The sequence below is a fragment of the Benincasa hispida genome, chromosome 9 (genome assembly GCF_027475165.1).
Source record: "Benincasa hispida cultivar pf3 chromosome 9, pf3_genome.v1.1, whole genome shotgun sequence".
NCBI lineage: Eukaryota > Viridiplantae > Streptophyta > Magnoliopsida > Cucurbitales > Cucurbitaceae > Benincasa > Benincasa hispida.
This window is the reverse complement of record NC_143486.1, coordinates 2,062,692-2,206,870: the sequence shown is the minus strand read 5'-3', so window position 1 is coordinate 2,206,870 and position 144,179 is coordinate 2,062,692. Positions and strand designations below refer to the sequence as shown.

General features: G+C 35.1%; 8 protein-coding genes across 11 annotated transcripts in view; 4 read left to right on the top strand and 4 right to left on the bottom strand.

Annotated features, from left to right (window-relative positions):
- The first annotated feature begins 45,171 nt into the window (after positions 1-45,171).
- Positions 45,172-57,791, top strand: LOC120085677 (Protein phosphatase 2A, regulatory subunit PR55). Of its 2 annotated transcripts, none has more exons than XM_039041812.2 (14): positions 45,172-45,947; positions 47,654-47,757; positions 47,852-47,950; positions 48,069-48,188; positions 48,705-48,902; positions 50,122-50,213; positions 54,292-54,410; positions 55,324-55,447; positions 55,551-55,674; positions 56,497-56,565; positions 56,662-56,753; positions 56,835-56,912; positions 56,981-57,051; positions 57,159-57,791. In XM_039041812.2, exons 1-14 carry the CDS (start codon positions 45,836-45,838, stop codon positions 57,293-57,295), a joined length of 1,539 nt encoding a protein of 512 aa, XP_038897740.1. In that variant the 5' UTR covers positions 45,172-45,835; the 3' UTR covers positions 57,296-57,791. The 2 variants fall into 2 exon arrangements, with proteins under 2 accessions (XP_038897740.1, XP_038897739.1); XM_039041811.2 differs by having other exon boundaries at positions 57,156-57,791.
- An 894-nt stretch (positions 57,792-58,685) lies between these two features.
- LOC120087058 (ubiquitin carboxyl-terminal hydrolase 6) lies at positions 58,686-70,773 on the bottom strand. The gene is made up of 18 exons (XM_039043903.2): positions 70,553-70,773; positions 69,821-69,966; positions 69,606-69,641; positions 69,409-69,516; positions 65,508-65,608; positions 65,317-65,440; positions 64,468-64,527; positions 64,319-64,386; positions 63,923-63,973; positions 63,403-63,511; positions 60,524-60,612; positions 60,239-60,308; positions 60,060-60,140; positions 59,875-59,970; positions 59,749-59,797; positions 59,529-59,651; positions 59,373-59,447; positions 58,686-59,051 (listed from the first exon to the last, which is right to left on the bottom strand). Exons 1-18 carry the CDS (start codon positions 70,560-70,562, stop codon positions 58,996-58,998), a joined length of 1,452 nt encoding a protein of 483 aa, XP_038899831.1. The 5' UTR covers positions 70,563-70,773; the 3' UTR covers positions 58,686-58,995.
- Positions 70,774-72,004: 1,231 nt separating this feature from the next.
- LOC120086012 (Ubiquitin-conjugating enzyme family protein) lies at positions 72,005-83,597 on the bottom strand. Of its 3 annotated transcripts, none has more exons than XM_039042392.2 (11): positions 83,456-83,597; positions 82,586-82,651; positions 82,420-82,487; positions 81,763-81,796; positions 81,582-81,651; positions 80,530-80,587; positions 76,391-76,519; positions 74,570-74,661; positions 72,672-72,756; positions 72,433-72,511; positions 72,005-72,307 (listed from the first exon to the last, which is right to left on the bottom strand). In XM_039042392.2, the coding sequence occupies exons 1-11, from the start codon at positions 83,460-83,462 to the stop codon at positions 72,231-72,233; spliced, it is 765 nt and encodes a 254-aa protein (XP_038898320.1). In that variant the 5' UTR covers positions 83,463-83,597; the 3' UTR covers positions 72,005-72,230. The 3 variants fall into 3 exon arrangements, with proteins under 3 accessions (XP_038898320.1, XP_038898321.1, XP_038898322.1); XM_039042393.2 differs by having other exon boundaries at positions 80,530-80,581; XM_039042394.2 differs by having other exon boundaries at positions 81,582-81,646.
- A 756-nt stretch (positions 83,598-84,353) lies between these two features.
- Positions 84,354-88,067, top strand: LOC120086011 (Tudor/PWWP/MBT superfamily protein). The gene is made up of 3 exons (XM_039042391.2): positions 84,354-84,538; positions 84,994-86,186; positions 86,598-88,067. The coding sequence occupies exons 1-3, from the start codon at positions 84,354-84,356 to the stop codon at positions 87,680-87,682; spliced, it is 2,463 nt and encodes an 820-aa protein (XP_038898319.1). The 3' UTR covers positions 87,683-88,067.
- A 1,768-nt stretch (positions 88,068-89,835) lies between these two features.
- On the bottom strand, positions 89,836-97,391 carry LOC120085165 (anoctamin-like protein). Its single transcript, XM_039041049.2, has 17 exons — positions 96,980-97,391; positions 96,186-96,378; positions 95,634-95,703; positions 95,383-95,498; positions 94,857-94,983; positions 94,678-94,778; positions 94,500-94,591; positions 94,288-94,392; positions 93,905-94,171; positions 93,234-93,366; positions 93,047-93,160; positions 92,838-92,905; positions 92,596-92,726; positions 92,030-92,112; positions 91,827-91,934; positions 91,139-91,297; positions 89,836-90,971 (listed from the first exon to the last, which is right to left on the bottom strand). The coding sequence occupies exons 2-17, from the start codon at positions 96,357-96,359 to the stop codon at positions 90,843-90,845; spliced, it is 1,977 nt and encodes a 658-aa protein (XP_038896977.2). The 5' UTR covers positions 96,360-96,378; positions 96,980-97,391; the 3' UTR covers positions 89,836-90,842.
- A 1,707-nt stretch (positions 97,392-99,098) lies between these two features.
- On the top strand, positions 99,099-100,146 carry LOC120085167 (ESCRT-related protein CHMP1B). The gene has a single exon (XM_039041051.2). It carries the CDS (start codon positions 99,374-99,376, stop codon positions 99,983-99,985), a length of 612 nt encoding a protein of 203 aa, XP_038896979.1. The 5' UTR covers positions 99,099-99,373; the 3' UTR covers positions 99,986-100,146.
- Positions 100,147-105,675: 5,529 nt separating this feature from the next.
- On the bottom strand, positions 105,676-108,785 carry LOC120085166 (glycosyltransferase BC10-like). Its single transcript, XM_039041050.2, has 3 exons — positions 108,505-108,785; positions 107,581-108,180; positions 105,676-106,561 (listed from the first exon to the last, which is right to left on the bottom strand). The coding sequence occupies exons 2-3, from the start codon at positions 108,118-108,120 to the stop codon at positions 105,923-105,925; spliced, it is 1,179 nt and encodes a 392-aa protein (XP_038896978.1). The 5' UTR covers positions 108,121-108,180; positions 108,505-108,785; the 3' UTR covers positions 105,676-105,922.
- Positions 108,786-143,455: 34,670 nt separating this feature from the next.
- LOC120087286 (RNA methyltransferase family protein) overlaps positions 143,456-144,179 on the top strand; it is a 6,580-nt gene continuing 5,856 nt past the window's right edge. The window contains exon 1 of the mRNA XM_090318404.1: positions 143,456-143,985. Coding sequence (XP_090174530.1) covers positions 143,620-143,985 — 366 coding nt within the window. The 5' untranslated portion in view covers positions 143,456-143,619. The remainder of the gene's footprint in view (positions 143,986-144,179) is intronic.

Below are 144,179 nucleotides of genomic sequence, written 5' to 3'. Positions count from 1 at the left end.
TCAGGAACCGATATGATAACATGACCAGTAAATGTGTTGAATGCTTCAATGCTATTACTAAAGAAGCAAGAGTGTTACCAATAACTTCGTTGCTATAATACATAAGAGGTCTATTTCAAGGTTGGTTTCATGAGCGGCGAACAATGTTGTCTAATAGTACATCGGCACATTCAATGTATGCACAGAAAATAATGGGTTTAGAATGTGACAAAGCTAGCCGATGCTGAGTAAATCCAATCAATTGTTATAGATTTCATGTCAAGGACGTTGGATTAGATGGTATAGTCAGCCTTAACATTTAAGAATGTAGTTGCAAGCAATTTCAGTATTTGGAGATTCCGTGTTCGCACGCTATTACTACAACTAGAGAGCACAATATCAATCTGTTTACTCTATGCAGTAGATTGTATAGTGTAGATTCTCTAGTACTAGCATATGCAGAATCAATAAACCCGTTTGGTCATGTATCAAAATGGAAAAAGCCAACAGGGTATACCGAGGTAAAAATACTCCCAACAAAAAGAGTGGTACATGTTGGTAGACGAAGAGTAAATAGGATATTGCCTGCTCAAGAACATGTCACATTAAAGAAATATGGACGGTGTGGCCAACTGGGACATAATAGACAAAAGTGCAACGAACCACTTGACACGTCCAAACCCAACAAATGGGCAAGGACTGAAGGAACTCGTATGAGAAGAACCTTAAGCGGAAGCAGATAGACCAAATTTCATTAATTATTGAATACAAAGTTTACAGTAAACATGCAAATAGATATGCATTTAAAACTAAATTACAACATGCTTTTCAAGAAAAGGTTTCAAGAAACATTACCTTTGTAGATCCTTTTCTTCACGATTTTCCCTCGAACAAAATTACCAAATTCTTCAAGGCCTTCTTCAAGATTAATCTCAAACCAAAACCCTGGACACTCAAGGTGAGAACCCAAGAGTGGTGGGCTCTAACTATTTTGGTTAAGAGGGAAAGGTTTAATGTGTAGGAGGAAGAAGATTGAGAACTCTTACAAGAACACAAAAAATACAAAACGCTTCTGTAATTTTTCTCTCTCAATCGTTCAACACTTCCAACCTACTAGAAGAAGAAAAACTATTTTTCTTTTTAATCTTCTTACCATAAAAAATAACCACCCCACTAATGTGGGTGGATAGAAAAGATGGGGAAGGGAGTTGTAACTCCCTTTCTTATTATTCAAATAATAATAATATAATATAAATATAAATATGATAACTAACTTATCATATATATATATATATATATACACACATTATATTATATGTTATATCAAATATAACATATAACATATAGTTTTAATATTGTATCACAGACAATATAAATTATAGTTTCTTTTATCTATTTTATGGCATTTAATATAAATCTCATTTATATTAAATTTAACAACTATGAATCCCATTCATAGAAAATATATTTGAATATCATTCAAATATTTATTTTCTCCCATTAAACTATAATGTATCAAGTGCATTTTGACAATTATATCAAATATACTTGAAATAAATTAATTATATCCTATATAATTAAATCCCTCTATTAATTTGAACAATTCAAATTAATCAAAAATTGATTCTCAACTAAATCCTATTGAGCTAACAAGGAGACCTCATTGACCTGTAGCTTGAATCTCCAACGGTATCTGAATAATTAATTAAACTCTTTAATTACATTATTCACCAACGGTCTCCACATATATGTTTAAGCTACAAAGATAACTTTGGATGTTAGTATATTGGTTTATGGTTAATGCAACTAAAATATCACGTATTTTATAGACAATGAATAAAATATCATATATTTTATTAAATAAAAAATGAGTTTGTTCATACAATGTTTACAAACTATAGGACCCTGCGAGATTTAGGGCATCAATCCCAACAATCTCCCACTTGACCTAAAGCTAGTGGGGTGTACAATATAATCAAAATACAAAGTACACAAATAATAAACTTGGGCATAACACACCCAGTACAATATCTCCTACTTGCCCTAGTCTAGACGTGGCCTGTCCCATAAACCCATACTTTGCAAATGACCCTCAAACACTGTAGCCATGGGGGCCTTTGCAAACAGATCAGGAAAGTTGTGCTTCGAAGTTATCTGTGTGACAATCACGTCTCCTCGATGCATAATCTCTCGGATGAGATGATACTTCTGTTCTATATGCTTGTCGCACTTATAACTCATAGGCTCTCGGGAATTAGCCATAACAACACTATTATCACAATGAAGTGTGACTGGCTTTGACATATCTGGAACAACTTCCAGACCAGTCAAGAATTTTCTGAGCCAAACGGCTTTCTTAGTAGCTTCACAAGCTGCTACATACTCAGCCTCTATGATGGAGTTAGCGATGCACCCTTGCTTGGTGCTTCGCCATACTACTGCTCCTCCATTAAGAGTGAACACTGATTTTGATGTAGATTTACTATAATCCCTATCAGTCTGAAAATTAGAGTCTGTGTATCCTGTAAGGATCAAATTCTTATAACCATACACAAGCATGTAGTCCTTCGTTCTCCATAGATACTTGAGGATTTTTTTTAACGACTATCAACCATAGTAGATATCAGGGATAGTACATAACATCGCATACATCAAGCTACCCAAAGCAGATGCATAAGGGATCAGTCTCATCTCCTCAACCTCTTGAGTTGTCTTAGGACACTGTTCCTTAGACAATGTAACTTCATGCCTGAAAGGCAATAAGCCCCTCTTGGAGTTCTGCATCAAATATTTGACAAGCATAGTGTCAATATACAACGCTTGAAACAGTGCTAGTATTTTGTTCTTTCGATTTCGAAAGATCTGAATACCCAAGACAAACTGAGCCATTCCCAAATCTTTCATTTGGAATTGGGTCACTAGCCAGTTCTTAAGTGTAGTCAGTAAACCTACATCATTCCCAATGAGTAGGATATCATCTACATACAACACTAGAAAAACTACTGAATCGTTGATGATCTTCTTGTATACACAAGGCTCATCAACGTTTTGATCAAAGCCATAAGATTTGATCGCAGTGTCAAACTTTATGTTCCAAGATCGAGATGCTTGTTTCAGTCCATAAATGGATTAACTAAGCTTACAAACCTTTTGTTCTTGACCTTGGGTTTATGAATCCCTCGGGCTACACCATGTAAATGGTCTCCTCAAGATTGCCATTCAGAAAAGAAGTCTTGACATCCATTTGTCAATTCTCATAGTCATAATATGAGGCAATGGATAGGAGGATCCGGATAGACTTAAGCATGGCAACGTGTGAGAATGTCTCCTCATAGTTGACTCCCTCCACATAGGTATAACCCTTTGCCACAAGTCTAATCTTGAAGGTTTGCACTTTCCCATCAGCACCCTGTTTCCTCTTGTAGATCCATTTACAACCTATAGGTTTCACCCTATCAGGTTGTACAAGGTCCCATACTGAATTGAAGTACATAGACTCCATTTCAACATCCATGGCTTTGATCCATTCATCTCTGTCAATATCATTCATTGCCTTCTTATAAGACAATGGATCCTCAACTTCACCATAAGCTACCATAGCCAGGATTTCAGTTAAACCCATATAGCGAATAGGTAGGTTCACAACCCTCCCACTACGTCAAGATTCCCTTAACAATTGAGGTGGATTCGACCTACTAGATGAACCTACTTCAACAACTCTTGTTAACGTACTAGTTTAATCAACAACTCTTGTTGAAGTTTCAGTAGTTTCTTTGAAAATCTCATTCAACACAATCTTACTTCTGAGTCTGTGCTCCCTTATGTGGTTTTTCTCAAGAAAAGTAGCATTTGTCGATACAAATATTTTGTTTTCTTTAGGATCAAAGAAATGACTACCTCTCGTTCCCTTGGGGTAGCCTACAAATAGGCATAACCTTAAATGTGGTTCCAATTTCTTAGGATTAGCCTCAAGCACATGTGCTGGACAACCCCAGATTTTGAAATGACGTAAACTAACTTTACGACCATTCCATATCTCCAAAGGTGTTCTAGTAACACTCTTGGAGGGAACGCGGTACAGGATGTATGCTGCAGTCTCCACTGCATAACCCCAAAACGAGTCAGGTAAGAAAACGTAGCTCATTATAGACCGAACCATGTCAACAAGGTTCGGTTTCTCCTTTTTGATACACCATTTTGCTGAGGTATACCAGGTGCTGAGAGTTGGGATACAATTCTATGATCTATCATATAGTTTTGGAATGTTAAATCCATAAACTCTCCACGTCGATTAGATCAAAATGTTTTAATTGTTCTATTTAATGCATTTTCAACTTCAGCCTTAAATTCTTTGAACTTTTCAAAAGATTCAGACTTATGTTGCATTAAATAAACGTACCCATATGTTGAATAATAATCAGTAAAAATGATGAAATATTCATAACCTCCCCGAGCTTTTACATTCATCGGACCACAGAGGTCTGGATGTACTAGCTCTAGAGGTTCTTTGGCCCTATAACCTTTTCCAGTAAAAGGTCGCTTAGTCATCTTACCTTCAAAGCATGACTCACACACATGTAAATAATTTTCTTCTAACTCGTTTAGAAGTCTATTCTTCATCAACCTCTCAATCCTATTAAGATTGATGTGTTCTAGTCGTAGGTGCCAAAGTTGGGAATTTTCCTTAGAAGAAATTTCAAATTTTTTATGTTGAATTACAGTAGTTTTAAACATCTTTGTGTTATGGAGGGCATTTGTTGCTAACGCCTTAACACATGCAAATTATTTTCCAGTTTTGTAGAACATATATCAATACCACTCTTTGTAATAAGCACTTTATTAAAAGAAAGTTAATTTGATAAGATTGTCCTAACAAGCACTTTATAGAAACTAAGTTCCTTTTAAATAAGGAACTACAAATACATCTCTCGAAAAAAGAAATTTGTTTTGTAAAGTCAACTAGAGACCTCCCACTACCACAGCTGAGATAACGTGCCCGGTTCCAACTTGCATCGTCATTTCACCAGCATCCAGTTGCCGCCAGGAACTAATTCCCTGAAATGAAGAACAAACATGGTTAGTAGCCCCATAGTCAATAATCCAGGCAGAATCATCATTCTCCACTAAACAAGTTTCCAATACATCTAAATTATTTTTACCTTGTTTGATCTTCTTCTTTTCTACCAAATGTCTAAGGCAGTTCCTCTTCCAATGCCCATTTTGGTTGCAATGGAAACATTTTCCTTTCTCAACCTTGATAGGTTGTCTACCTCTTAGTGCAGCAACTCCTAAGTTAGCAGCAACCTTCTCCTTTTCACCCTTCTTCTTCTTCCACTTCTTGGTGTCAGAGGAAGAAGGTACAGACTTGTTCAAGAGGTTGAACCTTTGTGGAACTTTTAAGAAGATGAAGCAACATTTTCTTCACCCTTCTTCTCCTTGCTTTTCAACAAGGATTGGAAGGTCTATAGCTCGTTGAGTAGGGTAGTCAGGTTATAGTCAATCTTGTTCAAAACAACATTTGGAAATACAAGAAACTTTTAGGTAAATATTTTAGTATTATGCTAACCTGGCTTACATCATTGATGCTTGACCCGTTCATCTCCGCCATGTTGAAGTGGATCATCATGTTGAGAACATGTTCTCGAATAGATGCCCCTCTTGCATATAGGCATTGAAGATGTACTTCAAAGTGTCATGCCTGAGCTGTGCAGACGGTTGTCTGAACATTCACCTCAGGGACTCCATGATCTCACAGGCTGAGCATGAGCTCATGCTTCTTGACCAAAATTTCATTAAGGCTTTCCAAGATATACACTCGAGCCTTTTCATTTGCTCTTGTCCAGCGCTCATATGCTTCTCAAAAATTTTGAGGAGCATTGGGAGGTGGAATGGGAGGTTCTCCATCAAGACAAAATGAAAGTCATCAATGATTATAATGGTATTAATTGTGTTTTCCCAGCTAGTGTAGTTTTCTCTCGTAAATTTATCAGCGGTTAGTAAAGTAAAAGTAGCGATAGCCATTTTAATGAATTGTTGAAAAAGAACAAACTACTTTATTCTACTTGCATTAAACCACTTTTAAGAAAACCAATCATTGTTTTAGTAAAATAGTCTAGTGTACCCTTAATGACATCTATTTTGCAATGATACTTCAGTGAAACAGGACAAAAGTCACCGTAGGGTGATCAACTGCCCCTTCACTAAAATGAGACATTCTCAACCATTAGACAGAAACACCTCCTTGTCACTGTAACTAATAGTCACCATTGTTTGGTCCAAAATTTATTAACATCCTTAACAATTCTATGTAAGTATAACCCCTCATTTTAGGTTCTAGAGTCCCACCCCAATGAGCCAACCTTAGAGAAAAGCTGATTCGAACATGAGACTAAAACAACCCTATCCATTTTTGGAGATCAAATAAAGCATCATGCAATACAACCATCCTTTAAGGGGACAACCACAATGCCTCGAGGTGATGAATGAAACTTTATTCAAGCTAATGAGAGAGAGCGAGGGATGCGTTGTCACACGTCCTACTCCCACTTACTATAATCACTCTCTCCATTCACCTTGATATTGACCTACCCAAATGCCACCTGTAGGGGGACACACATGGTGCCTCGAGGCCAAAAGTAGATCTCATGGTGTGAACTTTTAGGGAGAAACGTGTAGAGGTAAAAACGAAGTCATATACCCATTTTCCTCTTACTGAGTGTTCTACCTAGAGTTAATTAACTTAGGAAAATCCGGCTACTAATTTTATATAAGTATTTGTTTAATTTGCTAAAAAATAACTCTTGTCTTTGATGATTAAACAATTTTGATTTAAGTCTCATTAAACTCTTTAATAGACTTTCATCAAACTTGCATGCATGTAACAAATCTACCTAATTCACTTTTCTAGGTAGGTTCCCAAGTAGGGGTGCGACGTTTCCATCGACTTAAGTACCCTAGCCTTGCCAGATCCTATTGGAGTTGATGCCCTAAAGTCTCGTGTCCTGTAGTTTGTAAACAGTTTGCACGAACACCTGTGTTGTATAATATATGATATTTACTTCACATCTTGTTTTTTGCTCAGTTGTATGTTTTATTTGCTTTACAACAAACCAATAAACATAAAATCCCTAGTTATTTGTATGTAACACAAACATGTATGTGTTGACATACAAGTGGATCATGTCTTGAGAGATAACCAAAATGGCCTGTAGTATATGGACATAGGAGGGAAATCTTATCCTGGTAACGCTATGGATGTGGCCCGCTTTGTGGAATGGTCATAAGTGTTGTGACTTGTCACATATGGTTTGATCCTGATCATTCATGTTGAGGACATGTGAGCGAGAGCGTCCTATACAAAAAGTATGTATAAGACCTGACCACGAAGTGTTAACATCTTGTTATATAACACCGTTCATGATAGAGACTTCACTTCACTAGGATGACCATAGGTTACATGACCTTAATCTTGAGTGAGTTGGGAACTCCTGCCATTGAGGGCGGTCCTTTGATTTATATGGGTGCGAGTGGCCAGATTGCCAATTCACACCTACCATTTTGGGGATTCGTCTTATTTGGGAGCTGGGAACTCAACTACACAAGATGGAATTCACTCCTTCCCCAAAGTAGGGTAAGTAGATAGATAGCTCCCTTAAGGGCTGATTCTAGGATTTGAACGATGTGACGTCACACACCTTCTCTTGGCCCAAAAGGTATTCACGCATAGTTGGACTATGTTGTATTGTTCATTAGAGAAATCAGTGGTATTTAAGGAGTTAGATGTAACTATAGGGACAAAACGGTAAATTAGCTCAGCTGTACTTACGAGCATCTGTGAAGGGTCATCGTACTCTTGATTGGTTATATCTGATAGACACAGAAATATATCTGTGGTAAGAAGAGTTCAGTTGTTGGTCTTTAGTGGAATGCCTGACAGTTAACAGATGGTGGATCTCGTGGCTAAAGAGTTTAGTCGGCTATTCATGGACCGTTGGAGCTTCGAGCCACAAATCTATTAGGTCCCCTAGGTAGCTTGGATAAAGTCGAGAATCAGTATTTGGGTTAATTTGAAATGTTCAAATTGACAAGAGGGAGTTCGATTATATATGATATAATTGGACTGGTTAATTATATATGATACAATTGGCTAAATGTATTAGATACATTATTTTGGAGGAAATTAAATATAAATATGATTTATATCAAGTAGATGAGAAATTACTATAGTAGATATGTGATATCAAACTATAGGGTAAGATATAATATGATTATATTTATTAATTATTTAATTGGTTAATTATATGATAATTGGCCTAAAATTTCTCTCGAGCGTGCGTTGTGGGAGCAGCTGCTTCGATTAAGGTAACCGAAGGATAAAATGAAAATTAGTTTCATTTTACATAGGTTTGGAAAAATTTGGCATCAATGTGGAAACGTAAACGATCGCATAAGTCGAGAGCCTATACGTTAGTTGCTCAGCGCGTAAACGATCGCACACCTCTCGCGTAAACGATCGCATGCTAGTTCCTAGACGATCGCTTAGCTTTCCTAAACGATCGCATAGTGTGCCGTGTTTTCTAAATGATTGTCCACCCTTTACTAAACGATCACTTAGTAAACCTACACGATCGTGTAGCTTCTTTTAAACGATAATCACTTAGCTATAAGATAGCTTCATTTTCTCTCCCACTTGCTTATCATCTATACGATTAGTTCATTCTCCAACCTTTACCAAACTCACCAAAAACCACACTTTGGGTTCTCAATCCAAGAATACCAAAGGCTCCATTTTGGTGGTGTCGCCCTTGCTGCTTTCACTTGTTCGTGACTGATCGTGTTGCTGCAGCCGACGCATTTGCTGGGCGATAAAGATCGCATAGAGGTCTTCTGCTATGTTGAGTTCCAAAGCTTGAAAAGCGTCTTCAATTGGTATGAGAACTCTTTCCCTCATTCTTTATTGTTCAAAGCATGCCGTTAATTATTGTTTATTTGCATAACTATATGTTAGAATATATATGTTGTATTTCGGTCACGGTGAAATCGGAAAGATCCAAATGCGCTCATGGATGCTTTTTGTTAAGAGATCCTTCAGAACCCGCCTTAGACAAAAGGTCCCTTATAGATACATTTGTTATCTATTTAATCTTTTATTAAGAATCAATTTAATCCTATTAAACCGATTTAAAAGATTAAACTTAGATTTCTAATCTCATTAGAAATGTGATCTTAGGTCTATCTCAATCAAATTTTAAAAAACAATTTAAAAAAATGATTATAGCCTAAGGTTTGCATGCAACTCTTTAATATTGTTTTAATTCTAATTTCATTTAATTATAACAATTATAAGTAAATGAAACAATTAAAAACCAACCATTGCATGCTAGACATACATAAGTTATTTATAACATTTATAAATTAACCTAAGGTAATGTCCTGCTTCATTCAATGTTTATTCATTACTAATATATAATATTTATATAACTAAGTAATGAATAATGTTGTAGCATACATTCCATACAACCATTCAACCATATATTATAACACTTGTAATATAAATGATGCATGGATATGCTATAATGCATGCATACATATACTATAACACTTATACTATATGATGCATGTGTTGGGGTTGATGCCCTAAAGTCTCATGTCTTGTAGTTTGTAAACAGTATGTACGAACACTTTTGTTGTTAATATATGATATTTACTTCATAACTTGTTTTTTGCTCAGTTAATTGTTTTATTTGCTTTACCACAAACCAATAAACATAAAATCCCTAGTTATCTGTATGTGACTCAAGCATGTATGTGGTGACATACAAGTGGATCATATCTTGAGTGATAACCAAAATGGTCTGTAGTATATGGATATATGAGGGAAATCTTATCCTGATAACGCTACGGATGTGGCCCGCTTTGTGGAATGGTCACAAGTATTGTGACTTGTCACAGATGGTCTGATCCTGATCATTCGTGTTGGGGACATGCGAGCAGGGGCGTCCTATACAAAGAGTTTGTATAAGACCTGACCACGAAGTGTTAACGTCTCGTTATATAACACTGTTCATGACAGAGACTTTACTTCACTAGGATGACCATAGGTAATATGACCTCAATCCTGAGTGAGTTGGGAACTCCTGCCATTGAGAGCGGTCCTTTGATTGTATGGATGCGAGTGACCAAGTCGCCGATTCAAACCTACATTTTGGGGATTCATCTGATTTAGGAGCTAGGAACTCAACTACACAAGATGGAATTCACTCCTTCGCCGAGGTAGGGGTAAGTAGATACATGGCTCCCTTAAGGGCTGATTCCAGGGCTTGAACGATGTGGTGCCACACATATTCTCTTGGCTCGAGAGGTGTTCACACATAGTTGGACTATGTTGTATTGTTCATTAGAGGAATCAGTGGTACTTAAGGAATGAGATGTAATTATAGGGGCAAAACGGCAAATCGACTCAGCTGTACTTACGAGCAACTATGAAGGGTCATCGTACTCATGATTGGTTATATCTGATGGATACAGAAATATATCTGTGGTAAGAAGAGTTCAACTATTGGTCTTTCGTGGAATCACTGACAATTAACGGATGGTGGATCTCGTAGATAAAGAGTTTAGTCAGCTATGCACATACCGTTGGAGCTTCGAGCCACAGGTTCATTAGATCCCCTGGGTAGCTTGGATAAAGTCGAGAACCAGTGTTTGGTTAATTTGAAATGTTCAAATTGATAAGAGGAAGTTCAATTATATATGATATAGTTGGCTAAATGTATGAGATACATTATTTTGGAGGAAATTAGATATAAATATGTTTTATATCAAATAGAGGAGAAAATACTATACGAGATATATGATATCAAACAATAGGATATAAATATAATATGATTATATTTATTAATTGATTAATTAATTAATAATATGATAATTAACCATTTTTTCCACATTCGGACGTGGGGTAGTGGGCAGCGTTGGTTATGGTAACCGACAGATTAAAAATGAAAAGAGGTTTTCATTTTGGATCGTGCATTCATTTTTTTCGACCGCCCAAAAAGAATTCGTGAAACGATCGCCGCGAGAGCCTATACGATAATAGCTCTTCCGTCTAAACGATTGTCTTCCTCACGATTTATCTAAATGATCGTATACGTTTTTCCTAAACGATAGTTCAGCTTTTCATACACGATCGTGTAGCTTCTCTATGCGATTAGCACTTCTGCTATACGATAGCACTGTTTTATCTTCCACTCGCTTATCGTCTACACGACTCGTTGTCCTCCGTTCTCTACCAAATTCACCAATGCCCGCCCTTTGGGTTTTCACTCTGAGAATACCCAGGGCTCATTAGTGGTGGTGTCGTCCTCGCTGCAGCGTTTGTGTTCGCATTGATCGTGCTGTTGCAGTCGACGTTCCCACTAGGTGTTGGTAGATCTATTGGAGGGATCCGTTGCGTTGGGGTTCTAAAGTTCGAAGACAGTCTTCAACTGGTATGGAATCCTTTCCCTGTTATTTATTTTGTTCTGAGCATGCCGATAATTAGATTTATGTGCATAACTGTATACGTTGAATGTATATCATTTGTATTTCGGTCACGGTGAGATCGAAGCGATCTGAACACGCTCATGGAACTCTCGGTATGAGATCCTTCAACATGAGCATGCTTTGTGTAATTAAAATCATGCATATTCATATATTATAACACTTATAGTATAAAATGATGCATGAAAATAAATGCATAACCTATGGTGAGTTTTAAAACTATATGATATACATTATGACATATAATATAAAACATACATCACATGTATATTTATTCTAAAAGTTGATGGATTGGGATAAGACCTCTCTAAAAAGAAAATAAAAGACTAACTATTACAATTTTTGAGTCAACTGGTTCAAAACAAGTGAACCGGGTCTTGAACCGCTCGAATTGAACTGCCCTTCAGAGAACCTTGCAGCTGAACGTGCAGCAAACGCACCATGCGTCGAGCAGCTATGCGATGATTATGAAAGACTATGTGATCACATAGCTAATGACTATGTGATGAGCATGATAATCTACGCGATCATGTAGCAATCAAGCATGCGTCGAGCAACTAAAACCGTGTGATCTCTCAGCAAGCGAGCACTTATGCAATCTTCTAGCGAACGCCACACAATCATGGAGCAAACTCTACACGATCGCGTAGCATTAGCTATGTGATCGTTTAACAAATGTTACACGATCGTGTAGCAAATTCTACACGATCGCATAAAAAAAGCTACCCAATTGTTTAGTTGTAGCTACACGATTTGGAACCTTCGTTTCATCTTCTCCATCAAAACAATGCTCTGCAACCCTTCTTTGAAGCCTCTGGAACATCACGAGCGACTCAAACTAACAAATTACAGACTCGATTGCTATATTAATTCTAAAAAACGGAGGGCCCTTACAAACCAACTTTGTAAATTAAAGAAAGCCTTAAGCAGGGAATTCTATCCCGAAACATCCATCAACAAATCCATCCACAAACATTCATCACATAAATAGAATGTAGATTATAAAACCCACCACTACTGTAAAACAATTCAATACAAGAATGGAATTTGGAATCAGAAACCTACAACCTGGCTCTAATACCAATTGAAGGAACTCGTGTGAGGAGAAACTTGAGCGGAAGCGAATCGACCAAATTTCATTAATTATTGAATACAAAGTTTATAGTAAACATACAAATATATATGCATTTAAAACTAAATTACAGCATACTTTTCAAGAAAAGGTTTCAAGAATCAATACCATTGTAGAACCTTTTCTTCACGATTTTCCCTCGAACAAAATCACCAACTTCTTGAAGACCTTCTTTAAGATTAATCTTGAACCAAAACCTTGGACATTCAGGGTGAGAACCTGGGAGTGGTGGGCTCTGACTATTTTGGTTAAGAGGGGAAGGTTTAATGTGGATGAGGAAGAAGATTGAGAACTTTTATAAGAACACAAAAAATACAGAACGCTTATGTAATTTTTCTCTCTCAATCGTTCAACACTTCCAACCTACTAGAAGAAGAAAAATTGTTTTTCTTTTTAATCTTCTTGCCATAAAAAATAACTACCCCACTAATGTTGGTGGATAGAAAAAATGGGGAAGGGAGTTGTAACATCCTTCTTTATTATTAATAATAATATAATATAAATATGTATATGTTAACTAACTTGTCACATATATATATATATATTAAATTATATGTTATATCAAATATAACATATAACATATAGTTTAAATATTGTATCACATACAATATAAACTATAGTTTCTTTTCTCTATTTTATGACATTTAATATAAATTTCATTTGTATTAAATTTAACAACTATGGATCTCATTCATAAAAAATATATTTGAATCTCATTCAAATATTTATCCCTTCCCATTAAGTTATAATGTATCAAGTACATTATGAAAATTATGTCACATATAATTGAAATAATTTAATTATATCATATATAATTAAATCCCTCTATTAATTTGAACAATTCAAATTAATCCAAAAACTGATTATCAACTAAATCCTATTGAGCTACCAAGGAGACCTCATGGACATGTAGCTTGAAACTCCAATGGTATGTGAATAATTATTTAAACTCTTTAATTACATTATTCACAATCCATTAACTGTCGTGCACTCCACTAAAGACTGACAACTTCACTCTTCGTACTACAGATATATTTCTATGTCCATTGGATATAACCAATCAACAGTACAATGACCCTTCACAAATTGCTCGTAAGTACAGGTGGGCCGAATTACCATTTTGTCGCTATAGTTACATCTAACTTCTTAAGTACCACTGATTCCTCTAATGAACAATATATCATAGTTCTACTATGACCAAACCCTTCTCAGGCCAGGAGAGGGTGTAGCGCCACATTGTTCAAGACCCCGAATCAGCCCTTAAGTGAATTCCATCTTATGTAGCTGTGTTCCCGGCTCCCCAATCAGACGAATCCTCAAAATGGTAGGCTTGTTGAGTCGGCAATCTAGGCACTCCCACCCATACAAATCAAAGGAATGCCTTCATAGGCAAAAGTTCACAACTCACTCAGGATTCTGGTCATGTTACCTATGGTCATCTTGGTGAAATGTAAGTCTCTATTATGAACGGTGTTATATAATGATACTAAACATTTTGTGGTCCGGTCTTATACAAACTCTTTTGTATAGAATATCCCCGCTCGATATCTAATACATGAATGATCAGGATCAGATCATTTGTAGCACTTTACAACAATTGTAACATCTACAAAGTGGGCCCTACTCGTAGTGTCACAAGGATAAGGTACTCAGCCTTATCCATCTACTACGTATCATTTAGGTTATCACTTAAACATGATCCACCCGTATGTCTCCACATACATGTTTAAGTTACAAAGATAACCTTGGATGTTAGTTTATTGGTTTGTGGTTAATGTAACTAAAATATCACATATTTTATAGATAATGAATAAAATGTCATATATTTTATTAAATACAAAATGAGTTTGATCATAAAATGTTTACAAACTATAGGACCTTACAAGATTTATGGCATCAACCCCAACAAGGACGACATAAGGGACCAAGCAAACGTCCAAACTCAAATACTTGATAATTTATTACTCTGTATTATATAGATTGTTCATTCTATAATGTAAAGATGTTCTGATAAATACTCGATACACAATACTCGTTACTCGATACTCATTAAGATATACTCGTTACACGATACTCGACAATACTCGATAAATATTAACTATATAGATGGTTAATTTACAAAAACTATATACTTGGTGTATGTTACACGATACTCGACAATACTCAATAAACATTAATTGTATAGATGGTTGATTTACAAATACTATATACTCGGTGCATGTTACGCGATACTCGACAATACTCGATAAACATTAACTTTATAGATGGTTGATTTATAAATACTATATACTGGGTGCATGTTACGCGATACTCGACAATACTCGATAAACATTAACTTTATAGATGGTTGATTTATAAATACTATATACTTGGTGCATGTTACGTGATACTCGACAATACTCGATAAACATTAACTGTATAGATGGTTGATTTACAAATACTATATACTCGATGCATGTTACATGATACTCGAAAATACTCAATAAACATTAACTATATAGATGGTTGATTTACAAATACTATATACTTGGTGCATGTTACACGATACTCGACAATACTCAATAAACATTAACTATATAGATGGTTGATTTACATGTACAATATACTCAGTGCATGTTACTTGATACTCGACAATACTTGATAAACATTAACTATATAGATGGTTGATTTATAAATAATGTCAAAATATTGTCTCAGATTTATAAATAATGTCAAAATTTACATAGATGGTATGGATTTACAAATAGTATCAAAATTTACATAGAAAGCCTTAATAAAAGAAATTGATCTGCCCACAACTCGGCATCATACTATATACAGTTTGGATTCGATTTGATTTACAAATAATGTGAAAATATTGTCTTAGATTTACAAATAATGTCAAAATTCACATAAATGGTATAGATTTACAAATAATGTCAAAATTTACATAGAAAGCCTTGAAAAAAAGAAAAAAAAATTGATCTGCCTATAACTCGTCACCATACTGCAACCTAGAATCATGTATCTTATTCTGTCATAAGCTCTCCATACTCGACCAAGTCACGAAGTACTCAAAGTACTTGAGACTGAATATCCCATAGTCCAGTGTATTCCACTATAATGCACCTGTATTAATACGACTCAACTTCCAATGATTGGGTGCAAGGTTGGGCTTTGCATCATATAGGCCGCATAAATGTGCCAATGAAGGGAGAGTAAAGCATAAGGGTGCCAGGAATTTTAGCAGATCCTTTGGTGTGATGTACTTCGGGAGTGAGTCATACAAAAGAATGCGTCTGATGTTCATGTCCACCACCAACATAAACCAATGTTGCTTGTAGTTGATTGCGCTATAGATGTAATCAACATTTGCCCATCCAGGCTGATGTTTAGGTACCAATCTGCACACGTAATCGACATACGTGTGCTCTTTCTTCTATAATTTAGCAGCTTGTTCCATCGTTTTCACACATATGACCTAGAACAAGCTATCTGGACCTTGGAGGTTCAAGTGACTCTGCAAAATAGATAACAATAGGTTCAAGTGTATATCAATAATGCAAAATTGTACATTAAAATTTAAACCCTCTATAATACATAGCAACATACCATGTGGCAATGTTGTAAACCGATGAGCACATATCTCCGACCGGCTAATAAACTTCTGTCAAAGAAACATGAATAAATAATCGAGAACCTGTAGTTTGCAAGTTAAGTCAAAGAATGGGAATAGTATTTAACAAGCATATACATGTAATAAGGGATGTTAACTTACGTCGTTATCAACCCAATTACTATCACATGTTAGCTCCCTGAACAACTTCTTCCTCGTGCAATTCCTCCTAAATAGAACTTCATTTCTCGGCCAATGAGGACCCATATCAACACTATTCAACCAGATCATGAACTCGTTCATCAAGTCCTCTAAAATAGCATGTGTCGGGTCATAGAGGACGATGTCAATCGAACATTCACCGAGCTAAATGTATTTCTGCTTTTTTCTTATCACCTTTACCATGTAAACTAGAGAGGTGTACGATTGTCTCGGCTTCCTCTCCCGACTTGTCCAACTCTATTCCTGTTGCGAGAGAGGAAACTTTTAATTTGTTGCGTTAATGGATATGCATTGATGGTCATGCACTGATCATACGTTAATATGATGAATATGCATTATGGTGTATCGTTGATCATACGATAATCTGAAGAATATGCAATATGCGATAATCGTGTATGTGATGACCATGCGTTTCTGTCACAAGTTTTCTTGCTCTCTCGCTAAGTATAACGAGAATGCAAGTTTCTCGGAATGATCTGAGGTTGAACATGGGGACTTGCAACTAAGAGATGTATGTAAAGTAATGCGTTTAAGGCAACAAATAAAAGAAGTTGATATGCACTACTCCTACTCCTAGCTAAATAGGCTGAGCAATTGAAGTTTGACTATGAGAATTGGTAGAGATGCAGCAACTGTTAACGCGTAATGAGATGCATGGAGAAGTAGAGTTGAGGGAAAATTTCACCAATTCATTAAGTTTGGTTGCAAGGATAATCCCAGCTCGCCACACTAACACATCGCACACCTCTCGGTGGTCAGCCACATGCTTATATCTCTATAATGCATGGTTGCATTGAGCATGAGGTTATTCCTATCTCTAGGAACATTGCTTACTTTGCTTAGTGAGTTCCACTACTTACCCTCTCGGGCAATTGATTATAGCTACTCCACTCATAGACAAGCATTGCGATAGCCTCGCACTAATCAAAGAGGATTGACTCACTATACTCGTGCAATGCACACCTCTCGGTGGTTTGCTACATGCGTGATATCTCTATGTCGCATGATTGAGTATGCGATAATTCTTGCAATCTGCACTTAACTCATTGCGATGAAAGTAAAATATGGCAAAGTAGAAGATGATGATGAAAATGATGTTGAAGGAACTAAAGAGATGTATTAATTACAAAATGTATTAATGTCTTAAGCCAAAATGTAGTACAATACAGAGGTAAGAAGAGAGGTAGATGGCTAGATGTAGGCAATCTCTTGCTTCCATCAAAGGTGTGTCAAGGCTGCCGATGATGCCATTGATGGGCGTTGGAGTAATCCCTCTCGAGCTCTATCTCCGACGAAGCTCTGGTCGTCAATCGAAAAGTGTTGTGGGAATGAAGAACTTTCGAAGACTGTCTGTTCATACTCTCGTCTGTGATCACAAGAATTTGCCTAAGGCAGAGTCCTGGGTGCCTTGAATGTGGGCTTCAATGCTCTATTTATAAAGCTCAAACGCCGACAGTTTTGGTAATCCCAATCTAAATCACTGCCATTTCTGTTGCTATAGGTGAAATGTCATCATGATCTTATCTCTTTGATACTTCCAAGGCAATCGTCCATGATTTTTTCTTCTGAAGTATCAATGCATTCCATCCACTTTACGATCATCCTCGTATCATGGCTATCACCTTGTAGTTTCGGAATTTCATGCGATCAACTTGTCTTCATTAAGATCAATGCATGCGATCAACTTTACAATGGTTTAGGATCAACGCATGCGATTGATTCCTGCGACAACTACAATATAGACAATTTAACAAAAAATAATGCATGATATAGGGTTAATAGGGATTTTTAGTTCAGATCGATGTAGGCTCATTTTTCCACATGAATTCTTAGTCATTTTAACGCATATTTTGCCCATCAACCCTCATACCTCAAAGTAAAAGACTGCAATAGCTTGTATTTCTACAAATTATCAGTTCCCTCTCACAGTTCACAGGCTCAATGGAAGGTGGAGGAATGGGGTTATGGATCTTGGTTGAAGGTGGAGGAATGGGGTCATATGACTCACTGGAAGGTGGAGGAATCGGGTCACTAGTCTCGATGGTGGGTGGAGGAATGGGGTCCTGGAACTTGGTGGAAGGTGGAGGAATCGGGTCACGACAATCAATGGCTAATGGAGGGGTTGGTTCAAGGATTCAGTGGAATGTAGAGGAATAGGGTCAATAGTCTCGATTGACTCCTCGCGTAAACCCTATATAATTTACGAAGTATGTGAAGTCAAACAAAACATGATATATATTTACACTAGAATAAGTTTAAGATGATATTACGTACCCGACACAATGACCGCAGTAGGCTGGTGATTGTTTGTACGGTGGCTTGAAGGACACTCAAGACAAACTTCACATCTTTCAAGTCTGATTGTACATCATCCAATCTACACTTCATCATAGTCACTCTCTGGTCCATGTCACGAAGTGATGTGTGAATGCCCACACCCCTCATGGGCTCAGAATGGGTTGTATTCAACCGAGGCAACCTTCGCTCCTCAATTGGGGGCACATGCTCATCAATAAGAAGCTCGTGAGACTCGTTATGAGGAGGTTGAATCTCGTGCTCGTCGGTATGGAGCTCATGAGATTGATGCTCATCGAATTCTGACTTGTGGGACTGATGCTCGTGACTCTTATAGTCACTGGAGTGACTACGAGCATTCTTATCATGGTGTGATCTATGTGTCTCTAAGGGTCTTCTCGACATCAATGCGCTCGTATACGAGTCATTCATTAACCCTAGTGTCCCTATACCGTCTCTCCCGACATGATCAATGGTATGGGTGTGATCCTTTTCTGTACAAAGCAACGAACAATTTATTAGTTATATGTGACATTCACCTTAAATCCAAGTAAATTGTGATGTAATACACTAACCTCGGTGGACTCAAACACGTCTCGCACTATTGTTTTGGTTTGTAGTGAGTATGTACACTCTCACCTCAAGAATCGAGGTACGACATGTCCATTCAGTCAGGTTGTATCTTTTCCAGCAATCGTTGAAATGATATTGTATGTCCACACCTACCATAATTCATAAACGATTATAAGACAAGCATAAGTAGTAAGTGACATTGACACTATAATTAGTAGATCTCCTATGGCCAATGAATGGATATTACATGAAAAGGATGAGGAAACCCCGGTAGGTTGTACTTGACAATATAGTTCTTATTGATCTTGGACCTTTTTTGTAGTTCTCTACCTTGCCACTCAATCCTCTTTGTAGTCCAAGTAACGTCCTCTCCCATAACATATTTCTCCGATCCATGGAATTGAAGTAATCTAAATCCTCCACATCAATTATAAGGTCTTATCGACATTGGCCAGTTTGAAGGAACCAATGTGTAGCAGAAGAAACCAGGATCCATAAGCACTCTAATTCATTAATTTTGGCAGAAAAGAAAACATGCTTCAACAGGAAAAAATGGGTTTCAGGACATACCTTTGAAAAACTTCCTCTAAGCTTCGATTCAGCTGCAAATCTCCACAAGGTTATAGACCACCTCAAGTTCTTCCCTACTATCCTCTTGGAGCTCAAGATTGAGTAGTGGGACTTAAAATAAGTTGGAATTAAGGGAATTTGGAGAAGCTCACAGCAGCAACCATGTAGAAGAACACCCTTCTTCTCTCAAATTTTTCTCAAAATTTTTGTTCGGTTGCTATCCCTTTAAAACACTCCAAAATCTTCTATATATTGTAGATATTCATGCAAAGAAGTTTGCTGCATGAGATGCACCTGATGCTTGGAGTTAATGAAGAGTTAAAGTGGGTTATTGGTGAGCTAGTTCATGAAGTAAATGGAAAATCAAATTTTCCAACTTTGTGTTTTTATTTTCTTTTTCAATTTTATCAAGATTGATTTCAAAAATAAATTTTAATAAAACTGAAAATATTATTAATTTAACAAAATTAATTTTATTTAATAAAATTAATAAATAATTATTTAAACAATTTAAATAATTCTAATTAATTTAATATCAAATATTAAAATAATTTTTAACACAATTCCATCTTCAAATATTTAAATCATATTTAAATATTATTTCTCCAAATTCATTTAATTCTAATTTGAACACTTCAAATTAACTTATCACGCTATTCTAGAGCTTATCCATTTACGAACTAGTAGGGGGACCTCGCGGACCTACAGATCATGCTCCAACGATCTAGATTAATCGGCTAAACTCATTAGACCAATCTAACCCTCATTCGTTAACTAATGGGTGATTCAACTAAAGCCCACAACTGAACTCCCCTCACTGTAGATATATTATGTCCACTCGATATAACCATGATTAGTAAGTTAACCCTTCACAGGTTGCTCATAATAACGGCTGGGTTGAATCTCTGTTTTACCCCGAAATTATCTCTTGTTCTTTAAGTTCCACTGATCCTCTAATGAACAATTGATTTGTGATCCAATCAACAAATCGAATCCCTCTCAGGCCAATGAGAGGGTGAGGCCTCTTGCTCAAGACTCAGAACCAGCACTTGAAGGGAACAACCTCTCTACTAACCCTAATCGGGTAGGAATGAATTCCCTCTTGCACCTTATGTTTCTATCTATTCATCTGGTCTTATCCCCAAAATGGTAAGCTTATTGAGCAGAGGCAATTGGTCTACTCTCACCATTTGCAGATCAAAAGATAATCCTGAACAAACAGGAGTTCATAGTTAGTTCAGGATTTAGGTTAAGTTACCTAGGTCATCGCTTTAAAATAATCAATCTTAAATAGTAAACAACATTATAAAGTAAGAGTGACAGGTTTCGTGGTCCGATCTTACACAAAACTCATTTGCACAGGACATCCACACTCTGTTGAATCGATATGGCAATCCTAAAGGGGGGGAGGTGGATAAGGTTTAATTAAACTTTTTTTTCTAAATTAACCCAATTAAACTAATTAATACACTTTTTATAAATAATAAGAAATTTTTAATTTATGCAACAAATAAGATGACGAAAGTGTGATAATTTAATTCTATCAAATTTTAGCAAATAAATAAGAACAAACTAAAACATACAATAAATTGCTTAAATTAATTGCAAAAATAAAAAGGAAAGAGTTAGAGAAGAAGACACCGTAATTTTTATAGTGGTTCGGTCAAACTCGACCTACTCCACTCCCCAAGTGCCTCTTGGGAATTTGAATAAAATCTTTCCGACTCTTTCCACGGATTAGAGCCCAACCGTTACACCAACGCTCCTTTTATGGGTTCAAGAGCAAACCCGATCCTTTCCACGGTTTAGGATCAAACCGTTACAAATGTTGGAATTTTTTAAGAACACAATACAACTCTCACTAGAGTGGATTTACAAGTTTAAGCACTCAACAAGTTTATCCTCACAATACAATAACACTATCTCAAGAATAAGATGAAAAGAAAAAAAATTGGGAACTTAGAGAGAGCAACAATGGAACTTTTGAGTTTTGTAGGATTATGAAATGTAAAATTTGTTAGTTTAAAATTTGGAGAGGAAGATGGTTTATATAGAGATGGAAAAATTTTTAGAAACCACAATTAATTTGGACCATTGGATTTTGGAAAAGAAAAATCAATGGTGGAGATTTTAAACTAAACTAGTCGTTAGATACAAACAAAATATAATATTAAATTCCTTTTCTTTTGAAATTCATTTTCTTTTTAAAATTAATCCAAAAAATAAAAAAACATACCATGTGTCAAAAACTAGCCGTTAGACACAAACATAAAATAAGATTAAATTCATTTTCTTTTTAAAGTCAATCCAAAAATAAAAAACATACCATGTATAAAAAACTAGCCGTTAGACACAAATATAAAATAATATTAAATTTATTTTCCTTTTAAATTTCTTTTAAATTTCAATTTTTTTATTTTAAATCAATCCAAAAATCAAAAGTTCATCATATGTTAATCTCTTAATGATCCAATATTCAACCAATATGTTGCCACATGTCTACATGCAAATGGGCTGGTTATGCCACGTCATCCACCACGATATTTTCTCTATAGATTTGTTTCGGTCATATCGTCTTCGTTTTAGCTCCGATTTGAGTGATTCAAGAGGTGTTGGAATCATTGTTCCCAGCTCTACGCTATGGACATATTAAAACACTAAGATTTTCAGTAAAAAATTGAGTTTGTTATCATCAAAATATTGATTGATTAATTAATTAAAATTAATTAATTTGAGATTAAAGGCCAAAAAACCAACAATCTCCCTTTTTTTTATGATGACGAACCATTCAAGAAAAATAACTTGAAATACATATAAATCATATGTAGCACATAATAAAATTCAATATATCAACATAAAGATCATTCTTGAAATTCACTAAAAAAACTTAATAAATTCCCCCCCTAATTAATACAATCAAAATCATAACAAATTTATAGCATATTTTCTTAAATTTCTCCCCCTTTGGAATCATCAAAAAGAATAATTAAGAAAAATTTAGAACTACATAAATGTTTCCCTTAAAAACATGAACATAAATTTAGCACAACTCCCCCTAAGAATATTAACACATGTTTTCCATATCTCCCCCTATCAAAATGCCTTCTAAAAGATTTAATAAGTAAAATTATAAAATCAAGAGGCATCACAACGAATAATACCGAGCTCAAGCTTATTTTTGCAAAAGTTTTCTTCATTCAAAGGCTTGGTAAAAATATCCGCTAATTGATTATTAGAGCCTACAAATTTAAGAGTAATATTATCATTTTGCACATGCTCTCTAATAAAGTGATGCCTAATATCAATATGCTTAGTCCTAGAATGATGTATAGGATTTTTAGTCAAATTAATAGCACTAGTATTATCACAAAATATAAGCACATTATCAAACTTTAATCCAAAATCACAAAGAGTTTGTTTCATCCAAAGAATTTGAGCACAACAACTAGTAACTGCAATATATTCCACTTCGGTAGTAGATAAGGCAACCGAATTTTGCTTTTTACTAAACCAAAAAACTAAGAAACTACCAAGAAATTGACAAGTCCCACTAGTACTCTTACGGTCAAGTAAACTACCCGCAAAATTTGCATCGGAATATCCTACCAAATTAAATTCAACACTTCTAGGATATCATAAGCCTAAATCAATAGTACCAAGCAAATATTTAAAAATTCTTTTAACGGCATGTAAATGTGATTCCTTAGGACAAGATTGAAATCTAGCACAAAGAAATACACTAAACATAATATCGGATCTACTAGCGGTTAAATAAAGTAAAGATCCAATCATACCTCTATAAGTTTTTATATCTCCACACTTACCTTTTTCATCCTTGTCAAGCTTAGTGGATGTGCTCATAGGAGTTTTTGCAATTTTACCTTCATTGAATTTGAATCTTTTGAGCAAATCTCTTGGGTATTTTTCTTGACTTATGAAAATACCATCCTTGAGTTGTTTGATTTGGAGTCCAAGGAAGAAGCTAAGTTCTCCCATCATACTCATCTCAAATTCACTATGCATGCACTTAGAAAATTCTTCACACAAAGATGGATTAGTAGAACAAAAAATAATATCATCTACATATATTTGTACTAAAAGCATATCATTTTCTTTAGTCTTAATAAAAAGAGTAGTATCAATTTTACCCATTTTAAATCCATTCTCAAGCAAGAAATTACTAAGTCTATCATACCAAGCTCTTGGAGCTTGTTTTAAGCCATAAAGAGTCTTTTTCAACTTATAGACATGATTAGGAACATCAAAACTTTCAAACACCGAAGGTTGTTCTACATAAACTTCCTCCATGATATAACCATTTAAAAATGTAATTTTCACATCCATTTGATACAAAATGAAATTCTTATAAGAAGCAAAAGCAAGCAACATTCTAATAGCTTCTAATCTAGCAACGGTTGCAAAAGTTTCTTCATAATCTATTCATTTCTCTTGACAATAACCTTGAGCTACAAGTCTAGCTTTATTTCTAATGATATTTCCATTTTCATCCATTTTATTTCTAAAGACCCATTTAGTTCCAATTATAGAAGCATGAGAGGGCCTAGGGACTAACTCCCAAACTTTATTCTTTTCAAATTGATTTAATTCTTCTTGCATAGCTAAAATCCAAAATTCATCATTTTTGGCATCTTTAAAACTTTTTGGTTCAATTTGAGAAACAAAAGCAAGACTATTAAACATATTAAGAGAGGAAAGAGTTTTCACACCTTGTTCAGGATCACCAAGAATTAATTCTTTGGGATGGGAAGGAGCATACCTCCACTCTTTAGGCATGGATGAAGAACCAACTTCGTTCTTTTCGATTAAGCTCACCTCTTGCTTACTTGAAACAATTTCCTTGCCTTTGTCACTAACAAGTAAATCTCCAAAATTTCCTTCTAAAACATCACTATAAATAGGCTCATTAGAAATAACATTGCAAGATTCATTAAATACTAGATGCATAGATTCCTTAATTACTAAAGTTTTTTTATTGAAAACTCTATAAGCTTTACTAGTAGAGGAATAGCCAAGGAAAATACCAACATCAGTCTTAGAATCAAAATTTTCAAGTTTTTCTTTGTTGTTCAAAATAAATCATTTGCAATCAAAAACTTTGAAATACCCAATATTTGGAATTTTGTTATGCCAAAGTTCATAAGGAGTTTTATCCAAAGAAGGTCTAATTAAAATTCTTTTTAAAACATAACAAGCAGCGTTAACGGCTTCCGCCCAAAAGTATGTAGGTAAACCATACTCATGCAACATTGATCTAGCAAATTCTTGCAAAGTACGATTTTTCCTTTCAACTGCACCGTTTTGTTGAGGAGTTCTTGGAGCGGAGAAATTATGAGAAAAACCATTTTCTTCACAAAAAGTTTCAAGAGCATTGCTATCAAATTCTCCTCCATGATCACTCCTAATTTTAGAAATCAAATAACCTTTTTCACTTTGAACTCTTTTTGCAAAACTAGAAAAGCTTTTCAAAGCATCATCCTTATGTTTTAGCATCAAAACCCAAGTAAATCTTGAAAAATCATCAACTATCATAAAGGCATAATAGTTCCCTCCAAAACTAACAATTCTAGAAGGGCCAAATAAGTCCATGTGTAATAGTTGAAGGGGTCTAGTTGTAGAGATTACATTTTTAGATTTGAAAGAGGACTTAGTTTGCTTACCCATTTGACAAGCATCACAAACTTTGTCTTTTTCAAATTTAAATTTGGGAAGACCTCTAACCAAAGAATTGTTGGAAATATTTGAAATTAAGTGCCTTCTAGCATGTCTTAGTCTTCTATGCCATAACCAAGAATCATTATGCAAAGCCGATAAACATTTATCATTAATAGGACAATCATTCAAATCAATAGTATAAACATTTTCATCTCTATTTCCAACAAATATAACTTTTCTATCACTAGCATTTTCAATGATGTAATTCTTTTTATCAAACACAACTCTAAAGCCTTTATCACACAATTGACTAATACTAAGTAAATCATGCTTCAAACCATCAACCAAAAGTACATTTTCAATTAAAATAGAAGATTCATTACCTATACTACCTTTACCAATTATTTTACCTTTCTTATTGTCATCAAAGGTTACAAGACCTCCATCTTTTTTGGAGGGAGAGACAAACTTGGATGGGTTTCTCGTCATGTGCCTCGAGCAACCACTATCCAAGTACCACTTGTTTTTCTTAGAGTCTTTCAAACAAATCTACAAACACAAATGTTCAAGTTTGATTCTTTGGTAACCTACACTTGTTTGGGTCCTAGATGGTTAGCATTGACAAACTTGGGAATCCATTTCATTTTTGCATAGACATTTAAGGTATTGGATTTAGATAAGTAACAAGAATAAGTTGCATGTCCAAATTTTCCACATGAGAAACAAACAATATTATGCAAATATTTATCTCTTACAACAAATTTATGCACTCTACTTTTTTTGGAGAAATTATTCCTTGGAGCATTGTGAAACTTTGCCCTCTGAGAAAAATTTCTTCTTGGAGAAGTAGTATGAGCATATTTCAATTTAAAACACGTAGGTCTAATATGGCCTTCAACACCACAATAATGACATAGGCACAAAGTTATATTTAACATGCTTAGACACAAGCTTAGGCATATTATGAGATGCTTTAACAAAGATAGTTTTAGAACTTGAAGGAGTAGAACATTCATCAATATAGCCTAAACCTCTTTTATCACTAAAAGGCTTGCCTATTTCAATTATCTTGTCTAATCTTTGAGCTCCTATTGTCAACTTTTTAATAGATTCTTTAGCCTTATCAAGTTCTTGCAAAGCACTAAATTTCTTTTCTTTGAGTAATTTAATCAAATTAACTTTTTCACAACTATCATGTTCAAGAAATTTAACTTTGTCAAGCAAGACATTTTTCTCATCACAATCAAAAGCATGCTTGTCACAAGAGATACATTTCATCAATATGCATAGCGTCATGCTCATTCTCTTTTAAGCAAGCAATTTCTTCAAGTAAAGACTTATTTTTACTAGATAAAATATTGTATTACTTTTTAAGCACAACATACTTAGAACTAAGTTTTTCTAAATCATTTTGCATATTTTCAAAAGCTTCGAACAATTCAATATAAGAAAGAGGTTCTAGAGTTACCTCATCATTTTATTCATCCTCTTTGTCACTATGAGCCATGAAGCAAAAATTAGCCACTTCTTCATTGTCACTCCCACGTTCGCTTTCATCACTATCATCCCAAGTAGCTTTTATTGCTTTCTTCTTGGATTTCTTGGATGATTTGAAAAAAGGACAATCGGTTCTAATATGACCCGGCTTCTTGCATTCATAGCATATTACCTCATCCTTTTTTATCTTTTCATCTTTTGACTTTATTTGGTTGGAGAGATGCTTCTTGAATTGCTTCATCTTGGGAGTCAACTTCTAAAGAGATGGTCTTTAAAGCTATACTCTTTTCTTTCTTTTTCTTCTCATCCTCCATGTTTTTCTTGATCTTTATCTCATGCGTCAACAATAAGCCCATGAATTCATCAATGGAGAGAGATTTGAGATCCTTTTCCTCTTAAATGGCGGTGACTTTAGGCTCCCATTGTTTAGGAAAAGACCACAATAGCTTCTTTATCTTCTCAACATTTGAGTACTTTTTCCAAGTCCTTCTAAAGCATTGACAATGTTAGTAAATCTCATAAATATATCAGAAATAGCTTCATTTTCATCAATTTTAAACATTTCATATTGATGAACTAACATGTCAATCTTTGTTTCTTTTACTTGACTAGTTCCTTCATGAGTAATTTCTAATTTATCCCATATCTCTTTAGCGGTTTTGCAAATAGACACTCTATTATACTCGACTTCATTCAAAGCACAAAATAAGCAATTAATAGCTTTGGCATTTAAAGAGCATGTTTTCTTTTCATTTATTGACCATTATTCCTTAGGTTTTATAGTGCTAAAATCATCAACATCTTTTGTTGGAATTTTAAAACCTTCCTCAACAATATCCCATAAATCATAATCAATAGAAAGCAAGAAAAATCTCATTCTATTTTTTCAATAACTATAATTAGTACCACTAAAGAAATGAGGCTTTGTAATAGATTGACTATCAGTAAAAGGGATAAAACCTAAAGTTACCATAGCTCAAAAACAATTAAGTTTATCAAGAAATAAATATTTCAAGAAGAGCAATCCACTCTGATACCAATTGTTGGATCGATATGTTAACCCTAGAGGGGGGTGAATAGGGTTTAATTAAACTTTTTTTTCTAAATTAACCCAATTAAAACTAATTAATGCACTTTTTATAAATAATAAGAAATTTTTAATTTATGCAACAAATAAGATGACGAAAGTGTGATAATTTAATTCTATCAAATTTTAGCAAATAAATAAGAACAAACTAAAACATACAATAAATTGCTTAAATTAATTGCAAAAATAAAAAGGAAAGAGTTAGAGAAGAAGACGCCATAATTTTTATAGTGGTTCGGTCAAACTCGACCTACTCCACTCCCCAAGTGCCTCTTGGGAATTTGAATAAAATCTTTCCGACTCTTTCCACGGATTAGAGCCCAACCGTTACACCAACGCTCCTTTTATGGGTTCAAGAGCAAACTCAACCCTTTCCAGGGTTTAGGATCAAACCGTTACAAATGTTGGAATTTTTTAAGAACATAATACAACTCTCACTAGAGTGGATTTATAAGTTTAAGCACTCAACAAGTTTATCCTCACAATACAATAACTCTATCTCAAGAATAAGATGAAAAGAAAAAAAATTGGGAACTTAGAGAGAGCAACAATGGAACTTTTGAGCTTTGTAGGATTATGAAATGTAAAATTTGTTAGTTTAAAATTTGGAGAGGAAGATGGTTTATATAGAGATGGAAAAATTTTTAGAAACCATAATTAATTTGGACCATTGGATTTTGGAAAAGAAAAATCAATGGTGGAGATTTTAAACTAAACTAGTCGTTAGATACAAACAAAATATAATATTAAATTCCTTTTCTTTTGAAATTCATTTTCTTTTTAAAATTAATTCAAAAAATAAAAAAAAAACATATCATGTGTTAAAAACTAGTCGTTAGACACAAACATAAAATAATATTAAATTTATTTTCCTTTTAATTCATTTTCTTTTTAAATTCATTCTTTTTAACGTCAATCTAAAAATAAAAAACATACAATGTGTAAAAAACTAGCCGTTAGACACAAACATAAAATAATATTAAATTTATTTTCCTTTTAAATTTTTTTAAATTTCATTTTTTTTTATTTTAAATCAATCCAAAAATCAAAAGTCCATCATATGTTAATCTCTTAATGATCCACCATTCAATCAATATGTTGCCACATGTATATATGCAAATAGTCTGGTTATGCCACGTCAATCCACCATGGTATTTTCTCTATAGATTTGTTTCGGTCATATTGTCTTCGTTTTAGCTCCGATTTGAGTGATTCAAGAGGTGTTGGAATCGTTGTTCCGAGCTCTACGCTATGGACATATTAAAACACTAAGATTTTCGGTAAAAAATTGAGTTTGTTATCATCAAAACATTGATTAATTAATTAATTTGAGATTAAGGGCCAAAAAGCCAACACACTCCTCATGTCTCAACATGCACGAATTAGAATCACTTCGTATATAGCACTTTACAACTCTTTGTAATAATTACTGAGTAGGTTGCATCCAATAGTGTCACCAGAATAAGGTATCTAAACTTATTCATATACTATAGATCATTTTGACTATTTACTCGAACCTAATCCACTTGTATGTCTCCACATAAAGTTCAAGTACACATATAATAGTCAAGGGACTTAGGTTTATTGGACTTCTAAAATATATTCAACAATAACTTTATTGAATTCTCAGAATAAGTTCTAATGTTTACAAACCACGAGTTTTAGGACATAGAACCCAACATGGCCCTCGTCTTCTCCTTTCCCATCATACCCAATTCAGTGTAATAGACCAATGTCATCTTCACAGCATCCATATCGTTCTCAAACTCCATCTTCTTGTACACTGTCTCTAAAGTACCAATATGAATGTCCCCTGCAAATTCATTCCTCAAGTACCTATTACGTAGTGATCTAGTTACTTCAACCCTCCTCACAACTACTGAATTATGTGACTGCTACAATCTCATCACCAATAGGAAGTCTTCTTTAGTGAATGTTACAACTGTACCATTCAAATCAAATGTCATTGCATCCTTCCTATCGTCTTCAACCTCCCTCAATAGAATGACCAATGGACTGTTGAAGATAATGTTCATGCCCATGAATCGCCCAAATATCATCTGCCTAAAGAGGGCAAGCTGAGTAGGAGTAAGCAGCTCTTTCACTATCTTGTTAATCGTCCCAATGTGAGAGGATAGGTTTGTCACTTGGCCAGGAAAATGATCCTGAGAAGGAATCTTGAATTGTCTAGCCATACTGCACAAAATAACAAAAAAATAGGGATAGATAAGAATTTTGTTCAATACTCGATACACAATGCACATACAAGATACTCGATTTCTCGATACCCGATACATGCTACATGGTGTCCCTTACTCACTACATTACAAGTGACTAGATGGTCGATTATCGAGCATTCAGTTTGATTTTCCACCTTTATGCATTATCCAATTCAAACCCTAAACCATAGATGGTTCGAAATAACAAAAATATGAAAACTTAAACGAAACAAACTCGAAGTCCAGCCAAACATGCAAGATATGACAACAGAAATGAAAATCGTGTCGGTCGAGTATCGTAACATGGAAGTGCATATCAAGAAACATGATGTAGAGATAGTCGAGTTTTGAATAAATAAGCCGAAATACAAAAAAGGAGAATAATGCTACATGATGCAGAGATAGTGAAGTATTGAGTGAATGATGTCAAGCTACAAACAAGGAGAAAAATGTTACCTGATTCAGAAATAGTGGAGAATGTAGAGGTGTTGTCGTCAAAGGATATACAATTGAATGAACAGAGAGAATATTCTGAGCTCTTCGCAAGTGACGAAATAATGGATTTCAAACAGATTATGAATTCAAAAGAATCGAGCATAAAGTAATCGAGTGTCGAGTATGACGTGGATATGATCGAGTATACACATGTCGATTGCAGCTGTATCGAGTGACCATGAAGCAAGTTATCGAGTAACCTTTAAACGGGTTATGAATTCAAAAGAATCGAGTATAAAGTAATTGAGCATCAAGTATGACGTGGATATGATCGAGTATACACATGTCGATTACAGTCGTATCAAGTGACCATGAAGCTGGGTATCAAGTGATCATGCATCAAGGAATATGTGACGAGCCATCGGGGATTTAGTGACGAGCCATTGAGGATCGAGTAAATTTGTATTGGCAAGCGCGCAGGGTACATCTCATGGGCGAATCGGTAAAATCACATGCTTATAACGTAAGCAGAAGGCCACTTTCCATTACTTTCTCTATAGTTGGCCATTTTTTATTTGGGCCTCCCAAATGAGGCCATTCGTGCAAAAAACCCCATTTATCATTCGTGTGCCGATCTTTCTTGCAATGAAAAAAGACCCCAAAGTCAGCCAAACATCATCCTTAGTGAGGTATTCCACATGAGTTACACACTGGCCGACTTCTCTCTACCCTTCCCAACTAAAAGGTTTACTATTTGAAGTGTAAAAATGGCCTATCTTAGTTTTGGGTCTTCTGTTGGGATTGAGGCTATGAAGCCTTCTGATCTTCCTTTCTCTTCTGACCCAAGGAAGGTCCTACCCCAAATGTCCTTAAGCACTCGCTTTTAGACTAGAAGTCCATCTCAGCTGCCAAACATAGTGCTTCTGCGTGAGTGGTCCATTTAAAGGTTCGCACAAAACCCCATATTTCGTCCTTCAAACCTTGGACGAATCTTTTTGCTCTCGTAGCCTCCGTAACGACCAATTTATAAGCAAAATAGGATAGTGTGTCAAACTCCTGGTCATACTCCTCAATAAACATGTGCATCTACTTCAAGTCTAAGAACTTCTTCTAGTTATTATGCCTCAAGTTAGCATAGAAGTAATTTTCATAGAAGCGCTCCTTGAACTACTCCCATGTCACTGGTTCACGACTTGCACCTATCATCCTCTATGTTGATTACTACCAAATCTGTGTTTTATCTGTGAGCATGAAGACGACATACTGCACTTTCTAATCCTTTGGGCATTTCATATAACATAATATTGTCTCAATTGTTGACGGTCATAACTCTACATTGGTAAGGTCTTTCAATGACTCGTTGAAGGTGCGGGGGTTGTATTTCTTCAAATCCCGCAAGTGTTTGGCCTCTACTGAAAGGTCCAACATGCTCTGGTTCTATGTCTGGTTCTGGGCCTAAATTTGCGACGTCTGAACCTGTGGGGGTGGTAATTGCTAGGACTGAACAAACTACGCCATTCGTCCGTCCAACGTGTCCTTCACCTTATTCAGCATCGTTGTCATGACCACTTCCCTTATGACTGCTGCCAAATCAGTAAACTTCACTGGAATGATTGGGGATATTAGTGTCTACGAAGGCACGGTCATGTTTTGGGCTCGACTTTGTGTTTGAGGTCTTTGCCACCCCAACCCAAATGGATCTCTAGGTGACAAGGGATCCTCTGGCACAGGAGGGTCCTGAACTTGTGAATCTTGAACTTTTGGATCCGAAACTTGTAGATTTCGAATTGTCAGATTTTGTCCTTCGCAATTTTGCGCCCCCCTCCCCCCCCCCCCCCCCCCCCCCCCCCGATAATCTTGTGACTGCCTCTTCCTCTAACGCGTACCATTTTTCTTACAATCAATGTAATCAAGCTTTAATAGATTCTTCATCAAAAGAAACACGTCAATTGTAATCATAAATCCAACATAATCTTGTGGATATTATTCTATAAACTTTACTTTAGGGACATACCTGGTGATGACGAAGAATCCATTAATGGCCAAAAGGACAATCTGGACTTATATAGTAAGTCAGTCTACATAACCCAAAACACGGATTTTGATACCAACTGTAACGACCCAACTTTCTAAGATACATGATAAAGTCGTTACTTCATACATGCATAAACTTGTACATAAGCATTTACATTTAAAGAACAAGAAAGTTGGATTGTTTTATTTAATAACGAAATTAACAAAATTCTAGGTCAAAATTCATAACGTTTTGATTTGGGGTACCCCTAAAACATAAATTTTAGAATAGGGAAAATTAACCGAAAAAGAAAATCTCTAACATCCTAAATCTATCAAAGTAAAGTCATGAAAAGAAAACAGTAAAACATGATAATGACACATGAACTTAAATGCGGAAGCACTTTTCTGAGACACCTAATTATGTCGATTCACGGAGTCGTAACATGTAAATAAACCTGTTGGTTCACGCATGTTTAGTGGCCATCAAAACTTGGAACTGGACCCGTCGGTCTACTGTATCAAAACATGCATCAAGGCGAGGTGGTAGATTGCCCCTACTGATTTAACATGCATCACATACATAAATCTCATAAATGGTCCCACAAACAAATTATAACATAACATATAGATTTAACATACTCATATTCCTCATAATTTTCCTACATCAAAATGGATAACACGTTCCAAAACATGCTACCAAATTTTAATAAATATCATGATAATTCTGTACTGGGGTGCCTAGCATGGAGGCACTGGTAATAGTATCACTCACATCAAATTAGATCCAGAAAAAGTCATCACATCAACCAAACTCCAACAATTTACTGGAATTAAAATCCAAGAATTGATCGAAACAACTTAAATCCAGTCAGAAAGCACCCCCAAAGTTCTTCAAAACTCCTAACTAGCCTCCAAATATTATGGGTAAACTAAATATTAAGCCAAAACTAAAATCAAACTCAATGGCATTCCAAAACTTTTCCAAGCACCCAAGAAAACTCATCAACTATTGCAAACGAAACCCTTACCTACAAAAATTAGGATTCCGACGAAGATGGTGGCCGGGACAGTGCGACTCAGGGATGACGATGGTAGACTGCTGCATTTATGAACACTACAAATCCGGGGACTAGTGGCATATGCGGACTTCGGAGAAAGGGTAACGCGCAGCGTTGGACGTTGGCGGCTGATGGCAAGAAAACCCAGCAACGGAACTCTGCGATGACGCGATGAATGGATGAACGAAGTCCGGCGAGGCAAGCAGCTATTTAGACCAATCAGTTGGATGAAGGTCTCCAACGGTTAAACTCACGCGTGAATGGGTTACTTGTTTTATTTATTTCCTCTATTTTTATTTTAGTGCACACTTATCGAGGGTTTCGTTCTTCTAAATCCTACGTGTGTGTGTGCATGTGTAGGTGTGTATATTCACGTATGCATACACATACACATCCACGCATGCATACACACACACATCATGCACGCACACACGCACAAATGTTCCTGCACACATATACGCACGCATGCATACACACACCACACTATGCGCACATGCACACACACCATGCACATATGCATGCACACACATTAAAAATCCTTTCTAAATTCCTAATTCTTCTCTTTTTCCTTCTTAAATAATGAATCTTTAATCAAATGAAAATCCAACATTAAAAATCAATCAAATTCAAATAATTCAATTATCCCTAGACTTAAAATGAGATGAAACCCAATAATTTCAGGATAATAAATTCAAATATTTGATCAATTAAATTCAAATGAGGTTTTTTAATTATCTCAATTTGATAACAAATTCCTAAAATTAAAGAGAAACTGAAATTCGATAATTAGAGATAATTAACTTAATTTTTTGGAAACTTGGGATATAACATCGGGTCCCTACGAGGAAAAGTTTCCCATTTATATTTATATTTTTAATTATTTATTAATTTAAAACTAATTAAAATTTGATATTTATACTGAAATTGTAAATATTTTAGAAAACAAATTAGTATTATTATTGTTTTATGTATTTAAATCAATAATTAAAAAAAGCATTTTATATTTTGTTGTAAATTTTATATAAAATTAAAGTTAATTATATTACGAAAAGAAATAAAAAAAACAAAAGAAATTAATAACAGCAATAGGTTAAACTACTGTTATATAAAATTTATAATAACAACAACTAACCTACTGTTATTATGTGTGTGTGTAAGAATAATAATAAAATATTCAGAGTGGGGATGGGGTGAGGTACTCTCCTTATCTCCATCTGAGGATCCGTTTTGTATCCCCAATTTGACCCCCATCCCCCGTAAAATCGGAGCAGGTACCCACGGGGACCTGACCTCACGGGAATTTTTGTCAATCCTAGTTAAATCTTATATTTGAATACATTTAATATGTCTTAACTTTTATTTTGTAACTTATGTGTGAGGAAACTTTTAATTTTTTTGCGTTAATGGATATGCATTGATGATCATGCATTAATATGATGAATATGCAGTATGCGTTAATCGTGTATGCGATGATCATGCGTTCCTGTCACAAGTTTTCTTCCTCTTTCATCAAGTATAACAAGATCACAAGTTTCTCAAGATGATCCAAGGTCGAATATGGGGACTTGCAACCAAAAGATGATTGTAAAGTAATGCGTTTGAGGCAGAGAATAAAAATAAAAAGAAAGAAGTTGATTACTATGTGCTACTCCTACTCCTAACTAAACAGACTAAACAACTGAAGTTTGACTATGAAAATCGGAAAAGATGCGGCAATTGTTAATGCGTAATAAGATGCATGGAGAAGTAGAGTTGTAGAGGAGATATCACCAAATCCTTAAGTTTAATCGCAAGGGTAATCCCAGCTTGCCACACTAACGCATCGCACACCTCTCGGTGGTTAGCCACATGCCTATATCTATGAAAATGATGTTGAAAGAATTAAAAAGAGGCATTGATTACAAAATATATTAATGTCTTAAGCCAATATGTAATACAATATAGAGGTGAGAAGGGAGATGGATGGCTAGATGTAGACAATCTCTTGCTTCCATCATATGTGTGTCAAGGATGTCGATGGTGCAGTGGATGGGCGGTGAGTAGTCCCTCTCGAGATGTATCTCCGGCGAAGCTCCGATTGTTAACCGGAGGAAGTTGTGGAAGTGAAGTACTCTCAAAGACTTTCTTGCTCATGCTCTCATCTGTGATCACAGGAATCTGCCCAAGGCAGAAGTCCCACATGCTTTGAATTTGGGCTTCAAGGCTCTATTTATAGAGCTCAAACACCGACAGCTTTGGTAATCCCACTATGAAGCACTGCCATTCCTGTCGCGATAGGTGACATGTCATCATGATCTTATCTCTTTGATACTCTCGAGGTATGCGTTCATTATTGTTTCTTCTAAAGTATCAATGCATTCCACCACTTTGCGATCATCCTCCTATCATGGTCATCACTGTACTTGCAGCAACTTTACGATGGTTTGGGATTAATGCATGCGATAGATTCCTGCGACAACTACAAAATAGACATTTTGACGCTAAATAACACATGATATAGGGTTAGTGAAGATTTTCAATGTTGATCGACGCAAGCTCATTACACAAGAATTGTTAGCAAAATTAACGTATGTTCTGCTCATCAACCCTCATAATTCTAAGTAAAAGGCTGCAATAGCTTGTATTTCTACAAGCTATCAGTAACATTTGTGCTCGATTTGGTAACCATTTGATTTTTATTTTTATTTTTGTAAATTAAGCCTATAGATATTACTTTCACCTTCAAATTTCTTCCTTTGTTATCTATTTTTACCAATGATTTAAAAAACTAAGCCAAATTCTGAGAACTAAAAAAGTAGCTTTTAAAAACTTGTTTTTGTTGTTGGAATTTGGCCAAGATTTCAACCATTATACTTAAGAAAGATGCAAATCATTGTAAGAAATAGGGAGGAAATAAACTTCATTTTCAATAAGCAAAAACAAAAAATAAAATGTTTATCAAACGGGTCTTAGTTTTTGAAAATTGCATTTTTTTTTTCTCTCTCAATTTCTTACTCATGACTTTCTCAATTTCTTACTCATGACTTTTACATTTCTTATGTTGACCTTAGAGTTTTTAGCCAATTTCTAAAATCGTAAACAATTTTTGAAAACTATGATCCCGTTTGATAATCATTTTGTTTTTTGTTTTTGAATTTTGAAAATTAAGCATATTTATTCTTATTTTTCTTACAATAATTTGCACTTTTCTTAATTACAAGAGTTTAATTTTTAGTCAAATTCCAAAATCCAAAATAAAGTTTTAAAAACTTTTTTTTTTTAGCTTTAAAAGAATTGTCCTAGGTTTTAGAAACATTGATAAAAAAATAGAGATGTTCATGGGTTGGGTTGGGTTGAAAGACTTCTTAGACTCAACCCAATTGTTTGGGTTGTAAATTTCTTCAATCCAAATAACCCTTATTAAAAAATGAACCCAACCTAATCCAACCATAAAATATTTGAGTTGGGTTGGTTCGGGTTTTTTGGGTCATTTATCTAAAAAGAAGCAAAACGTAAATATGTAAAAATCTAATTTAATTATTTTCATATATTGAATTTAGATTAACAACTCAATTTCAATTTATATAATGAAAATTTTCTTTCTGTAGTGCAAATAAACTACTTTTAAGAGTTGTTAAAAATAAATTATTCAAAAAATATTGGAATTAAATAAAAATAAAATCAATATATGTATAAATAATTGTGTTATAAGTATATATATATATATATATTAAAGTTAATAATAAATTCGGGTTGGTTTGGGTTGGTTCATGGGTTTAGTTAGTTTGGGTTATATTAAGTGAACCCATGAACCAACCCAACTCATAAAATTTTCATTTATTTGAACCCAACCCAACTTAAAAGAGTTGATAACTCAACCCAAACCTTACGGGTTAGATTGCATTGATCGATTTTTTTGGGTCATCGGGTTTTTTGAACACCCCTAATAAAAAGTAGATAAAAAAGTATCCCGTTTGATAACCATTTTGTTTTTTGTTTTTAGTTTTGAAAATTAAGCATATGGATACTACTTTCACTTCCAAATTTCTTCATTTGTTATCTATTTTTCACCAATGGTTTAAAAAATCAAACTAAATTTTGAGAACTAAAAAAATTAGTTTTCAAAAAGTAGTTTTTGTTTTTTAAATTTGGCTAAGAATTCCACCATTGTACTTAAGAAAGATGCAAATGTAAAAAATGTGGATAAAATAGACTTAATTAAAAAAAACTAAAAACTAAATGATTATCAAACGGGACTCAAATAGTTTTCAAACGAAGGCTAACTTTTTTCTTGTTACAAAAGAAAATATTAATTAAAGTTACATCAACCCAACATGAAGATTAGTGACATGTCTATACCATGGGCTATTTGAAAAATGTAATTTTTGTTTAAAAAATTTGGAAAATGTAATTTTAACATCATGAGGGTGTTTGACTCACCAACACGAGTTGAGTTGGTATAATATACCAACTCACTATTAAAGTTGGTGGAGTTGAGTTTGTATATTTTATCAGCTCACCCCAACTCTCTCTTCTTCCAATGTTTTTAATGACTTCACCCATCAGCCACTGTTACACTCCGGGAACTAACTCTGGGCTCCGACAACCATCTTTGATGACAACTTTGGCGACTAACTCCAGACTCCGACAACCACCTCTGATGACAACTCCAACGACTAACTTCAGACTTCGACAACCTTCGTGCATCCAACTCCGACAACCAATTTTGAGCTCTAGCAACAACCTCCGGTGACTCAACTCTGACAACCACCTTCGCGCTACCAACTCCGATGACCAATTTCAAGCTCCGATGACCAACTCTGACAACCACCTTTGTAGGCTCCAACAACCACTTCTGACTACAAACTCCAATGAAAAACATCTTCAATGACCACCTTTGATTGAGAAACTTCGACGACCAACTCGGGGCTTCGATAATCACCTCTGACAACAAACCCCAAAAACCAACTCTAATACACCTTCATGTGATTAACACTCAGGCCCCGATAGCCACCTCCAACTACAATCTTCAGCAAATATCATCTTTGATAATCAACGTCGAAGACCACCTTCGCCCAACCAACTTCGGGATTTGAAAACCACCTCTGATGACAAACTTCAACAACCAACTCCAATACCACCTTCATGCGACCAACTTCAGACCCCGACAACCACTTCGACTACAAATTCCAATGAAAGCATCTTCGATAATCAACGTCAACAACCACTTTCGACTATTATAAGATTGATGATTGTTAAAGTATGTTGAGGGTTGTTAATTATATATTAAAAAAATATTATTTTGTCTACATTAAGTGCAATATTTATACATAAAAAATTGTAAAAAAAATATTTTCATTTGATTAAATTCACATTTCAAATGAGTGTTAAGAATATTTAGACGAAAAGTAAGTATATAGTTGAAAAGTATGTAACATATAAAAAAAAAGCATAAAATGAAAATTTTTTCCTAGAATATTTTTTAGCAAGAATTAGTAAAAATATATATATATATATATAGATTTGTTCTCTAATGATCCTCCAAATTTACAGGAAAGTTGAAGAAATGTGGTGACATTCCATTGTCTGCTAAGATGATGAGAGAAATTTAATTTAAAAAATCATTACATAGTAAAAATATAGAGCAACAATAGGAAGAAGAAGAAAAATAAGAAAATTATAATGAAATTCAAGGAGAAAAATTAGGAATCATAAGTTTTGATTTCTCCTTGGTTTCTCATTTTATTTAACTATATTTCTACAAAAAAAAAATGTAATGGGTTAATTGTTGTTCATTGCCCAATAAAGAAAGAAAGAAAAAAGTTTTAACAATTAAAAGAAAAAAATGCAATCCATATTTTATTCAAACAAAGATGGGTAGAATTACTGAATTAAAAAGTTACAAAACAAAAATAATAAAAGTATATTGTTTAGAGTTCAAAAAACTGCATCAAATATCCCAAACACATGAATTCAACTCTGCATCGCAAACATAGGCATATGAACTTAGGTCAAATAACTCTGTATCCCAAACACAGACATATGAACTTCACAGATATATGAACTCGATAGATTTATGAACTCCAGACATCATATCTCAACTCAACACCCCCAAACAGCCCCCATAAGAGATCCAAGTACTCTACTTTGTAGGCTTTCACTTTTGTGTTAGCCCATGGGCTTCAACCTGGCACCTAGTCTTTTCTCATTGGTATTTTTACATAAAACACCTCTTTTAGGCCATATTTAAAAAAAAAAAAAATGTCTTTAAGTTTGAATTTTTTTTCAATAAAGGCTTTTAATATTATTTTTAGACAAATTTACCATTTTTTATTATTTTTATATATATATCTCTATTTATGAAGTTTTCTTAATGATGAAGAGAGAAACTACATTTATTATGAAACGAAAAAATACATTTAATATGATTTTTAACATTTTCAAATGGAGAGAGAAAATTTGAGATTTTTTCCTTTATTTAATTTAATTGGAGAGAGAATGCATTTCATAAAATTTTATTTTCTATTTTTCATTGGTTTCATTTTATTTTTTTTCTGAATTCATGATTATTTAAAATATACCTTGTTGAGTTTTATGCCCTAAAACTCGTGGTATGTAAACAATGAAACTTATTCTGAAAATTTAATAAATGTGTTATTTAATAGATCTATTGGTTGAATAGAAATCCAATAAACCTAAAGTCCCTTGACTATTGGATGAGGACTTGAACTTTATGTGGAGACATAAAGGGTGGATCAGATTCGAGTAAATAGTCAAAATGATCTATAGTATACGAATAAGCTTGGGTACCTTATTTTGGTAACACTATTGGATACGGCCTGCTCTGTAGTTATTACAAGGAGTTGTAAAGTGCTTCAAACGAAGTGATCCTAATTCGTTCATGTTGGACATGAGGAGTGGGGGTGTTATTGTGCAAAAGAGTTTGTGTAAGATCAGGACCACGAAATAAGTCACTCTTATTTTATAACATTGTTTACTATTTAAGACTGATTATTTCAAAGCAATGGCCTAGATAACTTGACCTTAATCATGAGCTAACTATGAACTCCTGTTTATTAGGATTGCCCTTAGATTTGCATAGGTGAGGGTTGGCTAAACAACGTCGACTCAATAAGACTCCCATTTCAGGGGTAAGACTGGATAGATAGCTGGGGACATAGGATGCAAGAGGAAATTCACTCCTACCCGCTTTAGAGATAGTAGAGAGGTTGTTCCCTTAAGTGTTGATTCTGGGGCTTGAACAAGGGATCCAGCCCTCTCATTTGGCATGAGAAGGACTCGGTTTTGTGATTGGATCACAAAACAATTGTTCATTAGGGGATCAGTAGGGACTTAAGGAACAAGAGGTAATTTTGGAGATAAAACAGAGATTTGACCTAGTTGTTATTACGAATAACCTGTGAAGGGTTAACTTACTAATCATGGTTATATCGTGTGGGCATAATATATCTACAATGAGGGGAGTTCAACTATGGGCTTTAGTGGAGTGACCCATTAGTTAACGAATGGGGGTTGGATCGGTCTAATGAGTTTAGCCGATTAATCTCGGATCATTGGAGTCCATGATCTATAGGTCCATGAGGTTCTCTACTAGCTCAGAAATGGATTAGCTCTAGAGTAGCGTGATAAGTTAATTTGAAACGTTCAAATTAGAATCAAACGGAATCGGAGAAAATATATTTAAATATGATTCAAATATATGAAGATGAATTTGTGTAAAAATTAATTTAATATTGGATATTAAATTAATTAGAATTATTTAAATTGTTTAAATAATTATTTATTAATTTTATTAGAAAAATAATTTATGAAATTAATTTGTAAAATTAATAAATTATGATTTTAAAATCAATTTTGGATTTTTGAAACTTGAAAAATTACACAAACTTGAAAAATGGGTTTTTCAAGTTCATCTTCAACTTGCTTACTAGGAACCCATCACCTCTTCCTTTATTAAACTCCAAGCATGAGTTGCATCCCATGTAGCAAATCTTTTTGCATGATAGTCTGCAATATATTGAAGAAATTGAAGTAAAGTGAAGATTAATGAACCGATTAAATTTTTTCTGAAAAATTCGGATGAAGAAGATGTTCTTCATCTTGGGTTGTTGCAGTGAGCTATCTCCAAATTCCCTTTGATTTCAGCTTATCTTGAGTTCCACAACTCAATCTAGAGCACCAAGAGAATAGTAGGGAAGATTTTGCAGTGGTCTACACCAAGATTTGAAGGATTTTGCAGCTGTAAATCAAGATTTCAATGATTCGGCCAAGGTATGTTCTTGAAACCCATAAAACTCTGTTTTAGCATGTTTCTTTTCAGCCAAAATTAATGAATTAAATTGTTTATGGATCCTGAACTCTTCCGCTGCGTGCTGGTGTCGATCCAACATACCTTAGAACATTTTGTTAGGTATTTGAAAATATTCTAACAAACATATGAAATATACCACAATATATAAATTAGAGATTGATTCAATTATTGACATAAATCACCATTTCGTTTTTCATGTTGATTTTTTTATATTTTGTAAAATATTCCATTGTTTGTTCACTTGTTCATGTATTATATTTCATTGTTTATTTGGAAACATTCTAAAAAATATATGAAATATACCGGTAAATATATTTGATATCTACTCAAATATTAATGGTTATTTTTAAATATACCTTAGAACTCAAATATGTTTTGACATATATATGTCAATATATTTAATTGTTTATTTGATGTATATATCTCAAGTATTATGATATATATGCACTTCTAATTAGGTATCGATATTTCATTGCTTTGATATGTATGTCTCCATACTTTAGAACATTATTTTAGATGTTTGCAAATATTCAAACCAATATATGAAATATACTAGCAAAACAGTAAAACATTTTTAAATATTCAAATGTATTTTTAAATATACTAGTAAAATAATTTTATATACATACCATAGTTTAGGTTCATGGTTATTTTTAAAAATACGTTAGAACATTTGCCTTAGATGTTTGCAAATATTATATATAATATATAAAATATACTAGTAAGATTAGAAACGAATATTTATAAATCATAGTATATATTTAAAAAAAGCACCATATATATCACAATATATATCGAAAAATCACTTTATATTGAAAAAAAAACCACCCTATATATCGAAAACGAAAAATCATCATACAACCGTGTATATCAACCCTCTCCCCCCTCCCCTCCCCTTCCATATGACAGTATATATCATAATATATATATATATAACCACCCTATATATCACTGTCGACCGTCATCATTTAGAATCCCATGCAGACGGTTCATCCGACATTGGATTTGCTCACCCAATGCCGAAAAAATAACCCCACGCCAAATCTGCTTGCTTTACGCTGGAAAAATCACCCCATACCAGATCTCCTAGCCCAAAGCTGAAAAAATACGCCCCATGTTAGATCTACTTATCCCGTGTCGAAAGATTCGTTCCACGTACTAGATCTAAGGAAGAAGGCGACGACAGTTGGTTAGTGGCCCAAACGGAGGGAGGCGACGACTGGAACTTGGCAGACGCATTGTCGACGGTAGAAAGGTGGATGGAGGGAGGGAGGCAGCAACAAAAAGATGAGAAAGGGAGTTTTGAGAGAGAGATTGAAGAAGATGAAGTGTAGGTTGGATATGAAAAGATAAAAGAGAAAAATGAAATTATTAAAAAGAAATCATCAATCGAGTGTAGGTGAGATATGAAAAGTTTTTTCTCTTTTGTATTTTTATTTTCTTTTAATGCTTGGAGGGTTAAATAGTAAAATGTCACTTGCTTTCTTGAAAATATGAAACTTACTATGGTATTTATAAAAAAAAAGAAAAAAAAAAAAAAAAAAAGAAAGCTCAAGACGTAAGTGTAATATTAGGTTATAATTAACGCTACATGCGTAGAAACCTCATTCTCATTAATCCAATGATGAGCCGGCCCATGAGAACCTGCACTACAGAAATATGAGATATAGTGGACTGATGGGCTGGCCCAATACATTTGGTCTTACTGGGCTTGAACAAAGCTTCTCGGGCCCATTTGAATTTTCTAATAGAGAAGAAAGGCAGGGTAGGTGACCTTGAAATAACAAAATGTATAATATCGATTTATAAATTAATAACATAAGAGTAATGAGAAGATTACGCTGTGACGCATCAAGAAATGATTTTATTTATTTTATTGTTTTTTTTTACGCTGAATGCGATTGCATTTTGTCTTACTAATGCACTATTTTACATTTTTCTCCAATCAATTAAAAAATAACAAACAGGGAACTTTGGACATTCATGTCATTTCACACTACTAAATACTTATCCATCATTATACATTAGGCTGTTATATGCTTTTTGTTTGACAAGGTAGATTATTATAGTGCAATACTCTATTATTAGCTTTTACATTATTGAACCAACCAGAATTTCAATGGTTAGGAAGATAATTCAAGTTCTCGACCAATAAATTAGAACTTCACATTTATCTTTTTAATTTTTTTAATACAACATTACTTTTACTTTATTGCAAATAGTAAATCTTTCTCAATCTATTGTATATTATTTACGTTTACTTTTGTTATTACATACAAAGTACGTAAGTTGATAAACGAGGATGGAAAATTAGGTAAATTTTGAAATAACTACAAAATTGTCAAATTTTATCATAATTCAACTAATTAAGACATTATATCATCGACTGAAAGTCTGATCAAGTTTGAAATCTCGTTCTCATGTTAAAAAAACTAATTAATACATTCAGGAAATGCTTTATGTATATGTGATTGATATTGGTATAAATATTGACAAGTACACATTTGCTATTTTTAAATAAATAAAATTTTGTATAATCGACACCCTTTCTAGCATTTTTTTTTACAATTTATGCAATGTCTCACCAACATGTGAAAATATCAACATATCATACATAAATCTAATATCACTATGAAGTAAACCGACAAATATTAGTTATCTTCAAATAAAAATATTTAAAATATACATATTACATATAATCGATGTTTAAAATATCAATTTCAAAGAGATTTAAAGTAAAATAAAAAGTAAATAATACATGATCCATGAATTAGTTAAAATACTTGTTATTTATGTAATTTTTTTTAGGATACAATAAAATGTCGATTCACGTTACTAGCCAATACTGACCGTTAAATATGTAAAACTATATAAGGAAATATATGTAATCATATAATTATGTATTTGGAAGTAGAGAATCAAAAGTGGGATTATTGGAAAGGATTAGTAGTAAATTAAAAAATGTACATGTAACGCAGCAATGAGATTGAGCCCCCAACCCATTGACATTTATCTCCAATCATAGCGTACTCAAATGGATCATCCGGGGAATTCGGATGCCCTTGTGTGACATTAGTAAAATTTCATGGACAATTATATAGTAAGGTCCAAGGTTTATAAGAAAAAACGCCCATTATTGATCCACAGACAACAAGAAAGAGCAAGTGTTCATGTGTAGCTTTATTCATATGTGAGTGTTTGTTTTTTTTTTTTTTTCATTATTTTTCCTTCTCGTCTTTGGACGGTTTGTTGAGCTTTTAATCCCAATTTTCTCCTTCTAGAGAGAGAAAGTCTATTAGAGAGACAAGACAGACACAGGGGGAGAGACTTTTAGAGAGAGAAAAGTTTCTGGGAGGCGCAGGGGAATTGGGCTTCTTTTTTTTTTTTTTTTTCTTCTTCTCCCAGTTCGCGATGGTTTGATTGGAATCTGCAGCAACAATTAGATTTCCCCTTTTTGTTTTGTCTTGTTTTGTTGCTTTTTCCAATTTGTTTTTCTGGGTTTCGAAAATCGTTGACGGGTTTTCCAAGCTGTGGTTTTTGTAAACCCAGAAAGGGATCTTCGATGCATTGATTAGATTTGGTGGATTTGGATTTTTCCTATCTGGGGTTGCTTGGATTTGCGTTTTTTTGGCGAAATGAATGGTGGAAACGAGGTCGTTGCAGCTCCGGCCGGCCCGCCACAGCCGCTGGACTGGAAATTCTCTCAGGTCTTTGGCGAACGTACAGCCGGTGAAGAAGTTCAAGAAGGTACTATTCACTTTAAACAGTAATCCCAATCTTTTTCCATTTGGGGTTTCTCGATCCAATTCAAATTTGTTGCATCCATTACAATTAGGGTTTTTTCACGCCTCCGATCTATTTCAGATTGCAACCCGTTCTGTTAATTTGGTATTCTTGTCGCGGATCTCTATCTCGTTCCTTCTTGGACTTGTGAGTCAATCTGTAGTTTTGATGTTCATTTGCTGGAAATTTTTGTTTTGGTTCTGTAATGAGAGGGAGTTGAGTTTGCTAGTTGAGATGCCCTTCCCTAAGGTTGTGCAGCATTGTTCCTTTTGTTGTTAGGATTAGTAAGAAGCTTCGAACCTAAGCATGGTGAGTGAGTTGTGGAATAGCTTTGAGTCTCTGGGTTGAATTTACTGCATGCACTTTCTAGCCTCAAATTTTCCTCCTTTTGATGGCAAGTGAATGCAAAGAGCATCAGTTAACTGTGTGGAGTGACTCCTCGATGTGTGATCCCCTCCACCCCCCTTTCAAACCAGGATAATTTAAACGTAAACAGTCTAACTTTTCTGGTCACCAGGAAACCTGACGAATGCCTGGTTCCTGTTTTTCTGCACATACCTATGTGGGAGAATTTTGAGTCACCGTTTGCTAGCTTTGAAGCTTGGTTTGGATTGTTTTTGTTCCCTTCCTGATGTGAAACCAGAATGCAAGTAATATGACAAACAAGTGTATTGAATTCCTATCATGAGCTGACAAGTGTATTAAATTCCCTACGATGTATCAACAATTGTCACCCTTAAGCAGTTTCTGAGTTCACAATCCACTTCTGGAATATGTTATGGCGTTGTATGCCTATTACGTAAAGCTAAAATGGTATTAAGCCCTTCTTTTTCCTCTCTTTTTGGAAATTGTCGTGGAAAAAAAGTTTGAATTTTTAAGAGGATCCTAGGATCTGTCATTATCTTTGGGATTTAATTTGTTTTTCTTTTCTATCTTTCTATCTTTATTATTTCTTTTTTCTTTTTTCTTTTTTCCCTTTAGAGTGCTACAGCCCAACCTCTTCATAGCGAGTCACTCCCCTTTATGATTTGCGTTGGGCGAGAATCTGTTTTTGCTTCTTTTGGCTTTTGTGTTAGTAGCATAGAGGACGTATATTCCAAACTTCTTTTGAATACATCTCTCTCTTATTGCTCTCATCATTATATGTGGCTTGAACTCTCTGATGGTCTCATCGTTTCATTTCCTTTCCTTTTCCTAACTATAGCATTCCTCGAGATAATAGTCCCTGTTGCAGGCTCTCACCCTGCTGTATGAAGGTAGAGGTGAATTATCAAGCTTGTAAAAGGTCTTGTTTGTCTTCGGTGTTTTGATCTAAATTCTTGGTTTTAAATTGAACATTCAAGTTACATTGGTGATGGGTGTTTTACATCAACTTGGTTGTACCAACTTTGAATAACTCTCTCAAACTATCCGTATCTATTTACCTCTGCAATGGGTTTTAGCTGCTTGGATCAGCAATATGTGAAAATCTTAAGAGTTGTCTAATAGATGTAGTGATTCTCATGTTTAATTTTATTTATTTATTTATTATTTTTTAATTTTCATTTTAACCATTTTTGTTTAGTCAGTTTGAAAGGAACCCGTTGATGCATGCATTTTTCATGGTTCTGTTATCTTGGTTCCTCTATGTATGAATTTCTGAAGCTTTATATTCACCTCCTGTTTGGCAGTTGATATTATTTCAGCAATTGAATTTGATAAAAGTGGGGATCATCTTGCTACTGGTGACCGTGGTGGTCGGGTGGTACTCTTTGAGAGGACAGATACGAAAGATGTTTGTCTCTTGGAAACTTTGTTTACTATCCCTGCATATGTTTCTTGCTTCTCGTGTTAGCATCTTATTTGTTTATTTTTGCTTTAATTTGTAGCATGGGGGATCGAGAAGGGATTTGGAGAGAATGGATAATGCAATAAGTAGGCATCCAGAGTTTCGCTATAAAACAGAATTTCAGAGTCATGAGCCTGAGGTATTCTCTACACCATTAGTCTTTTGATTGTTTATTACTTATATATATATATATATATATATTATGAACCGATTCAATTGTATTCATATTTATGTTTCTTTTGCACTGCTTTTATCAGTTTGACTACCTGAAGAGTTTGGAAATTGAGGAAAAAATTAACAAAATCAGATGGTGCCAGCCAGCTAATGGTGCCTTATTTCTGTTATCTACTAATGATAAAACAATCAAGTACTGGAAGGTAGGCTACTACCTATATCTCTCGTTATTATACCACGTGGGGAACATTGGATTTGGTAGTTGATCAAATGTCTTAGCAATTATATGCGAGTATCGTGGTAGCATATTTCTGGAGGTTATTCAGTGTGATCCTAAGATTACATATTTTGTAAGGTTGCATAAATTTTGAAGGGTTGAAATTTAAAGCATTATTGACTATCGTCCTAATAGATTATTCTAGATACCAGCAGCAGACAATTTCAGATTATCATATCTGCCCATTTCAAAATTTATGAATTGCTAATGCATGATGCTGAAAAATGATTCTAAACTTCGGTTCTTATTGCATGAAGGTGCTCTCTGAGTTTATTTATAATGAAAATATAGAGCATTTGGGAAATAGTCAGTAGCCCTTTCCCCCACCCCACCAAACACACACACCCACAATCAACCATTTCCTCTCATATTTGTCCTTCTGTAGTCTTTTTGCGTGTTCTGCTCCATTTACTTATTTCTTTTATTTCTGAGTGTTGATCAGGTGCAAGAAAAGAAGGTTAAAAAGGTTTCTACTATGAATGTGGATCCGTCAAAACCTGTTGGAAATGGCAGCAATGCTAGTTCTAGCAATTCAAGTAGCTCTGGACCATATCTTGCAAATGGAGGATCCCCAGATCGGTATCCCAGTAATGACCTCTCATTTCCAGTGAGGGGGATACAATCGCTACGCCTACCAGTGGTAGGCCCTCATCTTCTTGTATTTGGGCATACAGTATTGATTATTTTTAGGGAAAATATCAATTTATACCCCTAAACTTTGGAGTTGTATCCATCAAAACCTCAACTAACAATTGTATCAATTTAAATCTTGAACTTTTGTAAGTATATCAATTTATACTCTTCATTACGTTTAATTTGGAAAAAGAACATTGTGTGAGACTTATAATTGTATTCATTAAACTCCTAAAATTTAATAAGTAAATCAATTTCGACTCTCAATTAGAATTTCTTTTGAGAATCATCCATGCTTCAACTCCAATTGTCTATTTTGTAGAATCGACATTTGAAAAAGTCTACGTACATGTAAGAATTGATGTATGGATGATTTTCAAAGGTAATGATAATGGATCTAAATTGATTTGCTTATGAAAAGTTAGGGGTTTTATTGATATAAATTATAAGTTTCACACAATATTTGTCCAATGAAATCTGGAGGATGGTGTAAATTGATGCATCTACAAAAGTTTATGGTTTAAATTGATTCAATTATTAGTTCAAAGATTTAATTGATACAACTCCCAAACTGTAGGGGTATATATTGATATTTTCCTTTTACGACGCCTTTATTTTCCTCTCTTAAAAAGTTAAGCTTGTTACCATGTTGTATCTTGGTGTAAATTGCTTAATTTCCTTTCTTCTTATAGCTAAACTTCATTTTTTAACAAAATGTGACAGCCTTTTGTAATCATCATGAATTTTCCATCCCTTTTGTAAATTTATTACCATTCTGTATAGATGGACTATTCTATTTGTACAGATATGGTATATGGGTTCATGGATGAAATTGTTTCTTATAAGAAAAATAGTTATTTTATTTTGTTCTTTTTTAAAAACGCTTTGACACTGCCAAGTTTCAAAATCTGGATTAGATCTTCGGTAACTATTGTTTTCAGTTGTTAAGAGTAGGCTAGGTTTTTAGTAGTAGTTTACAAATAGAGAAAAATGCTAGGAAATAAACGGAGAAAAAGAAGCAGAAAACAAAAGGCCTCAAAAGGCCTAATTTCTTCTTCTTCTTCCTTTCATTTATTTATTTATGTTTTCCGAAGTGAGCTTGGCATGGCCGTCTTCCCTAGAGGTTGAAGGTTTCATCCCAATCCCCACGATTGTTGTACTAAACGAAAGTCTATTTATTTTTTTTTATTTTTAATGCTCGAGTTCTCAAGGCATTAGTTTTGCAGGTAACTAGCCACGAGACTAACCTGGTTGCAAGATGTCGAAGAGTGTATGCCCATGCTCATGATTATCATATCAACTCCATCTCCAATAATAGGTTTGCTGTCTTTCACTGGAATCCAAAGTTTTCTTATATGTGTACTCTGTTATACTTGATAGAACATTTTATCTCCGATAACCTTAGCCCTTGAGATATTACATGCTAAATTGTATCCAGCATCTTGCTGTTTGATTTTATTTATGACCTGTCTTAAGCACACGAGTATTTGATCTTATTGAAGTGTTTTTCTAATAGTTCATACAATCTATCTCCACTATAGGGACCAAAAAATTAAAAGATTGCAGGAATCTGAAAAGAAACCAAACAAACCACATAGAGACCAACGAAAAGCTAATAACAACAATGATTGCATAGCTAAAAGATAAAAGCAGCAAAAACTCTTAGCTTTCAAACAAAAGCTGAAACTTTAATGGGAAGCTCCTCAAACCACTAAAGCTTCAAACAGAAAACCCACAAACCAGCTTGAAACATCAAGCAGGAAAGGAAGAAAAAAAGCAACTGCCAAGGAGAAAAGCACAAACAACACCACAAGGCTAAAGAAGAAAACAAACAAAACAACCAAAAACCCTATACACCAAACTCAACTCACAAGTAGCAAATTTGGTTGCTGCTAGATTTGGTTGCAAAGTTAGCCAATGGTTGCACATATTTGATATTTGGGCTTCCCTCTTTTTGATAAGCCCAAATCTGTATCTTTCTGGAACCCTATTGTTGAAAAGGTTGAAAGAAGACTCCACACTTGGAATCACAAACAGATCTCTAAGGGTGGTCGTCTGACTCTCTTACAAGCCACCCTATCAAACCTCCCCACATATTTTATGTCCCTATACAAAATGCCCACTACGGTCGTCAATGACATTGAAAAATTATATAGAAGCTTTCTCTGGAAGGGCGATTCTTCTTCACATGGCTCACATCTTGTTAGGTGGGACAAGATTTCTAAGGCTCATGCTCAGGGTGGCCTTGGTTTACAGAACTTGGCTGATAAAAACCTTGCTCTTCTCGGTAAATGGATCTAGAGATATTATCACGATGATGATGCCTATTGGAGGCAGATCTTTTATGCTAAATACGGGGTGGCTCCATATACTCTTGGCCAAACATCATCTTTCCTGGTCATATTAAAGGCCCTTGGCGTTCTATCTTAACACATATGGACCTCATTAAAGATAGAGTTTCCATCAAAGTGGGCAATGGGCTTACCACTTCCTTCTGGTTGGATCGTTGGTTGCGGAACTCTCCTCTCAAAGATGTGTTCTCTCGTCTATAAACACTTTCCATACAAAAACTATCCACCATACATGACCTGTGGGATTTGGTTCATGGATGATCATTACGCTTTAGGAGAAACCTTAAGGACGAGGAATTTGAGAATGGATGGACCTTATGGAATGTCTCAATGGTTTTCATTTCAAAACATCCAAGGACAAATGGATTTGGCAACCGGACACAAAAGGTACCTTCTCCACTAAATCCCTCTCTTTGGATTTGGGAACTATTTTGGCTGCCATTACTCATCCTTTTCATGAAGCAATATGAGAGGACTTCTATCCGATGAAGATTAAATTCTTCCTTTGGGAAGTTAGCCATAATGTCATCAGCACTTGTGATAGGGTCCAAAGAAAGTTCCCTCACATGGCTCTCTCTCCACATTGTGCCGTCATTTGCAAATATGATCTTGACTCCCCTAGCCACCTTTTCATCCACCGCCAATATGCTGTCAGATTTTGGAAGGATATTTTCTCCTCTTTGGTTGGCACACTACATTGCCCAACAACATTATCAACCTTCTCTCTTATGCTGTTAATGGACACCCTTTCACTAATGAGAGGAGGATTATGTGGATGCACATGATATGTGCTTTTATATGGACTACTTGGAAGGAGAGAAACAATCACCTATTCAAAGAAAAAGGCACCTCTTTTGATAGTTTTTTTTTTAGTCTTGTTATCTTTCATGCTATGACTTAGTGCAAATGTACAACCTTCTTTACTTCTTACAATCTATCTTCTCCTCTGACCAATTGTAGAAGTCTTTTGTAACTTTGTTGGTTTGGGTTTCGGCCTTATTTTGTAATTTCATACATCAATGAAATTGTTTCTTATCAAAAAAAAAAAAAAAAAAAAAATGATGAAATTCCAAAATATTAAATTTGGGACCAATTAGGAGTTGACATGTGCCCCAAATTGTGCCACGTGGTTTCATCGTGACCGTTGAATTACATAAAATTAACTTGGTCCAATTTAATATTATTATTCATGAATCTAGAACACGCCAGAAGAGGGCATGAATCCGTTCTAAAAATAGGAGAGGTTCAATTTCAATTTTAGATAGTGGGATTTTGATAATTAATCTCTTAGAAACAAAACGGGAAAAGAACAAAACCAATGGAAGAAAAATTTTCCTTTTCATCTATTGTGTTGATGAGAGGGGGAGAAGAAGACTCGTCCGGCAGCTTCTTTAAGGTGAATTAAGTTCTTCTTGATAAGTAGAACAAAGAGCTTCAAAATCTTAATCATCAAGAGCTTCATCAGATACATTTCCATGCCCATTGACAATTGGAAATTGAACTCCTAAGTCATCACTACAAAAACTTGACAGAATCCTTATCTGTCTCCTCATCTTCCTCCTAAAAATTTACTTTTTGATGAGCACATTTATTGAGTTAATAGAAGCCTTATAAAGAGTGTTAAAAACAAATAATGTTGAAGACGAAGTTCTATTGAAGTGGTATAATTACATTGAACTGTTTTTTAAACCTCTACACCAGTTACAGGATAAAGTTCCAGCAACATTCCATAGGTCCCAGAAATTTCTCAGTTGAAATCACCAGATCCCTCCCAGTGGCATTTTCCCAGAAGTAAAACGTACAGATGGCTACACAATGTATGAAGGAAAAAGAATCTTCAAAGCTTCTAGGGAATAAGAGCTGCAAACTTTCACCCCCCCAAAAAAAGACACTCAGTAACCTCAACATTTTGCTCTACATATTCTGGAATAATTTTTTTTCTGCATCTTAGCATGGGTATTATGACTCCTTAATACGGAGTCTGAGAAAGCCTCTACCTTCTTTGGTCCATTGGCCTTAAACCACCACCTATTTAATTTATGAAATAGGATAGTCCAATTCTCTGCGGCAATATTGAATTTAGATTGGTTAGGAAACTGCCCAAACTTGTCTAGCCATCAAATTCTGGAATTTTGGGCACTGAAAGGCTTAAAGCTTTTACTGAACTCAAAAGAGGAGCCATGCATCCACTTCATACGATTAAATTTACTTCTAAAATTGAGCATTTTTGCTTCATTAGTCCTGGTTATTTCTTTCTTTGCTTTCAACTACAGCATAAAATCTTGACCACGATAGGAAAATATGAGAATTACTAGGTCAATCATCCTCCCGAGGACATGTGGTATTTCCTGCCTACAATGAACTATCTAGTTTTTGTACTTAGCAATGAAATGCCAAGGACTTTTATCTACAGCAGTAATAAGCAGAGGTGAGCTGCCCTATAAGTTTCCTACTTCATTTCTCTTTCCTATTAGGAAAAAAAAAGCTTGCTAATTAATCAAATAAATTTGAGATTTTGTTGAACTAATAAAAATTGCACATTTTAAACTAATCATTGTGTGTGCTTGAATATTATTGTGATGAAAGGGGCTGAAGACATAGATTACTTATATGCGATGGAGATGAAAAAGGATAGTCATAATACAGAGAAATAAAATTGGAATCTCTTATTATGGTACTACATTAAATTTCCCAAATCATTAGTTTAAACTGTTTGTAAAAGTTATGTACATTCAGTTTCAAATTTTGTCAAAATTTTCTTCATATCTCCAGTTGCTCGTATGTGTGTGTGTGTACTACATGTATAGAGACAAAATCTACAGCTTTGTGCTCACTCATGTGACTCATGTATGTATGTGTTTATTGTTTTAATGTCTTTAGTGGTGAAGTCTCACTACTGCTAACTAGGTTCGTTAAAAGAAAAAAAAAAGAATCAGAAGACTACTTTTTGAGTTATTTTTGGAAATGTGCTTTCCATTTTCAGCATCTGCTTGTTTTTAGAATGGTTTTAGTAACCAATTATGTTAACTTGCCTTGTGTTTATAGTGATGGAGAAACTTTTATATCAGCTGATGATCTGCGGATAAATCTTTGGAACTTGGAAATTAGCAATCAAAGTTTCAATATTGTTGATGTCAAGCCTGCTAACATGGAGGATCTGACTGGTAAGGTTTTGAAATTTTGGTCAGTAGGGTGTGGCATTCCTTCTGGTGGCTGATATTTAAGTAATCAAAATTGAAAATATTAGGTTACTTTGTGCTATTAATAAAAATAATGGAAACATTGGTTTGTTCTATTAATAAAACTGATGTTTCATTGGATTGTTGTTTTGTTTAATTTTCCCCTTATTTGTGGGCTTCTTGTATCATCCATCCATTTTACATCTTTATGTTTTTCTATCATTTTTGTGTCGCCCCCCCTCCCCGTTGGTTTTATTTGTAATCTTTTATCTGATTGGCTTGCCCATTGGCACATCTTGTATCTCTTTTTGGTGGTTCTGCTGCACTCTTTGGATATTTCATTTATCAATGAAATTGTTTCTTATCACAAAAAAATAATAAAAGAAGATAATAAAATAAGAGTAATGGAAATAGGAAGGGTCCTTTAGACTCTCACAACTAACTCTGTATGATTATTTACTAACATCATCAAGAAGCAGGCTTTTGTTTTAAATATCTTCATGTTATTCATTACCAGACTACCACTAAATATGAAATATGTACAAAGTTCGTGGGTTAATGGAGAAGATTTAGCACTTGTCATCACTCATCAGAAAGAGGCCAGAAGTCATGGCCTCTTATGGCAGGTGTTTTTGGTTCTCATGGGATAAAAGGAAAAAATAAAGAAAGGGTCAAGCCGTTGTGAAATCTATTTAGCCAGTCTCATACAACCTTTGTATACTCCTATTACTGTGTTTTGTTTTGTTTTGCTTTTTTTTTCCCGCTTGACTTTGGGCTTCTGTGAAGTGTAATTTGTATAATCATTCATTCATTCCCAGCATTTTTTCTCCTTCCTTTTTCTTTTTTTAGTTTTATCTTTTTAAACTTTGGATTCTAAACTTCCCTTGTGGTTCTGTAGAGGTGATAACGTCTGCAGAGTTTCATCCTACTCATTGCAATATGTTAGCATACAGCAGTTCAAAAGGATCCATCCGCCTAATTGATTTGCGGCAGTCAGCATTATGTGATTCTCACTCCAAATTGTAAGTGCCTCTACTGGTTTTAAAGAAGATTTTTTCTTCATATCCTGCATATTAAAGCATCCTGTGGACCAGAGAACTCATGAGAAATTTCAATTGGGTGCAGATTTGAGGAGCAGGAAGCACCTGGTTCTAGATCCTTTTTCACTGAGATTATTGCTTCAATCTCTGATATTAAGTTTGGAAAGGATGGAAGATACATTCTTAGTCGTGATTACATGACTCTCAAGGTTTTCATTTTTTTTCTTGACGTGATATGTGGCGGCTATGTTACAATTTTATCATTTAGGTTAATGAAAAAGGGGTAGATATCCTTTAGCCCGTGAATGTAATGGTGGGGTTAGTTTAGCAAAGCTCTCTTATTTCATGTGCATTTAGAAAAATTCCCATAAGACTGGATCTGCAACAAATCTGGATTGGCGTGTCAAGAAAGCATATAGTTGGAAATTTGGATTTATTATTTTATGGACATATTTTCTTGTAAAAACATATTATTCCTCTCAATCCAAATACTCCACAAAATAGTAAAGAAGTCAACTTGCCACAAAACTATACCTCCTCTATGAAAGGAGAGGACGATATCACCTCCTCAACCTGGGTTCTGTCATCTCATATTTACCTTTTGGTCTACTTTGATTATGATGGATCTACTAGATTGTCCTCATATCAATAAGAAAACTCATTTCGTATAAGGCTTCCTGGCATTGTTCAGGGGAAGATACTTTAGTCGTAGCTAACTTTTCCGAGGTAGTGTCACAACTCACAAGAAGGTTGTGATTAAGTTTTTTTCGTTGTTAATGGTGGGCTGCTTTGCTTGATCTTGTAAATGCCACTATGGTTTTGGAACCACTCTAAATACTGTGTGTGCATGCATTGTTTTTTATTCAGATTTTGTACCATTTGTTTCTTGTTGATTGATTTTCACATTCACTCTTAGCAAAGGTTTTTGGTGCCTTTTTGCTTGTATATTTTAATGTCTCAATAAGTTCACAAAGTTTAGATTGTTTGCACTAATTATCTTGTTATGAAGTGAGTAGTTTACTTATTTGCAGTTGTGGGACATTAATATGGATTCTGGTCCAGTTGCAGCATTTCAGGTTCATGAATATTTAAGACCTAAGGTTGAACTATCTGCCCCTAAGCTCAGATTTGAAAATTAAATATGCTGCTATCTTCCATTTCTGTTGGTAACGTTTTCACTTCGAATATTCATATAGCTCTGTGACCTGTATGAAAATGATTCAATCTTCGATAAGTTCGAGTGTTGTTTGAGTGGAGATGGAATGCGAGTAGCTACAGGCTCTTACAGGTAAGTGTTCCTTTGCAGAAAACTCTGTATTCCTTTTCTTTTCTGGGACATAAACTATATTATGCACATCTTTGTTTTCAGTAATTTATTCCGCGTGTTTGGCTGTATGTCGGGAAGTACAGAGGCTACAACTTTAGAAGCTAGCAAAAATCCAATGAGGTAATTATTTGTGAGTGTGACCCCATCAGAATAACGTGATGCTTATGCGAGTTCAATTGTAACTGCAGGCGTCAAGTTCAGACTCCTTCAAGGCCTGCCAGATCTCTGAGCAGTAGTATAACACGAGTTGTAAGACGAGGTCTGTGTTTCCTTCTCTTTTCACTTATTGAAAAACCAAATTATCAATTCAAGTTTTGAGCCATATTGTTTATTTTACATTCTCCCTATTTGGGCATCCCATAGCAGGAGCAGACAGCCCTGGGATTGATGCAAATGGAAATTCCTTTGATTTCACAACAAAGTTACTGCATTTAGCTTGGCACCCGACTGAGAACTCAATTGCCTGTGCTGCTGCTAACAGCTTGTACATGTACTATGCGTAAACGTGGTTTAGCAAGAGAACATATTTTGCTTGGTCGACTTTCTCAAGTTTCTCTTGGAGAAAGTTATTTTCCCATTTCCTTCCAGCCATTGATTCGGAAGCTTTGCAAGTACTCAAGACATCAAATGACGTACCCCGAAGACTTATTGAACGTGCCTTTGGTATCCAAATACAGAGGTGGCTGCTACACAATCCTCCATAAGGTGTATGTTGATTTCTCTGCAGTGGCTGCATCTCGTTTTCCTCCTCCCTCCCTCTTCCTCAACCCCAACTATTTAGTTTCTTCTTTCACTCTTTTCATTTCCCTGCATCTTCTTCTGAAGGAGAAGATGCAGTTATGTTTCAGATTGTTTTGGGTTGGAGCCATGAAGGAAAAAAAAAAGAATGTGATTGTAGCTCTCCTACAACAAATACTATAAACGAATGTTCAATATTTGCAACAACCGCAAGTAGGTTTAAGATTACGAGGAAAAGGAAAATGTAGTTTTTATTCATAATCTTGGTTGGGATGAAACTTTTGATAAACTTACACAGCATCATTTTTTCATTGATTCTTTGTGTCAGAGTGGTAATTTATTTGACCCACATTTATCAGAATTTACTGTATCTTGTGTGGTGTTTCAGTTTTCTTATATTTTCTATCATTTACATTAGGGAGAAAGGGGGTGGCTGTGCTCTCACTTAAGCATTGCTAATCAGATGAAATGAGATTGTATGTCATTTCTTTAATTGCAGTGCAAACCATTTATGTGCTCTCTCAAAGGGGTCAGATTTATTCTCCTAGAATTGTTTGGCTTTGGTCTATTTTGGCAAACTTCTCCCATTTGACTGAACATGGATTTATGAAGTCATTTGATGTATAGATAGGAGTATTCGATCAAAGATATCAATGTAACATAACATGTATCGATCATAACACTTCGTGGCCTTTGTTTTTTTGGTTTCCCCTGGGCATATGTTAAACATAATAGAATGGTAGCTCAATAAAAGCAGATAAAAGAAGACAAAATGCTAGAGTACTTTACAACTTCCAAACATAAACGTTCAATTTATTTGCATTTATATTACTTTCGTTCATTTATATTATATCACTTTGACAAAGCGAGCACTCTTTGATTATTTTCCATTGTCTAATTTTAAAGCTCAGGTCAATATTATCTTGTTCAGATAATTTAGCCGAAGCTTTTTCAATTTTTTATCAGACAGAAAATCATCCTGTGATGTTTTATGATCCTGTGATGTTTATGATTTATGCGAACAGAATTAAACCAAACCGAATCAAACCAAACTCAAACAAAATTGTTTTGAGAACCAGTTTTCTTGGTTAGTTTGGTTTGATTTGGTTTAGTTTTATGTGCACCACAAGCTTTAAAAAGGAAAACACTCCAGGCTAAGCAAAACTACTTGGTTTCCCTGTTCATAAATAGAACGGAAAAATCTAATTGTAAAATTGTCCAATACAGAAATAGAGAGGTAGTAAATAAAACAGTGCCAATGATCCACACATTTAAACATGACATATTTGGTTCTAAAAAAATATCTAACCAGACCGCCCAGCTTGCTTTCTAGTCACCAAGCTGCTAGACCAAACTACTTGAAACACTTGGCGTACATAGGAAAGTTTCTGGCAAGCAAACTTAGTTGATGAAATCTTTTAGCCAATTGTGGAAGCCCTCGCATTAAATTTGAACATAAATGAGATCACTTAGGGACAACACGAGCCTTGTACATGCATATATATGCCATATGCCAGTCACCTGAAATAAATGAAAGTTCAGAACGAAACGTTATCTGTGGTCGGCGGTGAATCCATTTCTGACACTTTCTGTTTGGAGAATGAAAGTTTAGCATGTATGAGAGTGATTTTGATTGGTTAAAATCATTTTTGTCATTTTCAAAATCAAATCACTATGAATGATACTTTTAATCATTCAATATTTAATGATATGAAATTTTCATTTAAAAGAGTAAAATTAAATATTAAATTAATGTTGAGTAATTAAAGGCATGTTTTGGAGTAATTTTTACAATTTTAAAATCATTTTCGAACATGTAATTAATTCCTATGTGAGTTTTACCTCCACCCGATAGCTTTAAGATGTCTTCTTCTCTCTGTGCAATGGGGTTATCATCATCATATTCAATCCACTTCCCTGTGGCCAATTGAAGACCATTTATAATCGTTTGTATCACATAGTAAATAATAAAAAAACAATTCATTCTAAAAGACTAACCGCTTTCTTGCTTGACCCAGGCAACATAATGTCCTGAATCTGCACTCCTTCCCTTGTGGGTCAACACAGCTACCAAATCATAAATTCCAGTCATTTGTACTTCCTTGTCAGAAGAGGGGGCATCTGAGATAGATAATCAACAAAAGGTGAGAGTGTAATGAAGTATGGAGCAAGAACCGATTGAATACGAAGTGCAATTTCCACTTTTAGAAAAGGATACCTTCTTGAGGTGTAATACTTGACTGTGCTTCAATCCCAGTAGATGTACCCTGCATTATTTCAGGCCTTGGAAGTCAAAAGAAAGTTCAAATATAATTCAAAGGTTGCAAATGGAGTCTTGACTCACTTCTGCATCAGATATCTTTACATCCTTGTCCGCAGAATCGGAAGTCTTCTCATTGGGTTTCAGACCAAGTTTTTTGCCTTCCTCATTCCTCAAAAGCTATATTTCAATAAATAAAATTTGAATGTTCATCAACCATAAACTATCAATAAGTTTCTTCTTCAAAGACCATAGGTGAGAAACCATACCAGTCGAGGACCTTCCAATTGTTTGCGAAGATCATCTGAACACAAATCAAACACATCCAACTCCAAAGGATAATCCACTTTCTGAGATGAAAGTTAAGACAAAAAATTATGGAATACTGTAAGGGAGTTCAAATTCAAGTAAAATAGGACAGCATTCACGATGTACAATCGTGGCATACCCTCAAAATTTTGGCCTTCTGATTTGACTCCCTCTTCCAAAAAAAGCGGACAAATTGAATTGTCAAATACCTTAAAATAATTAAACCATAAATAATTGTTATATTGGATGCAAAATTTCATATTTTTTGCATGGTACAATGCTAATCTAAAATTGATCTAGTAGACTTCCCAGTGAAAAGATGTGTTAAGTTAATAGGCAATGCAGAACTAAGACAACTTTAAACATAAAAAGATTATTCTTTTAATAAGAGGAAATAGAAAAAAACGTAAAAAGATATCATTACCTTGGCAGGCTATTAATACGAGATTCCTTCAAGAAAATTGCACTGCGCCCCAGTGAAGGAGATACTTTATCTATTTCTGATTTTAAACCCTGCAGAATTCCGATGCAAAATAAATTTTATCACGAAGATTTCTAAACAAGAAATACATAAAAAACCATTACTTGGTAAGAAAAATATAAAACGGAGACAAGTGGGAACTTTAATCCTGTGCGACTTCACTCGGGAAAACATTGCAACATGCCAATAACAGATTTCAAAGTTGACGCGAACTGCTCGCTCAACTTATAGGTTTCTTTTCTTTACCTCTTATTATATATTTTTGGATTAAAAAAATTTATCGATGATATGGAATTACAAAAAGTAGGGGTGAACCCCTATCCAAAGAAGTCACAGAAACACAGTCCTTGGGATATAATAGTCGATAGGCTATAGCTACAAAAGCACGAAGAGAATTTACACAAAGTGCCATAAAGATAAAGAATTAAAAAGCAAGAAAAAATAAATTTATGCCATGAACTTTGAAGTTTATATCATTTAAAACCCTCAAATTAATAATTATATCAATTAAAATCCTAAACTTTCATAAATAAATCAATCTAGACTCTCAGTTGAGATCATTTTAAAACTGTTAATGTATAATATTCACACATGTATAAGAGTCTTTAAATACAAGAATCAACATAATAATACAAAAAGAAGTTGGAATCAGATGAATAATAGGATAATTCAGTAATATGTGGTTTTTCATCTTATTGTCTTCCTCTATTTTCCTCTATTTATTTACAAAAATTTATGTGCTAATTTTTCTTTCCACCTTGGTAGGATTATTGAACAAGAATAATTTTATTTAGATTATGATTTAATTGTAAATCGACAGAGAGACTAAATTGATTTAAGAGGGTATTTGGGACACTGAGTTAGTCTAGTTTACAATAATTCATAGGCTATAATAGTCTATGTTTGGGGTATAGACTATTTTAGTCTGAGTTATAATAGTTTGTGTTTGGGGTGTAGAATATCTTAGTCTGAGTAGAAAATAGTGAACACTATAACAAAGAGGGAAAGAGAGAATGAGTAGGAAATAGTAAACATTGTAGTGAAGAGAGATTTATAATAGTAATATCGTAGCTAATTATAAGTTATAATAGTTGGAAACACCAACAATTATAAATGGTGCCCCAAACATGGAGTGGGCTATAATAGCCCCCTTCACCAACTTGAAAGTTGGTCCAAACACCTTCCTTAATTATGAAATTTTTGGGTTTATATTGATATAATTATTAGTTCGAAGTTTTGATGGATCAATACAACTTAATCATTTTTCACCCCAAAAAAATGTCCAAGTCCTTTTATGATTCAAGGATTATGCTAATAATAAAATTGCTTTACTGATCACAACAAAAATCTCCTTGTAGCTAACTGGGGAAATCTTTTGTAAACCCATTTATAGGCCTTTTATCTCTTTGAATATTTCATTCATCAAAAAGGGGGAAAAAAAAAGATTATGCTAATAATGTTGAGCCAAAGGACCTCCTCCTCCCTCTAGAAGGGGGTGACCAATCAGAACCAAAGCAAGCAAGGAGTGTGGATCTACTCAAATTATAGGTCTTGAAGCAAGCTATTAATGCACAGCACAGACTACCTAAAAAGTCTTGTGCAAGCTTGATAAATGGAGAAAATTTTGGTAGATTGACTCCATGTAGCGCTTTGTTGGAAAGGGATGCTTCTCTAGATGAGGAAGAGCCTGGCTATCCAGTGTATTGGAAGTTGATTCCTTTGCCCCAGGACTAGGTGGTGGGGTGGGAATTGGGAACCTAAGGCTACATATTAAAGCCTTAGTGGTAAAGTGATTCTGGAGATTCCAAATAAAATCCAATTAGGTATGGTACAAAGTAATTTAAAATGTGGCTGGTAGAAGAGGTGGCAGCATTCCAAGGTGAATTCTTTAGATAATGACTATTGCAACTATGCTCTCTAATTAATGCAAAGCTCGAGTATTTTTTAAGCTCTTTTGGTGAGTTTTGCTTTTGATAGAAACTATTGTATTTATTATTGTGACATCTCTCATCGAGGGAGTTCATCAATATTCTTAAGGGCAGTACCATCCTATAGGCAGGCGCCAGTGTTTGAATGCATTCACATACTGATGAAAACCTTTCTAAACAACAGAAAGAATTACTGTAGGCAGAAATTCAGGTTGAACGATGAAGACTGATTAATACAGAGCCACTAGCTTGACTTCCAAAGAGAATGGAAAACCTACCTGACAGTAAATTATGGGCTCCAAACACGAAACTTCAATGTGCTTCCAAAATATAAAATTTAACTTTTGTAATTGAAGGGGCAACCTTGTAGAAGTGGTTTCGGTTGAATTAAGTAGAAAGACATTTGAAGTATATACATATATTGTTAGAAATTGAGTATTCGTGGAGAAAAATGAAAGAACTTACCTGGCAAAAAGAACCACAACTATTAACTGGGAAAAAACTAAAACTTTGTGTAAATTTTGTTACCAGAACTTAGAAACTTCTCACGTTTATCCATCAGAACAAATGGAAATTATTCAAAGTTCATTTTATTACTTTTGACATTATTAACATTTTCCCTGTTCACTTTCCACACAAATCTTGTTTACGGAAAAAAAAAAAAAACATTTTCCCTAATTTTCCATTTGTTTCATCATTTGTTTATTACTTTTATCTGGCAGGGAAAAGGAGCATTCAGATTTTAAACAAAATCTTTGCAAGAAAAGTTTAGCCAAGTAAAGAACTAGTTGAACAACCAATAAATGTAAGTGCTTGAAAGTTGGAAAACCGCCAGTCAAAATATCTGCACTCAACTACGAGCAAAGAAGTAACATCCAAATTAATAGGACTTACATGCTTTAATCCTTCACTCAAATGGTTCACTTCTTGTGATATATGACATTTAAGTGAATAAACTGATTCTGCTTCCGAACTTTCCTCTCCACTTTCCTGACAATGTACTCTGACATCATAGAATCACATCATCAGCACATTAACAACACATAATTTCAAGAACGTGCAATTTTTGTTTTTCTTCCCAAAAAAGCCCAAAAAATTAATGGCAATGTTGAGTGTTTGTTTGGTGAGAAGATTGCCATGAAATATGGTTTTTACTACAAGGTAAGCCACAAACAATACAGAGATGACAAACTGGTGCTTCTTATCAATAATATACTAACTACAAGGAGAGGGACATCTTAACACATTTCCACTTGTGATTAAGCAAACATAAGCTCATGAATATCATCAAGGTCATTGAATAGGTGCAGAGGAGAATAGGATGGGAAGATAAATAATGATTAATGTAAAGTCTACCACCACTTCATGGATCTCATTTCCGATGTATTAAATAAATAACTAGTAAATGTCTTACCTGCTAACAAGATCAATGCCAAATAGGTCCTTTACAGCATCGGGGATTTCACTGCAAATGAAGATGACAATTTTCTCATCAAACTACACATTTCTTCCATGAAATAGGAAACAAAAATAAAAGAATCCAAAAGCAGAGACAGAATAGCAAACACATTGAGAAATCCCACACACGGCCTGAAAATAGCATGTAATCTAAACTAACCATGGGTTGAAAACCATCGAGTTCATGAGGAATTTCGAAGTGTGGTTTAGACAATTATATTTTGAAATGGAAACAAGCCTCTTCATTGAAATAATGAAATGAGACTAATGCTCAAAGTACAAAGAGAGATACAATGAACAAAAGCAGCCAAATGAAATTACAGAAATCACTAAAAAAACAAGATGCAATTACCTGGAACCTGCTGACCGAAGGGACTGAGATAGAGTGTAAAGAAGTTGTGTCCAACATTCTTCAGCATCCTGTTAAAATTAAGCTTCAATTAATACATTAACTTTAAAGACGTAGCAGAATGCAATAAAAAAGTTCAAAATATCAGATACTTGTTGCATGAATGTACTATTCTGCAGCTGGCCAAATTGAGGATATTTTTTCCGCAGCACCTGGGAACATGGGACAATAAACACATTATTTCATCATCCGATGAATTGACAACCGTGATGACAAAAAAATTCTAAAAATAAGTTATTATGAAATCAAATACAACTGAAATCCAATATCTTATGATTATATATAAAGAAATGAAATGGAAGAGATGCAAATTGATTTCGTAAAGTCAACTTTTCACATGGACCTCTACATCCAATGAAGAATGGAACTTCAATGTTAGCATCTGGTATACATGATCCTTGAGAAGATTGCCAGATTGGCCTAGTAAGTGGCTTCTAAAAAAATTTTGAATTCTCTTGGATTAGGACCTTTTGCATATAGTTGGGTATTTCATTCCATCAATGACATAGTTTCTTATTGGGAAAAAAAAAAGTGGCTTCAAAGTATCATTCAATGAGCATACATAGAAAAAGATAATCATAGAGAAATGGCTCCCCAAGCAAGATCTTTTCAGGGTGATGTATGGAAGACAAAGCAAGAACACTTGGGGAATCACAGCTTCCAGAGCACTTTTGTGGCTTCTTTGGAAGGTAAAAAATGAATGGCTCTTAAAAGATAAGTTGAATTCTTATCAAATTGGATAGGCCTTTAGGTTGTTCTGAGTCTCTCACCCTTTTGGTTCACAGTAGTTATATCTTATTTCTTATACTGAAAGAGGAACCAAGATAACAATAGAGAAATGACCATTAAACGAAATAGGAATACTAGTTTTCACCCCAATATATGAAAGGAACAAGTGCTTTAACAGGTGAATTTCAAGAACTTTTGTGAAAGCCACTAACCATCCAGAACTGCATAGGTGCCACTGCCTTGACACTTCTATCAAGCTCACTGAATAAATCCCGGGTTGCAATAGTTAACATGTGTGAAGTTTGATCCACATCACTACGGCCAGCATTAGAGTACCTGATCCAAGCCAACAATTATATTTGTTGCTGCAGGAAGATTCAGGAAGATTGCAAGGAGAACTCACTTAATCAAAGCCGACTTCAGCTCGGGAACAGAATGCAAACACTGTAATGTTGAATTCATGTAACATGTGTTTCCCAAATTAAACAAGCCAGCACTGTGACCCTGAAACAGCAACGTTTTGGATGAAAATCATAAATCATAAAAAATAGTTCAGCACAAAATGTCCAATTAAACAAAGAACTGAAGAAACAAGAGGAGGATGTATAACAAAATCAGAATGAAAATATGACAAAATTAGAAATATTTTTGCACAAGTGACGATGTCACATACTTGCGCCTAAGGGTTGGGATCTGTGGTATGGGGTAGAGGCAACCTCGTCTGTATTTAGTTGAGGAGATTTTTATCTAAGAAAGACACCGGATAGCACAAGCTTTTTGTGGATACCTTTGGGTATCATTTGTATGATTGGCACACTCTAATGACGGATCAAGCACCCAATGTCACCTCTTAAAGCCACCACTGACTTCACTACTTTTTGCTTTTAGATTTTTTGGAAGTTATTTGATGCTGAGAAGCTCTTCCTTGTTCCCTCATCTTTACCACCGGTTGATTGTGAGACCTTTAAGGTTGCCAGTCTTTCTCTTCTCTATTATTTCGAATCAGGTTCCGTGTGTGGGGAGAGGGGATTCTAGATCTTGGCTTTCAGAGCCCTTTGAGGGCTTTTTCAATAGATTTTTTCCCCTGAATTTTTTGTGCCACTTCTCCCCCCAAGTGAGCCCTTGCATGTTCCTCTCTTTAGAAGGTTAACATTCCTAAGAAAGTGAAATGTTTTGCCTGGAAAGTTTCGCGTGGGAGAGTGAATACTCAAGATTGTATTCAAAGGCTTTCCTCCATGGTGTTGCCAACCTCAATGGTGTGTCCTTTGTAGGAGATGGGAAGAGGATCTTGACCATTTGCTTTGGGATTGTGAGTTTGTGACATCTTGATGGAACAGACTCTTCAGAACCTTTGAGGTTGTGCTTGCTTGTAATAGAGGTTGTTGTTAGATGTTTGAGGAGGTGCTCTTGAATCCTCCTTTTCGGGGCAAAGGAAAGGTTCTTTGGCCTGGCCTTTGTTCAAGTTTAACCATTCCTTGCATCTGTTAACACAATTTTTTGTAATTATCAGCTTAGTATAATTCTTTTAGATTAGAGCCTTCTTTCTGTAACTGGGCGTGAGGGGATTTTGTTTTTGCCTTTTTGGGCTTGTTTTTCTGTATTGCCATAACATATGCTTTCATCAACCTCAATAAATGTTTGGTTTCTTATAGAAAAAAGAATTGCTGGGAAGATATATGCTGCGAGAACAGGGCACCATTTTTTCTTGGTCAGTTTTCCTTGTTTACACTCTTAAGATGCAACAAGGAGGACTTGAACCATGACTTGACAGGAAGCATAAAACCTCCCTACCCACAATGCTCACAATAGTAATTGTTTTCCTCGTTTACTCAATTTTGCCTACACAAAATTTGTTTCTTTTGCCTCCCTTACTATCTCCCATCTTCCATCCTTTAACTTACCATGCTGGATGAAGAACAAAAAGAGAGTTCTCTGCAGTGGTTTCATTATAGGTTTCTGAGTCTGTCAATATTCATAATATTCTCAATATATATTGTTAAAATTGAGGGCATACAGAGTTTTATTTGTTCTTTTGGGTGGATCTATGGAGTTCCTTTTTCCTTGAGGTCTCGGTTACTTCATACTCCGTACTTGCATATATTTGAAATGAACTTCAACATTTGCTTATAAAAGAAATACCTCATGATTCCATTATGATGGAAAAAACACAAGTACAATGATAATGAGTGGCAATGGGTCAGGCGTCAATGGTAGATATGAATCATAAGAATGGACCAAAAAGATGTCAACTAATCCAGTTATAATTATGACAGAAAGAATATGTTGAATGCATGGAATAAGACGAACATCCCTAGTTTTTAGTAATTTTAAATTTGATTATCTTAAATTGATTGGACTTATGGTAAGTTGATTTTGGTCTTAAGAGCCAAATTAAAAAAGATAATTAATTTAAATTGAGTTGAGAGAAATTGAGATTTAATTCAAATTGATAGAATTGACGTTTATTTAGGAATTTCTAATTTAATTAGAATATGAATTTCTAAATTAATTATTATTCTAATTAAATTAGACTATGGAATTTTTCTGTCTTATTCAAAAAGAAAATCTAACCTATCTATTACTTTAATTATTGATTTTCTAATTTAATTAAAAAAATAGATTTCCCAATTAGATAAAGTGTCATATTTAAAAAGGAAATCTAATCTATCTACTACTTTAGTTATGAAATCCCAAACAATTTAGGATTAGGATTATTTCTCCTCCAATCATCCACTTCATTTCAAAGGGAGGTCAATTAGAGAAAAAAAATCCTTGTTACTTTCACATTTATTAGTTGTCCCACTTTCCTTTTCGTGGTGAAGAACTACCTCTTAGAAGTTTCTAAAGATATTTAGTTTTGAGAAAGACAACTTTTTTTCCCCCCAACAAGCATTCCTAGAAGTTAGATAAGGGAGGTAGATTATTTGTAGAGTTTTATCTAGCTCAAATTCAAGATAAGTAATTTTACTATTGGAATCGCCCTGGTGTCATGCAATAAATTTAAGAATAAATCTGAGGATTCTGAGACTGTTTGCATCGAGATGCATAAGGATAAACAAGCTGATCTTGATTACGTTTTGAAGCATGTTATGAGTGCAAGCATGAACTAAATTATTTGGTTTATATGATTTGCTAGATGATGATATGTATTTGCATATTTGTGGGACTATGTTTTATGATGCACGTTATGTTTATGATAGTGATAGTTACCTCTACCCGTAATTAGATTCCCACCAGAGGAGGTGATCTCCTTCCAAATTTCACTAGAGGTTTGTGTTTCCTTCAAGATTCACTAGAGGTTTGTGTTTCCTTTGGGATTCACCAGAGGTGGTGATCTCCTTCGGGATTTTCCCAGAGGTTTGTGTTTCCTCGGGATTCATCAGAGGTGATGATCTCCATTGGGACTTCACCAAAGGTTTGTGTTTCCTTCGGGATTCAACAGAGGTTTGTGGGTACATCTAACCTACGATAGAGTGGGTTCAACTATCCACTAGTTAGCCATCCCATGGAAAGTAGAGATTTATGCACGTCCCACTAGAGAGTGGCATCTAGCATCTAGAGGACATAGATGCTTAGCTTGACCCCGATAGTGAGGTTACTTATTGAGTATTTTATACTAATTCTTTCTCATGTTTATTTTTTTCAAGTAAGGGTAAGAACATGCCGGCAAATGACAAGTAGAATCCATGATTGAGCCACTGGAACCAATCGTATGCTTCTGCTCATGTTTTCAGGATTTTATGTTTTAAAATTTCTAGTCTTGATGTTGAACTTGAGTTTTGAGTGCTTTTTCTTTTAAACTTTTTAAGAGAATTTTCTAGTTTGATTTGGTTTAATGGGGGTACCCTATTAAATGCATTTCAGTTATTTAGTTTTAATAGAGTTGATTATTTTATGCTAATTATTTGGTTTTACTATGTCATGAAAAGATGTCTATTTGAATTGTATGCATGCATGTCTATGGTAACGGTCTAGTTTTAGTCCTAGGGAGCCGGGTCTGTACAAACATGACTTTAGGTAAAAATGATGTCAGCATCAAAGGTAAAAGGTGGTATCCTGAGTACACAATACTAACAGTCCATCATCTAGAAACAAACTTACCTTCAAAAATAATTTCCAGTTGTCGTCTACAATGATCAACCTAATTATATCAACTAAAGGAAACTATCTTTATTGGATAGTAGAACTAAAGGAAACTGTCAACCTAATTCCATCACTATCAGATAGGGACATGGATGGCATTATCTGACAATAATTTCTGAAAACGAATTCCTGCCACTTAAAGAACATAATAAAAACCTTACCACTGCAATAACTTGTTCCTCTTCAGGAAGATCTTCTATAAAGACAGGGCCCTTCTCTGGGGCCTTAACAATCTCATCTGCTGTGCCCATCATCATTAATTTTTGACCCTACAAAAGAAGAAGCATGTAAATGGAACAACAAACTCGGAACCACAAAAATCTATACGAAAGTTTTATAACATTAGTCATTGGGCTACCTCTTTTACTCCTACCGTTGACCAATCTGCATCATCCTGCTCAGTAAGAGAGTACAAGGATCAGATATTAGTAATCACTCCGAAAAAGCTCAAAAGTTTGATCAGAAATAAGAAAGATAACATCGTTATTGTTGGTAATGAATTGGAATGAAGAAACAAGAGTTGAACAAAAAATTCATTATCCTCAAAAGAAACAAAGAGAGATTTCAAGTAACCTTCAGTATACCACCCTTAACCATAATCTTCTGCCTTTCAGGAGGTACCCCTGTGAGTTCATACAACTGGCCCTTGAAAACATATGGGGGCAGACTGGTGTCAATTTCAACATCACGGAACAGCTCTTTTTGCCACTTTACACTCACTATAACATATCAATATCCATTTATCAGAAAAGAAAAGAATTCCAGCACAAGGGTAAGAATAAGAATAAGGTTAAGTTAATATGAAGAATTCTAAAACTTCTAATCGGTTCTTCCAGCCAAACTTAAGTTCCTATTCAATCTTTGCCACTTCAAGAAGTTTAAAATTGTAATTGCTTTCCATGACATGATGAGGCAAGAAATTAAACTTGTAAAAGATGGGCAATAGCAAAAGCACATTCTTTCCTTTAACCATAACCACAAGCTACATCCACACAAACACCCAGATTAAAAAAAACGTACATCAATAACTAAAATCCAGGCCATTGATAATTGCGATGTAAGAGAGGGGTGATCTCAAATGAAAAGCAATGGCAAGAGAAAAATGAGGCAATGACAATCGACCCAGAAAAGAAAACAATGAGCAATAAACAATTGACAAGGCCCCTAATGGTAGGAAGGCAAGATGGATATGGAAATTGTTCCAGATCACTGTCCGCGAGAAGATCGGCAAATCTGGGGTGGTTAAGAAGAAGGAATGAAAGCAAGTAAGAAGAAGAAGTGAAAGAGAGAAGGTGGTGTTCGAACCTTTAATCATGATTACAGGGTTCCCGACAGAGGTAGAAGAATGGGCGAAGAGGTTGAAGAAGAAGAAGGAGAAGAAGGAGAAGAAGAAGAATTGTCTTGGAGAGGCGGTAAAGCGGACCTCTGAATTTCTTGCTGATTCAACAATTTGCCTCCCAACTCCATTCTTATATAAGATAGGTTCACATATTTTTTCTTATCAAGCGGGTCCAATCAAGATATTTAAAACCTTAAATTATAAATTTATTCTATAAAATTTTATATCCCATTTCCTAACTATTTTATTTTTTTTAATTTTTATTTTAAAAAATTAACACTATTTTCACACTCAAATTTCTTATCTACTATTTACTATCTACATTTTACTAATAGTTTAAAAAATCAAGTCAAATTTTAGTTTTTGTTTCCGGAATTTAGCTGAGAATTCAATTATTATATTTTTAAAAAAGATGCACATCATTTTAAAGAATGAATAGGAAATAAGCTTAATTTTTAAAAACTAAAACAAAAAACGAAATGGTTACCAAACGAGATCTTAAATTTCATGTCTATTTAGTATTTAAATTGAGTAATTAAATTTTCAACACCGTCTCTAATAGACATGTAAATTTTTAATTTTGTGTCTAATAAGTCACTAACCTATTCGATATTTTAGAAATTCATGGATATACAAAATTGAAAGTTGGTCATTTTGATAAGCAATTCAGTTTGTGTTTTATGTTTCTAGTTTCACATATATACGTACATTTTTATCCATTGAGTTATACTCCAAATCTTGTAAACTTCTAAATTATATTAATTTTAAAATTGATGGTTTAATTATAGGAAAAAAACCAGTTCTTTTTCGAAAATATGTGATGTGAGAGATCGAACTTTTGACTTTAAGGTTTATAGTATAAGCATTATATTCATTGAGCTATACTCATTTTAGCTCGAAAACAAATTAGATTATTTTCCAAAATTTTTGTAAATTTATTATCGCTCAATCAATTTCCAAACATTATATACACAATAATCTTAACTTAAATTTCATAAGGCATTTGATTGGTTTTCTAAAATAGTTATTTTTCAGATCATCAAACACTCTTAAAAGCTACCATACATATTTTTTTGATATAATAGTAATAATAAGAAGAATAAATTTCTCATATTTTAATACAGTTTTTTTGTCCTTTTTGAGAAATATCAAGTTTAAGTGGGGGAAAAAGGTGAAATTATACTTTATGTAAAGCCTCGGTATTGAATATAACCGATGGCTTTTTGGATCACTTCTCGTCTTGCTTTGAAAATGTAGTTCTCATTGTTTTATTTTTCAGTTGGATAAAGGGACTACCTTGATGTTAAGAAAGGACATTCCTTCATCAGAAAGGATTTGCAAAGTAGTGATAAATTTGGCAGTGTTATGTCTTCAATAAGAATGTTTCACTAAATAGTAAATGTAAAGAGAGAAAAATATGGAAACAAAATGTCACACTCATTAATTGGCTGCCTCCACTAGCTTTCTTTCTAACCAAAACAAGAAAATGCAGACTTCCAAGATCATCGGCGCTGTCATTTAATCATTAACTGAATAGACCCAAAAGTTGAATAAATGGAAAATTTGTCATCCTGGTTTCAACTAAGATTACAAGCCAAAATTTGATATCCATTCTTGTAATGAAGCAAATGAACTGATTTATAACTAAAGCCTTCTGGATGAGTGAGAGGATGAATCTGACTTCTCGGCTAGATAGTGCTCAAGCATGTCTTCCTCATCATCTGCAATTCAAGCAATGCGAAGAGATGATCATTTGGTATGGACTAATACTAACAACTGAATGATTTAGTATTATTAACTGTTGATTAGATGAATGAGAGTAAAGTGAGAATGGGGGCGAGCACACCTTCAAAATCATCTTCATCAAAGTCAATATCTTCCTCGTCGTCTTCATCAGATCCTTCAGTAACTGGGGCTGCACCTTTCTGTCAAAACAACAAATGAGCAAGATATTAAGTTGAATGAAGCAGAAGCTCCAGCTAACTGGAGATTTAACATCATATTAACTGTGTAATAGGATGAAACAGTCAGTTGTTTGATATTCCTATTCTAGCATCGACACCAGTGCTTAAAAAGAAGAATTACCGCAGAAGCTCTTCCACTCTCAAACCACTGCCTGCCAGTAAGTTTCTTTTCCTTAGGTGCAGTAAGAGCAGATTCCGGCATTATCCTGAAAGAAGTTCACATTTATTTATCAACAAAGAAAAAAGTTGAACGTAAAATCTGTGACTTCTTTGAAACTAGTCAGAGACAATAAAAATATGTTGATCAAATGACATGAACAAAACGGAAGGACAAAACTAGGGACCATTCAATCTCAATACTAGGCAAATTACAAAAGAAAAGCTCTATAATTAGACAAAATCAAAAGAAGAGAAGAATGTTTAAAGTCCTTGTTACCAGCCACCTAGAAACAGACAGAGAGCTCTTAGCTGCACCATTTCAAGTCTTGATAGCACCAACTTTATTATTTCCAACCACCCAACCCCCCCCACAATACTCAACTAGCACCCCGATCCCCCAATATGTTAGTCATTAGCCAACATTTCCAGATTGGATCAATAGTGAATTTGCCTGGACTAGTGCATAACTTTTTGTAGCCTGGTAGGGATCAGGACTGATAATAGGAAGTACAAATCAAAGTGCTATTACTTTTCAACTCATTTATTCTATATCATTTAGATGGTTCATGGTTTTATACGTAGTGTGAACTACAAGTTCAGAAATTATGCAGGTTTGGAGATTAGTTTTTGTGACCTTTCTTTCTCTCTTATTCTCAACAACCAGAGCCCTTTTGGTAATTTTTTGTTTTTTTTGTAAACAGGGCTTTCTCATTCTCCTTATTTTCCATTTGTAAAGCTTAGTTTCAATAAACCCTTGCAATTTCTTTTTTACTGTTACATACATCCATTCGTCTCAGTATCTCATTTCCACAAAGAGGAAAGGGCAGAAATGATCCACAAAATTTGGGCCCCTGTATCTTAGTGTTGGGCTAAGAACTGAAAGTCTCTAAGGCATTTTAGAGGTCCCATCCATAAAAGATCAAAAGGCAGCACCGCTCACAATCTTCACAAGGGTATCCGGCAAAAATCAAGGAATAAACAGGTGGTCCAAGTCCTCTGTTTGATGCACCACCAAGAATGCATATAAAGAAGCCTGGAAAAACCTTCAAACGTTTTTTCGGACACTCTCATTGCATATTGTTTTGCTCACAAACTTCCCACAGGTATCTGGCAAATGACAATATGCTCCACGAATGAAAACAATCTCTCTTCTTCCAAAAGAATTTTTTATGTAAGAAGAATAGGGGTTAATTGGGTAATTAGGTAATATTCTAGATTAATTCCCTTTTTACCCCCACTTGTAATAAAGTTCTATAAATAGGAATCTTCCCCACTAGAATCAAACACATTACCATTCTAATAAAAGAATCACAATCTTGATTCTTGGAGGATTACCCCTTGATGCTGCTTAGGCTACATCAATCCTACTGGCCACTAAGCCATTTGAGTTTCTTCCCAAGTCCTACAAGGATGCATTAATTTTCCAAACACAGACTTACCGGAAGGTACTTGCCATCTACAAACTGCAAACTCGTATATTAGCCTCATCTAAAGATAACACCCTATGGACTGCCTAAAAAATCATATAGAAATCTGCTAATAAAACCTCCACAGTTTCCAGTGACCATAATCTGACATCTAGTCTGTAGGAAGTGAAGCTACCTCCATTACAACATTAGAGAGAGTGATTCACTTCATTGCCATATCCTCGGTGATCCACTCCTTCACTACATTAACATTGAGATTCATCCAAGAAAGGCACTGTATAACTTCAACCATGTGATGATAGTCCACAGCATAAAATTTAGACACTGCTAGCAAAACTACACTTTAGACTACCCTATCCTTCACAAGAACAATTATGGTCAAGTTGTTGTGGGTTGGGTGGGCGCAGGGGGGATAAATAAATAAATATATTACTTGGCCCGTTCCAGTGCAATCTCTGCTTCAAATCTTTCCCTCCATGCTAAAAATGTGTCAAGGGTGACAGGTTCTCCATGTGGTACAATTGCCTGCGAGATCATAGAAATAGAATGTAACAATTCATACAAGTAATGTTCAACAAACCAAATGTTTTAAGAGATAGACTAACATATGCCATCAAGTCCAGAATGTAACATAAACAAACAATATTCAAAGAATGGTTTCTTTGGCAGTTCTGTTTTAATGTTTTTCTTGCAATGTTGAGGGGCATTTGGCTTGAGAAGAACATGAGAGTTTTTCGTGGGTATCTGTGTTAATACCATTGTATTAACTTTTTTGTAATGGTCAATTTAGCCTTGTTCTTTGGGATTGGTGCACCTTCCTAGTTCCTATAATTGGGTTTGGAGGTTGTTCTGTTTTTGAATTTTTTTTTATGTCCTTATATATCTTCTTTCATCTTTTAGGGGGTGTTTGGGCCCTCAACTTCAAGTGGCTGGAGTGGACTATTATAATAGTTGGTGTTTCCAACTAATATAATCTACAATTAACTGCAATTTCATTATTTCAAATCCCTCTTTGTTACAGTGTTTACTATTTTCTACTCAGATTAAAATAGTCTGCACCTCAAACACATGCTTCATAACCTACAAAGTACAAACTATAATAAACACTTATATAATAACCAAACACCCCCTTAATATCATCATCATGCAACAAGGAGCAATTGTAGCAGCACAATAGCCTGAATTAAACACATCACATACCATAGTGAGAACTCATCGTATCAAATTTAGTTTAAATTGATTTCTAAATGATTGTATAAAGCCCAAATCATCAAGCATAGGTTAGGGCATCATGTTTTATAATTATGACCTTGTTTATATTATGGCTAATTGGGAGTAAATCCCCTCCTTGAAGAGTTCACTGTTTGGTATCCTCTATGTTCGAATGGGCTCATTAAGACCTTGGAGTGCAATCCAGTCGTTAGTTTCAGCATCAGTAAACTTCATTCAAGGCTAGTTCCCACCGTTCCAACCCTTTTTGTACGATTTGACTTCATTAATATATATATATATATATTTTTTGTCTCTAATCAAAATAATTCTCCACATGCAATAATATCTGTTATACAGATGATCAAGAAGAAAATAATATATATATATCTTCTCTACGTTGCTGTGCCCTGGGTAAAAGAAGTCGTGAGGATCCAATCCATTTATTTCTGGTCCTGCTCTCAGTTTTGATGTTTGTATAGGTTGTTAAAGGCTTTTGGAGTTTGATGGTGTTTTCCTATTGATTTCACTCAAAGTATCAATTTGTTCAGAAAATAAGGCTAAAGTCTTGTGGACCAAGGTGGTGGAAGCTCTTCTTTGGAAAATTGGGTTGAAAGGAACAAAACAAGGAAAAGAATAGGACAGCATATATTTGGATCTTTTTCAAGTTTTTGTTTCTACTTGGTGTATTATGTCCAAAGAACCTGGTATTTATAATGCTTGTGATTTCATTTCTGCCAATTGAGGCCCTTTTATTAAAAGCTCTTTGACGTTTTTGGAGGATGCTCATCTTCTTCTTTTGTACTTGAGCAGATGATGTAAATTGTAAGGGTTTCTTATGAAAAGGAAAATTACAACATGCTACTGATATTATGGTCTCAGACACAATAGCCCCTATATAATTCTGGACACAGAGTCGCAGATTAAATTTCCAATCCAAAAGTATAATTAACTATCAATCATAAAAGTAACTGAAAGCAAATAGAGAATCTTTCTTTATTAATAAAAAAAACTAATACTAGGAGATAAAAATATAGTTCCGTACATCTTCTTTTGCCCTCTCTTCTGCTTCAGCAACCTCAAGGCTACTTTCTTGACCAAATCGCTCAGATAGCCACTCTTTAGATGATGTGACAAGTGTGTAAACCATAGCCATACCAAGATTTTCAGATGCCTGTCCAAATATAACAGACGTAATATGTCAGATATACCACATTATCAAGATAACTATAAGTTTCTCATCATTCCAATAGTTAGTTTACTAATTATCAGAAATACAATTTTGGTTAAAAAGGGGCTATTAGGAACTCGCTGTTTTATGCTACACTGCCAGAAACTTTCACGTGCCATCTTATTTCCTAAACTCAATTTTGAGGACACATTATATACTTGATATAGATGCATGACTAATGAATTTTTTCCTCCACAATTTTTTATGTCTCCTAACAACCGGGAGAGGAGAGAAGGGTTAAGCGACATAGCAGAGTACAGCCCATCAAAGGAATATGAAATTTATAAATATGTAAACACATTTTGATGGAATGAAACCAGTATTCCCAAACGGATCAATCACATGATTTCTCTGTATATATGGACACATTAGTTTGGCAGGCTAGCAAGCATTGAGGATAGACACGGCAAGAAAACAGGTAAATTGGACTTGGAGTCGGGCACTATGGAATGGGTGAGGGATTGTTTAGTGGCTGCAGTGGAGCTGAGTAGTCCTTTGGGTTTCTGGTGAAGGAGAAGGCTTGAGAATGTGATCATCTTCTTTCAGGTACTCGTAAACTCAAGGGGGAGATTTTCTTTATTATCTTTGGAATCCTTTAAGGGGAGGTGAACGAGGGTTGTCATTCCTGAGTCAAAAGAGAAAGTGGGTGGAGGTATCTGGGCTTCTTCCTTCTGCAACTTCTGATAATCAACAAGTGAAGGCAACAGAAGGCGTAGCCAGTAAGGCACCGCGCCTAGCAGCTAAAAGTTTGTCTAGAAGGGAAAGTGCCGGCAGGAAAGGACATAGATCCTAGGTCGACGTTGCCGTGACCGAGGATGTAAAGGAACGTTTAAGGGAGTTTGATTATGCATTTGATTGTGATTCGACGATAATCATTAAGAAGAGCAACGTGACAGTCGATTGGAAGATTATTAAGAGGGTCTTTGAACGACCATTGTTTCGTAATTATGGTCTTAGAATCTTTTGTGCAAATTTAGTAGTGGGGATCTACGATTCAAAAGAAGAGGTAGAGGCCCTTATACGAATAGGTTCGACTATCAGCTCTCAAGATTTTATCTTCCAACCTAGGATTTTTGAATGGTGGAAGAAGTGAGGAAACATGAATTCAAAGGTGACTGGGACACGGTTTCTTAGAACAAGAGAGTTTATTGCTTCTTTGGCTGAGTGGTGTGGAGGGCTTCTTGAGGAAGAGAAATTCTTACAGTGGTGCGAGTTGGTTGAAGGAAGTGTGCTTCAAGGCAAAAGGAAACAAGGATGGCTTTATTCCAGTGGGTTGTAATGTTAACCACCTTGATTTCACTTTTCTAGTGAGATTTTGTGCCAACCGCAACAGGGAAGGTGGTGCTTAGACTTGGAGCTGAAAAAGACCCGACCTACCCAAAGAAGTGGAAAAAAGGGAAGTTGCGAAGGTAAAGGTAAGGCCCAAGTGTCTGAAGCAATCGAGTTGAATCCGTTAGCGGGTGAAATGAGTGATCCTGATTTGGAGTTAGTAACGACCCGTGCTGAATCGGGTTATGATCCGTCCGATCTATCTATAATGAGCAATTTCGACGACAATTCGTTCCCCTCGTTAGCGTTCATCCCTGAAAGTAGTTCGCTAGCAGTGGGTGTTCTTTTTTCCGAGGAAGTTTTCGGTAATCAGAGGACTCTGAGTGCGAAAGGAAGGGAGAAAGTTGTACTACTCCAGCTGATGAGCAGCAAGTTGGGTTACAAATGATAGAAGGATTGGAAGTCAGGTCCACGTGACTCCTAATGCCAGAGGGGAGCTTCAGTCGGGTCTCTTAGCGGGGCAGAATCCTCATTTTGTCCTGCAGTTTGAGGCGGTCAAGCCTACTGGTCAGGTAAGTATCCCTTATCTTTCTGTGGGCCTTAATCCTCCAAGGGGTGTTGGCGAGGTAAAAGAAAGGGGAGAGTCTTCAATTTTTTCTGAGAAGGGGAACCACGTGCTTTTGGCAGTGGGTGAGTCTTCTGATTTGGCAGTAAGGGGTAAAGAAGGTCTTCCTCCTTGTGTTCCTTGTTCGAGTTTTCTCCCTGATTCCGGGGGTGCCTTTTCTCTTTTGCCAGTCTATTCTGTAGGTGAAGGAGGTCCAGAGGTTGCTTTTTGGTCAAATGCTGTTGGAATATGGACTGCAGGAGGCTCTTTGTTTTTGCCTAACGGGGTTTGCTTGGGGATCCTTACTCCTTTTCTAACCCTCTTATGGTCCCGTATCTGATGCCTAGCAGGGAATCTTTTGGCAATTGGCCTTTCAATTGGTTAAGGATGGAGATTGCAACTCCGCTCTCTTCCACCGAGTGGTGAGTGGCCAAAAGAGTAGGAATAGAATTCGCCCTTTGGTCTTTGATTTAGGGGAGGACATTATGGAGGATAAGAAGATCGAGGAGGAAGTTATTGGCTTCTTCTCTAGGTTATATGGTTTGCAGGTGTCAACCAAACCCTTTGTTCAAGGGATTGAGTGGAACCCTATTTCTGAGGAGGATAAGGACAGTCTGTCTGAGGAAAGGCTTTGGTTATAAGTGGCGCATGAGGATCTGGGGTTGCTTGAGCTACTCCTTTCTTATCAATGGGAGCCCAAGAGATGATGTGACGTCGTTGAGAGGTCTGAGGCAGGGAGACCCACTCTCCCCTTTTCTCTTCCTCCTTGTTGTGGATGAGCTTAGCAGATTGGTGACTAAGTGAGTCGAAGGTAACCTAATTGAGCCCTTTGCGATGAGTAAGGATAGGGTTGCCTTCTTCCATCTTCAATTTGCAGATGACACCCTTTTCTTCTGCTTAGGTAGTGTTAATTTCTTTTCAATGCTAAATCACGTTCTTGCTTTCTTTGAGGAGATGTCGGACCTGAAGATAAATAGGGGAAGTGTTGTGGCATGGGTATCAATAGCAAGGATGAAAAAATTAAAAGGTGAGCTAAATGGATTGGATGTGAGGTAGGAAGCCTTCCCTCTTTTTTATCTTGGTCTCCCTCTTGGGAATAGTCCGAAGTGTGTTTCATCATGGGACCCTATGATTGACAAAGTTCGAAATAATAGGTTGGCTTCTTGGAAAAAGAGTTTCTTTTCTAAAGCAAACCGTCTTACTCTCATTAAGTCCGTCCTGAGTGGCATTCTAGTTTATTTCTTTTATCTCTTTAGAGCTCCAGGGAAGGTGTGTAATTGTTTGGAAAGGTTGATGCGGGACTTCCTCTGGGAAGGGGCTAATGAAGGGAAAGGTATCAGCTCGCATCTTACTAAATGGGAGATCATCGAGAAACTGGTGTCTTTGGGGGTCTTGATATTGGGAACCTTAGGACTCGAAACAAAGCCCTTTTAGCCAAATGGTTGTGGCACATTTCTGCTGAGCCCAATTCCCTGTGCATACGGTTATTGCTAGTAAACATGGGCCCCATCCTTTTGAGTAGTTAGCTAAAGGGATTAATGGCACTTACCAGAATCTTTGGAAAGATATTGCGAAAGAGCTCCTTGCTTTTGTTTCTTGGGTCCATTGTGTGGTGGGGGATGGGACAGAGATGTATTTCTGGAAAGATCACTGTGGTTCTTTCCCCCAATTGTATCATTTGTCTTCTCTTAAAAATCATTTTGTGACAGATTTTCTTGTTTGGACAAGGAGCCTCTCCTTCGGGTTCCATCGTACTCTGCCGATAGGGAAACGATGGATGTGGTTGCCCTCCTTTCTCTTCTTGAGAGTCATCCCTTTCGCTTTGGGAGGAGAGATGTGAGAGTCTGGAGCCCTAATCCTTTGGAAGGGTTCTCGTGTAAATCCTTTTTCACTGTTTGGTTAACCCTACTCATCGTTGTGGAGGATTAAGATTCCTAGAAAGGTGAGATTCTTTACCTGGCAGGTTCTCCATGGTCGTATTAGTACACTGGATATATATTTTTTTTTTCTTTTGGTATGAAACAAAACTACAAGCATCAATGCTACTGATGTGTGATCCTATTTAAATTAAAGAAAATACCTCTTGCTGGAGCTTTTCTCTCAAAATCTTTAGATCTTCTACCGGGATTCCTCTAATACTAAGCAGCAAAGCAATAAAGCCAAAAATCAATATACTATTATACAAAAGAGTAGAATAATTTTTTTAACCCAAATAACTTTGGGTCTGTCTAGTACGAAAATTTGAAAATAAGTTCATAATGTGTATATATAAGAAACATTTCATTGATGAATGAAATAGTACAATATGGAGATACACCAAAACTATAGTAGAAGCCCAAACGAGAAGGAACGATTACAACCAAAGAAGTTTAAATGCAGAAGAGAAGAAAAGAAGATGTACAACCAAATGTGATGGATAAAACAATAAACAATTGTTCGGTAGCAGAAAACAAAATTTTGAAAACAACGAGAAATTACAATCGAAAACAAGGGGTTCAATAAAAAAAAAGTTGCATTTTATCTTTTCAAATATGTGTTTGGTAGCAAATTTAGAAATTGATAACAATTTAAATAATTGTTCAAAATGTGTTTGATATAGTACATTTATAAATCATAAAAACTATTATTAATTAATTTATGTGTCTTAGGTTAAGAATTTTGAATGATAATTATTTTATAATATCCAACAATTTATAACACATTATATGTACATATTTCCATCTAACAAAAATGAATTGAGTTAAATACAATATTTCTTTTAAAGTTTTAAAACTTTTTTACTATAAACATGTATTTCAAATTTTCAAATTCAAAATGTGGATAGAATGAAAACATAAAAAAATATTATTATTAGAATTTGCAATGTTTGGATCACAAAATTTGAAAAAAAAAATTCAATAACACATTTGCCAACCACATATTCACTAAACTCATAGAAACCAGAAACATAGAACTATATCTAGATTGCCTACCAAACAACCCTTTAATGTGTTGCCTGAATGTGTCAGGAAATCAAGATCAACAACCTAACTAGGTGACTTACATGAAATCTTTCTGTTTATTTTGAATTATTGAAGTAAAGGATACTTGGGATCCACATAAGTATTTACATGTATAATATAATTATACAACCTTTTCACATTCAAAAGTGGAGGTTCATCAGGATATTTCTCTGTATGCGAGAAAATCAAACCCAGCTGAACTGCACAAAAATTTGGGGCAAGAGCTTACTACCACATAAATTACTGATCCTATATTAGGACGTTTAACCTCTAGGTGTATCTATTAGCAAGGCAACTTAAGTAAGAATAACCTGGCATATTTGTTGATTCATCTGCCTCATCATCCTATTGAAAACAACAAAGGTAATGAACATAAGATCATAAAGTTTAGTAGGTAGAATTTCTTCAGTGACAATCATGCAATACGACACATATTAAATGATCCTCACCAATAGCCACTATAAAAGATTTACCATAATATTTGAAATATTGTTGTAAGAACTGCTTCAAGTAATTCGAAATGGTTGTTTTAAAGGTTCTAGTTTGAATTGAAGCTTAAATTAAATCCAGTCTTAAATAACCAAGAAATGATAGAACTCAACCCATTTGTACCTATACTAAAGCGACGTTGTTCACAGTGAGTAGATATATCGAATTTTCTTTTTTTTTTTTTTTAAATAAGAAACAGAAGAATATATTCATAGGGGAGAAAATTTTTGGACTGTTGTTCAACATACAGCTTCTTGGTGGTACACCAATTACACCAAATTCTTTTGTAGATATATCAAAAATTTCCAACCATTGTGCTCCCCCTATCTTCCTCCCTTCTTTAAATAGGAAAATAGCACAGTTATCATATCCTGTTCATTTCAGATTTCAGTATATCACTTATCATAAGTACTAAGTAGGATACTTATTGTTTACCATGCAGCAAAAGTAGAACGGGTGGAAAACAGAGACACACGTACCTGCGGAGACAATGTTATTTGAAAGCATCTACCAGAAGTGTTTAAGCCACTCTCACTTGAGTGAATTTCTGACATGGAATACAGACAGAAAAGGGCGCCTGGCATGTTAGAAGGGAGAAAAGGTAGCGAAGCACTTTGAATTCTAAGAGACAAATGTGTCACAAACCTTTGAACTCATCCATAAGTATAGCTTCCAATGCTTCAATTTCCATTTCCTGCTCCTGTACATAGTCTACAAGCCGAATAGAGTGCAAACAGTTGAAATTAATTGGACATAATGAAAAATCCCGACAAAATATCATCCACTATATAAGCGCCCGCACACACATCAATTCAGTAGATATTAAAATATAAGATTGCATGTTATCCAATCACACCCACATTATCCAACTCGTGTAATCTTGCATTACTTTACGCACATTTACAAAAAAAAATTCGTTAATTTTATCCAGAAACAGGAATAACTTTGTCAAAGCAAAATATAAAGGCCCTGTGCAATAAAGACCTATAAATTCAACTTCTGCGGGTGATCATAGGCAAAGTGCAGTATATGCTGGCGATCACACGCACGTTGTCAAAGCAAAATATGAATGCACTGTACTATAAAGTATATATGCTGGTGATCAGATTCTAGACTTCTGCTGTCTCCATCGAAATCCCCATGCTCTCGCCCAGCCCATTTCGTGAGACAATTTCATTAAGTCTGATCATGAGAGAAAAGTTCAAAGAAAAAAAAATTCTTTCATGAAGCCCACATCACAAAACCTTCACGATTTGAAGAACATTCAATCTGCAGCTGGCCGAAATCGTTAACATACCCACGAAGCAGAATACTAGCAGTAGCCAGATGAGTAAATATAGCAAGAACCCATAGACATTTATGTGATCAGGTGAAAAACACAAGCAGAAGTCAGAGCTTAAGCACAGATGAGAGGAAAGAATCCGTATTCTGATAAAGGAAGGATGCGTAAAACACTTCAAAATTTCCTTACATTAAGATGAATCTGAAAGTAGTTGGATAAGGGAAATCACGTACCAGTCATGGCTGCTATAATTGGATTCCGCTTACTCCTCTTCCTGGCGTCGCTGAGATGAAATCACAGTCACTGTGCTAATGGAGACCTAAAAATTACTACTCAAAACACCGAAGCATAAGGAAGTCCTTCAGCTCCTTCCCTATGGGATTTGGTAAAGAAAATCAAATATAATGGATTGAGAGAAAAATTTGTGGGAATCTTTTCGAGTTTGAGGGGGAAAGGGGTGGAAGAAAAAGAGAAAATAAGACGGAGGAAATAAACTATAAAAACCCTTGTTGCCCTTGTTTTTATTTAACCCTTGTCTCGTCTCTCTCTCTCTCTCTCTCGCCGAATAGTTTTCATTTTTGAAAAAAAAAAATATTTACTACCCACCCTTTATCGCTCTTCACAGAAACCCTCTCTCTTTCCCCCACCAAAAGGTTGGTTTTTGATCCGAACTCACATCTCACTCACACCTGGCTTGGACACCCTTTACACCACATACACAAGCTTCTTCAAAGAAAACCCCATAAACATAAATGGATGTCAACAGAAAGATCATATCAAAAACACTGAAATATTTCGCAGTAATGTTGAGAAAGACTCTTAAATCTTGGAGCTCGTTGTAGATCTCTGTTTTCCCCCTTAAACCCTTCCATCCTGGTCTTCCACTGCCGCTTTTCCTTTCCCTTTGAAGCTTAAATTTCGGATTGTTTCTCTGACGCATGCAAGTATGCATTTCTCTTTAATCTTGTTATTCCCAGGGGTTCCTCTTTGTTAGTGCTGTATGCATTTATCGGTGAAAGCAAGGTTTTTTACGGTTTTAATTACTGCTGATTGTGCTTCAAGATGAACATCTAAGGGTTGTTCATTCGAGGAATTTTTCCCCTGGTCTTTGGGGTTCTGGGGGTTTTGGAGATGGGAAGTTCTAGCGAGGCCAAGGGTATCGATTCATCGGTTGGAGGGTTAGTTTGGGTCCGCCGCCGAAATGGGTCGTGGTGGCCGGGCAAGATTTTGGGCCTCGATGAATTGTCGGAGAGTTGTTTGGTTTCTCCGAGATCCGGTACGCCGGTGAAACTTCTTGGTCGCGAAGACGCAAGCATGTAATTGCTTCTTGTTATTGGTTCATTTTAAGTTCTGCTCTTCACTGATTTGGTTTGTGTGGATTGTATTATCTTCTTGTTTTTGTCTTTATGTCGCCATTTCCAATTCCTTTGTGTTTACTGGTTAACCCTTCTCGTTCTGCAAGGTTGTGTATTATGTTCGATGTCTGTGTGGTTCTCACTTGGCTGTTTTTTGAAGCTAAACGTTGACATTTTTGGCTGTTTGCTCTTTGTTTAAAAATGATTGCATAAATGCTTTTTGGTGGCTTATAGCTATTAGCTAGAGATTTGGTCTCTGGAAAGCATGAGTTTTTTTCCTTGGAGTTGCACCTACCTCTTTGTATTAATTCTGATTTTCCCCTGTTTTCTATGTTATGAATGTTTATCGCATCGTTTTGTTTCTGTATGAGGTTTTTCTTTCTTTTGTGACATTGTTCTTACTCTTGTTGGTTTAGTGACTGGTACAATCTTGAGAAATCTAAGAGGGTGAAGGCATTCCGATGTGGAGAATATGATGAATGCATTGAGAAGGCAAAGGCTTCTGCAGCGAACTCTTGTAAGAAGGCTGTGAAATATGCCCGGAGGGAAGATGCAATTCTACATGCTCTTGAGCTTGAGAGTGCCCTTTTAGGCAAGGATCAGTTGGACTTTAGCTATAGGACTCAGAAAAAGGTCTCAGATGGTGAGCATGGTGTTTTAGCCAGTGAGTCTCCTCCTGTGTCTGATTCTTGTGAAGAAGGGGAAGAAGAGGAAGAAGAAAAAGAAGACGAAGACGAAGAAAAAGAAGAGGAAGAGGAAGAGGAAGAGGAGGAAGAAGAAGAAGCTATCATGTCAGATGATGTGAGTAATTCTGAAGATGCTTGTCCAAAAAAGAGTAATTCTGAAGAGACTTGTCCAAAAAAGAGTAATTCTGAATTGAGCTCTGATTCAGCCCCTGAAATGTCTCAGTTAGATATTCCTTCTGAAGAAACTAATCATGCCAGTTCCTCGAAGGTGCTATCTGAACACAGGAGGAGAACACCAAATGATTCGGAGGATGATGGAACGGAGGGCGTTAAGCGTATGAGAGGACTTGAAGATTTGGGTATGGGTTCATTGGCAAACGGGAAGTCCCATGCTGGAGAGCAACTTGAAATAGTTCGGCAAGAGGATGCTTCCCACTGTGATGTGAATACTGGGAACTGTGTGACTAATGGAAATCCTCCAAAGATTATTCATATGTATTCATCATCCTTGCGAAGAAAGAGATCACCAGTGGCAACTGTGCAGGAATTCTTGAAAAGGAAAAATCGCCGTCGGCCATTGACGAAGGTCTTGGAGAGCACAGCAATGGTATCTGTTCCAGTGACTTGTGATAAGCTTCCTAATACATGTAGTTCTACCCTATGGGGATCATCTGATGGTAAAATTTTTGAATTAGATACCGAGTCAAAGAGAAGTAATTCTTTAGCAACAATCAATAGTTCAGATGGCAATGGCACTGCAGTTTCTCGTGACAATGAAGCCTCTTTAAGTGCTTCTGAAGTGTCTCGGATTAATTCTAAGGCAAAGGAAAATGAAGTCTCCAGTATATCTGAGATCCCTGAGAATAACACTTCGGACAAACTATTTGATGTGCCATTTGTTAGAGAGGAGAAGCACGCTGCTGGTATGCTTGAAGTGAACAATTACGAATTTTAAGATATGCATTCTCTCTATTATGTGTAGTTTTGCTTTTATGTTGTTTAACTGATGAAATTAGTGTTGCTTATGTACATTTCTGCTCCACCTTGATTTTAGTTTATCGGATTCTTCTTGCCTCCTGGTTCATGCTGCCTGTATTTATCTGTGATTGTGGCATCGTTTATGCAAACCTTTTTTTTTCCCCTTCATATATCGTTTTAGAATTAACTTTTTGGCTCATTTTACATTGTTATTAGCAGTCCTGACAATAGGTCCAGACATTGCTTATTTCTTTTTTAATTGCTTTCTGTCAAGCTGTTCTATTGTGGCATACGTTGGAAAGTTTTTCGTTTGCATTTGGATGATATTGTACTGATTTTTGTTCCCAAACTGTCAGGTTTTTCTCCTACGAAACCCTCTTCTTCATCTGGTAGGTCTACAGTTGGTGCTTTAGGAAAGCAGTCCAGTCGAAATACTCCAGCTGCATCTTTGGAAAATGAGGCAACAAAAGAACCTGGTTCTTCACCTTCAGCTGCCACCCGTAATGAAAATACTAACCAAAAGATTGAGAGAGGTACCTCAAGGTGGCAGTTAAAAGGAAAGAGGAAGTCGAGGCATTTAAGTAACTACAGAAAACAAGATTCAAAAAATTCCTTGGATGTGGATGATGCATCTAATGCTTGCTTGGCAGGTAAATTAGATGGCAAGAACGTTGGTAGATCCCCCTCTGCAAATGATTGTAACCTACTAGCTAAGTCCAAAAAACTTGCTGAAAGTCAGGTGGACGGACTCTGTGAATGGAGTAAACAAGTATCTTACAGGAAACCTCATGCAAGTGAACTGAAAACTGAGGTGAAACAGTTACTTGATGACCCTCTAGTACCTCAAAAATTGCTTCCTTATCGCCAGTCCCACTTTACTGTTCATTCTCGATATCAGATGCCAGAATTTTATGTTAGAAATTATGGTGCTAATTCGCTATTATATGATGTTGAGCTTGAGGTGAAAGCCAGCTATAGGCCTCAGCATGTTCCGTTGGTTTCTCTGATGAGCAAATTGAATGGTAAAGCCATAGTCGGTCATCCTCTCACAGTTGAAATTGTGGAGGATGGGCACTGTGATTCCTTGTTGAGCAGAGCAGATACTGAACCGGAAGGCGATGAACACCGTTGTGCAACAATCAAGCACACTGCACCTGTGAGAACTCAAGCCAAACAATCCAAACAGTTGCCATCCCAACCTTGTTTCTCACCCAGCAAATCGCCGAGAATGAAGAAATCTGGGCATTTATGTAAAAAGATCCGCAAACTTTCTTCACTAACTGGTAATCGTCACCAAAATCAGCCGAAACAAATGGTACAGAAGTCTAGTGATCATGTCATCACCTGCATCCCCCTTAAAGTAGTGTTCAGTCGGATAAATGAAGCTGTGAACGGTTTAGCCAGACCTTCATACCATGCCTTAAGTCATCCCATGAATTAGGTTGTTTTTTGACAACTTGCTTGAATTATACAAGTTGCACAACCTAGGCTCTTGATTTAGACTTGTGGTATGCATACAGCAGCATTCAACATTAAGGTAGATTGATAGAATCAACTGTACAAGTTCTTTGACATTTTGATATTGTAGAGAGGAAGTGGTAGGACAGGAGTAGGAAGCCTGGTTTATGCTAGCTCTGTATATATGTAAAACTAGCAGCAGAGTTGTAAAGATGGTGATTGGAATCATCTGGAGTTTGGTACTATTATTGACCTCATTTAGTTAGTTTTTCTTAGTCCAAGAGTCAATAACTTCCATTCCCATTGTAATGCATGTAAACAATATTGTCACTAATTTATCCCGAGTAAACTTCTAGATTTGTTCTTTAGCTTTCCTATTTTCTGATTCAGTTGAGCAACTGGACTATTCGATTTCTGAAGGCTTAAAAACATTTTTATCCACATATATATTCTCTTTTAAACACATCTATATATCCAACTTTTCATCCTTGTTTTTCATAAATCTTACCATAGTTCTTACCATAATAAACGTTAGTAAAGGTCTTGAAAACAATAGGTCTTTTTTTTATCCGAATGACTCATTCTGGAACGTTGAAATAAAATTTGACTCAGTTTTTAAAATGTATATCAATGTGAAATAACCGAAATAGAATATTGTAAAATTGGATTAGAATTTCACTCTTGCTCTCACATCGGTTTTATTATCTTAAAAAAATACGTTGAAAACTGATGAGATTGTAAATCTATTTCTTAAAGTTTTCTTTTGTTTCTATAAGATCGAAGTTTCAACCTTATTTATTGAGAAAAAGGTGATGTCAATTACTTAAATTCACCGTGACATAAAATAAATTAATATTTCAGTAACTTATCTTTAAAAAAAATAATATAATATTTGCCGTTACATGAAATGAGTTGAAATATGTCGAGTAAAAATACAAGTTTTGCTTTTACTACCGCAGGGCACAAAATCGAAAGAATGCAAGTCATGGGGCGATGCATCCAATTAAGCTATGTACAATCAAAATTTTGCACGGTAGCATATGTGCATCATGTCTTAACTATCGATGCTCAAATTGACAAATTAAAAGTTACTAGATTCTCTCTTTTGCATTGGCTAATTTTGGGACATGACTGAATCATGTAATGCAATTTATTTGTAAGGTTTTCAAGTGATATTTTATTGATGCAAACTTTTTACGTACATTCTCATCAAAACTCAAGTACTAGAGTCTGAGCATCATGCGTATATGAAACAAAATGAGTTTACAATAAAGGTAAATAATATTAAAAAAAGGTAATTATTTTAAATGACAAAACTGTTGAAAATATTTTCAAATATAGCAAAATATCACTGACTATCGACAATGATATTTTCCTTAAAACAACATAATAAAAATAAAGTCGGTTTACTTTTTTGAAAAAAAAAAAACCCGAAAAAGATAACTTAATCTAAAATTCATTTGATATTTTCCTGAAAACAACATAATAAAAATAAAGTCGGTTTAATTTTTTGGAAAAAAAACCCGAAAAGGATAACTTAACCTAAAATTCATTATAATTTAAGAAAGTAAACTATGCCTTTTTAAACCTTTAACAACCAGATAAATTCTACGACAAGGACAAACTACCACCTTCACTTCATCCCTTTCCAGCCCTCCCTTCTAGCCCTTTGAAAATGGATGTTTTGCATTGAACCCCAGAGGTACACCAATAGCTCTGTAATAAACGACTTTTTCACTTATTTAAATCTGCACAACTAATCTCAAACCTTGATTAGTTTAATTAATCTCGTTTCCTATAGAGAAGGTCTAAGTTGAAGTTCCAAACTTCCATGCTTCCAAAGTTCACCTGGTCGCAGCTAGAAAGATAATAAAGAACCAATCATTTTGGTAGTAAATGGTAAACATACAAATAACTTCTCATATCATTTCACCAGACCATGATGAAACAAAGCTGAGATCACTAGAACAAACCAACAAGCTTCGCAAACCCAAGGCTTCTTTACAAAGAAAGAGCATATTTTGAATGTTCAAAGTCAAAGGACGTGCCTATACAACACGTACTTGGACAACATCTGTTGCTTGTCCTAGTTGCCATCTCTGCCATATAAATATGACCCTAAACCAGATTGTCTCTACGGTTGTGCCAAATCATTGGCTGCTAGGCGAGCAGCCAAGAAAAAAGACCATGTCTGTGAAGAAGTCTCTCTCTCTCACAAAAGCCGAGGAGGCCAAGCACCTCAAAAGGCATGAAGCTGCCAGAAGGCGCAGGAGATCTTTTGATCTCTGTTTTTCGTACCCAGAGCTACCAATGGAACGTGGGAAGTCTTTGAAAGAGATGGATTCAGAGAAGTTGAAGGCTGGTATCAAGAAATGGGCTAAAGCTGTGGTGGCTTATGCCCGCACAGTAAGCAATCGCTTTGGAAGCTGGCGTCGCTAATTGAACCAGATGTTTCCAAGGAATTTGATGAATTTGACTACATTAGAATGACTCAATTTCTCTCTTCAACATGAGGTTTGTTTTTGTGTGAGAAAACCTCTGAAAGCAAAGTAGTTTCAATGGTGATAGGTGCACGTGTTTTTGAGTCATTGATTGAGGGCTTATGGCTTTCATGAAGAAAATGGATCAGAATGGAACTCGTTTGTATTGTGTTATGAAAGCTGAAGATAAAAAACAATGTACATATTCTACTTTCTTTTCCTTGTCCGTCTGAAATAAAATGCACCTTCAGCTTTATCTTGAGGAATAAAGTGAGATTCTCTTTGATAAATAAACGATCACGGAAACAAAACAGTACTAAAGTGATTCCCTGTGTGCAATGAATGATCTCTCTCTCTATTCTTTTCCTCCCTTCATCATTAAAAGAGGAAATGGTCAAATGGGTTAGAAAATCAAACCCAAAAGAATTATCCACCAGTACGTGTGAATGTCCCAAACAAGGAAACCACCAAAAAAAAAAATAAAGAAAAAGAAACACAAGAAGGTGGTGGAGAAAATACATCTATAACACACACACACACACACAAAAAAAAAAAAAGAACACCTCGTGTAAAATAAGTATGACATTCATCTATAATTCTATATGCTCTATAGCAAAGGATGGAAGCGGGAAGATAATGTGCTTTATCAATACCTTCCTCTTTCTACTCAGTTTTCTTTACATAGTTTAGAGCTTTTTCTCCACCTGATATGGTTCTTAACAATTGTTTTGAACAAATGTCCTGTGCCTGCGTGGCATTCTTCACACGATTGGCTTTTACCCATGCAGGTTCCTGCCAATGAAAACAAAGTTTCATCATCTTTAGCACCTTAGTTTTAGGGAACGTATGGTGGTATAAGATTTGAAGTCCTAAATCATCTGGGATTGCCAAAAGTTTGATTCTTTCACCTTTTCATAGAAAAGGCCCGAAAAGGTTAAAAGTGGGAGAGTTAATTTTACCTCAGGCACTAAACGAGAGAAGCCAAACTTAAGCAGTAGGAGAACATGTTCCATAACTAGGATGGCTGCAAGTCCAGGTTCAATCTTCCATTTCCCTTCCTGATCATATAACCATACTAGAAGGGCGCAGTTGGTGCATATGGACATCACTATCAGAAACTACAATTTTAAGTGGTTTGCCACTTTGTTAGACATAGGTATAATATTAAATATAAAACTTCCAACATAGGGAGAAATTTTTAATTTAATTTTTTTAATTACAAAAATGTGGGGACAAGGAATTGAATCTCAAACCTATAGGATGGAAGGCAATGTCAATGAGTTGAAAAAGTTCACTTTGGCAAAATTTTAACTTAATTTAATGATTATATATGCGAAAATATTATAATAATAATAATCCATCTACAGGGTGCAACGGATGTATACGGAGAGACTTATAATGCTATCTAACGAGTTTGTCCTATTTAGGGACGGTTATGACCGCCTCCCAAATAATAGGCAGCCTGTTCTATGTATGAATCACATCAGTCATTACAATGCGCTTAAATAAAGTTGAACCTAAAGAAACTTCAAGGGTTCTACACTTCTACCATATTGTTCAGCAAAATTTGGCAAATGCGTAGTGCTTTGAGAAACTCAATTTTTAATGATGCAGGTACAGTAAATGTTAAATCCCAAACAGTGGTACCTGAAAAATGTTGAGCCAAGCACCAATTGTCGTTGCTGCACGGGGAAAGGGCCTTTTGTACATAGCTAGCAGTTTCAGAGCATCTGTTCTTATTTCTGTGATGTTATTCTGCATAAAGAAGTCAGAAGATTATCCTAAGTAAATAGGAAATAAACGGTAATGGTAAAGCAAACCGAAAACAATAAAATCAAAAAAGAATTTACCAACGCAGCAAATGCAAATGCAAGAGGGAAAGCACAAGCAAACATCATTATCATTCCGAACTGCAGTGCTAACTCCAAACAATCTGCATTCAGTGTTGGACTTGTTGTTAGATTTAAAAGGGGGAAACAGTAACAGAAGTCCTTGAACAATGAACACAAATTTATAAACACGTGCACACACATATATTAAGAGCTTCAAAGAAAATCTGGCATCTCTTTCTTTGACCTCTCTATACTCCAATATAAGGTTTCTCGTTCATTTTTAACAGTAATTTTCACCAAAAAGGTCTACTAGACCAAATGATTTTGGCTTTGCCACTAGGGGAAACCCAATCCAAACTGAGCAGAAAATCTCAAGTGCAACAAGGAAAAAGAGCTACTAGAATGTAATATGTTTCAAGCCAAGAAAGGGTTCAAAGAAGGAACCCCAACTTCACTTGGTCAGCCAAAGAAACAGAAATAAAGCCTCAGCAGTTACAAACTTTGAAGAAACTGAATATAATGTATGTGATTAGGAAATGACATAATGATACTCCTTGATCCAAAGGTTTGCATTAGCTTATTACCATCAAAGAGGCCATCTTCTAGCTCAACACCAATGCTCGCAGAATAAGAAGGTTTCAGGTATTCTTTCTCTGCTCGAGAAGTGAACTGGATCTTCCCTTGAGATGATCCTTTTTCACGTCTTTTCTTGCTCCTTTACACCAGAAGGATCAGTAGGTCAAGCCCAGTTATATGAAAAAGTAAGCCTGAGCATATCCACAATGTAACAAGTCCAGAAATTATTGGACGAAATGGGAGTGCTTACCAAACTTTGTATTTTCTATAGCTGTACTTGAGATAGGGTAAAGAGTTTTCCAACAAGTTTTCCAACACCTGAACAACAATTTCAAATTCAAAGCATGCTATGGTCAGAAATAATGAAGAATAAAGCTCAATACATTTTTTTTTTTTTTTGGAAATAAGAATAAAGCTCAATACTTAGTGAAGAGTTCAAAAGTTAAATCGTTCTTTCACCTCAGATATAAGGAGGCGTTGTATTAAAACTTGACGAAGTGTGGTAAAGTTACGGTGCAAAAGGGCATGATAGAAGACTCCAATATAGGATTGCATAAAATAAAGTCCAAAAATCTGCAGGAAAACCCATTTAAGTGAACAAAGGCCAGGAGATGATGAGAACAATGAACAGACAAGGCCCATTTACCTTGTAGACTAAACTATCAGCCCTTTTTTCATTGTTTTCATAGTTTTCACAGTTAATGAGCTTCATGGACATCTTAGCTCCCAACCGTGTGAAGTATTGAATCGCAAAAAGGTACAAGACAGTCAACCCAAACCTGAAACCAAAATGACATATAAAAATACCGAAGGGTATGTTCCCAAAAATTTATACAGTTACCAAGAGATAGTACATACAGTACTAAATTATTGCTGCTGAAAATAGACAGAAATGTGAAGACAAATATTACGCCATAGTTGAGATGGTTTTACTTGAGCTGTGTATATAAATTGTTTTAAGATTGATGTAAAGTTAGACCTGCTAAAGATAACCAATTGAAACTTTACATTCTTTAATGCCAAGCATACTGACGCAAAAACGCCAGTGGTGTCATTTTAGTAGAAGGTACAATGGAGATTCTGAATATAAAGATCGTGGAAATTTTACTTTGTTTGCATCTTTAGTAAAGAAAAAGATGAGACTGTTTGTGGATTCTTTTCAAATTGATCAAATGCATGTGCCTAAAGGGAAATGTCAAAAAGTGCAACAGCCGAGGGTCAAGAAAAAGATGCTCAATATAGAATGATAAAAAATGTTTGATAAGTATATCATGAGTTCAAGTGTATGCAATATTTAAAGATATCTACTGTTCTTACTTGATAGCATCCGACTGAATAACCTCATAACAATGAGCATATGCCAACTCAAACGGCAATTGGAGGCATATAATGCTCAAGATGACAATTGCATCATTTCTGAATCGCCTAAGGCGACCAAACCACTCAATTCTTTGAAACACTTCCTTCTCTTTTCTTTTATCCATTTCCTGGTTTTTTATGAGCTCTACAGGTATCTGTAGCGAGCCATCCACGCCTGAAAGTCTATAACCTGGATCACCTCCAAATGTATAATTGATCTGCCATCTTTACAGCAAGTGTTGAGAGAAATGAATGAGTGATATGCCAAAAGATAGACCAAAAAGGAGGTGACCATAACAGCATATGCAAATTCGCATATGTATGCTTCTAGACCAAGGTACCTGGCAATAAGAGCAGAGTTTTTCCTTCTCCAGAATTGGGAAAACATGATAGCCCATAAAACAATGCTTATAAAGAAAATGGGGAGGACCAGTAATCGCATGGACCTGTAGACAAGATGAGCAACATGGTGTTGATTTTTATGTAAATTTGGTATGCTTAGACAAGTTAAAAAAAACTGATGGCCCTGCAGCTAATTGATAGAGTGGCTCACCCGAATTCAACTAACTGCAGTATAAGCCCAAGTGCAGCTGGGAATAGCATCCATCGTGTATACATTCCAAGGAATGCAAAGTAGAGTGCAATCTTCAAACAGTTAATTCTCTTGCATGTCAGTCAAGATGCGCAACAGAAAGATTAGCTGCTACGAAATAAACTTATAGATGAAGTACCTTTGCACCAAAATATGAATAAACCTCATCAATAGGCTGGCCCGTGAAGTCCCACCAGTTAAGTGCCCAATTTCCAAGGAGCTTCTTCCTCCTTATTTCATCTATAAAATAACTATCTTATTCCCTCAGAATATACGGCACAGAGCTGCAAAATTTTAGGGAAGTCAAGGAAATTATACCATGCAGAGGAAATATTTGTTTAACAATTTTCTTGGATTCCAATGTACGGACTAAACTCTCCCCAACCTTCCACTGAAATTCTTCTTCATCGCATTTAAGAGTTACAGCTGACTGGTTCTCATTCACCTGTAAAATGAAATACCTTATATCTGGCAATGTAGAGGTACAGCATAAACTAGGAACTGACTAGCATCAATGGGAAGGATATGGACTATAGTCAACACCCACATGTCTATCACGAGTTCAAATTCAAAATAATTTACTGGCTTGTTTTCGCATTTGCATTCTTTAGTGACGTACATTAAAATAAGCATTTGATACTTGGCCCCATTATTTGCACATGAAAGCAAAAGGAAGACATATGAAATTGTTAAACCACCAAAGAAACATTTTCTATATGAGAAGTTACTCAAAATACTAAAACTTAAGAAAATAGATTGTCCTAAGAAAACATCAAAATTAATCGTGTAGTTAATAGAACACGTTGATGGGGAAAAACCTTGTGCCATGTGAGAAGTCACTTACAATCCCATATATCAAGTGATGATAGCAACGAAACCGCTCACACCAACTGAAGAGTGAACCATCAGGCTGTCTAACAAAAGCATCAACCTCGTCCAATTCAAAAAGCAAATCCATACCTTGTATCCAGATAGAACCATGACCAATGCAGAAAAACAAAAAACGCAACCTTTTCAAAACAGATACTGGAGAAGGCCAACAGAGACGGACGACAAGAATCGAGCGAGGGGTTTGCTAAAGATAGTCGGGCTTACCAATATGAGTCCTCTTCTTCATTTCTAAGCGTGCAGCAGCCTTTCCTAATATCTCCAGAGGAGCTGCCAACTGAATTTTAGAAGCAGGAGCTCGTCAAATCACAATAAATGGAGATAGCAGGTAAGCAAGAAAAAATAAAGCTTCACACAAACTAACTCATCCAACAAAAAGCTTAAGAATCAATAAATATGTGTTTTGTATTAAACGGGTCCAACACAATATATAACTTTTGTCTAGCAAGCGGAAGGCAAGTGTTAAATGCAAGTCTTCTACATTGGAGTTAAGCCAAGCTGCACATGGTGAAAAGTGAAAACTCGCTAGGTTATTAGTTCATACGGACACTTCTGCTAATACGTTTTACACACAAGCACAGCATCTCTGGTGTACGTAGATGTTAAGTGAACATATGTCCATCACAATTATACGTCAAAATTGAAGGATAAATCACGCTATTGTGTAATAAGTAATGACCATTTTTTAAATTAACATCAAGAGAACTGATGTCTGCTGAAATAAACTAGAAGAATATAAAACAAGTAGCAGACGCAAACCTTCATGAACTCGTCAGTGACGCCATCAAGTCTCTCAACAATAAAACCCACCTTCAGAAACGCATTTTCGAGCATCTCCACACAGTCACAAGTGGCATCTTCTTTCTTCGTTTTCCTTTTTGGAACCACCAAACATACCTCAAATACATTTTCTTCCCCCGGATAAACTTTCATTTCCGCGCTCACTCACAGTCTACAGTACACCCAGGGGCACCAAAAGATTAAGAATACAACGCCGTATGGAAACAGAATATCCGAATACTTAACTGAAGATACGTAAGAACGATCAAGAAAACAAGAACCCAGTAGCCAAAGGGTCTCAATCACAAGACCTTTTGGGACTAGACGGATATGGTAAAAAGGAAATCGTACTCTTAAATTGATCAAATACCCTAAAAAACGCTATAGTTTTGCACAAACGGTAACATGTTTCGGCTTAAATGAAGCTTTCCAGAAACTAATTCAACGAAATCTTTTCATAAAACTGGTAGAACGGCTGCACAGAGAAGAAACAAAACAAATCTAAACAAGAGTGAAGACAAACCAGGTGTCTAAGCACATAGCATTGCGATTGAGAGACACATGGGCGAGCATAGAAATGAGAGAGACACGTAGTAAAAGTAAAACACGGTGAACACAGAAACAAATGCTCTCTCTCTCTCTCTCTCTTTCCATGGCTTAAAACGAAAAGAGAAAACGCTTTTGGGGATTCGAAGGCCAATTGTGATCATCTTTCATTCCCATAACCCTTTTTACGCATTTGGGTTGTAAAATTTCACAGTGAAAGAGCGTACCAGAAAAGGAGAAAGGGGTCGTTCCTCAGTGTGTGTTTGCTTGCAGCCTGAATTTCAGCCAGCTCGAAATTGAGACCGCAATCCACAACCGACGAAGAACAAACAACTGTCAGTTTCAGAAATTTCAGCAGATTTTTCTCCCTCTGCTATTCCACGTTTCTATTTCTGTTCCAAACATTCCAATCAGGGACATCACTTTCCATGATTAGATTGCAAATTTTCCAATCTCCTAATTCCTTCTTCTTCGCCTTCTGTTTCTTCGTTTCTATCCCCTTCGATGCAAGTTAAGCTTCTAACGTTGTTAGAAACTTAGGAAGAGAGTATTTTTTCCGCCAATACAATTGGAACTTTCCCCTTTCACCTCCTCTTTGTCAATAATACTATTTTATGCCAATTTATGTATTCTTTTTTTAAGTATATTTTAATAAAATCATTTTATGCCAATTTATGCTCGTGCTAGTTAATACAATACAGTTTTTTTAATCCCACATTTCAATCTCGTCGACCAGTCTGCTCTCTGTTTTTTCTGTTTTTTTTTTTAAATTGAGTTTATTTTCTTTCCATTTCATTTCTCATGATTATTGAGATTTTTTTTAATACGATATTTAAATTGTGGGATCATTTATTTTTTAAATGTGAATTTGGGAGAGATGTGGTCTAGTGTGTTGCATCGATTAGATTTGTCGCATTGAGTGGCAGATTGGGATGCCAAGTTGAGTTGGTTGTGCCGAGTGGGGTCGGGTAAGGGGTGCGTAGTAAGTTATTCCGTGTATTTTGGTGTGCTTCCATCAATTACATCTGGCAGGAGCGTAATCGACGGCTGCATGGAGGTCGATCGAAGTTGGTGTCTGTTTTGTTTCACCTCATGGTCATGCTCGAGCTGCTTCCTAGCGGGTTGATCTTCTAGTTCTTATCTAGTGTGTTTATGGATGCTTTTCTTTTGTTTGAATTTGTTGTTGCTCTTTGTTTTGCTATTGTCCCTAGATGTAGGGTTTTTGTTTCTTTTCTCTTGCTTTCTCTCTCATGGTTTGGGGTTTTTGCATTTATGTTTTGGTTTTATCTTATTGGCTTTGTTTTGGTATTGTTGACCTATCTTCGCCTGTGCTTTGTTGCTTTGATGTCTTGATCCCGAGCTATGGGATCTCCTTGTTTAAAAATTCAAAAAGATTTTTTTTTTTCATTTTCAAATTTTAGTTTATTTTTTAAAACATTAAATTCAAAAGTGGATAACGAATGAATAAATTAAATGTAAAAATTATATTTGTAAAGTTAATTTTTAAAATTAAAAAAACAAAATGATCATATTCCTTTTTTTTTTTTAGTCTTCACGTCTCTTTAAAGAACATGTGATTTATTTGGTTAATACTTAAAAGTAACAAGAGAAATTGAAAATTACATTTTTTTTTTTTTTTAGTTTTCAATGCAGGATCGATCTATAAAGGGGTTAAGGGCACGTGTCCCCTCACATCATGTCGTTTAAAATATATGTATTTTTTTTATTGAATATAAAAAAATTTATGAATTAATATATTGAATATATATTAAAAGATCATTTTTAAATATAGAAAAATAAACCAAAATATCACAGTCTATCTAGATAGTGATAGACTACTATTTGTATCTATCATGACACAAATAAATACAGATAATAGTCTATTGTTGTCTATCGCAGTCTATTACAAATAGACTATGATATTCTGCTATTAGTTGTAAATATTTTTAGTAGTTTTGTCATTTAAAATAATTTTACTATGTTAAATTTTCTCATAAGAGATTCAATAATGGAGCTTGCTTTAGTGGTTTAGAGGAGAACTTTTCATTAGCCTCGACAACTTAAGTTCGAAATTGTCAAAAGACATGTTTTATATAAATTTAGAAGTTAATGAATTGAAACTTTAATCTTATATAAATTGTGCATGCTTAAGATAAAAATTTTAGATATGTCACTGTTCGTATGTTAATTTTGTTGATATTATATGATTTAAATATTATATTAACACCTTCCATTCCGATAATGTTAGTCCGCACAATTGTTAGGAGAGAGGGAAAAAAAAGGGAAAGGGACAAAAAAAAGGTAAAAGTAAAAAGTAAAATTATTTGAAATTTTGTAGTCACTTTTTGTAGTTTTCCAGAATTGGGAGACGGATCCTATATAAGTTCGAATTGGGGGGTTTAGAAAAATAAATATCGTACTGTTTGGGCCCCACGTCTTTGATTTATTGATGAACAAATCAGCGTCGTCCGTTTCCTTCGCCACGAAGTCAAACGATTCTTCATAGAAATTTCATCGTTCATCAGAAGATATCAAATTCCCAAAATCAATTCTTCTCCAGCCCTAGCGTCTTTCATCGGTTCCTTCATCAAATTCCACCGCATTTTGGGCATCTTCCGATCATGGGGAATACCGAGAAATTGTTGAATCAAATAATGGAATTGAAGTTCACTTCGAAGTCGCTGCAGCGCCAAGCCAGAAAATGCGAGAAGGAAGAGAAATCCGAGAAGCTCAAGATCAAGAAGGCTATGGAGAAGGGCAACGTTGATGGAGCTCGAATTTACGCGGAGAACGCGATCCGTAAACGAACAGAACAGATGAACTATCTCCGTCTTTCTTCGAGGCTCGATGCTGTTGTGGCTCGGCTCGACACACAAGCCAAGATGACCACGATTAACAAGTCCATGGCATCGATCGTCAAGTCCTTGGAATCTTCTTTGGCTACTGGGAATTTGCAGAAGATGTCCGAGACTATGGACCAGTTTGAGAAGCAGTTTGTGAATATGGAGGTCCAGGCAGAGTTCATGGAAAATGCAATGGCTGGATCGACGTCGCTCTCGACTCCGGAAGGAGAAGTCAACATCTTGATGCAGCAGGTCGCGGATGATTACGGTCTGGAAGTCTCCGTCGGGCTACCGCAGCCGGCGTCACATGCAGTGCCAACCAAGGAAACCGAGAAAGTTGACGAGGACGACTTAACGAGGCGCCTTGCAGAGCTTAAGGCCAGAGGCTGACATAATGGCATGAGTATAACATCTTATTACTGTGTGATGTATATCAAATTTACGCATTTAGCAATTATGAGTTATTGAGCTTGCTATGAATATTCGAACGATGTTACTTTTATGTATATTTCAGTGAATTCGCTTTCAATGGTAATTTCTTGTCTGTGCAATTTCTCTATGTTTTCTGAGTATTTGAACATGGGGTTCGATTGAATTTTCCTCGGAGACCATCGCCAGTGATGGTGAGTGCATATATTCCTCATCTGTAACTGTGGGATTCGATGAGTATATCTATTTTTCTGTCAGTATCCAAGAAAATTTTCCTCGGAGCTCGAGTGAATGTGCTGATTTGCAGGCATTGTAAGTGAATGACACCACATATATTTGCTTTGATGTTTGTTTGCCTGTGCCTGTTGAGTGAAACCTTATCCATGTTGCAGATTTTTCCCTGGTTCTCAAAATTGTTTCCATATTAAGCTAGAAATAAATGAATTTGAAGATATTTGACTTGATGTGTTCATTTGTTATGTATACATTGGTATTTTTTGCTTTGAATTTTGTAGTTGTAATAGTGCAATTATCTTTCTTACATATGCTTAGCCAGTCGTAATTAGTCACTTCTAATTTGGTGTTGTGTTTAGTTTTCTATTTTGCTTAGTTGTACATCTACTCAATCTTATACAAGTACACAGCTCTTGTGCATAATTGCATTTATGTGCAGTGAATAGAAAAATCATCTGTCTAGAACTTCCCCTTGTTAAATTGGCATTGGAGCGGTTTTCGATCTCCTTCTGATTGCAATGCACATTACCCATCGAAGATTTCTCTGCAATTGGCGCTGCGTTCCTCTTTGTTTCTTTCTTGGTTAAAGCTGGGTCTACCGTTCTCGCGGGGAAATTTCTTATACTACGGTTGGATGGGTATTGCTTTCCTTAATTGATTGCCATTGCCGCACCATCTTTGAGAATGAGATGCGGTTCAACAACCGTAAATAATTCTTTAGGAAAGGAAACATGAATATAAGGAGTAGGTATTAAAGGATTACTAAGAAAATTGATTCTAGTCCCGCACATATTTCTGCCGTAGAAGTTGCTTCCAACTTGCATCACATCCTCCACCACTCTAGCAACCCAGGGTTGCTGCTTGTTTTCTGAAATGGTTCTCCACGACTTCCTTGCTCAAGTTAGTGAACTGTTTTATCTCCAATACCTTCCATCAACAAAGTTTTTGCTCTTTTATCCCCAAAGCAAGAGCACTAGACTAAACTGAATACAGTGGTCAATGGAACTGTGATCGAGGGACCTTCTCTGGCAAAATGTATGATAATTCTTAAAATGCTGATAAGAGGAAGATAAAGGGAAATTATTCGATATGGTTGACAAATGCTACAACCTCCATGGATGTTTCTTGTTGAATACAAACAAGAACAGAATTTTGAGAGGTCCACGATCAATCAAAATGATATTAGTGTTAGCTAATCAAGCCAGAAGGTTGTCTATGGTTTTCTTAAGCTAATACCTAACCGAGCATGCGAGCAACTGACATTATCGAACCTTTCTGGCTTCATTTTATATTGATTGTGGCATAGAGATAACATCTGTTGATGCTGCCGTATTTTTGGTATCTTTGTTAGTTTGCTAAATTTGATAGACTTTGCTTTATTGAACTGCAAATGTTTAAAATATGCTGTTACAGTCACTAAAGTGGTTACAACAACCCAACTAATACCATATGACATTCTTTAACAGTCTGAAGTAGCTATTATTTTTATCATAAGTTTCGCTAGATTGTAATTTTGTTTTTAATAGATTTTTACCATTCAGGAACTTTTTGTGTATTTTATCTACAGGTGCCATGGAGGTATATCTCGAATTATTGGTAATGAACAGCATAGTGATTTTTTGGCACGATCCTTGGCTACAAGGACTCAAGCACACAGCTTCGTAACTCTTTAAAATGTTAGACACCAAATCATATCTCAAGTAGAATAAATATAATATGTCAAAATGAGCTCAACTCAATTTTGTAGCAATTTATATGTGGGGTGGGATCCAACCTGTGACTTAGAGGTCGATTGTATAAATTTTTTGTTGATTGAGTTGAGCTCGTTTTGACATTTATTATATTTATTCTACTTGAGATATGATTCGGTGGCTAACATAAATTGCTAGTTCAACTTGCCACGTGACATGCTCCTAAAATTCATAATACCTCATCTGAGTTGAAGACTTTCATCAAGCTTTTTAATCAGCAAACTCGCTTTAACTGCACTATTTTTCTGTTTTCTTTCTTCCTTCTTCTTCTGAGTCCAGATTTTAAACTTGGAAGTTTTAATATTCAAGATTCATTAAAAAAGACACGAACTTTGTGGGAGAAAACAAAACTGGAGTGATAACCTTAATTCATTTTTATGTTTAAAAAAAAGTATTTAGGGATAACAGCATAAGGCTTGAATATATATATATATATATACACATACATACAGTTTATCATTAATAATAATATTATTATTATTATCATCATCATCATTATAATAAGATAACAAAAAACCATAAATCTCATTTTCTATCTTCTCACTTAGCTGCCTCTAAAATATCATTTTCTCATTGTCAATCTCATGTCTATGATCGTTTGTTCAACAACCCTTTCTTGAATTCCATCATATTGGCTAGTTTTTTACGACCAACCTCGCCAGCTTGCTGACCTTTTTTCACTCGCACATCATTTCCAACCATGACGTTTTGGGATTGATAGTATTTAAAGTTGGCTTTCAAGATCCTATAAGTAAAATGGTTATAGGGAATGATGATGACAAAACTTTCTACAATTGGTTTGGTGTCAAACGCAATCATATTTCCAATAGTCACATCGTCCTAAAGTTGCAATTCCTTCAAATATTCACATGTCAACAGCTTCAGTATAGTCAACTTTGCTCTCTCATCTTGAAGGAAATTCATCGTTGTGGACATTCATAAGTTTCTAATGACCCCCACGGCTTGGTTGTCATCTTCCCTCACATGCACGTGTTCTATAGGCGGTTGGAAGCGCTAAGGATCATATTTGGTGATTCTTGATTTTTGCTTCTTGAATGCAATATTCACCTGCCAACAATAACTTCACTAGTATAATCAACTTTGCTCTCTCATCTTGAAGGAAATTCATCGTTGTGGACATTCATAAGTTTTTAATGACCCCCACGGCCTGGTTGTCATTTTCCCTCGCATGCACGCGTTCTATAGGCAATTGGAAGCGCTAAGGATCATATTTGGTGATTCTTGATTTTTACTTCTTAAATGTTTAGATACTGTGTATTTGTAGTTCTATAATATTTAGGTAGAGTGTATTTGTGATTTTCGAGTTAGTTTTTGAAACCGTGTATCTTTGTATTTTCATTTGTACTTAATTTTGCTATTTTAAGGTAGTTTTGTCATTTACTAATTAGGATTTTCTATTATATAAACTCATTTTGCTATTTTTATACTTTAGAACTTTTTGCCATTTTTCCAGATGAAACTTTAAAATTTGTTATTTCTCTTGTTAGTTCTTTTAAATATGTTCATTATTTAAGTTCACTTCAAAATTATAAGAAAAGTAGGTTGAATTATCATTTAGTCCCCAATCATAAATTAATTATATATATATTTTTCTAAATAGGGAAGAGAAGAGGGGTTTTAAATGAAACGCGTTTTTTTAGGAAAAATATATTAAATCATAATATTTTTTAAATGCTCACAATTTTCATATTCTTTAATTTCACACTGTCGAGTGGAGGACGATGAATAAGCTGATGCGAAGAAACTGGACGAAGGATGAGGAGGAGGACGAAAGGTACGCGAGAGGAGGACGACGAACAACAAATAGTGCGGGACTCGAACTGATGACAAACGGTGGCGCGAAGTGGGCACACACACAATATAAATTAAAATATCTTATACAACAACCAATGTTTTAAGTTTTTGGTCAAAATAGATATGGGTTGGGCTAAATAAATAAATAAATATATATATATAAATATATATATATATATATATATATATATATATATATATATATATATAAATTTCGGGGTAGGGTCAGGAATCCCCTCCCTTTCCCGCCGCGTCCCCAATTGGGGACCCCAAAAAAATTCCCGGTTTGACCCCTATCACCGATCAAACTGAGGATTCCGGGATCTGATCGGGTCAGGGTCCCGCAGATTTTCTTACTATACCTAATGAATACTAGCACGACGGATGGTCGAACCAAGGATGGCTAGCGCAATGGTAATGCCTTCATGAAGAAGAGATGAAGATGGGGAGGGTTATGTGCAGCCAAACTGAAGATAGCTTTTTTTTCTTATATATGTATATATATATATATATATAGTGATATAATTAAAATTTTATGATATATATATTGTGATTTATGTTTAATATTGAGTCAATTTGTGATTTATATACTGTGGTATAATGGATAAAAAAAAATTGATTAAATAAAATATACTCTTAATTTGTATATTGTATTGTCATACTCTTATATTGAAGCTTTCGAATATTACATTTCAAAAATACTAACAAATTTTAATGAATTTCATATATTGATTAGAATATTTTCAAACACCTAACACAATGTCCTATAGTAAACGATCGTTGTCAAATAACTAAACGAAAAAAGCAAGCGCCTACAAGACAGAAATGAGAGTGTAGACGATAAGGGCAGGAGACTGCACGACTGGGTTGAGCGTGTAAGCGATAGAGGCAAGATGCTACACGATAGGACCGAGAGTGTAAACGATGGAGAGTATACAATACGATGTAAACGATAGAGACAATCGACTTCACGATAAGTAGAGAGAATAAACAATTGAAGAAAAAAGAGAAATTTACTAAACGATCGGCCTTCAGCGATAATTATGGACCGTCGTGTAGTAGCTATTTATTAACATATATTTTGCCACATGGCGTAATATCAGTGGTTTAACATAACAACCATGAAAGAGAAAAAGCAAAATAACGGCCAAATAGTGGAGCATGAAATACTGAGGAAAAGAGTTTTCAAAGGAAAATTTTGTTATAATTTCAGCAGACGTGAACACTCGTTTATCATGTATATTTTAAAATAATTATGAATCCATTGAAAAAACAAAATATTTCTTCATACGTGAAATTGAAAAAAAAATTATAAAATGTATGATACATACTATGATATAAATGAAATTTATGATATATACTGCGATTTATGTTGAATATTGAGTCAATTTTTTATTTGTATATTGTGGTATATTTCAAACATTTAACACATATTTTCAAACACTTGACGAAAAAAATGTTGTCTACATGTATTTCGGCTTCAAACAAAATCTACATAATTAAACAAATGAATAAAATCTCAATAAATAAATGTAATTTCTCTCTCAAACATTAAGCGAAGCATGTTTGAATAGATATTAGTTCGGACTCCTACTAAATATTTTGGTATAACTCAATCGATGATCAGTAAGAAGTTAGATATTCAAATCTTCACACCTTCCCTTATACTAAAAAAATTATAATATTTTTTATTGTTTATTTAATATTACAAAACACATTTTTCATTAAATTCCTTTGGGTTTTGAATTTCTGCTTTTAATCACTAATTAAACGCACACAAACTCCCAACTCTTTAATCCACATGATAATGCAGGAAATCATAAATTTAAAAATCGAATTAAGAATATTGGCTAATCAAAGCAGGTATGCAATTTTATATTAACAAAACAAATGTCTGCAGAGAAAATACCTCTTGCTGTTTGACTAAGAATTAATAAAGATATGTATCGTCCTGAAGTCTAAAGTTTGAGAAATGTATAAATTTTCTATACATCTACAAGTGTAATCTAATGTTTCAAAATTCGTGTACGAGCTAGTGAAAAATAAAGCAGATTGTATCTACTGAGCCAACATCATTAGCTGTTCTACCAAGCTTGCATCAAAAGCCCATAACTTCAGATGATACATTTAACAGACGACCCAAGGCATTTGGAGCAAACTTCCTAGCGAACAGGAAACAGAGTGTTGATGGCTGGTTATTGTAAAGGCACGTCCTACTTTCGAGAAGTTTCTTGAAGAATTCGCCCTCGATATCTGCCTCCCCGAAAGTTGCAGGATGAGCACCGCCCCTCGACCAGTCAACAAACGTAAAACTCCTGTTTGCTAGGAGATGAGGCGTTTTAATGCTCAACATAGTCTGAAAGTAATGTTCATCAACATAGCATGGTGGGTTGCAGAACTCTTTAAATTTAGAGTAGTATACTGCGTCTTCTACTATCTTCACTGCAAGTTCTCTATTGACTTCAAACCACTGAGATCCCTTCCGCCAATTTGTGAGGTTGACCGTGGGTGCCATACTTTCGTTGTAGCGTCCCCTACCAATGGGTCCTGGTTCATCAAATGAACTCATGAAACTGTAACGGGATCGGGATATGTAGTGATAAATGATGCTGAAGTTGTGGAGAGGTATGCAAGACTCGGAGAGAAGAATGAACCATTCATTTGCTACATCAAGCAGCGCATTGGCAAGTAGTCTCCTCTCAGCATCACACATACTCATCATTCCCCATTCTGCGATCTACATCGTGAAAACCCAAATAAAATGAATGGTCGTCTTCTATGGATAGGAACTTGAAAAATAAAAAGTATACTACCACATTGAAAACATATATCACAGTTAGCGAACTTTAAAAACAGTCGACTTCAGCCACACAGCAATTAATATGAAAAGATACAGAAGCTCCAGAGTGCCAGTCCCAAGGCAAGAGACAATCGAGATGGGAATTCTAAACGAAATCAAGTATTATATATCAAGGTCAAAAATTGACCGCCATCAATATTTAAAGGTGATAAACTTCTATATTTTGGTTTAGAATATTTGAAGTTCTACAAAATCCAGACTTCCTTTCCGGAAAAGGGAAAAAAACAACTAACAAAAACCAGACTCAACTGATGTTTGACCTGACTTTTTAAGTGCTTATAAATTTATTCTTAAATAAATAATAATAATAATACTTTAAAAAAAAAAAAGTTCTTAAGCACTTAGGGGGTGTTTAGCCTAAGGAGATAGAATTGTTGAGGGGAGTGGAGTTGTCTTGTTCAGTCTAAAGAGTTTGTGGGTCCTACAAATAAAAAACATTAATTTTATGTTCGATTAACTCCTTACACTTTAAGTCCTACGACTTCAAAACTTCACTCCTTGTCCCATACACCCCTTAGAAAATAATTCCAAATATGTCATTACTAAATGAGGAAGTTCTCGATAGATTCAGGAGAGCGTGCATGGATGATGGGGGAAAACTTCCCAAGAACAAAAGGCATCATCAGTCTCAACAATATAAATTTTCAATTGTAGGATTAGAAGTCATAAATCCATTACAAAGTGGTAATATATTTTAGACATTGAATAGCATGAAAAGGCATATTCTCATTAATCAAAGAAGATTTGCAGAACGCATACTTGCAATAAAAAAAGAAAAAGAAACTATGCAGTTCTTACAATTAAAGCAGAAGGCTAACTAGAGCATTTCATTAATCCCACCTAAAACATAACAAAGAATATCAGTAATGTATAAGTATAACAGGATCACATTTTACCTTACTGGGGATCTGTCGTCCGTAAAATACTGATGAGGGTTGAAAATCAGCAACGTAAGATGGCATAGAGTGAATATATATAGAATAAAATTCCTCATGTCCCTTCAAGAACCGCTCCCAAAAAGGAGCCAAGGGCAGCGGTCCCTTGGTCAAGAACATGAAAGCAATTTTGCGAACTCTTTTGAATGGATACTTCTTCACACGAGGAACGAAAGAAGCCCTCCAGAGGAGCTCGGTGTCGTTCATGGTGTGCAGAAGACTTGATGGAGGTCTGATCCATCTTTCTATACTGGTTGGCTCTTCAAGACAAGGTCGAATTATGGACTGAGCTACAGGTACCACATTTAGACCTCCAAAATACTTAACAGTGTGCAAACTAGCAAGTGATATACCGAGGACGAAAAGCAGAAACAGAAAGAATAGCTGAAGAAATCTGAAAGGAAAGGTCTTGATTGGGTTGTTGGTTCTAGTGCTAGGGGCAATGGCAATGGCAGTTGCAGAGACCTTGCCCTCCTCAATCCCCACCACTCTAGTCTGCATCTTTGCCTCGATTTCTAACTCAATTCACTTCCAGATATTTCACATCCAAGGAAATGAAATCTACAAGCACATATTTAACAATCAAAACCCAATCTCAAAAACAGAGCCCGTATAATAACTTCAAAGGGGGTGTTCTTGAAAGGGGATTTCAAACACTGTGAAAAAAATTAGCAACAAATCGACAAGATCTCCACGAAATCCAAACAAATATAGCAATTCACCAAGTGGGTATTTCCCTAAAAACACTTTTGTTCAACCCATTCCTATTGAATCAAAATGCCAAACACCAGAGCCCTTGAATGTTCTTACAGAAAACAGAAACAACATATAACATGCAATCATTATGGCATTTAGGCAAAAAGAAAGGGATGGAACTCGTATTACCATGTGGGGCGGTGGCGAATGGGCTCTATCATTCCACCAATTAAAGGTGAAAACAATCGAGAAATAGCCCAGATCGGTTCATTCATCTATGATTCCAAAGCAGACTGCAATCGAAAATTCGATTGATCAGGCTTTCATTCACAGTACAAGCGGTTGTTGAAGGCTTAAATCCAAAATGAAGAAAGAAGATGGCCGTACGAGAGACGAGAGTGAGAAGGGAAGCGCTCGAAACTTCAAAGTAAAGGTTAGATCAATTATTATTTATTAATAATAAAGAAATTGCAGCCCAGGTGAATATTTGTCTTTTTATTTTATTTTACTTTTTTATGTGAGTGTTTTGATTAAAATACTGTCCCTGACCCTTACACGTGTAAAAAAGTCGTTCACTTTGAATTTTCCTTTAATTTGTCAATAATTTAAAATTTGTATGATTTATGTTCATCTGGTAGCATTTTTTTTTTCTTCCAAAGTTTAAGCAATTTTTTCTTATTTTCTTACACTAATTTCACCTTTCTTATGTTAAAAGATTTTAATTTTTAGTCAAATTCTAAAAACAAAATTTATATTTTTTTAATCTTTAAAATTTGTGTTAATTTTAAAAATATTGATAAAAAATAAATAACAACAAGAAATTTTAATGTGAAAAATAATGTTTATAAGCTTAATTTTCAAAAATCAAATTGTTACCAAATGAGACTTTAACTAACTTGCCAATTTAGTCTACAAATTTTGATTTTTTAAATTTATAAATTTACTAGACACAAAATGAAAAGTTTATAAACTCGTTATGTATTATATAAATTTATATTTATATCTCATAGATCTATAAATTTTAAGTTTTTTTCAAATTGATTTAAAATTTATTAAAAAATAAAGTTTAAAAATCGAATAATCACCTACATTAACGCTTAATAGCTAAACTTATTACTTTAACCCAACTTATTTGATGTATTTCCTTTTATTTTATGCTTTGATTATCAAATAAATAAAGTGACACTAGGGTTGACAAACATATATTATAAAATTTCTTGATGGTTTCGTATTATGATTATAGTTTTTAATAATCACCTCAAATGTGTTCTTTTCAAACTTAAAAAGTTATCGAGTCTAAAGATTTTAGAAGTATTATTTTATAGGAACATTCCCGTAAGATATAGTTTATATATGTAGTAACAATATTACTTTTAGTTCGAGGTTTTTGCGAGGACGGGACATTTGATAACATGCTGATGTTTGAAGATAATAAATGAATAAAAATATGATTAGATTTGTTATTTAAAAAAAATGCAAGTTGAAAATATTCAACGAATATATATGTGCCAATTTTCATAAAAGAAAATTAAATGTGTATTTTAATAAATTAAAAAAAAACAATATTTTGTATTTCGTGGTCAGGATGTGTTTATAATACATTTTCAAGTGTTTAATTTAAAAAATAAGTCATCACTCAAAATAGCTTTTTCAAGTGTATTGTATCACTTTTTTGATCCAAAGTGTTTAAATAAAAATGAATTTTTTGAAAAACATATATATTTTTTCAAATCAATGCAAACTGACCCTAAATAACTAATCATAGTTATATATATTAAAAACAAACAAACAATCAAAACTAACTAGAGTAATTTGTTATTAGTTGAGCAATGGCAAAGGATCTAACTATGATGATTGTAGCTTTATTCTCTAAAATTGTATTTGAATTACTAACGTCAGTGGATGCATAACTTCACAGACACAAATGTATATAAAGATAAAAGTTTATTCCATATATAGTCATAAACTTTAAAAATATTTCATAAGTCCTCAGATTCTTCATTTTGCGTTTAATAGATTCGTATCCAACAAGTCTCTTATACATATAGTCGATTATGTCAAACATTAAATGGTATAATAGAGATTAATTTTAATTGTGTGTTTAATAGGTCCGATTTGATATTTTTTTAAAAAAAATTAATGTATCGGTTAACTACAAAATTTAAAATGTAAGGTTAAATTAGACACAAAAATAATTTTTAAATATTTTTAATATCCTTTGAGATCCATTGACCATAAAATTGAGAGTTTATAAATTTTTAAAGGGGTCGGAGTCAAAATTGAAATTTTAGGGATTAATCACCATATATAATTTTAAGTGCATGGATATTATTTAGATCAAGTAATACTAATTACAAAGTTATTATAAATATTTATATAATTATTTGTAGGACGACAACCCTAGAGAGGGGAATCTTTAATCAAACTAATTAAAAATTTTCCTAATGTGGGCTCAATTAAATAAACTAATCAACTTTTTGTTAACAAGTACAATACATTCAACCCAAAATAATAAAGAAGTTAATAACACTACTCTAAAACACCGAATTTGATTCTAATAATAAGATTGATGATGAATGTAGAAATTTAATAACTACCAATCAAAATAAAGAAATATAAACTATTAATTTCAAGAACAAAAATTGCTATTAATTTACACAATTGGTCTACATCCACTTCTCAAGTTCCTCTTAGCTGCTTCACTAAAAGTTTTTGACTCTTTCCACGACTTATGATCGAACAACTAAAACATTTTTTCCGAGCGCAAGAACAAACTTAGTCATTTCCACGTCGAGGATCAAACCATTACAACAACCCTTTTTTCAGGATCAAGAGCAATCCTTACAAAAGTTTGAATAAAAGTAAATGGCACGCTTACAAGTTACTCAATAGAGTGAATTAAGTTGTAGCACACAAAAAATCAATCATCAGAGTACAATATATCTCTCAAGAATAAGATGAAAATAAGAAGAAAATAGAAGCTTAGAGAGAATAACAATGGAGACTTAATGAATTATAGAAGATTGTAAAAATGTGAAAATTATTCTTTTAATTAGAAGAGAGTTTAAAAAAAAAGGAAAAGGTGAAAACCCAATTTAATTTGGATCATTGGATGTTGGTAAAAGAAAATTGAATGGTGCATATTTGAACTCAATTAGCCATTAGATACAAACATAAAATAATATAATAATACATATCTTCTTAAAATCATTTTCTTTTAAAAACCAACCACAAAACAAAAGCTCACCACGGTGTTAAATACTAATTGTTAGACATAAACATAAAACAATATTAAATTAATTTTCTTTTTAAAATCAATCCAAAAATCAAAAGTCCATAGTGTGTTATTCCTCATATGCTCCAAGTGGCATCTTCTATAGGTCCACTTTAATGAAGAAAAAAAAATCTGTCATGTCATCAACTTACGTTTTTTTTTCATTAGTATTGTTTCGGCCATATATTCTTCATTTGAGCTCCGATTTGAGTGATTCAAATTGCGTTGGAACCATTGTTCCCAACTTTACGCAATGGATGCTTCAAAACATGCAAATTTTAGTGAATAAGAGCATATTTGTTATCATCAAAATATTAATTAATTAATTAACTAACATTAATTAATTTAAGATTAAGGGCAAAAAGTCAACAATGCTCCCTTTTTATGATGACAAACAACTCGAGAAAAATTAAATCTAAGGCAGTATGTAATATGAAATATGTACTTGATGCACAATTCATATACATACATAATTTCAATTCACTTGAAAACAATGAATATTTCAATAATAACAATTCTCAATTCAATAATAACATGTTTCCATTTTTCTTATTACCTCTCCCCCATTTGGAATCAATTAAAAAAGGACAATTAAAAAAAATAACATAAAGACATGAAAGCTTCTCATAAATTATGAACACATAATTTTTCACTTCTTCTCTTATCACATGCCTTTTAAAAATGCAAGCAACAACATTGTAAGTTCAATAGGCATCATATAAATTTTAAGACCAATTTAACAAATTTCTCCCCATTTTGAAATCGATTGAAAACTCCCCCTTAATAAAAGACAAAAAGACATTTAGCACATAATTCAACTTGAGGGTAGAAATATTATTCAAAATTTTCATAAAAAAACTTATATTCCAAAGACGAGTACCCCTAAAAGGATAAACAATATGCATAAGAGGAACACACTACAATAAAGAGATCTATGAAATTCATATAAAATTGTATAGCTCCCCCTAAAATGAAATTTGAATAAAACCCAATGAAATAAAATTATTCAAGTAAAATTTAAGTAATTGAGATACCAAAATGTCAAATATGATAAAATAAGCATCAATTGTTAATAAACAAATAATGATACCAAATAAAAGTAAATCAACAGTATCATTAATATCACAAAGAGAGTATTATCAATCAAATATAAGCATGAGCATAACAAATATATTTATATTAATCTTGAACAAAATGCCAAAAAAAAAAAATTTTAATAAGCTATAATCAATTTCATCCCAAGGATAAATAACATATTACAAACTTAATATCCATTTAGCTCAAAACTTTCCAAGGAAAATACAAGGATAGAGCAAGCATCTAATCGGTTAAAAAACCAAATAATAAGCCACAAAGACAAATGCCAAAATGATGGATATTCAATCATTTCTCATAGCAATAAATTCAACGATCAATGAAATTCAAGAATTTAAATTCAAACATTTCAAAACCATTCAAGAGATATAATTTCCATAAAAGATACCAAGTGAAATACCTATAGCAATAATCCGAAAATAAGAGTTACCAAATATGCAACATTTCCTTTCTTAGATTCAAGTAAGTCATATTAGTTGCTCCAATTTGAATTAACTCTTCATTTGCAGTCCAAGCAACAATTGTTTCTTGAATCATACCTACGAAGAAAACTCAACCAAAAGATTTTGGTACCCATTTTTTGGATCCTTTATAGTTAGTGAGCAAGGATTTTAAAATCCATTTTAAATTAGTTCCAAAATTACTACAATTCATTTTTTGGCAAATCACAAGTATGATATCCATGACTAACTTCGCCACAAGAATTTATTTATAACTAGTTGATTTTTCACAATTTTTTTTTCAAATAAAATCTTCCTTAAGAGTATTTTTCAATTTAAAACAATTTGGTCTAATATGACCTTTAACTTCCCAATAATGACAAGTAGGTATACATTTTGATTTCACATGAATATCTCTCGCATTTACATGTTTAAGCACAAATTTACCACTATGCACACATGTAGATTTTTCATAAACATGTCTAGGCACAAATTTTTATTTTTCTCACAAATCTCTAACCTTTTCATACTTATTCACAAAATTCACATTATGAGCTATTTTGATCTATGATGATTTTGTTTATGCACAATTTTTGAATTTTCATGAATATGTCAACATTTTCAATAAAATTAGACATTGGGTAAAATATCTTGAGACATATAAGGGGTAACTTTAATAAAAGTAGTCTTAGAATTAGATGAACAATTTCCATTCACATAGCTTATTCCCCTTTTATTACTAAAAGATTTGCCCATGTCAATATTCTTGTCCAATTTTTGTGCACCTGTGGTCAATTTCTTAATGGGCTCTTTTGCAATTTTAAACTCTTTGATAGCAAGCAATTCTTTTCCATAAAATTATTTTTCAAGCAATTCTTTCCCATAAAATTATTTTTCTTATCAATATCACATTCAAAAAATTTAATCTTGTCCATAAAAGAAAACCTCTCTTTTTCTAAGGAAGTATTGATAGTTTCCAAGTCAATAATTTTATTTTTCAAACTAGCAATTTCATCATTTAATTCTAAAGAACAAGATTGAATTTTTTTCATTTTTATTTCTCAAATCATTCAATTCAATACTCATTCACATGACAAAGATCTAAATTCTTCATTTTGAACTTCAAAAAATTTATTCTTATATGTTAAAGCACATTTCTCATCATCATAAAATCTATTATCATGCAAAACATCATTAGTAGCTCTATTTTTCAAACAATCATTTTCATCTATCAAAGATTTATTTTCACTAGACAATGTCTTAAATTTCTTTGATAGTTTTAGATATTTAGAGCTAACTTTTTCTAAATCATGTTGCATACTTTCAGATGTATCATATAACTCATCATAAGATAAAGATTTGCGACTTACCCCATCTTTCATGTCTCATCACTAGAGTCCGTTTTCGAATGGGCCATCAAGCACAAAGAGAGCTTGTCACATTTTTTTGTTTTTCACTTCTTGAAACTTTTCTTGATTATTAGAATTATAATTCTCATTTACATCAAATAAATCATTAGTAGTACAAGAAGAATTTTCTACATTATACATATTATCAAGAAAATTTCAAATATCATATGCATAATTAAAATGTGGGATTTTATCACATATTTGTCTATCTAATGCACAATATATATGGTATTCCAAATATCACATATTTGTCTATCTAATGCACAATATATAATATGACAAGTGAGCAATGCATTATTCAATTCCAATTTTGATAATTCATGCTCACGAACATACACAATATTAAAATCCATAGCAAGTATAAAAGTTTACATTTTATTTCTCCAAACATCATAATTTCTATTACCATCAAAGAATGGAGGTCCAAGATCTTTTAAAGTTGCCATAGCCTTAGCAATTAAGCTTTTCAAATAATTTTTCAAAATATTAATAAGAACCTTTCAAGTATCAAAATAATATATGAAAAATGATTTACGTAGAAGAGCTACCTGCTCTGATACTAACTGTAGGATCGGTAGGGTAACCTTAAAGGGGTGAATAAGGTTTAATCAAACTAATTAAAACTTTTTCTAATGTGAGCCCAATTAAATAGATTAACAAACTTTTATAAATAAATTAAACAATAAATTCAACCTAAAATTATCAAAAAGTTAATAATACTACTTTAAAGCACCCAATTTGATTATAATAACAAAATTAATCATGAATATGGAAATTTAAGAACAACAATCAAAATAAACAAATACAAAAAATTAACTTTAAGAACAAAAATTGTGATTAATTTCATGCAATGAAGTACAATAACAAATTAATTACAAAATTAATAGGAGAGGGATAGAGAAAATGACACCGGTAATTTTGTAATGGTTCAATACAACCGGCCTACATCCACTTTTCAAGTTCCTCTTGGGTACTTCACTAGAAGTATTTGACTCTTTCCATGGCTTAGAGTCGAACTGCTACAACGTTCTTTTCCAGATGCAAGAACAAATCCGATCCTTTCCACGGTTGAGGATCAAACTATTACAACAACTCTTTTTTTTGTGATCAATAGCAACCGTTACAAAAGTTAAAAAAAATAAATAAAGAGCAAACTGAAGAATCAAATTCCTTTGCAGAAGAGCGTGAACGTCATGCATTTGAAATTCAATTTGGAAACACAAAAAATACTGATAAAAACTTACAAAGATTCAAAAAAGAAAAAACATAGCTATTAAGCATGCAAAGGAAGAAGAAATTACATACCCTTGAAGAAATTTCTTCTTCACGAATTCCTCTCCAAAAGTCACGAGTAGCGTTTTCCTCCCTCGAATAGTACAACACGAACACTGGAATGACAGTCCTCTGGACACCACCACGAAGTTACCTTGCTATTCTCTGGCAAGGGATGAAGATGTGAGACTTCTTTAATGCTTTTGGGAGAAGGAAAATGCAGAATGACAATGAGAGAGTGAGAGTTTTGGAGAGACGTCTTCTTCTTACAATTTCACCTTATGATCTCTACTGTCTGTATTTTTAATTCAAGGCAACCGTCAAAAGGAAAGATATGAGAGTTACTACTCCCATCAACATGATGTAGACATAACCTCCCTTAAGTGAGGAGTTATTTTATTAATATAATATTAATATTATATTCAAAATATAATATTAATTTTATAAACCATTAATCAATTATGCATCATAACCACATTAAAATGCAACTCTCCCTTATGACCCATGGTTTTAATATGATTCTCATTCATATTAATTTTAACCTTTAGTATTTATATAAATCTTATTCATATAAATAATGTTTGAATCATATTCAAATATTTGTTGGGTTGAATGTCCTAAAATTCGCACTTTGTAAAGTTAAACATATTCTATTATCAATAAAGATGTTATTCGACTTTTATTCAATAAAGTTGTTATTGAATTTTGTAAATTGCATTTGTAAATACTAAATCTAATAAACTAAGATCCATGGCTATTACATGAATACTTGAACTTTATATGGAGACATAAAGATGGATCAAGTTTGAGTTAATAGCCAAAACGGTCTATGTATATGGATAAGGTTGGGTGTTTTATTCTGGTAACACTATCGGATGCGGCCTACTTTGTAGTTGTTACAATATGTTGTAAGGTGTTACAAACGAAGTGATCCTAATTCGTTCATGTATTGACATGAGGAGTGGGGGCGTCCTATGCAATGAATTTGCGTAAGATTGGACCAAGAAATAAGTCACTCTTACTTTATAACGTTCTTTACTGTTTAAGACTGACTATTATGCTTAGATGACCTACGTGACTTGATCTTAATCCTACGCTAACTATGAACTCTTGCTTATTCGGGATTATCCTTATATTTGCATAGATGAGGGTTGGCTCAACAACACCAGCTCAATAAGCCTCCTATTTCAAGGGTAAGACCGGGTAGATAGCTGGGGACATAGGGTGCAAGATGGAATTCACGCCTACCCGATTTAAAGATGGAAGAAAGGTTGTTCTCTTAAGTGCTGAGTCTAGGCCTTGAACAAGGGGCCCCACCCTCTCATTGGCTCGAGAGGGATCCAGTTTGGTGATTGGATTACAAACCAATAGTTCATTAAAGGATCAGTGAAACTTAAGAAATAAGATGTAATTTCAAGGGTAAAACAACATTTGACCCTGTCGTTATTATGAACAACCTGTGAAGGATCGGCTTACTAATTATGATTAAATCAAGTGGACATAAATACATCTATAGTGAGGAGAGTGCAATTATCGAGTTGTAGTGGTGTGACTCAGTAGTTAACAAATATTGATTAATTTGGTCTAAAGAGTTTTAGCCAATTATTCTCAAATCGTTAGAGCTCATGATCTGTAGGTCCATAAGGTCCCTTTACTAGCTTGTAAAACATGAACACCTTGAATTAATAAATTGATTGAATTTGAAATAATATCAATTTGAAGTGTTCAAATTGAATTTAGGGTTTTCAATTTGAAGTGTTCAAATTTCACTTAAGATTTGAATAATTATATTTGATATAATTAAACATTTAATTTATCAAAATTAAACGAAACTGGAGAGCTTATAATATTTAAATATTGATTTAAATATTAATAACATAAATAGGATTTTTAAAATTTGGTGTTTGATTAATTTAATATTTGATATTAAATTGTTATTTAATTAACTAAAATCAAATTAATTTTCAGTTTTACTTCAACTTGAGAAATTGAATTTTGAAATTTTAAATTCAATTAATTTTGAATTAATTGAGATTAAAATTCAAATTGGAAATTAAGTTTCTTAACGAAGACATCCAACCTCACTTGAAATAGGAAGTAGATTGTTTCTAATTAGAACACCTAAGCCACTTAAACTTAAACTTGGATGTGGCATTGACTCTTCTCTTCAGTGCTTGCATGAAGACGAGGGATAAAACTCTTTAATTTTCTCAAATTTGGAAAGGTTGGTTGTTGGAAATTAGTTTTTGCACAAGAGTTCTTCTTCCTATTAAGACCTACTCTACTCCCTTCACAAATTCACATTTTTTTTTAGTTCCACCACTCAAATTCAAGGCTGAGAATAGTAGAAAAGATCTCTTGATGGTTCACTGAAGGTTTGGAACTAAGAAATTGTGAGGAGCAGTTTGGATTTGGAGGAATTGTTTCATGAAATCCTCTTTTGAAAATCATGTTTTGCATGTTTATAGAACTCAAATTAAATGTAATTAGAGTGTTTATTGATTCTGATTGCTTTCGTTACATATTTCTACATCCTATAAATATTTATCTCTCACAAGTTATATAGTTTTAATTATAAATTATATTTATAATTAACTATATACTATATGTATCAATATACATTATACTTATATTAATCATATTAATGTAAATAATATCTTCAATTCCTTTAAATAATTTGAAACTTCAAATTATTCTAAAAACAATTATCCCTTGTTTGATCCTTAGTGAGCTAGCAAGTGACCTTATGAACTTGCAGATTATAAGCTCGATTGATACGAGATTAATTAAGTAAACTTTTTAATTAAATTAATAAATATTTATTAACTGTCGGTCACTCCAATACCAACCAATAGTGAGTTGACCTTTCAAGAATTAGTCGTAACTACAACTGGAACAAATTACCATTGTACCCCTGTAATTACATCTAATATCTTAAGTACCACTGGTCCCTCTTATGAAAAATTAGTTATAGTCTAACTATAAACTAGACCCCTCTATGGCTAATGAGAGGGTGAACGCTTAATTGCTTAAGACCTGAAATCAACCCATAAGGGAACAATTCATCTATTTATCCTATGACTGGGAAAAAGTGAATTACATCTTATGTAGTTATGTTCCCAACTTTCCACTTGGACGAATCTCCAAAATGGTAGGCATATTAAGTCGACAAGTCTAACCATTCTCACCCATACAGATCAAAGGATCGCCCTCATAGGCAGGAGTTCACAACTCACCTAAGGATTAAGGTCAAGTTACCTATAGTTATCCTAGTGAAATGTAAGTCTCTTTAAGTAACGGTGTTATAAAGATATACTAATCATTTCGCAGTCCGGTTTTATGAAAACTCTTTGTATAAGATACCTCACTCACATGTCTTCATATGAATGGTCTAGATCATATCATTTGTAACACTTTATAACTATTGTAAGAATTACAAAGTGGGTCGTATCTGTAGTGTTACCAAGATAAGGTACCTAAGTTATCCATATACTACAGACCGTTTAGGTTATTACTCAAACATGATCCACTTGTATGTCAACTACATACATGTTTAAGTTACATAAAATAATATTGGATCTTAGTTTATTGAATTTTAGTTAATGCAGATTAAATGTTGAATAAAATAACACTTTATTTTATTAAATAAATAATTTGTGTATAAATAATTTACAAACTATGAAACCCACGAAATTTAGGACATCAACCTCAACAATCTCCCACTTGTTCTAAAGCTAGTGCAATGTACAATACAAAGTAGAAAACAAAGTACAATACACAAAAACAATAAACTAGGACATGCACTACACCCAGTAATATCTCCCACTTGTCTTAAACAAGTTTATGCATGTCTCATAGACTCAGACTCTCCAAGTGACCCTAAAAAACTTTAGCCATGAGAACGTTTCTAAATAGATCAACAACATTATGCTCCAAAGTGTTCTTCATGACAATCACGACCCCTCGATACACAATCCTCCAGATGAGGTGATATTTGCGCTCAATGTGCTTTCCTTTCTTGTGGCTCCTAGGCTCCTTGGAATTCGCCATAGCACCACTATTATCATAATAAAGGGTGATAGGCTTTGACATGTCAGGAACAACTTATAGGTCTATCATAAATTTCCTAAGCCATACAGCCTCTTTCACAGCTTCACAAGCCGCTACATATTCCGCCTCCATGGTAGAGTCAATAATGCAACCTTGCTTTGTACTTCTCTAGACTACAACACCTCTGTTAAAAGGGAACACTATTCCTGATGTGGATTTTTTAGAATCCCTTTTGAAAATCGGAGTCAGTATATCCTGTAAGGATCAAATCCTTAGCTCCATACACAAGCATGTAGTCCCTCGTTCTCCAAACATACTTGAGGATGGTTTTAACTACTGTCTAGTGATCAAATCCTAGGGAACTGATATGTACTGAAAATCCTTACTGCATAGCAAATGTCAGATTTAGTACATAACATTGCATACATAAGGCTGCCAATAGTTGATGCATATGGAATCTGTCTCATTTCCTCGACCTCTTGAGAAGTCTTAAGACATTATTCCTTGAACAATACAATTTCATGTCCGAAAGTAAAAAAAACCCTCTTGGAATTATGCATCGAATATCTATCAAGTATCTTGTCAATATACAATGCCTGCGATAAGGCTAGCATTTTTTTTTCTTACGATCTTTGTTGATATGGATCCCTAAACAAATTGCGCCTTTTCCAAATATTTCATTTGAAATTGGGCGGCTAGCCAATTCTTAACGTCTGTCATTAGACTTGATGGAGTAAACATGCATAAGGCAGAAGCAAACATAATCATTAAGCACTCTAATTACACTTAATTTGAGTTATAAGCATGTATAAAAATTGTTTTTCACATACAAGGGTTTCAGTTCATAACCTTTGAAGAATTCCACCTTAATTCTTCTCAATTATTCCGCTCTCCACGAATTTGACCTTCAAATTTACAATAGACCACCAAGAGAATCTTCTCTACTATTTGCAGCCTTGAATTTGAGTTGTGGAACTCAGAATTGAGAGGGAATTGGAAGTAGTTTGGAGAGGGTTTGAGAGCTCAAAGAAATTTTTTAGAAATTTCCAAAATTTCATAATTTCATCCACTTCAATTTCAGAAATTGAAGTATTTATTTACCATAATCATGCAAGTAGTAATTCTTTCAGCCATTTGACACATCAAATGGCAATAGAGTAAGTAGGCTAGGTGTTGATTTAGGAAAAAATCCACTAAAAAATCTAAAACTTGGATAAATCAACTAAAACCCATTTTCAAACTTAATTTAATTTAATTGTAACTTAATTAAATTAAAGGAAAAATTCAATTTCTAAAATTCAATTTTTAATTTGAAATTTATTTAATTTAGATTATTTAAATTAATTCATTAATAATTTAATATCAAATATTAAATTGATAAAACACCTAGTGAAACATGAACCCCTATTCATGTAATCAATATTTAAATATATTGAATTCTCCAATTATATTTAATTTCAACAAAATTAAACGTTTAATTATATCAATATAAATGTGCAAACCCTAAACTGAAATTGAACACTTCAAATTCAAACTTTAAATAGAAATTTGAACACTTCAAATTGAAACCCTAAATTGAATTTGAACACTTTAAATTCACTCAAAATTATAATCCAAGGTTTAATCTTTTACGAGCTAATAGAGGGACCTTATGGACCTACAGATGATGAGCTTCAACGATTTGAGATTAATTTGCTAAACTCTTTAAACCGAATTAATCAATATTCATTAACTATCTAGACACACCACTATAACTCTGTAATTGCACTCTCCTCGCTATAGATATATTTATGTCCATCTGATTTAACCATAATCAGTAAGTCAATTCTTCACAGGTTGTTCGTAATAACGGTTGGGTCTAAAGTTGTTTTACCCTCGAAGTTACATCTTGCTCCTTAAGTCCCGCTGATTCTCTAATGAACAAATGGTTTGTGATCCAATCACCAAACCAAGTTCTCTAAGATCAATGAGAGGGCGTGGCCCCTTGTTCAAGACTTAGAATCAGTACTTAAGAGAACGCCTTTCTACTATCCCTAAATCGGGTAAAAGTAAATTCCATCTTGCACCCTATGTCCCCAATTATCTTGTAAACCCTATACTCCGTTTTTCCTACAAAAGTGATTAACAAGCGTGTTAAGTAAAATTATGAAAAGAGGTAAAGAAAGTAGGAAGATGGAGGAAGAAAATTCTAAGTATTAGAAATACTTAGTTGGGTGAGTTTTAGATAACATAACAAGTAAAAATTGGCTAAGTATGGAAGCAAAGTGTAGACATGCATTGATGGAGAAGTGTGGACGCATGAGGTTGCGTGTGTAGCAACCAAGGCTTGTAGAGGCTAAGTGTTGAAGGCAAGGATAAACTATGCGTTGGTACTAAGGATGAAAGCATAAGTTGAAAGGCATGATGCGTTGATAAGGCATGCGGCAGTCTATATCGTGAGAGGTTGGCAAAGCATGCGGCAGCCTCAAGTTGTGCGGACATAGGCATTATGCATTGAAGTTGCGCGCGGTGATTGATCGGGTAGTAAAAGGAGCAATGCTATGCGAAGGTATGCGGCGATGCTACCCGAAGGTATGCGGTGATGCTACCTGATGGTATGTGGCAATGCTATCTGAGGGTATGCGGCAATACTACCCAATGGTATGCAACAATGCTACCCGATGTTATGCGACAACACTATGCGATGGTGTCATGTGGCAACACTACGTGATGGTGTCATGCGACAACACTATGCGATGGTACTATGCGGCAGCAGTACTAAACGACGAGCTAGATGATGGAGTATGTGATGTACGCTAAAGTTATGCTATGAAACGAGGAAGGCTTAACGTATGGTTGATATGATAAGACAGCTATGCGTGGGCTAGGACATGCATTGGCCTAGAAGTATACGACCAAAGGAGGGACGCAATAGCCTCTAAGTGAGCTGTGCGTTAGCCAGATTGGGCGATGCGTTGAGGAGGAAGTATAAGGCCATGGGGTTGCAAGCGTTGGCTTGGGAGTTGATCCTTGCGTTGATAACCAAGAGGGAAAGATCATCTTGGTAATTGATCAGCTAAGCCAGCTGTCATACTTAGGTTTGATATTATCTCTTAAGGAAGAGGTGGCAACTTGATGTTAAAAGGAGAATATACAGTTGTTAGTTTAAAAAGGGAAGCTCGACTTCAAACAGAGGTGGGAGAAGTTCGCTCGTGCAAATGAAGTAATTCCAGAGCCATTCAAACCTTGAGTATGTCTAGTTCCTGAAGTTGAAATGCCGGAGGGAGATTCTAGTGGAATCAAGCTAGAGTATGAAGAATCCGGCTGGAGGTCGTATTCTCGGGTAAGTTGGGCTAGTTTTGATAATTTGAGGATTTCGGCACGACCACGAGGAATTCTAAGCTGAAATTTTAAATTAAGCTTGCTAAGACATTTATAGACGAACGCATAGGGCATGCGTCGATGTGCCACAAGACGGGCGCATGCACAACGTTGCTGATCTGTTTACAAAGGCTCGAACACTTAGAAGGAAATCTCTTGAGAAAAGGCTTGGAAAATTAGTTATTAAAATTGTAAGTTAAATCTGGAATCTTGAGCAAGCAGACAGCTGCTTGGGTTGAACAAGCAAGCAGCTTTAAGGACTTGATGATGATGTTGAGCTCATGCGTTAGAGGTTGAATTGGCGCAAGGATGCACTGAGAAGCAATAGACCATGCAACACATATTGAAACCGAAAGCGCAAGTGCTATGTGGGCATTGGATCCTATAGGTAGTCGTACAAGGTGTTAGGCACAAGGTTGCGTTGAAGTTTATGGGTACAACCAGATGAACGCATGGGGCATGCGTTAATGTGCCACAAGACAGGCGCATGAGCTAAAAGATGGGCGCAAAGGTTGCTATGCGATGGGCAATAGGTGTGAGCTGAAGGCTTGGACGCATATGAGGCTTGAATGCCTAACGCAGGCATGGACACATGGTAATGAAGTTGCTACCTAGACAAGTTAAGGCCTAAGAATTTGGCTAAGTGTTTAACGCACAGTGTGCATATACATGAAGAGGATTGCTAAAGACTGTAGCGGTCAGTTCCAAAAAGACTTCCCTGCTGCTGCTCTGCCACTTAAAGAGTTAGGTTGAAGGAAGCTTAATTGAAAACCTGTATTAGTTAGTACACATGACTCTGTCAGATAGGGACTAGTATCCTAGATGGGGCTCATTAAGTTGTAATATTCATGTATGAAATGCTATAAAACCCTATAATGTAAATGTGTTAAGTTCTGAGTTAATTTGTTTAATTTATTGATGAAATGTACGTATTCAGGGTTTGAGAAAAATTTAACAGGCTAGATGGGCAGTAAGTGCCAGCAAAAGGGTTGGTAATTGCTGTAGTCACCATTCCATTCAAGTTACGAAGGTAATCTGAAGTGAGGTGTGACATATCTACCCGGTCTTTCCCCCTGAAATGGGAGGCTTATTGAGCTGGCGTTGTTGAGCCAACCCTCACCTATGCAAATCTTGTTGGAAATGGTGTCCGAAATCTCCTTGTAATCTCGTAGTTTGTAAACTATGTATAAACATATTGTTAAGTGTTATTTTATAAGCATATATTCAATCTAATAAACTAAGATCCGAGGTTATTTTATGTAAATTTAAACAAAAATGTAGAGATATACAAGTGGATCTTGTTTAAATAACAATCTAAATGGTCCGTAGTAGATGGATAAGATTGGGTACCTTATCCTGGTGACACTACGGATACGACCTGCTTTATAGGTGTTATAAATGTTGTAAATTGCTACAAATAATCTAATCCTGATCATTCATGTGAAGATATGTGGGCGGGGGTATCCTATACAAAGAGTTTGTATGAGACCGGACCACGAAATGATTAGTCTCTTTATATAACACTGTTGATAATAGACTTATGTTTCATTATGATGACCATAGGTGACATGACCTGTATCTTGAGTGATTTGTGAACTCTTGCGCATGAAGGCGGTCCTTTGATTTGTATAGGTGAGATGTGAGAGTGACCAGATTGCCAACTCAACAAGCTTACCATTTTGGGGATTCTTCTTATTGGGGAGTTAGGAACTCAACTACCCAAGATGGAATTCACTTATTCTCCGATGCAGGGGCAAGTAGATAAATTGCTCCCTTAATGGCTGATTCCGAGTCTTGAACATAGTGGCCATTGTTAGGTTAATGCCCTAAATCTCGTAGGGTTCAGTAGTTTGTAAACACCTGTATGAACAAACATTTTGTGATGTAATAATATGAGATATTTTATTCACTACAGTCTTTGAAATATGAGATATTTTAGTTGCATTAACCACAAACCAATAAACTAAGATCTCTGGTTATCGTTGTAACTTAAGCATGTATGTGATGACATATAAGTGGATCGTGCTTTAAGTGATAACCTAAATGGTATGTAGCATATGGATAAAGAAGGGAAACCTTATCCTGATGACGCTACAAGTGTGGCTCGCTTTTACAAGTGTTGTAAAGTGCTACAAATGGTCTGATCCTGACCATTCATGTATTAGACATGTGAGTGGGGATGCTCTATACAAAAGAGTTTGTATAAGATCGGACCATAAAATGTTTAGTCTCGTTATATAACATCGTTCATGACAGTGACTTTCATTTCACTAGGATGACCATAGGTACATGACCGTAATCTTGAGTGAATTGGGAACTTCTACCTATGAGAGCGGTCCTTTGATTTGTATGGGTACAAGTGGTCAGATCGCCGACTCAAACCTATGACTTTGGGGATTCGTGTGATTGAGGAGCTGGGAACTCAGCTACACAAGACAAAATTCACTTCTTCCCCGATTAAGGGACAAGTAGATAAATTGCTCCCTTAAGGACTGATTCCAGGACTTGAACAATGATCGCCACACCTTCTCTTGACCTAAAAAGGATTTACTCATAGTAGGACTATGATTTATTGTTCATTAGAGAAATCAGTGGTACTTAAGGAGTTAGATGTAATTATAGGGGCAAAACGATAAATTAGCCCAGATGTATTTACAAGCGATTTGTGAAGTGTCGTCGTACTATTGATTGGTTATATTCAATGGACACAGAAATATATTTGTAGCGCAAAGAGTGCAGCTGTCAATTTTTAGTAGAGTGCTCGACAGTTAACGGATGGTGGATATCATGATTAAAGAGTTGTGTAAGTTATTCACGTATTGTTGAAGTTTTAAGCTACAGGTCCATAAAGTCCCCTTAGTAGCTTAATGGATTCATGTTGAGAATCAGTTTTGGGGTTAATTTGAAGTGTTCAAATTAACAAGAAGAATTTTGATTATAAATGATATAGTTAAATTGCATCAATTGTATGAGATATAATTGACTTAATGTATTAGATACATTAATTGGAGGAATTATTATTAAATGCTATAAATGAGAAAAAAAGCCTATGGTTTATATGTTGCATGAGATGTGATATTAAAACTATAGGTTATGAATATATTATTTATTTGTAATTAAATCAATTATGGGATAAATGGTTTCGATTTTTTCTCCCAATAACCAACTTAATGGGAACTTGTGATCAATTATGGTAACTAATGGATAAAATAAAAATCGTTTTCATTTTTTCACTGTACGATCATTAAGCGATTGATAATTGGACGCACAAAAGAAATAGCTATACGATAGCTTGAGAGCATAAACGATCGTGCAACAAGTTTACTATAAGATAGGCACTTGTTTTCTAAACGATTGAGCACTCAATTTATACGATAGACTTTAGTCATCTCCCACTTATTCGATCGTGTATACGATCTGTCCATTCCTCTTTCCCTCTACCAAATCCATACAAAGCCCACAACTCTTGGATTCTCAAACTGAGAATACCAAGGTAGCCTTCTGGTGGTGTTTGCTTACTGTTTGAGGGTTAAGTGTTATTTGTTCGTGTTCAAGGAGATTGTTGAGGCGTGATGTTCGTGTTGATGAACGATTGTGCTGTTAGATCGAGGGAACGAGAAGAAAAGTTCTTCAAGGGCAAGTTCTCTTGATCCTTAGTATTTTCCTTTTGAAGCATGTTGTAATCTAGAGTATGCATAACTATTACTATTTGATTGTAAATGTGTATGTTCTGTCACAATGGGACTTGGAACGATCTTGCTTCTGCTCACTAGTCTCTTTGATAAGAGTTCCTTCAGTCACACCCTCTCTTGGCCAGAGAGGACTCAGTCATAGTGGGACTATGACTCATTGTTCATTAGAGGAATCAGTGGTACTTAAAGAGTTAGATGTAACTATAAGGGCAAGATGGTAATTTGGCCCAACTGTACTTACAATTTGTGGAGGGTCATCACACTGTTGATTGGTTATATCCAATGGACACAGAAATATATCTGCAGTGCGAAAAGTGCAACTGTTGGTCTTTAGTGGAGTGCCTGACAGTTAATAGATGGTGGATAATGTAATTAAAGTGTTTAATTAATTATTCACGTACTATTGAAGCTTCAAGCTACCGGTCCATAAGGTCCCATTGGTAGTTCAAAATGATTATGTTGAGAATAAGTTTTTGGGTTAATTTGAATTGTTGAAATTAATAAGAGGGAATTTAATTATATATGATATAATTCAATTAATTCAATTATATACGATATAATTGATATAATGTGTTTGATACATTAATTGGAGGAATAAATGTTTGAGTGAGATTCAAATAGTTGTTCATTTAATGTTTTATATTAAATGACATAAAATAGAGAAAAAGAACCATAGTTTATATTGTTTGTGATGTAATATTAAAACTATAGGTTATAAATATAATATGATAAGTTGGTTATCATATTTATTTATATTATTTATTATTTTGAATAATAATCATTTTTCTCAAAAACTACCTTAGTGGATGGTTATGAAATTTTTTTGGCAATTGAAATATAATGAAAAAGTGTTTTTTCATTTTACTTCTAAGCCTAATACATTAAAGAGAACAACAAGATCGCAAAAGAGAGGCTATGCGATAGTCTACATGATTGGAAGACTTTTGCTATGTGATAGCCTAAACAATCGAGAAGTTCGTTATGCGATAGTGCTTCTTCTTTGATCGTCTTCCTCCCTCCAAACTCACAAATATCCTTTTAACCAAAATAGTCAAAGCCCACAACTCCTGGGTTCTCACCCTGAGTATACTGAAGAATCTGAGTGGTAGTGTCCCTGTTGGTTCGAGGATCGAGTTGCTATTTGCTGCTTGTTCGAGAGAGTGTTGGTGACTTATTCGAATCGTTCGTGAACAAGTTAGGTCGAAGGATTACTTGAAGAACGGTTCTTCAAAGGTATAATATCTCAACTTTTGTTTTATTTGAAAAGCATGTTGTAATTTACCATGATTGCATAATCATCTTGTATGACTGTAAATGTATGCATTCAATCACAATGAAATTTGGATAATCCGCTTCCGCTCAAGGAACTCTTCATGTTGAGTTTCCATTCAATTGGTATCAGAGACAAGTTGTGTTCTAATTTCCAAATTCCATTTGTTGTATTGAAGTTTGTTTACAGTTTCTGGTGGGTTTTAAGTTTCGACATTACGTTTAAGTGTTAAATGTTTGTGAATATTGTTGATGGATGTTTTAAGATAGTTGTCTCTGTTTAGTGCTTTCGTTTTTTAATTTTATAAAAATTAATTGTAAGGGCCCCTACGTTTTGGGGCATAAACACTTGCAATCGAGTCTGTATTCATTTTGAGTTTTTGAGTCGTTTGTGAAGAAGCTTCAGATGTAAACAGTTGTTGTTCGCTTCAATGGAGATGATGAAAGGTTGGTCGCATCATATAGCTCAAGCTAGACGATCGTTTAGATTTGGCTATATGTTCGTGTAGAATTATTCTGGTCGATCATGTAGTATTTTCTAAACGATCGATAGCTAATGCTACATGATCGTATAAATAGTTTACTCAATCATGTTGCATTGGCTACATGATCGTGTAGACGCTTAGGGGTAAACGATCGCACAGTATTTTCATACTCGACGCAAGGCATGTGCGCTAAGCGATAGTGTAGGCTATCATGCTCATCGCATAGTCATTAGCTACATGATCTCATAGTGTACGATACTCGGTGCTTTCTACTTGATCGTGTAGACTATCATGCTCATTGCATAGTCATTAGCTACACGATTGCATGGCATACGTTACTCAAGGCGTGTTGCACAATCGCATGGACTTTCATGCCCATCGCATAATCCTAAGCCACGCGATCATTACTACACGACCGTTTACACTCGATATGCGTTACTCGACGATGAAAGGATTTGCTATACGATCAAGTGATGAGGCTTCAAGGCGGGTGGTTCAAGACTCGATTCACCTGTTCGAACCGATTGACTCCAACTTTTGTAATAGTTTAGCTTTTGTTTTCCGATTTTGAGACAAGTTATTCCAGTCCATCAACTTTAATTAAATATGCATGTGATGTATGTTTATTATATGCCATAATGTATGTCATATAGTTTTAAAAGAGTTATAATTAATGAAATTAGAATTAAAATCAATAACCAAGAGTTGCATGCAAACTTAGGTGAAATCATTTTTTAAAAATAGTTTTAAAATATGATTGAGATAGACCTAAGCTCACAAATTTCTAATAAGATTATAAATTAGATTAATCTTTTAAATCAGTTTAATAGGATTAAATTGATTTCAATAAAAGATTAAATTTGTAACAAATTTATCTATAAGGGACCTTTTGTCTAAGGCGGGTTCTAACTACGCTGGGGTATTTAAGCTAACGGAAACGGAACACCTCTAATTGGGAACCTACCTAGAAAGGTGAATTAGATAGATTTGCTACAAGCATGCAATTGTTGATTAATATTTATTAAAATGTTTAATGAATGGTAATCAAATTTGTTTAACTTCCAAAGTAAGTGTTACTTTTGGGCGAACTTAAACAATCACTTAGTAAAAATAATTAGCCATACTTTTCCTAAGTAAATTTAAACCTTAGGTTGTTAAAATACTCAATGGAGGGAAAAGATATATAAGATATGTCATTTTCCACTAACGTTTCTCCTTAATATTCACAGTATGAGATTTATGATTGGCCTTGTGGTGCCCTGGGAGCGTCCCCCTTCGGATGGTGGCATGGTTCAATATCAAGGTGAATGGAGAGAGTATTTATAGTAAGAGGGAGAAGGATGTATGTCAACATGTCTTGTAGTCTCTTTCATTGGTTTACATTGTGAGACCTTCTTACATGACCTTGAGGCTCCCTGGGAGCGTCCCCCTTTGAATGGTTTGTGCAGTTGGTCAATATGAAGGCGAACTCCAGAAATGGATATGGTCACTTTAGTTTTTTCCCCAATCAGTTTTTCCCTTTGGTTGGCTAATTGGGGCGGAACTCTAGGATCTAAAATGAAGGGTCACACTTACAGGAAATTGTTAAGCAAGTTAATGATTTCTTGACCAAATCAATGATGACTGATCGTTATAGGAATAAGAGTTATTCTGGTGTAATGATTAGTTGAGAACGTCTCAATTCAGTGAAGGGAGAAATTGACTACCCTTTAGTGGTTTTTGTCCTAAATCACCGAAGCGTCATTGCAAAACTAGATGTTATGTGGGGTTCATTTAGATTTTGCTAAACCTGATTGGATTTGTTTTAAAAGAGTTATTCTAAAATCTAATATAGATCAATATGTTTGTTTTTTAGCAAAATGTCAAACATTGATTTTCCATTAGTTGCCTTTTCTACTTTGACCGGTTTTAACTACATGACGAGGAAAGAATCTGTTAAAATAGTTTTTGTGGTAAACGACCTCGAAGTTGTCATGTTTGAGGATTGTCCTCAAGTCCCAACCCCTAATGCACCACGAAATGTTTGTATGCATATGAGGTGTGGATGAACGCTAATTCAAAGGCCCGACTTCACATTTTGGCAAGCATACCTGATGCATTGGCCAAAAGGTTTGAGAATATGGTCATTGCACATGAAATCATGGAATTGTTGTAAGAATTATTTGAACGTAAGTTCTCACTATTCAAGCAAAATGGATTGATAACAATGAAACCAATAGTGTCAGTTCCCAAGATAATCTCTAACCCATATTGAATGTGAAGGGACTAACAGAGAGAGCAATTGTTGCTAACTCCGATGAAGTTTTTCAACAAGGATTGTCCTCTAAAATGAAACTTGGAGTTTATAATATGGGTTCTGATACTGATCTCACTACTCTCCAGAAAAGGAAGAACTCCAAAGACAATAAATATGATCTATTTATCTTGGAGACATGCTTAGTAGAGAATGATGATTCTGCCTGGATAATTGATTTAGGGGGCTACTAACCACGTGTGTTCTTCCCATCAAGGATTTAGTTCCTGGAAACAGTTTAAAGCTGGAGAGTTGACTCTTAGAGTCGATACTAGCGAGGTCGTTTCAGCTATTGCTTTAGGTAGGCTTAAGTTATTTTTGGACAAGAAACGGTATCTGTTATTGGATAACGTTTATGTAGTTCTCATATCAAGAGGAACTTAATTTCAGTTTCTTGTCTGATTGAATAAAATTATTCCATTTCCTTTTCTGAGAATAAAGTGTTATCTTTAAGAATGGAATAGAGATAGGTTTTGGTTAAATGAAAAATAACTTGTATGTACTAAGGTCGTTAGTCATAAAAGTCGTGCTCAATATTGAAATGTTCAAAATAGAAACAATTGTAAAAAGACAAAGAGTTTCTTCTAAAGAAAATGTCCATCTTTGGCATCTAAGGTTAGGTCACATCAATCTTAATAAGATTGAGAAGTTGGTGAAAAGTGGACTTCTAAATGGTTTAGAAGAAAACTCTTTACCAGTATGTGAATCATGCCTTGAAGGTAAAATGACCAAACGACCTTTTACAGGAAAAGGTTATAAAGCCAAGGAAACCTTGGAGCTTATACATTTAGACCTCTGTGGTTCGATGAATGTAAGAGCATGAGGTGGGTATGGATATTTCATCTCTTTCATAGATGATTATTCTAGATTTGGGTATCTATACATAATGTAACATAAGTCTGAAGCTCTTAAAAAGTTCAAAGAGTATAAGACTGAAGTTGAAAACTTGTTTGGTAGAAGATAAAAACACTACGATCTAATCATGATGAAGAGTATATGGACTTAGGATTCCATAATTATATGATAGAACATGAAATCACGTCCTAACTCTCAGCCCAGGTACACCTCGACAGAATGGTTTATCAGAAAGGAGAAACAGAACCCTGTTGGACATGGTTTGGTCTATGATGAGTTATGCTCATCTTCCAGACTCGTTTTGGGGATATACAGTAGAGACTACAGTTTACATTTTGAACAATGTTCCCTCAAAGCGTGTTTCTGAAACACCTTTTGAATTATGGAGAGATCGTAAAGATAGTTTATGCCACTTCAGGATTTGGGGATGTCCAGCCCACATGCTTATGGAAAACCCCAAAAAGTTGGAACCTCGTTCAAAAGAATGCCTATTTATAGGTTATCCCAAAGAAACGAAGGGTGGATACTTCTATGATCCAAGTGAGAATAAAGTATTTGTATCAACAAATGCTACCTTCTTGGAAGAAGGCCACATAAGGGATCATAAACACAAAGTACATTTGTTTTAAATGAGGTTCTAATGAGACTGCTGAGACTTCAACAATAGTTGTTAAATAGGTTGATAGATCAACAAGAGTTGTTGATGTTAGTTCATCTAGTCAACCATCTCAAGAGTTGAGATTATCTCGACGTAGTGGGAGGGTTGTAAACCCACCTGTACGCTACATGGGTTTAACAGAAGCTCAAAACATCAAATCTGATGATGGAGTTGAGGATCCATTATCTTATAAGCAAGTAATGGAAGATGTTGACAAAGATGAATGGACTAAAGCCATGAATCTAGAAATGGAGTCTATGTACTTTAGTTCTGTTTAGGAGCTTGTAGATCAAATTATTGAGGTTGACGCCCTAAATTCTCGTTGGGTCTTGTAGTTTGTAAACACTGTATTGAACAAACGATTGTGATGTAATGATATATGATATTTTCTTCACTGTTGTCTATGAAAAATGGGATGTTTTAATTGTTTTACCACAAACCAATAAACTAAGATCCCTGGTTTTCATTGTAACTTAAGCATGTATGTGGAGACATACAGGTGGATCATGCCTTAAGTGATAACCAAAATAGTTTGTAGTATGTGGGTATAAGAGGGAAACCTTAACCCAGTGACACTACGGATGCGGCCCGCGTTGTAGATTGTTACAAGTGTTGTGACATGCTACAGATGGTCTAATCCTGTAATTCATGTGGGGACATGCGAGCGGGGGCGTCCTATACAAAGGAGTTTGTATAAGACTGGACCACGAAGTGTTTAGTCTCGTTATATAACGCCGTTCATGACAAATACTTCACTTCACTAGGATGATCATAGGTAACATGACCTTAATCCTGAGTGAGTTGGGAACTCCTACCTTTGAGGGTGGTCCTTTGATTTGCATAGGTGCGAGTGTCCAAATTGCCGACTCAAACCTACCACTTTGGAGATTCGTCTGATTTGGGAGCTGGGAACTCAGCTACACCAGATGAAATTCACTCATTCCCCAAAGCAGGGTAAGTAGATAGATTACTCCCTTAAAGGCTGATTTTGGGGCTTGAACGATGTGGCACCACACACCTTCTTATGACCTGAGAGGTGTCCACTCATAGTAAGACTATGATGTATTGTTCATTAGAGGGATCAATGGTACTTAAGAAGTTAGATGTAACTACAGGGGTAAAATGGTAAATTGGCCCAGTTGTACTTACGAGCATCTGTGAAAGGTTATCATACTGTTGACTGGTTATATTCGATGGACATAGAAATATATCTGTGGTGAGAAGAGTGCAGCTGTCGGTCTTTAGTGGAATGTCTGGCAGTTAACGGATGGTGGATCTCGTGGCAAAAGAGTTTAGTCAGCTATTCACATATCGTTGAGCTTCAAGCTACAGGTCCATAAGGTCCCCTTGGTAGCTCAATAGATTCAAGATGAGAATCAGTTTTTGGGTCAGTTTGAAGTGAGAAAATTGACAAGAGTGAGTTTGATTATATATGATATGATTAAACTGGTCAATAATAAATGATATAGTTGACATGACGTATGTGATACATTATTTGGAGGAAAATGATATAATATGATTTATATCTATTGGAGGAGAAAAGGACTATAGTTTAATGTTGCATATGATGTGATATTAAAACTTTAGGTTATAAATATAATATGATAAGTTAGTTATTATATTTATTTATAATTAAAATCAATTATGAGATAATTGTTGGCGGTTTTCTCCATAATCGTGCATGAAAGTGGGAGGTTGCATTCAGTTTTCATAACTAAAAGGATAAAATGAAAATTGTTTTCACTGTGCAAAGCTAAAAACAAACTTAAGAGGAATGCAATAACAAACGTTTGAGCAAAGGTTTGCGCAAAATAAAACTTAAGACTTTCAAAATCTGAAGAAGCTATTAAAATTGGGGGGGCACCTTACGATGCTTAGTTAGCGGATACGGTGAATTATACATACCATCATAAATGCATCGCAAAGGAACACAATCAGACAAGGAGAATTTCAAAAGGATAATGCATAAAGGATAACAAGAAAGGACCTTAGGCGGAATAACACATACGATCATGCTTTGAAATTCACACGATCGAAGCCATGCGTTGAAGGATGGAAGGAATTCTTCCGTTGTACTGTATACTGAGGAGACTTATTGTTGCACCTATAAGGAGCAAACGCACCACAACCAAGGAAGCAGTCGCATATCCAAAATAACAATGAAAATAAACTAAACTAAGAAGGAAAAGTAAAGATAGAGTAGAAGACGTCCCTAGAGAACTTGGAGTGTTGTCACTGCAAGGAGTCTCCCATGCAAGAGATTGCTCTCAACTGCTTAGGTCAAGATGCCTTGAGCATTGGAACTTCCAGCAATTGTTGCGCACATGTGGCCGTCATGCACTTAGAACTACTTTAAGCTCATGCGACTGATTGCCCTTCTACCTTAGGGTCAATATTGGCTTTCGACGCATCGCCTACACTTCAATACTGTTTGCAACTTGGTCGCACAAGCTACAATACTCCCAAGATAAAAAGGTTGCCTGCAGAGACAAAAACTTAACAAACAATTAGCTGCCAAGTCCTCGACAACGACGCCAAAAACTTGGTGACGAAAATTAAAGAGACGCAATTTGCGATGCATGTCTTAGGTTATGCGTTGATTCTCATGCGTCGGTGGTCATGCGTTGGAATGAAACTATGCGTAACGAATGTATGTAATGACCATGCGTTCCCGTCACAAGTTTTCTTACGCTCACGTCAAGTATAACGTGAATGCAAGTTTCTCGAGTGATTTGAGGTCGAACTCAGGGACTTGTAACTAAATGCTAGGTGGTAATGTGTTTGCAGGGGTTGAATAAAAGAATGATGGGGGTTTTAAGCTACAACCTACTTCTATTTCTAACTAACAGACAAAGCAATGAGAATATGAATGAGAGGTAGAGACATGACAACAGGTGATGTGTAGTGAATGCATGGAAAATAGATAAAATGTGAGCATGTCTTCATCGCAACCCTTAAGATTGACTGCAAGGGCAACCTCAACCAACGCAAGCTATGCGATCATACTACACACACTCGAGCCTAAATCTAGGACATAGCAATGTGTATGCGAAGGGTCGAGAGGCCTTATTCCTAAGTCTCTATTCCTTCTCATGCGCTCTCACACACAAACAAGATAACCGCATTCCGCCACCGTATCCTACTTCTTGGACACATGCAATATCCTCTCCGTAGGGTGCATACGCTGTGTAATAGCAAACGGAGCTTATTCCTAAGTTCCCCATTCTTGCTTATGCATTTCAATCCGCTCTCTCGAGTTTTAGATTTGGTTTTTAGACTACTCTCTCAAGTATGCCTAAATGATGAATTATGCGCTCATAAGACAAGGTAATCGCATAAACTTGGCTGACTTAAGATTATTCCTATCTCTAGTGAACACTGACTTACATTGCTTAATGCAACTAACCACTTACCCTCCCAGGCAGTTAGTTGTTTCTGACTTTACTAATAGGCAAGCATTGCGTCCGCCTATAGACAGGCGTTGCTACAGCTTTACACTAAGCAAATAAGGTTTTTTCATACACTCGCACAACACACACCTTCCAATGGTTTGCTACATGCTTCATATCTCTAATCCGCATGACTAAGTATGCGATACTCTAGCAATCTCACTAAGTGATGCAATGAAGATTAGGGATACTAAGTAAATGAAGATGGAGATGGAATTGAAGGAAATATAGAAATGCATTGAACACACAATCTATTAATTTCTTAATCCAAAATGTAATACAATACAATATAAGAAAAGAAGAGAAAATGAAAGGACTAGCTAGAAGCAATATCTTGCTTCCAGCAGATGTGTGTCAAGGCTGCCGGTGGTGCCATGGATGGGTAGTGGAGCTGACTCTCTCGAGATCTAACTCCGGTAAAGGCTACGATCGTCACTTGGAATGGATGAAGGAGATGAATAACTCTCAAGCTTTCTTCTAACGCGTTTGTCTGGATCACAAGGATCCACCCGAAGGTAGGAAACCTTGGATGATTTGAATTTTTGCTCAACGTCTTCTATTTATAGAGCTTGAATTGCCGATAACATTAATGGACCTGCTCTGATTCTGACATTCGCGGCGTGTTGGTCTTTTTCTGAATCTCTGCTACTAACGGCGTGGTAGATGAAATGTCAACATCATCTTTTGATTTTCCCGAGATATGTGTTGATGCTTCCATTCCACCAACCTTGCGTTCATCCCTCTATTATGGTTATCATTGTGTAGCCGCAATCTTGAAATGACCGCATTTGCTTGATTTCCGCAACTTCTACATGATGACCGCAATCGTTTGACGATCGCAACTCCTATGCGATGGACGCATGCGGTTAGTTACCGTAATACCCATGCATTGATCGTATGCGTTCGCTTTTGCGATGGAGGGTTTCTTCGCATGCGGTCGTCTATGCGATAGCCCGACTTCTACGTCTGTGTCCACTTCCTGCGTTAGCTACAAAAATAGGCAATTGAACGCATAACAATGCATAATAGTGGGTTAGCCGAGATTCTTAATGTTGAATGACGCAAACTCATTTTCTTATAAATTCCTAACATAATTGTCGTAGATTTTTTTAACAGCCCTCATAATTTTAAATAAAAGGCCTAAGATGACGTGCATTTCTGCATGTTATCACACCCCCAAACTTAGAATCATGTTTATCCTCAAGCATGCGTTATACTCAAGAAATTCTCACTCACCGTCAGGATTTCTTTGCGATGACTTGCCTCTCATAATATAATTTACTCATACCTCTAACCATGGCCGCAATGCTCTCCTCTACTTCGACTGCTTTTTCAAAAAGATCTTTTCTAAGTTTAGATCTGGAAAGCCTTTGCTCAAAAACTGTTTATTCATTCACCGCAACTTTATGTTTAGCTTTTGAGAATGCGTTCATTCAAAATAATTAAAAACTATGCAATTACTTATTATAATGCGGCATTGAACCTGGCTACGTTCTTCGTTTTGGCTTACCCCCACGTGTGTCATGCGGGCATCCAACTTCGGTTGCGTTCTATGTTCAACTCAACTCTTGTCTTTCTTGATTTGGCTTTTGCTGGACAGAGGAGTTGCGCTTATGCGTTGATCCTGGCGACTTACTTTCGTTTTGGTTTGCCCCCACGTGTGTCATGCGGACATCCAATTATGGGTAAGTGCTTTTCACAACTTAACTCTTATCAACATAGGTTTTCCCATTGCGTTGACAATGGAGTTGTTATTCTCAATTTTTTTTTTCTTTTGGATTGAAGGATAAATTATCGCAAGGTAATGAACGCAATTCTCTGAGACCGGTGCCACCCCCAAACTTAGAGGTTGGCAGTGTTCTCATTGCAAAGCTAAAAACAAACTTAACAGGAATGCGGTAACAAACGTTTGAGCGAAGGTTTGTGCAAAATAAAACTTAAGACTTTCAAAATTTGAAGAAGCTATTAAAAGTAGGGGGTGCCTTGCGATGCTTAGTTAGCGGATGTAGTGAATTATACGTACCATCATAGATGCATCGCAAAGGAACGCAATCAGACAAGAAGAATTTCAAAAGGATAATGCATAAAGGATAACAAGAAAGGACTTTAGGCGGAATAACGCATGCGATCATGCTTTGGAATTCACGCGATCGAAGCCATGCGTTGAAGGATGGAGGGAATTCTTCCATTGTACTATGCACCGAGGAGACTTATTGTTGCACCTACAAGGAGCAAACACACCACAACCAAGGAAGCAGTCACATATCCAAAATAACAATGAAAATAAACTAAACTAAGAAGGCAAAGTAAAGATAGAGCAGAAGATGTCCTTGGAGAAATTGGAGTGTTGTCACCGCAAGGAGTCTCCCATGCAGAAGATTGCTCTCAACTGCTTAGGTCAAGATGCCTTGACCATTGGAACTTCCGGAAATTGCTGGGTGCATGCAGCCGTCATATGCTTAGAACTACCTTCAGCTCATGCGACTGATTGCCCTTCTACCTTAGGGTCAATATTGGCTTTCAGCGCATCGCCTACACTTCAATCCACTAAAGACTAACAGTTGCACTCTTCTCACTACAGATATATTTTTGTGTCCATCGAATATAATTAGTCAATAGTACGATAACCCTTCACAGATCGCTTGTAAATATAGCTGGGCCAATTTACCGTTTTGCCTCTGTAATTATATCTAACTTCTTAAGTACCACTGATCCCTCTAATGAACAACATCATAATTCTACTATGAGTGGATACCTCTCGGGCCACATCGTTCAAGCCCTAGAATCAGCTCTTAAGGTAGCAATCTATCTACTTACCCCTACTTCGGAGAAGAAGTGAATTCCATCTTGTGTAGCTAAGTTCCCGGCTCCTCAATCAGACGAATCCCCAAAGTGGTAGGTTTGAATAGGCAATCTGGCCACTCGCACCTATGCAAATCAAAGGATCGTCCTCATAGGTAAAAGTTCCCAACTCAATCAGGATTAAGGTCATGTTACCTATGGTCATCCTAGCGAAATGAAAGTCTCTGTAATGAATGGCGTTATATAACGAGACTAAACACTTCGTGGTCTGATCTTATACAAACTCCTTCGTATAGGACACCCCCGCTCGCATCTCTACATGAATGATCAGGATCAGACCATCTGTAGCACGTCAAACCACTTGTAACTATCTACAAAGCGGGTCGTATTCGTAGTGTCATCAGGATAAGGTTTCCCTCATACATCCATATACTACAGACCATTTAGGTTATCACTTAAGGCATGATCCACTTGTATGTCTCCACATACATGCTTAAGTTACAACGACAATCAGGGATCTTAGTTTATTGGTTTGTGAAATGAAAATAAAATATCTCATATTTCATAGATAACAGTGAAAAAATATCTTATATTATTACATTACAAGCGTTTGTTCATACAGGTGTTTACAAATTACAGGACCTTACGAGAGTTTAGGGCATCAACCCCAACATATAGCCACATATTATGACTATGAGATATGAAAAATGGACGTCAAGACTTCCTTTTTTGGATGGTAATCTTGAGGAGACCATCTACATGGTTCAACTAGAAGGATTCATTGAACAAGATCAAGAGCAAAAGGTTTGCAAGCTTAATCAGTCCATTTATGGACTGAAACAAGCATCTCGATCTTGGAATATAAGATTTGATACTGCGATCAAATCTTATGGCTTTGATCAGAATGTTGATAAGCCTTGTAAAGAAAATCATCAACACCTCAGTAGCTTTTCTCTTGCTGTATGTGGATGATATTGTACTCATTGGGAATGATGTAGGTTTTCTGACTGACGTTAAGAAATGGCTAGCTGCCCCATTCCAAATGAAAGATTTGAGAGAGGCGCAGTTTGTTCTAGGGATCCAAATCATAAGGGATCGAAAGAACAATCGGTTGGCCATGTCTTAGGCATCGTATATTGACAAGATGCTTGTCAGATATTCGATGCACACTTCCAAGAAGGGTTTATTACATTTCAAGCATGGAATTGTTTTGTTTAAGGAATAGTGTCCTAAGACTCCTCAAGAGGTTGAGGAAATGAGACGGATTCCTTAAGTGTTGGCTATTGGTAGCTTTATGTATGCAATGTTATGTACTAGACCTGACATTTGCTATGCAATAGGGATTTTCAGTCGATATCAGTCCAATCCAGGATTAGATCACTGGACAACGATCAAATTGATCCTTAAGTATCTTTGGAGAACGAGGGACTATATGCTCGTGTATGAAGATAAGGATTTGATCCTTACAGAATACACAAACTCTGACTTTCAGACTGATAAGGATTCTTGAAAATCCATATAAGGGTCAGTGTTCACTCTGAATGGAGGAGCTATAGCATGATGAAGCATCAAGCAAGGATGCATCGTGGACTCCACTATGAAAGTCGAATACATAGCTGCTTGTGAAGCTGCTAAAGAGGTTGTTTGGCTTGAGAAGTTCCTTACTGATTTGGAAGTTGTTCCAAATATGTCTTTGCGCATCACACTTTATTGTGATAATAGTGGTGCGTTTATGATAGGTATTGTATGATAGGTATTTGAGCTTAAGAGTGTATTGTATAAAGTAATTGGAAAAATAAGTGTAAATATGAATGATGCATTGATGCGTTTATGATGCATTAGTGACGCGTTGATGCATTAGTGATGTGCAAATGGACGCATGACACTCCTCTATAGACGTTCAAGTTTTCCTTACTCAGATCCAAGTATAAATCCAACTCAGGTTCCTGGTAAGTCCAAGGTCGAACTCAGGGATTCAGATTAAAGCTAACATAGACCTTGCGTTGTAACTGTTGTAGAATTATCCTAAGTAAATGTATAAATGAGTTATTTACACTAAGCTACTGTATGTGTGCAAGAAGATACAAAAGGGTCAAGTAGAGGATAAGGGGTCGTGTGGAAAATGGAGTTTGATGCAAGTGATATGCGTCGATCTAAGTTAGATGTACACGAACAAGAATATGATGCGTTAGACTCTATTCGACACTTCTCAATGCGAATATCGTACAATACCTATCTCTAGGATGTATGTGTCAATCACAGGATGCAATAAAACACCGGTGTGTCTATCTCTATATGTACTAAGCATTTCTAACTTGATGTTGGCTTATTTATTCCCTTGAATAATTTAAGCTAAAGTTGCTTTTACTAATTGATTTAGTTGGCTTAAGCGTTCGAAATGGAATTTTGCATGAAGTTATAGATGCATCCGACATAAACACAGTGACAAAGTATGATAGATCAAATATATGAATTTATAAAGAAACCGATTATCTTTACAAAACCAACACTTAATCAAATGAGAAGATGAAAACGATAAGTAAGATGAAATGAAAGGAGTCAAGCCGCAGAGTAAAATCTCTTGTCTTCTTTGGCTCAATTCTGGTTCTTGTACAACCACTTGTGGAAGAATTGGAAGAAATGTCTCTCTTGAGCTCAATTTCCTCCACTCCTTAATTGGCGATGGCGGTGGTTCTCTTCCCTCTTGTTCTTCTCGTCACCACAGCACAGCTCTACGATCTCAAAATTTCAGAATTATGCAATGAGCTAAAAGATCTAGGATTCTCCTTTTCATCTGATGGGATTTCTTCTATTTATAGGCATCGATCTTTTTCAACTTGATGATGGGAAGCATTAAATTCCATACCCTGTTTGGCCGCCTGAAACTCAGATGCTTTTCAGACGTCGTCCGCTATAGATGCCCATGCTTGCAAGTGGTGATTTGACACAAACAGCCTGAATCAATGAATCTTCCTTGCGTTGAATCCCTCCGACACATGCCCCATGCGTTTAGACGTTGCTTGTGACACTTTCCTTAATCATGTGTTAGACTTTGTTGAGATCCTGCAATATCATGTGTTAGTGCCGCAGTATTTTAGCAATAAACATTCTTTTGTATGAATTTGATAATGTTCGAGTAATTCCATGCATTTCCTCTAAAAATGATGAGATTTTATCATTAAAGACCCTAATTGTTCCAACTTTTGAGCCACAATAACTTGTATTTCTACAAGTTATCAACTCCACTATGGAAGTCGAATACGTAGCTTCTTGTGAAGCTGCTAAAAAGGCTGTTTGGTTTGAGAAGTTCCTTACTGATTTGGAAGTTGTTCCAAATATGTCTTTGCCCATCACACTTTATTATGATAATAGTGGTGTTGTGGCAAATTCTAAGGAACCTAGGAGTCACCAAGAGCATATAGAACAGAAATATCATTTGATCCGGGAGATTGTACATCACGGTGATGTGATTGTCACAAAGATCGCGTCAGAGCATAACGTTGGTGATTTTTTTACAAAGGTTCTCATGACTAAAGTGTTCAAGGGTCATCTAGAAAGTCTGAGTCTACGGGATATGCGGCACATTGTCTAGGGCAAGTGGGAGATGTTACTTGGGTATAGTGTATGCCCTAGTTTATTGTGTTTTGTACTTTATTTGTATTGTACATTAGTCTCTTTAGGCTTTAGGAAAAATGGAAGATTGTTGGGAATGGTGTCCTAAATCTCCTTGTAATATCGTAGTTTGTGAAATCTGTATAAACATACTGATATTAATAAAATAAGTGTTATTTTATAAGCATATACTCAATCCAATAAACTAAGATCCGAGGTTATTTTATGTAAATTTAAACAAGTATGTAGAGACATACATGTAGATCTTGTTTAAATAATAACCTAAATGGTCTATAGTAGATGGATATGGTTAGGTACCCTATCCTGGTGACATTACGGATACAGCCCACTTTGTAGATGTTACGAGTGTTGTAAAGTGCTACAAATGGTCTGATCCGATTATTCATGTGGAGACATGCGAGTAGAGATGTCCTATACAAACTTATTTGTATAAGACCGGATCACGAAGTGTTTAGTCTTGTTATATAACGCCATTCATGACAAAGACTTTCATTTCACTAGGATGACCTTAGGTAACATGACCTTAATCTTGAATGAGTTAGGAACTCCTACCTATGATGACAATCCTTTGTAAAAATTAAAAGAATGTCGAACTTTTAAAAACTATTTAGGAAAATATTGTTATTTTCAAATTATTTGTAAAAATATTGTTTTTTTTTTTTTAAAAAAAAATTAAGTCGAGGATTCAAAATTCGATCAAGGTAGGTCAGAATACATACATACATATATTTAGCTTCACCCACTTATCATCTATGTCGATGGTTGAAGTTTCGACTTATGTATGTCAAAATTTCAACCTTCGACAACCTAATATACAAAATTAACGATATTTCCTTCTAGAGTGAGATCTTCATCACAAAATTAGCGAGATTTCATTTTCCTTATCGAGAGGTTGAAGTTTTGATATTGTTTTCAAGTTTTTATTTATTTGTCGAGTTCTCAACGTTCGACCTCTACATTAATCGAATCTTCAACACTCGACTTCTAACCTCGAACTCCCAAAACAATAATATTTCTCTAATAAGTTTCAAAATAACAATATTTCTCTAATAAATTTTGAAAACAATAATATTAATATTAAACCTCCAAAGCCAAAATCCAACCAAGAATTTTCCGATAAATAAAAGCGGCACCAAAGAATTAGCTTCTAGGCTATAGCGAGAAAAGGTTACAGCAGTGTACATACACATACATTAAATCCTCCATTGGCAGCTCTGAAGCTCACTGTGACGCCAACGTAGAGCTCGAGGCCAACTCCGGCTGCCGGAATGGCGTCCATTCCCAGCCATGGATTAAGAAACCTTTCCACCACGAAGTGCTCCTTTCAGTTCCACTTTCACAAGTTCCGCAGCTCAACTTCACTTGCTGCCTCTCTTTCATCCACTATTTCTCATGATGATTCTCAACGAGTCGAGCAGCACGACCCCCCGAGTTCGGATGGGTTCAGCACAAAATCACAGTCGTATTTTCCCAAACGAGGCCAAACCCTGGAATTGGTTTGCGAATCGTTGGCATTTAAGGGAAAGGGTCTGTGTAAGGTTGCTGATACTGGGTTTGTTGTCATGTGTGACCGAGTTCTCCCCGGCGAGCGATTTGTTGGGCGAGTTACTCGAAGAAAAGGGAACTATGCTGAGGTCAGTTTTATCTTCTTTCTTTTGGGTAGAAGGAGATGTGGATTAATTTGAGTTATGACTTCTTGTTTCTCTGCTTGAATTTAAATTGTGATAGCAAGTTTAAGAAAATTGACTCCCAAAAGATGAATATGTAGACTGTAGATGCATTTTCATGGGGGGTAAAGACTAAGTAATTTTGGTGCACTATTGATCAA

What these genes read in the sequence shown, in the direction of transcription:
- LOC120085167 (XM_039041051.2), top strand. Translation starts at nt 99,374, where the DNA reads ATGGGGAATACCGAGAAATTGTTGAATCAAATAATGGAATTGAAGTTC.
- LOC120086011 (XM_039042391.2), top strand. Translation starts at nt 84,354, where the DNA reads ATGGGAAGTTCTAGCGAGGCCAAGGGTATCGATTCATCGGTTGGAGGG. An exon ending in GGTCGCGAAGACGCAAGCAT is followed by an intron (nt 84,539 to 84,993) that starts GTAATTGCTTCT and finishes TTGTTGGTTTAG; the next exon opens with TGACTGGTACAATCTTGAGA. An exon ending in AGAGGAGAAGCACGCTGCTG is followed by an intron (nt 86,187 to 86,597) that starts GTATGCTTGAAG and finishes CCAAACTGTCAG; the next exon opens with GTTTTTCTCCTACGAAACCC.
- LOC120085165 (XM_039041049.2), bottom strand. Translation starts at nt 96,359, where the DNA reads ATGAAAGTTTATCCGGGGGAAGAAAATGTATTTGAGGTATGTTTGGTG. An exon ending in GAAGAAGAGGACTCATATTG is followed by an intron (nt 95,499 to 95,633) that starts GTAAGCCCGACT and finishes TCTGGATACAAG; the next exon opens with GTATGGATTTGCTTTTTGAA. An exon ending in ACAAATATTTCCTCTGCATG is followed by an intron (nt 94,779 to 94,856) that starts GTATAATTTCCT and finishes GTTATTTTATAG; the next exon opens with ATGAAATAAGGAGGAAGAAG.
- LOC120086012 (XM_039042392.2), bottom strand. An exon ending in AAATAACATTGTCTCCGCAG is followed by an intron (nt 81,797 to 82,419) that starts GTACGTGTGTCT and finishes TGTTTTCAATAG; the next exon opens with GATGATGAGGCAGATGAATC. An exon ending in TGATGAAGATGATTTTGAAG is followed by an intron (nt 72,308 to 72,432) that starts GTGTGCTCGCCC and finishes CTTGAATTGCAG; the next exon opens with ATGATGAGGAAGACATGCTT.
- LOC120085166 (XM_039041050.2), bottom strand. Translation starts at nt 108,120, where the DNA reads ATGCAGACTAGAGTGGTGGGGATTGAGGAGGGCAAGGTCTCTGCAACT. An exon ending in GACGACAGATCCCCAGTAAG is followed by an intron (nt 106,562 to 107,580) that starts GTAAAATGTGAT and finishes TTCACGATGTAG; the next exon opens with ATCGCAGAATGGGGAATGAT.
- LOC120087058 (XM_039043903.2), bottom strand. An exon ending in TGAGTGAAGGATTAAAGCAT is followed by an intron (nt 60,613 to 63,402) that starts GTAAGTCCTATT and finishes GGAATTCTGCAG; the next exon opens with GGTTTAAAATCAGAAATAGA. An exon ending in CTTAAAGCTATCGGGTGGAG is followed by an intron (nt 59,052 to 59,372) that starts GTAAAACTCACA and finishes CATTTATTTCAG; the next exon opens with GTGACTGGCATATGGCATAT.
- LOC120085677 (XM_039041811.2), top strand. Translation starts at nt 45,836, where the DNA reads ATGAATGGTGGAAACGAGGTCGTTGCAGCTCCGGCCGGCCCGCCACAG. An exon ending in TAACATGGAGGATCTGACTG is followed by an intron (nt 54,411 to 55,323) that starts GTAAGGTTTTGA and finishes GTGGTTCTGTAG; the next exon opens with AGGTGATAACGTCTGCAGAG. An exon ending in ATGAATATTTAAGACCTAAG is followed by an intron (nt 56,566 to 56,661) that starts GTTGAACTATCT and finishes ATATTCATATAG; the next exon opens with CTCTGTGACCTGTATGAAAA.